Source organism: Chamaea fasciata, unplaced genomic scaffold (genome assembly GCF_029207755.1).
Source record: "Chamaea fasciata isolate MVZ Bird 193981 ecotype frontalis unplaced genomic scaffold, bChaFas1.0.hap1 SCAF_10, whole genome shotgun sequence".
Lineage (NCBI taxonomy): Eukaryota > Metazoa > Chordata > Aves > Passeriformes > Sylviidae > Chamaea > Chamaea fasciata.
Window position 1 is genome coordinate 94126 of NW_027094095.1, and position 144179 is coordinate 238304.

Sequence of the window (144179 nt, forward strand, 5' to 3'; positions counted from 1 at the left end):
GTAACACCCCAGCCCTTCCTGCCTTCTGCTTCCTGAGGCAGAGAGGAAAACAGCACTCCACAGAGTGAAAGTAGGCTTGAGCTATATTGAGCTGCAGGCTGCTAGGAAGCGGTGGCATGAACCCAGTCGTCTCCCTGAGCAGTCTCTCAGCTGGGCCCTGCAATGTCCTGGCACTAGGCACATGCAAGGAAATGGGATGGGAATAGCATGCACTGGTGGTGCGGGGATATCCCTGTGCCCAGGTCCTCCTTACTTTGTGATGTTGACAAAGCAGTGGGCAGCTGAGAGCAGCCACTTTGCGCTGATGAGGGTCCCTCCACAGATATGCACAGATACTGGTGGTTTCCAGACGCAGCGGATACTGGCGATCCCAGCCCAGGCCCCAGACCCTGGCATGACATCTGTGCCACCCACAACGCGTGATGAGCTGAAGGTAGTACCCATGGGCCGCAGCCCACAAGTCTGTCTGAAAGCAGAAAGTCGTTAGTGTCCCATGAGAAGGCCTGCTGCTGTGCTGAAGGTCAGCCAGCATCCCTCCTCACAAGGCTCTGGTTGCAAAGCCAGCGGGGAGCTGCCTGGCATGTCCACATGTTTGCCCATTTCTGCTTTAGCCCCTTAGACAACTGGTGCCAGCAGCCTGGCCAGTGGTGATAAACGGAGACTCCCACCTACTTTGGGAACTGCTGTGGCCACAGGTGGCAAGCGGGCGCCCACAGGGAAGCCCCTAAGCCTTTGCCTGCGCCCCCGAAGAGCCTGAGGCTACTTACCCACAGGCGCCATGTGCAGGCCCGCACAGAGCCAGTAGGATGAGGATGCACAACAAAATCATTGCCGTCACAGCTGCAAGTCAGCTGCAAGGAGAGAGAGCTTGACACCTCCAGGGCAGCTGCCAACGTAATGCCAACAGAATTTGCATTGCCGCAGTGCCCTCGGCCCTAGGCCTGATGTCACAGAGGGACTGGTTCCATGTTCCAGACACGGTGCTGGCCGCTGCAGGCAGGGGGGAAGGGCAATTTAGAGGCCTAAAACCACAGAAAGGTCTGGATTGGAAGGTACCTTAAGGACTGACTAGTTTCAAACCCCAACCATGCACACAGAGGCCTTCCACTACACCAGGTTGCTCAGAGTCCCATCCAAGCTGGCCTCAAATGGTAAAAGGAATGGGGCATCCACAGCTTCTCTGGGAAACATGTGCCACTCTTGTGCTAATGATACAAGATTTTGCTTGACATCCAAAACTACAGAATTGGCAGTAACAACAATTCAAAGCAACACACATTCTGATTTTTAAAAAGTTTGTGACATTGCAGGACTACTACTGTAGCAATCCACATCACTCACTAATCTCCTTGGGGCTATATGGGCACTGCATAAGATCTTCTTCAGGCTAGCTGTGCTAGCCGTTCTGAGAGAAAGGGGCATTGTTTAGCAAGACCGCCTTTTTCCAGACCTTTTGTGACTTTTTTTCTTTTTCCTTTTTTCTTTTTTTTTTTTTTTTTTTTAAATTTAAGGCCATTTAAGCGCATAATTTAGCTAAATGCATCTTCCTTAGAGGGATCCTGCCTTTAAAAATGGAAGTGTGGGAGAAGAAAGCAGTCTATCCTTATGCAGAGGTGAAACAGGTGTTTCTCTTCCATGGCTCTGGGCAAGCCTGCACAGACCTAAGGGTAAGGGCCTAGCCCAGTGTTTATGGCTGACCTGGTACACCCCTGATGCCCGCTTTGACTGTGAGCATGATAGTCACAGTAACAGGATGGAGTTTTGTCTTCTAATCCCAGGTGGGTAGAACTCATCCTCAGGACCACGTAGGATGACCAACACATCCTTCATGACTCGTTCTCTGGGCTGGATGAGATCTGTATGAAAGAGGCTGAAGATGCCGAGTGCAAAGAAATGGCAAGGTAAATCCCTGCTGCCGGCTGCGATGGGAGAGAAGTACCCATGCTGGCAATACCCTCGGGCTCTGCCTTCTGCTCTCTGGAACACTTTCTGCAGCTGCTGATGGAAGCAGCCTTCTCCTCTTGCCAGCCCAGAGCTTTAGCAATGCAATTGGAGACCTGGAGCTGAAGACGAGATGAATGACAGTATCAAGTGAAGGATCATGCCCTATGTGGCTACTCTCTCCTTGCACAGCCTCTGAACTGAGGAGCTGCACCACAAATGAAAGGATGCTGCTGGACAATTGTGCCAACAGCATCAAAGACACTGAAGGTAACGCGGGAGCCACATCCCTCCGGGAGTGGCCGAGCTTGGTTTGTCACATGGCCCTTCACTCCCAAATCAACCTTGCCCCGAAGATGCATCCTTTTTCACAAGTCCCATTGGATCTTTAAATTCTGTAGTCGTCATCTCTCTAGTATTGCGAAGGCTGGCTCATTAAGTCAATTCCTAAGGCATCCGAGGAAACATTCGCTTACCACACTTCAGCCTATTAGTCGGCATTTTGTACAGACCCTAACACTTGGTGGCCTACAGCTGGTAGTCTCGTTTCTTAGGTACTGCTTAGTTATACAAAGAATTCCATAGTCCTGCATTACCTGGGTTAGTTGGAACAGTTCAAGTTTTTGTCCTGCACCTATGGCTAAGCTTAACTAGCCAGAATAGCTGGGCATGCTCACACGAGCGACACCCAAGGTTTTCTGCCTCTCATGCTGGAGTGGCAGTCCTCACCTTCCCTTGGAGGCTTTCTCATAGCCCTCCTAACACTGGGGTTTCTGCTCTTTGTCTTGCACTGACACCTCATCCTTTTCTTGACCCTCACCCTGCCTTAAGCCCATGTCCAGCATGAGCCTTGCCAGCCAAGGCTGTCTACCTTGCACCGGGTCTTAGCCATTTCAGTCTTCATCAATTCCCAAGACATTCAAAAAACAGGAGAATTGTATTGATGCGTTTCTCATGGAAGGAGGAGATGACTCCAGTACAACTTATGAATAGGGGTGGAGACTCCCTAACAGAAAAACAATTTTACAACCTCTACTACTGACAGAACAGAAGTATGCATATGCAACAAACGGTCAAATGCAGAAAAACTCCCCAACTTTCCAGATTTTCTTGGTACACTTTCCTGTCTCAAACTCAGCTCTATGTTATTGCTTCATAGCTGTTCCCAAAGCATTTTAATAGAACAGTAAAATTTTGAAATTCCAGAGTGGAAATCAGGAGGAAGATGGAATCCTCTTCCACAGTTTTTATTTTAGGTTTTTTAAGACTCAATACTGTGTCCAGGGAAGAAATAAAATCTATGTGAGGGGACAGCAGGGATAGAGAGTGGAAGTTTGCAACTGACTTCTCGTTTATTTTAAGAAGTGATTAGGAAGAATATATGGCAGATATATGCGTACATATACACACGCACATAGATATACGTACACACATTAATATTCAAAGATGGAAACAGTATTTCTGTAGAATTTCAAAGATTTAAAATAAAGGTGGAATGAAAGTAATAACACATGACTGTATAAAAACTCCAAGAATATACTTGATTGCAATTCTCATTCCATGATTTAACAACAGTTCTAAATATGCTTGCATGAATTCAGAAAAGACACATTGGTTTGTGTTTTTTTTTGTGTAATTCCTAAAGAACACTGTGAAAATAAAAACTCTAAACTTCAATAGAATTGGAATTGTATTTATTTTGCCTCTTGAACTTTATAACATTCACTACTACTTCCATATCTGAAATAGAGTTGTTTCACAACAGCTTCTGTATCTACAAATGTGGAAACCGCATGGAGTTTCGCATTAAGAAAAAAATCTACTGCTCAGTGAGCAGTCTGCAAAGAAGTAACAGTTCACAGTAACTCTTTCTTCCTTACCCTTCAGTATTAATGCACTGACAAGAAACTCTAACACAACTCCAAAGGAAAGGGCGTAAATTTCACATATAAAATTAGATTCGTTCGTTCGTGCAGATATTTGGTCTATAGATGAAAACAGTTTCAGGGTAAATACGTGCATATTGCTCAAAATGCTTCAAGGAAACTAAAAATTCAACTGAGACGTACCCTGAGCTATCTAGATTCTTTAATAGTGCAATGTTGCAGAGATGCCTGGTTTCACCCTGGCTTTTGCAAATAAACATAGTAACTGCTGACAGAGCTCTTAAATGGCCAACACAGCGCAGTATCATGTGTACTACAGCAGTTCTTGTAGCTTTGCCAAGTTTCTTTCCATCCACCGGATCTTGAGCTGAATTGTGTCAATTGCCTCTTTTACGCAACGCAGTTGAGAACTCTCCTCTGATTTTGACTCAAAAAATGACTTGACCTGTATAACAAGAGTAAAGAAAGAAGAAGGAAATCTTAACTAAAATCAACACCAGCCAGATAACTAGGTTCAGCAGCAAAGACACTACACATGTGACAGGAAATCCATTTTTGAGAATTATTTGTATCTATGCAGTAAGCAAACCTCTCAAAGGAGTTCCGAAAATGCAAGCAAACCATCTTTCATGGATTCAGCAGCAATACCTCATTTGGTTTCAATATATCATTTACCATATCACAAAGCCAACAGAGAATGTGCGGAGTTCTGGAAAAGGAGTCCTATTCTGTGACAAAGAATTGCTTGTTGCAGGCAACCCATTTCATCGTTCTGGAACAGCCCCCACACCCAATCATCATTATAACTGTCAGTGCTAACATTTAAAATACTATTGACCAAACCATTAACGCCTATCTCTACCAAATTATCTGAATGAAAACATTAGACTAAACCGTAAACAATTCTTGTTCCATTAACTTCGAGGCCTTGTCAGGGAAGACAACGGAGTTTTTTAAAAGCTATTAAACACCTCTGGGCTGATCCTCAACTTCTGCAATAATTCTTTGGGATGGCTGAAGGAAAAAACCAGCATAAAGCAATTTTTGTGGCACATTTCATAAACATTTCAGAGATACAGAAAGCATTGCTTGTTTACAAAATCTAGCCAAAATTACATATACATCAAATCATTATTTTGTGAGACAGGGTGTTCCAGTGCTGCACAGGAAAACACAACAGCATCAACCAATAACTGGGTTCAATTCTGCAACACATCTCTGTCACAGACTCAGTATATAATCTCCCACTGTCTATGTATATATTTGTCATGTGTGAGATAGTGAAAGCAACTTATAGATAGATAGATAGATAGTAACTTGGCCATGAGGGTGCCCAGCAGAAATGGTGTTACCCAATCACATGGTAGCGATGCTCTGAGAAGGTTCTGACAGTACAAGCACAACAATTTCATAATTCAAGTTCAGCCTAGATTCCACAGTTGGTAACTTTGGCCTATTGTCTTGTATCCATCAGAGAACCTGAGAAATGAAACAAAAAGGATACAGAACCATTTATGTCTTGTCCTCTTCTACTTAGCCCTTGTTACTCCTAAATCTTAGTTCTGGAGTGCTTAAAATGAACAGCAAGAGCTTCTGATTTGAACTGCAGAGCAGAAAAGCCATGGAATCTACCCTCTCTCTCTCTTATTACAGTTCCCTGCTTTGAAATTAATATATTAACAAATCCCACATAAGGCTCTCCCATTTTGCTATAGGATGGTTAGCCTGTGTTTTACTTCATTTTTCATTAGGTCCCTGACTGCTTTGTGTCCTCAGAGAGATTTTTAGTCTCTTTGCTCTCTTTCTCTCTGAAAGTCATTGAAACATCAGTCAGTCTAGAGTCTGTTACCTATGCAACTCAAGAAAATAAATCTGAATTTTGTGTGATTTTGACAAGACAGCTTTTAAGGTTAAAGGAAAAAAAAAGGCAACCAACAGCCCATGAGGTTTTAAGATGCTCAGTTTCCTCAACAGTCAATTTTCTCCTTCTCCAAAAGCTGATGTTCCCCACAGTCACTCATGTACATCAAGACAGCAATAGAGAACACAGGATATCCTTGGTCCTAGTGGTTAATATTCTGAAGTGCCTTTTCATACCATAATGCATTTTTGAAGCTAATGATTGCATAGGACATAAAATACAGAACCTACTCAACTTGGAGGTCAAGAGATGCTTTTGTAGCCACATTTTTGCCATATCACATGGTACACATCAATTTTGTTCACCTTGCCATGCAGTGACAGCCACCTCTCTGAATCTGCCATTACCAGAAAATGTGAAGATCAAAGAGATGAACCACACTGCAGTAAAATGACCTTCAATTTACTATTACATGCACAAAGAGCAGGGTGCATAGGCAGGCATATTTTTCTGGAGGAAGAGAGGCTGTTTTTCCCCCCCAGATCAAGGTTATATTAAGAAATCCTATATTCATTGGATTATCAAAAATTAACAATTTCAGACAGAGCATCATAAAATAATGCTGCTTGAATGATCCAATTGTACTAGGTTCAATATCTGTAAATTGTTAGAGATCCCCCTCCTGACACAAATGTCAGCTGCATTCTCACCCAATCTGACAGGGACTCCAAAAAAAAATAATCTTACCCTCCCCTCCAAGAAGAATTTTACTGGAAGGAACAAACTATATATTGAAAACCTAAATTGTTTGCTGCATGTTGCTGTCTTAGCTCTGAAAAATTATTAACCAGCTGGAAGTGCTAAAGAGGAATAACTTTTTTTTCCCCTATATTACAACTATTAAAAGGTCATTAGTGGCACACAACAGATCAGGACACAGGAAAAAGATTTTTTTATCAGGTTATCATCCCACTGTTAGGACCATACAAGGCAGTTTATCTGGGTACCTTGCCACGGAGTTGACATTTTCTGTCTCAAGCAGCACAGAGAGGCAGCACTGTGAGCAACACCTAGGCCAGTGCCTGGCAGCCTCAAGACAAAGCTTCATCCAAGAGCTGCTTTTCACAGAGCTCCAGGAGCAGCTCAGTGGGGTTAGCAGAGAGACAGCAAACCCGTGGGAGGGTTACTGCCGCTGTCTCCTGCACACATTACATTACGTACACAAGGCTGACGTCTTCTGGCAAGACACAGTGTGACTTCTTGGATGCTTCTGATTTGGTCTGGGACTGGAAGAAAGCCACTTCCAACACAGCACTGTACTAGTATTCCAAGAGACACTGACTACTGTACGTGCCTAGCAGAGACCCAGAAGCAACAGCTGCTAGGATGACTAAAGAATTTACAGCAGCTTAAATTTCAAGCCATCAACAGCACTAGGTGAGGTCAACCCCTTTCTGAATATGTAATTGCCCCTCCTACTCACCTTAGTTTACAAGACCAGTGAAATATGGGGTCTACCCATAGACCTTAGAAGTTTAGACCTTAGAAGTTTCAATTGATACATTTTCTGCTTCAAGTTACACACTGCCAACAGCATTGATGCAAAAGACAACAATGGCTTCACTCTGGCTTCTGACACTCACAGGGCAATGAAATGACTTGACTAAAATGGAGTTTACAGGGGGAAAAAGACCTCAGGATAAAACGCGACAGAAATCTTAGTCTTAAACAGGCTTTCTCACCTTAAACAGCCACGTGTGAAAAGCTAATCAGAATCAAAACCTCCACGCACAACAGCAGGTTTTGAGTGCTGCCACTATGATTCAAAACATACTGGAATAGAGGAAAAACAGTCTTTCCATTGTGGTGTATATGAGTCCTTCTCAATAACCACCTGGCCTAAAGACCAGGTAACATGTGGGGAGAAAAAGCTTCCCACTCGATCAAGGTACAAGTTGCCTATGCCAAGTCATGTATCAGTACTCCCTCAACATTTATTTTTATCAAAAGTACCCCATTCTCCTTTTTTACAACGCTATCAAGAGGGACAATAAATTATCCCAGAAAGCTGAGAAGTTAAAAGCTTTTCCTTTCTGTGCTCTGAAATCCTCTCTCTCAAAGAGGCATCAGCACAACTTTTATGATAGTCTAGCAGTATAAAAAGCTGTCCCAAATTTTTCTGTTATCGCCTAATTGAGTACAGCAGCATAATTGTGCAAGGCCAGCTTCAGAAAGTGTTAAAAAACTCTCTCTAAAAACTATGCTATTTAAACTATAGTCTTCATGAAAGATAGCTGTCAGTCCACTGGCTTTTTCCATGGTAAAATTCAATTTACATTCAAAATACCATTGTACCATTTCAGAGCTAGAAATGCAGCAGAACAGGCATTTTGCATCAGCTCATGGCTTATTGTTCAGTTAAAAAAAAAAAAACAGATTTCCATCAACAGTTATAACTAATGTGAAATTTTTAAACAGTAACAGTAGAGCAAGTATGCAAAGCATCCCTTCGAATTAGAAATCTGTAAGAACTAATAGTTTTTTAAAAACACTCCCTTAACTTCTCTATACCCCAAATTCAAACAGCAAATCAAATCCAGTTACAGACACATAAGAACCAGAGAAATAAGGACATGAAACAGTTCATAAAAGCAAAGTCATGCCTTCCAAGAAGATGAGCAGAACAGGGGACAGCTAAAAGGTAAAAGCATTTGTAAAATCACTGTATTTGAATTCTGCAGTGGTCTTGCCAGTAGCACGTTTAAAGCAGCTGCATTAAAGACCAGAACACAGGCAGCACATCAGGCACAAGGTAAACAGAAAAAAAAGCTTCAGCAAGCCAAAAAGCAACTTGTTACACCCTCGAATTCAATTCCTGCTAGTGGCAACTGATCCACTGTTCCAATTTACCATCATTTGGAAACCAATACTAAAATACCTTTTAGTATTCCCCAAGTCCATCACTGTTGATTCGAAATTGAGTTGCCCCTATGCTGAAGAAAGTACAATACAGTTTTATATACTCTGGAAAATCTGCTGTAATCAGGAGCACAAGAGAGTAATTTTTGTCAGTTTAAACCTTTCCTTTCCTTCTGAATTTTACTTTGATTTAATTACTCTTGGTGTTCTACATCATCACTGCCCAATTCTTCAGAGATCTTTAGCCATAAAACATGTGAGGATTAATTTTGGACTCATTAAAAAACAAAAATCAACCCACACTCTACTGGTACTGTTTACTGGTTTTGGTTTGGGGTTTTCCACCAAATTTTAATTACTAAGGAACCCCAGAAGCATCTATTATTGCATACCAACCCTCTCAAAGAGTTCACGTACGAGTCACAGTGGATGCTGTCAGATTTTTAGGCACTTAGAAAATTGGAAGTGAATATTGATTGGGCAAAAGCCATGTCTTCCAGGACTCTTAAATAGGACTACTTGAACGAGGCCACAGGGAAAAAAAATTATTCTTTTCACAGTGGCATCGTCTGCCAGCAGCCTAAGTATTTAACAGCAGCCCTTTAAAAAACAGAGTAATTCAGGACTGCATGGAAAAGGTTTTTAAGGAGATTGGTAATTGGATGCAAAGCATTAGATCATGAGTGATTCAAGCATAATCCAGCACACTACTGACCTTTAGTGGTTACCATTCAAAAGCCTAAGAAAACATGGTGATGATCTCATTCCTGTCTTTAGCAAGAAGGTATCAATTCCACAAAAGCACAGACACAGCTGGAGTTAATTGTCACTCCTGCTGCCAGTCACCAAGGAGATCATGGATTCTCTCAGGCTTCAGCCTACTCAGACATTGTCTAGACTTTAAAAATGCACATTTTTCTAACTTTAAAACTACAACCTATGAACCCTTCCTCAGACACAAAGACAGCAAGGTGGAAATACTAACATTATCATTCATACAGTCTGGACAAACTTAGAATCATTGAGGAAGACTTCTCACAGAAATGGACCTATAAATGTCAGATTTACAGGGGTCACAAGCAACAACAAAACTAAATTTTACAAAGTCTGGATTATATTTTAAGGCTAGCAATCAGACAACAAAACCAATTCTGTGTTACCATAAACAATTAAGCACAGTTTATCTACCAGTCAGAATTATGAAACAATATTTCTGTAATTGCTCATAGGGGTCTTTTGTTCTTGACTGTGGCTCAATCAAGACCAGCTGAACACTTACTAATGCTCTGCTTCTTGAGCTCTAATTCTGCAACCACCTGTACTCATTTATCCTTAAACCAGATACACTGCCAAAGAAAAGTCTGACTGATTACAAGTTTAGGTTAAGTCATTAGCACCAGCTGTATAAATAGCTTGTGTATATGCTCTTAATGATCAGAAGAAAATATCACTCAGCTTCAAAGATATAGCACATAATGATCTGCATTTCTGGATTCTGTCTACAAACTAATTATTTGTTTGGTGCTCTAAGCAATTAGTTCTTGTTACTGGAAATGCTATTCTACATGGGGGAATTCTTTATCATAATATTTTCACCGCTTTGATGGGAGGCTTCTATTTATAGGTTTTTGGGGTTTTTTTGTAAAAGTACATGGAGTTTGCTTGTTTGGATAGGTTTTGTTATTTTTGTGTACTTAAGAGCAATTTTAAAACATTCCCATCCAAAGAAGTGTCATACAACAAAATAGGATTTGAAAGGTTACAAGATCCTCTGTTCTGACTATTACTTTCTGAAACTATTCCAGTAGTGCTTTCACTTGAATATTTCCTTAGTACTGATAGTGTTCTTGCGGCTATCAAAACAAAGCACACAGGATACAATGCCTTCCCATAATTCAGGATGTTCAGTCATGCTCTAAACATTCCTGCCCATTCACAAGGCTCTCACGAGCCACAGGGACATTTCCCACTGCTCCTTACTTGCCCCTGATGCCTTCATGTCTTCTAAATGCTCCCAACATTTAATGCTTTTTACAGCACTTCTGTCAACATCCAAGTCCCATATTTGTATTTAAAGTCATTTTCAACTTCCTTAATATGGAGTTCTCCAACTGACATCTGCAAGTGCACAGTCTCCTGTTTAACTACTGGTCACCACAAATATTTAAAGGAATTCAGGCACGCTTTCTTTAGCAATCCCTTGAAAATAAGAAACCTGGATTATCAACCACAGGCTACAAAATGGCACTGATGATCTGGCTCAGCACTGTGCCCTGAAGGCTGTTGCAGGCAGAGTACTTCAGCAGCAAGATCATCGCCCCTTTTTACATTATCTGGAAATATTTCTTTATCTCAACAGGGAGACAAGCTACACCAAAAATCCACAATTTATTGCCTATTTTCATTGTTTGTCTAACAGTTCTTTTGGTGGCTCTTCCCCAGCATAACATAAATTCCACAAATACGGGAATAATATTTCAAACTGCACCCACTTCTCCTCATACCACATTGCTCCATATTCAGCAAAGCAAACGAAGTTCTGAAGTATTTGAAACAAGACCACTGCCTGCAGGAGCTGTACTAGGGTACTACTGGTGCCTAAGAGAATCTAAAACTCCCTCAGAATAATGTCACTGCCCAAAAACACCTGGATTCCATTCAAATCTTCCCTAATATGTTACCAAGCCCTACAAGATCAGATGCTACTTAGATGTGAACGTTCCAGTGTGTTACTCATTGCTCAAATTGTGACTGAACTTCAATCACAATTGAATTGGAGTGTTTTCAAGCCTCAATTTCCTCACTCGTATTTCCATAGAGAAATTTAATTTCTGCTGGAATCTACTACATTTTTTCCAAAGGTAGATAGAATATTGGTTCCAACCAACTTGGAGCTGAAGTAAAGAAGAACACTGGAAATACTTTAAGCAACTGCAGATGGCCTTCAGTACTTGTGTACAAATACTCCTGGATCATTCAAGGAAGTATATTAATTCAAGACCTCTGGAAAAAGGTACCAGTTAAAATGTCTGCCATGTCTCCTGGCAGTCATCAGGTGTATGTTTGGTGGCTGCTTGCTTGACTTCAGCACAAGGAAGAGTTGGCATTTTTAATTTACAAGTTGCAGGTAAACTTTGAAGATGTTACTTGCTGTTGGCAATATTGGCTGTTCAATTTGCTCTCTTCATATCTGCTTCTTTCTTCACCACCTTGCCCCACACAGGGGAAAAAAAAACTACCTAAGTGCTCTTCAGAGAGGAGAGACTAAATCACAAACACTTCAGGGCAGGAAGCTTGAACAGCTTAAGCTCTTATTTGCAAGTTCTGTAAATGCTATTTCATACAACTCAATATATTCGTCACCCCACCTTTTCCACAGGCAAACGCTGCATCCATCCCTCCACCCCTGAAGCCCATCAGGGGCACTCTGGTATCTCTGCCCCCATCTTGAGGAGCAACAGACTCTGAAACATTATTTTTAAGGAAACTGACAATTATACACACAGCATACGCTGTTTGCCTCTGCAAGTTATAGCTAACATTTCTATTTTTTCCTCTAACAATAAAGTGTATACTACATTTATATAAGAAGAATATATAACCCAAGAGTGCCAGCTGCAGCCCCACAAAGCCACCAAAAGTTTATTTTGTCTCACAAAAGAAAGCAAGCACCTTTCAGAGGCACCATCATTTCCTTCTCTCCTGGATACAGATCCCTTCAGGCAGATTTGGCACACACGGTTGCATTAAGAGGACAAGATGGAGCAATTCTGTCAGTGCAGCAGATTAAAAAAAACCTGCCACCAAGAGGCTTTATTCCAAAGGCAATTCTCCTCTGATTCACGAAAGATCTGTCTACCATACAGCCAAGCAGAGGTTCCCAGATGGTGCTGGCAAAACAATCTCCACTTTCTCCCAACAGCACAGCAGCATGTTGATCTCTAGTAGAAACTATTTCCAGTCCTGATCCCTTTGCTATCAGTTCTGTAACATGCACTGCTCTGATTAAATAAATAAAAGCCTATCAACCACCAGCAGTTTCAAGACTTACCTGAAGCTCTCCTACTCTTAGGGAAAAAACCCCATGAAGTCAGCATTTAAAACCAAGATAAAGTGCTTGGAATTATATCTCTTTCTTAATGACAGTCCCACTATTCCTTAAAGTTTGGGGAAGTTCTTTAAAGCAGCAAAATGTTTTTGGCCAAGTGATCAATAGTTTGCTCCAGTACAAGACAGGACTAACACTGGACAGGTACCTCTAAAGTCACCAGAAACCAGCAGATTGCAGTTGGCTTCTCTCACAGACACATCTCTAAGCAAGCTTGGCTCCCAATTCCAGTCTCCTCCACCCTGGGATCCACACATGAACAAATGGACTAAGCAGCATTGCTCAAATCCTGCTGCACTTGCTTAACCTCCATAAGATTTCCCAAGAGAGCTTTACTTTGTGTCAGTTCTGCTCTCCTTCAATCCTGAAGCTCTTCTGCAAGTTTCTGCTCAAGAATTAGCACAGACCACTCAAAAAATCAAAACACAGGAACTCAGAAATATTTCAACAATTAAGCTTTCTTCTGGAGTAGAACCAACCATATAAATCATACAATTAGAATATTTCCCTGATTTTTATTTTAAACTTTAAAAAAAAAATCCACACTAATAAAAGGACCTTAATACATTGATAAAGTATTTACCAGGTCAATGAATAAAAAGATCGAAGTTTCTCTCAAAGGAGAAAAAAAAACAACCAAACAAATCTAGGTGGGAGATAATAGGCACAAGACCCTGTGACACATTTTATGTCTTGAAGAAAAGACAATGGGGATGTTTGGACAAGTATTTATCAGAGCAAATCCTACAGTGGCCTCTGAGGATAAAGTCAAATTTTTTAGATGCCAGCTAGTCAGTAACTCATTGAAACTGTTAAAAAACTGAACTCAAACTGAACTCTTGCAAAAGCAAGATTTGAGAACTGTAGATATACTATCAAATTTCTACCACGTGAAACCTATTTTGATGGCCACAACCAGCAAGACACATTCCCTAATGCATACATTTGTCACACTCAGATTTGTTACATCAGGTGATTTAAAGTGATCCTGCAGAAAAACTGGTTTGTAAAGACAGCAGACAAGAAAAACTCAGAGGCCACAAAGAGCAGAAGAGGAAAAACTGAACTTGCTAATGATAGTTCAGTTCATGCACTTGTGTATGCAGACCCAGCCAAGCCAACAGAAGGTGAATGAAAAATCTGAAAGCATAATTGAGCAAACCTTCAAAAATATCTATCACTTAAGAGACCAATTTCATATGCACATGATGCTGAAAATTTAGAAGAATCAAAATAATTGAACACTGAAGCAGGAGGATAAGAGTCCATACCATTGACACAAGATCATTTTTTCGTCATAAAACAATGGCAGAAATGTCTTGTATTAAAACAATTGTTTTCTTCAGGACTTCTAAATTGCACTAAATATTAACCTTCCTAAAAATGCACAATGGCAAACCCAAATAAAAAAAACTTGGGACAAGAAAAAACAGTGATATATATGAACACAGTTCAACAGACCTCCATAGGCACTCTTATGTTTCAGAATTGAGTTCATATTGACTATCCATATACATTAATTTGAAGTCCCAGCTTTAGTCTTTCATACAAGTTCTACTTCTCAGTATTTTTAATGAGGAACTAAGATCTTAATAAAGCTATTAATTTCATTGTATCAGAAAGTCCTTTGCCTGCTGCTCATTTTCTCTGCAGCTGTAGCCATGCATGATTACGCCTAGCATGTGCATCTGCGTATTTATATTTACACTCGGAGTGCTTAAATATTCATCTGCAGTTATGTATTTATGTACACAGCTAAAACCACATAGCTATGTTAGACCTGAAGTGATGTATTTTAATGGGGGTCAAATCCTCAATCCATGTTGGGATTTTCTGCTATTTAAGAAAAACAGGCTCTGGAGCATTTGACCTTTTTCTCCAAGAGCAAGATAAAATGTCCCAGATGTCCCAAATTCTTGAATGCATTGTTTGTATCTCTTGTAATCCAGGTACCTGAGCAAAGATAACCCACCTTACATGGATACCTCCCAGACTGGCAGCAAAGTGCTGTCATCTTACTAACCAATATTAAAAGCAGGCTACTGCATGAGGCTGCCAGAGAGGCTGAGGCAGTGCTGTTACATCTCACATTTCACACTTGGTTTGCTACAAGAAGCAACAAAAAATAATATTTTTGGCTCACCAATATCAATAGGAAAAGAACAAGTGCTTTCCATAAAGAAGGATTCTCACCTGACACCAGGAGCCCCCTGAAATCTTGGATACAATCAAGCTCTATGAAATACACTGCTGATATACCTTGCAGGTAAGACAGAATTTTACACCAATCTCAGTTTCCCATCTTAATACATTCTCTTTGCTGTGGCAGGTAATTATGCAGAGCAGGACAGCCCTCTGAATTCCTGTCTTGTAAAACAAAGATCGCTTTAATTAACATAACCAGTACAACAAAACATTTTCTAAACTTCCACTCAAGAGAAAAGATTCCCTTCACAAAGACAGCAGCTTGAGGGCATTGAGAGGATTTTTTGGACTTGGGGGACAGGGACAGAGCAACATTACTTGTTTGTTTTCAGTTTTGTGCACCTCCTCATCTGGTTCCCCCGCTATTGAGAACTGACAGAAATGCCACCTATCTTATCTAAACAGTTCTTATCTGACCTTTTTTGGCTTCTCTTGAGACAGGCAGAAGGACTCTTTTACTGCTAAAGGAAAAAGTGCTGCCTAGTATCTCTAAAAACACAGCTTCTCAGAAAGAAAAGAACAGTTTAATGCATCAAACAATAACACTTCCTTCCATAATGCTTACATATTTTCACCTTTTCAAAGTCTCCAAATAAAGCTTAGAAATTAAACACATCAATGCTACATTCAAATATTTCTCTCTTCTAACCTAAGCCAGAAAAAAAATAAAACCAAATCAGGAAAAGAAATCCTTATTTTTACTACAAGAAGGCTCAGTTTTCCACATGAGAAGCCACATTCTCAACAAACAGGTGTCAGAAGAGTCAACATTATTGAAGAGGGTTAAAGTGAGCTGTCAAATTACCTTCCGTCCTCTGAGGATGTGCACTACACTACCAGCATGTTTCCAGCTCTCATATTCAGAGTAGGAGAGCCAGGACTAAAACATCTGCTGGGCCTAACAAGGTCCCTGTCACATCTCTGTGATAACACATTGCTCATGTCTATCATGTAACACAGACAGAACATATTCTCCTGGTTTTAGTCCCTTAGATTCCTTGGTCTAAGGAAGAAATTGGCAGCCTGCCAGGCTTCCTATGGACCATTCTGGGGTGGGACCACCAGGTAAATCTCCCTGAGTCAGGCCATGATATCCTAAAGAGAGACACTGCCCTCCTTCCCCATGGATGAATGAGATGATGAGCAATGCAGCAGGAGCAGGAAGCCCTGCTAAGTTTCCACCACTGCCATGCATTTTCTCTTCACTAAACACCGATTTACTTGCAGAAAGAAAGGCTCCCCTAATAGAATCAGTACTTTTGATTGCAACCAAGAAGGAAATGGGGGGGGGGGGGGGGGGGGGAAATAGCTTGAAACTCTACCAGTTTCAAGCTATGATTAACTATCAGGCATACACTGACAGTAGGAGAGATGAGGTGGCAAGAGGACTTTCAATAGCCAAAGAGCCCTTTCATCATCTGACCAGCTTAATATATTGAAATCAAATAAGTGTTAAAATACAGAGAAATCACACATATCTAGTGCCTTTACAAGGAGTATCCAGTTGCAGATTTCTTTCTGCACGTGACTAAATTTAATGCATCCTTGCCGTGTACAAAAAAAAAGCTTGCGAAATGAGAGGTGCTAACATTTTCTAACAAATGCGATGACATTACAGAACAGGATCCTTTTTGTTACTCGTGAAAAGAAAATGCTCTTGGTGCAATTGACTTCACACATAAAAGGCAACAGTTTCAAAGCCCAAATTGCTATTTTTGGCCAGTTAGTAGAAACCCATTTCTAAAGCTGATAGCAGCTCTGACAATTAATTACAAGCTAAAGATCAAGCATGTCAAATCCTTGTGAAATCCCTAGACATCAATCAGAGTGACTCCTGAGGGCCTCCATAGAGTTCAGAGCAAGTATTTCCTCTTTTTGCATCATCTTTCAGTGCCTCTGAGCTGCACAGATTATCAGCATGAATATTTTATAGAATAAGATCAAGGTAAATAGAGCCAGGAGGTGTACAATTTCCTGAGTTTATGTACAACAGACTTGCCATAGGTAAATAACTGCTCACTTAGGCACTTATACATATTACAGCCCGGTGAGGGGTGGGGAAACACTCACAAAGGAGACTAAAACACACTGCAGGGCAAACTGCAATTCCACCAATACACACCTGCAAAACTCATTTACCACAACCCTGCTCAGCATTCCATAAAGACTCCTAATGAATTCATGCAGCACCAGTACAAGTTGACAAATACATTAAAAACATTTTAAAAAAGCAACTATTATGTCATGATGTTCCTCATGCTGATTGAAGTCAGGGTAAGAGCTGAAGGGCATTTCCTTGTGAGCTGACAGGCCCACAGAAATAACCCAGCCATGACTGTCCCCAAGGACAACAAATGGGGCAGACCCCACTCTTCCAACAGGCTGAGCTAATCAACAGATCTGCACATCTACTGCAGAATCTGCATAAGAAATCGATTGAAACCATTTGTTGGTATGGATTCATTTTGCCAAAAAATTACTTGTGACGGGTTGGCACAGTAATGATTTGAACTTTTCCACACTACCATAAAGTACTGATGCTTTTGGAAAAACAAAGTAGATTCTGATGTACCATTTAGCCTTCCTGGAAAGAAACCATGCCAACAAGATGAGGTAATATTGAAATTGCCATCTCCAAGCTTCCTAAAACTGGAGAGAAGGTTTGAAATATATTCAGACTATGATTAAACTCAGCAATCAACACGGTAAAAAAATATATTGAAAAGAGCTTTTAAATAGACAAACTGCAACAGTATTTACTTATTTTCTTCTATTTCTTCTCCCTAGAATCAGGTACTCAGGAAAACTCCTTACTTCTACAACAGCATATTGACTTTTTGACATTATGATAATTTAAGTCAACATGGAAAATACATGCCAAAATAGAAAATCTAGATGTTGAAAGTAATATCAACCAAGTCAAATCCAACCTCTAAAAATAAAATCCTCAAGAAGTGGGTCACCCACCCCCAAAACTGTACCACTTATATCTACTTTAGAACAGAAATACAGGAAATATCAAAGGCCTTTTTCCACTTTGGATGTTTATGTACAAAGCAGAAGTCCAGCATATGTTTGTTTGTTAATGGTTGAGACCTCAAGCAGAAAAAAAACCCTACAAATAATCCCCAGCCAACAGTATAAATCAGCATAAAAAAGCTCATCATTTACTAAGTATCATGGCCATAAAACTGCCCAAAGACAGGGCAAGACAAACTTCTTACTTGTATAGCAATCTAAACTGAAAAGCATCAAAATATACCACATGGAATCACTATTGCAACAACCAAGACAAAAAAAAATCTCTGCTATCAATCTTCAGCAGCCAGCTCACACTTTTTTTACCCTGTTTTATAAACCATTTCTTCTTACAGAGTCACTTCCAAGCCCTTACTTTGAGTCTACTGTGTCTGACAGATCAGCTACAACATTGTTGTTCTATAAAACATCCACACTTATACCAAATTTTACTCACCCACAGACTCTACAAGCTCAGGTGTCATTGCTGTATACTCACCGTGTCAGGTTCTCCTACCACCAAGCCTGAAGGTGCCACAGTGAAGGAGCTCTGGAACTTGCTGCTCTGATGAAGGCACTTGGTCCAACTGCAGGTGCTTCCACTCTCTCTAACTGAAACCTTGATTGATGCCAGCTGCACCTCATCACCAGGTTTTCCTGAAGTTTGTTCCTGATGTTTGTTCCATCACCACGTTTTCCTGAAGAGTAGCACTCACCGTCCAAATTTTAATCCTGTATGGGACAAAATTAAATTATATAAAAATATACAATAAACATCTCTATTATTATAAACTGAAATATTTATAATTTATATAATGAAACTGTAAAGTTTAGCCCTCTAGGGGCTAAAATTAAGGGGACAAGAAGTAGAAAGACAAGAGAAGCACGGTCTGTCCAAGAAATAAAAATAACTCAAGGCCCATCAGGAGTTTGAAAGTTTCCCTCAAATAGTAAAGATCACACAAGCAAAACAGAAGTCTCCAAAGTATCGAACAGAAACATTTTGTAGAGATTACATCAGTACATCCACCATTTAATTAATTAATTAACAGGTGCTAAAACCCCTACTTTATCTGTACAAAGATCAATCATGCACAGAAAAGAGAAACATATGGAAATGAAATACAGTCTTGCAACATGCAGGTATGTGGGAGACAGACCTTTTGGGGATCCTGAAGGTGGCAGCACAATTACTAAATTACCTAAGCAAGAGTCAGCCGCCAAAAACTCCTGGGGAAGCACCATGGCCCAGAGCTGCCCCTGCCAGTGCAATAGGGGACAGCTGCAGCTTGTTTGGAGGAATACCTAAAGGTGATCCACCCAGAAGGAAAGTGATCCTACTTTAAGATAAGTCTCTTGTTCTTAAGGGGTTGCTAAAAGTAAGTGTACATTTATTTGTATGTTTTACGCTTAATACTTGCTTGAATACCCCTCCAAAAATGTTGTTAATCTGATAACTAAGAACACGCCATTAAAAAAAATGGCATGTTTTTGTCTCTCTCTTTCAAAAGTAAAATATTCCTTGTTGTTTTACGGAAAAGCACGCTCCTCTCCAAACGCATCCTGTGATGCCTATTCCATGGTAAACAGAAGCAGTGCATAATGATAAATGAAAAAGGGAAAGGTTCTTGCAAGTATTTTTATCTGTAGTATGCAGAGGTTGATCTGTTACACCCAAAAATTATTTTCAACTTAAACAATTCACCTTTGCCAAATCCCTAACTCTAATAGGTACACGCAACATTTCTTGTGAATAAGTTTACAATAAATTCTACAAGTTCACCCTCAGTAAAGGTGGCAAACACCCCAAGGGAGTATACAACACACAATATACACTCCTTGGAAGTGGAGGGAGTGAGATTTGTCCTTCCTCCTCCTACTTTTTTTGCCAAGAATGAGGGAGTCCCAAGGAACCATTTCAACAGTTCAAGGAATGTCTCACATGCCAGGAAAGGCTCTGACACACTGACTGAAAATATTGGGAGGAGGGAAGACACACATCACATCAGCCAATGCAGATTTTCGGGTGCCTCGGATATTATTCCTTCAGAACAGCCACAATCTTTTTCCATAGAGATTCTCCCCAGGTAAAAATCCAGGCGTGATGGTGAAGGGGCTAATTCTTTACCCTATTTAGAATTAGTCAGAGAACTTCACTGTGTTTGTGACTCATGTGCTCACTTCACCTGAAACAGCTCCCACAAGACCTTGAGGGACAACTTGCTTCAACTGCCAGGAGGTCAAACTTGATAAAATCTTCAATATTGTCCTTTCCGGTGTATTTCCTTATCTTCCTACCCTTGTGAGATCTGCCTATACTGCAGGACCAGCTATCTGCTCTAACAAGATGGTTATTGTATGAAAAATACAAGCCAAAATAGAAAATCTAGATGCTGAAAGGAACATCAACCAAGTCAAATCCAACTTTTAAAAACAGAATCCTCAAGAAATGAGTCACCCACCCCCAAAACAAATGCAGCAGGAGAGGCAACTTATTCATCTCACAGAGATCATTCTCCTATCTCTCCATGCTCTGCTCCAAAGTGTGTTCAAATCAAAGGTTCTCATTTTTTTTCCTCTTCCCCTCAAATGTATTTAATTAGGTTTTTTTTTCTTTGAAGTCAAGGAAAAGAGGCCTATTTTTTTCAAGGAATATTTAGCCTGGCCTTTTCCTTCCAGTGTTCTACCTCATTGCATCTTCAAACCCATTGTTCCATAGGGACAGGGAGGCATCCAAATAAAGATTAATAAAAAGGCAATTACTGTGGTATTATTAATTGAAGGAACAGGATCACTTTTTCCAGTGTCAATGAACTTCAATACACTAATAAAATTAACAAATATCAAAGTGGTTTGGGTCTGAAATAGAAACATTTCCATTAAATCTGAGTAGCTTTTCCAAATACTGGGCAAATAGTTTGATACACTTTGAAATACTAAAATATCTCCAGTGCTCCAAGATGAAGCTGAGCAAATTTCACTGAGTGAAATGAGAGTAGACATTGTTTGCACCTTCTAAGCATGCATTATATTTTCATCTTGGTGCTTAAAACAAGGCCACTGCAAGGAGAATTTCCACTATCCCAGCTGTCAGTAACTGGTTTTGTGACTTACCTGCTGGGGAATTACTCACTTCCCATTGCAAATCTGAAATCACTGTTCATTTGGACAGACTGCTCCTGACTGCACCCTGATGATGTGTCCTCAGTCCAGCTCATGGCACTGGCAAGATAAATGTGTAGAATGAGATTAGGGGCAAAACACTAACAAAATTTGCTTAGATCAAAGAGATGCACTCACACCCTGTCAGTACTACCTGACATCTTCCTGACAATATTATGAGGCAATTAATGTCTGTATGTGTTGGCTGATGGAGGTGAATTATGGTAAGTTCTAGGAGGCAACTGTCTAAAGCAGGGGAAGCTGATTAATTACCCAGCAATAATTCATTATTGAGACATTTAGGTTGACTTGTGCACCACAAAGTCAGAGGGAGCAGGAACCAATCAAACCTATGAATACTATTCAGACTAAACTCTTTGCAGCTATAGCCATAGAGGCACATATACATAGAAAATAACACCATCTCAGAGAAATAAGGTGCTTGGAAGCAAATCCTCAAACCAAGTGGGCAGTCTCCATCCCATACAACGGATGTATCAGCACATGCAGCAGGAGCACCTGTGCTGGAATTCTCACTATTTCTCAGGTCTGCCTGTTTCCTGTATCAAACAATGATCACACACCCGGGGCACAAATGAGGAGCCAGTCTGCAAAGCCTTGGGCTTTGATCTCACACTGCTACACTGAAGCAAATGGACAGGAAAATAGAAGAAGCCTGAATACACCTCTGCTGATAAAGATCTGTATGTTAATACCATTAACATTGACTACATCTAATTTAAAGCTGATATCTGCCTGCATATCACATACAAGTCTCTTTTCAGGTGTACAAAAAATGTGTCTATTTCACAGCATTTCTTCCTTTACTTCTCCACCTGGATCATACAGAAAATACATTTCTTGGCCACCAGCAAATCATTACCCCTCATGGGGACTGTTCCCCAAAGAGTTTAAGTACCAGAACAATGGACTACTGCACAGCACCAAATTTCAATTGTGACTTAACTATTCCACAAAGGGGATTTACTGTAGTGACACCTCTCAGGAATACACCATTATTTTAAATTTCACTGATATTTTCCACTAACAAAACAGCACTTCTACTTTAGCAGTGATTCTAAGATGTAAACTTTCCATAAAGCCTTTTCTTTCCTCTGGGTGTCAGAGTTGTCCTCAAAGTCCTTCTGTGTTAAAAATTAATTGTCTGGTTTGGTCTAACACACCCAATGTATTAGTTAAGGAGTACATGCACAGTAATATTTCAGAAAGATTACAACCCTCCTCCCCAGAATCTTGGATGGCAATTTTGGGTTACTCTGAACCTCTCTCCAGCTTTGGCTTCTGAACTTTTCATTAGTTTTCCTCTTTTTGTAACCTGCTGTCCAAATACCAGAACAACCACTTGACCATTTCCATAAACAAAACATCCTCTGCAAAAGTCTTCAGTCAGAATCTTATTATTAAAGCAAGTTTTTCCAAACAGTTTCTGCTGCAGAGTCAAAGGGCCCTCTGCTCAGAATCCTTTTCCTTAAAAGCATGGGGATATGGATGATTTCTGTGCCTTGTAAAGGTCCAGTGCCATTCACCTCTGGATACCAAACTGTTCTTACATCTGACTGGGGATGTAGTCACGGAAGATGAGAGGATTTCTCTCCAGCAATGATATCCTGCCCCTTGGCAGATATCAGGCAGTTCAAATCAAATTTCAGGTTTAGCTCACAACACTCAGGATGCTGACAGATGATGGAAGCACTGTCACAGCAGCTCTAGCTTGACTTTCCGCCTACACTACTGCACATTTTAAATCACTTCCAAACAGGATCACTAGAAATGGGCAGCCATCCCTAAATCATCCATGAAAACACAATGGCATCCAACAGGTGTTTGCTGGAGTTATCCCCCTAAGGGAAGGCAGTACTTAAACAGGCATATAGAGGATAAAAGGAATAATTCTGTTCCTAAGAGCTGCCTCCTTCCCCTGTCTCCTCATTTCACATCAACATCTAAGAGGTCAACATTCAAGAGCTTTTCTTACAGTCTCTTCTTGAACCCCTCGGACTTGTTCTCATCTCAGTATATCCAGGTAACTCCATTTAGAGTTAGTATATCCAGCTAACTCCATTTAGAGTTACTGGAGATTTGTTCATCACGTTTATTATCTTCCAAGCTACTAGGCAAACCAAGTGGGTTATCCTGTCTTAAAAATTCCAGGTCTGCCTGACCAATATATGATAGACATTCAATTTAGGAAATACTGCCAAAAAGAAGACATTTCCCTGATCTTCTGAGTATAGTGGACACCACATAAAAGTACTAGAGCAGAGCCATGAAAACCAGAGCAAGGCAAACAATGCCTGGCCCAGAATTGTCTCTCTCACACAGAAAAAAAAGTCAGAACAATTAGGAGGAAGTCCAAGATTAATTAGATGATAACCATGTGTCCACCAAAACACTGCACTGGGGAAATGGATGGAGTCTAGAGAATTAGAGCAGCTGCCAACATGAGACTTAAGTTTGTAAACACACTTTTCATTGTAACTCTCCACAAAAAACCTTGGGACCTTTCACTACTCTCCCCAGAGGTTTTGGCCTTGTTATTAGTTTGCTTGGTGCCAGTTTGAGTGCCACTGAACCCACCTTATAATTTATCTTCAGAATATTTAATTAGATTAATTTTGTGCTCTATTAACATGCTTGGGTTTAACTTTTTGCCTTATTTAACATTATAAAGTAGATAAAGGATAGGGCCTATAATTGTTTACATCGCATTAGGCACAATTTCTGCATTCTGTGAATGCTTCCTCATTAGTTTTTCTCTGCTTGCTTAATTTATCCACTCCAAAAGACTGAATTCATTAACTACAATTACCATGGTTATTGTCTTTGGAATATTTTTATGTACTTATAATTAATGTATTTTAAACATACAGTCAAAGGTCATACATTTGAAATCATGTGTAGCCTTCCGTACTGATATCAAGATTTAGTTCAAGAATATGATTGATAATTTAAATATTTTCCTTTCTCAAGTCATGGAGCATAATAGAATAATTATCAAAAAAAAATACTGCCATATCATCCTACCATCATGCCTATTCTATTATTCCTGTGGATTATTTGAGTAATCCATAATAATAAAAGTTCTAACGAACAATAATTAAGAGAAAAGATACAGGATAGTTCCTCCCAGTTTTGATACCATGAGCCCTGTAAGGTTAACTCCGAAGGCCTCCAACGGGCGTTCAGAATAATTCATTTCGTGTATGATATTCCTTATTTATAGCCAAAGCAGGGAATATACTTCAGCTTCTAAACATTTACAATCTCTAATCCATTTTTTTCCAACATGAGTAATTTACATATCCAAGTCCAAACAGAATGAAAACTATGTTTTGATTTACTAAAATCTCATTATTCTTCTAATTGCAATAGGCACGAGATTGTACAGTAGCAAATCCCTCCAATTTCCACTAACTTCACTGAATACCACACCTTAACTTTATACAGGATAAAGATATTTAAAGAATTCTATATTGTTTGACAGTTCTAAGATACAGTTTTGCTTTTGCAAACTGTATTCCAACTGCTGTTTTCAACATCACCTCATGCTACACAAAAATCACAATGCAACCTTTTCATTTCCACTGGATACATGCAATATTACTATTAGTTACTAAAATTAATTGTGGGACACTGTCATGATCTTTAGAAAGGTTAAAAAATCCTTCGTTGCCCTTTAACTGAAGTCGTTTCAAGTGCAAAAACGCCAGAATCAAAGCACAGCAATAGAGAAAAGGAGAGGAAACAGAACTAATCTTATTAAGGAATGAAAAATAGATCCTTTACCATAATGAGAATGGTTCCTACAAATGGTGTTTATTGTGTGCTTAACAAAATAAATATTAATAGAACTTAGCAAAGTAATGCCTTAGATCCAAGCTTATAGCATCATATCCTTTCAATAGTTATGCTTGTTGGTTTTGTCCTTTTCTTCATTCCTGTCATTGATTATCCTTTGACCTAGTCCTCCCTCCACCTCTGACCATCATTCATCGCACATGGTCTTATACTGCAAATCATCTACCCAAAAGAGAAACCAGTGCATTCTTCAGCCAGTGATCAAATTCCAAGTACTCAATGAAACAAGTCTAAAATACAAAAGATTTTTCAGTTCATTTTATAACTTGCCTGCTGTCATTACCCCAACATCCCAGAATTAACATTTTTCATTCCCACTTCTAGATTATTTATTTCCTAATGTCTTCCATTGCTCTCTTAAGACATGTTTTAGATCTGGTTATCCCACAGTTATTCCAAGTATTTTAGCTAGGCACGACATTGAGACTGAGGTTTACCTAAGTCATTAACTGAAAGCCAGGAGAAAAAAACAAAACCAAACAAAATAAAGATCAAAAACAAAAACCAAAAAACCCAACCAACCAAACAAAAAAACCCCAAAAATCAAGACAGCTTTTTTCTGTAACCAACAGCAAAGAAAGAAAAGCGTGTTTGCTTTCCTCACTCCTATCTTTACAGTCTCTCTGGTCTTAGCATCAAAATCAAGTTGTTCCTTTTGCTCTTCCCTTGCTATTTCTTCCCCCACCAAAAATCAAAACCTGATGTCATCTAGACCAACTTTGCAATGAGAACCACAGTGCTGGGAGAATGGCTTCCTGAGCACAGAAACACAGAGCTCAAAGCCTTAAACCTGGGCTAATCCTTCAGGAGAACGGGTCCATTCTCTCAGAGGCAAAATGGCAACCTGAACTGCATTAAAAAATGCAGTTTTTTGATCTCTTCAAGTGCACAGCACACAATATTTTGCTCTGCACATAGCTGTTTAAGCAGTCCATCATCAAGGCTTTCTAGCCTTTACTAGAAAGTGTCATTAACACGGGGGTTGGGACATTAAATGTCAGCTTTTACCATTAACTCATTTTAAAGGCACGTTCTCTTTCCATTTAAATCTGCACTGCACCTTCAGTTTGATTTTGGCAAGCAAGACAGAGTCACAAGACAAGAAAGATCAACCCAAAACTTCCAAAAGTGAATGTGACCTCTGAAGATTGCATCCTGTTTTACTAGCTGCTTCATCAACATCTGTGCACCTTGGAGTAGCCTGAGACATAGCAAAGGACACACTTACTGCTAATTTTGATTCTTTTATAGTAAAAATTCTTGAAGAGATTTCAGGGAAGAAAAGAGCAAGTACCAAACAGTCTATAAAGGTTTCACTAGTATCATGATACAGCACATTAATAGCTTTAATGTGAAGAAAAAAAAATTACATGTGGGCTAATAAAAAGCCTTCTTTTAATTCCCTCTGTAACACCTCCCCACGACTTGACCATCTGTACATTGATATATGAGTAAAAACACTCGAATGTGTGGTGCCAAGGGACTTGTAGATTCACAGAAGCTGACTACAACAGCACCACGTTGAGAACATCCCCTGCACAACCTTCAGCTCTGCACAAGAAGCCAAAATTAGCACTTCCCCCCTCAGCTGCTTCAGAGTCGTGCTGACTTCACCAGCCAAAGAGTAATTTCATAAAACATCTGTCTGACCTAAAACAAAACTTGCAAAGAAACAAGGATAGGTTGAAGGTAAGGCAACTTGGGAAGATCTTTCCTCTGTAAAGATGCTACTGCACATCCACTCAGCTCAAAATACACCAACTCTTTAAGCATTTTTCTTTCACTCCTCAGTATTTTACTTGAATAAGCTACATATACTCTTATGAAAATGGTGCAAAGATTATAGTTGTGTACAGGATATATATACAACATTGTTTCTAGTACAAAATTCATAGCTTCAGATTTTTTCTAAATTCAAATTCATGGCTTAGAAATTTGCTTTGTAGGGAAACCGTATCACATTCTTCTCCTAGAAATCAAACTTCCTTGGGAAATAAAAGGAGAAAGAACTTGAAAAACTATTTAAGAATATCTTAAGTTGCTCTAAATCAGGAACTACAGTAATTTTTTTGGTCTTGACTCACAGCAAAATGATTTTAACTAGGAAAACAGTCTCTGCAAACTTGAACTGAGCGTTTCACCAATGCAAGTAATGAGAGATGGTTGCTGTTAAGTGAATATTTCACCTCGGGATGTGTTTTGCAATCCAGCAAACCATAAGCTGTCAGGAGCATCTCATCTCAGTGACTTCCCTGAATAGTCCTCACAGGATTTCTGACTCAGTCAGAATATGGTAAGGAGTATGGCCAAGCAGAGAAACCTCTTGATAATGTTTGTTTTTAAAGGAGGGGCAGAGTGGCATTTTTACATCTTTGCACAATAGTCCTATTTTTGCTGGGCCCAAGTTACCCTACATTGCACAGAATTTCTGATGTTAGGGTTGAAATTAGAACGGCAAATCCTAAACACCAAGGATGCAGTGTGTCCTCAAAGAGAAACATCAAAAGCTAGTACACTTTGTGCCAAGTTAAAGGTTTTGAGTACAAAGATGTAACAACAGAAAAGTTCATGCATGCTTATATGAAAAAATATGAAGTGTATCTGCAACCTAGGGCTTGGAAATTATTCATTAAAATAAGAAGGCCCAAGCCCTTAGATACTGTTTTGACTTTCTTCTTATTTTGATCTTAATGTGAAACAATTTACAACATCAAAATGTTGTTATATTTCAGAAGTTTTGTTTTAATTGTAATGCCGAATTATATAATAATTATAATTTGCTTTTCAAATCATCTTTGAGAAGAAAGGAATAATAAAATTATCCTAGTAAAACCACTAGGGGATTATTGTTGCACTGGAATATCAAAGAACTTCGGATGCATTGAGATTTATTGTCGCACAAAACATCGAAGTGTTAATGATCTTAATCTGAAACTGGGTGTTCTTCCTTTGATTAGGCACTATACATCAGTATGACAGTCTTAATACTTTCTGGTTAGACTGATAAATGCAACAGATTTTGTTACGTTACTCAGTATGCCTGCAAGTTAATATAGAAATAAAACTATTTCCTTATAAATTTTAGATTATGCAGAGGTAAGCACAGTACAGCTGTTGACTTATTTTGCAGTGCACACTGTATTATGAAATGGATTAAGCAACTTCCCACCCCCCAAACAGGAAAAATTATGGGAGTTTTTCCTCTGAGCTGATGTTCCTCCTAACAAATGCTTCAGTTCAAACTGATCAAGGCATTTAACATTTGAATGAGCTTACTAATTTAAGCAACAGTACTATGCTTACAGCCAGGAGCATACACACCTCACCTAACTGACTGAGCAAGGGGGACCTGCAAGTCCACAATTATTCTGGAATTTTCACTCTGTGGCTTACGAGTACCTCCATCTCATGTTTATTAGCAAGACTCAAACACAGCAAGAACAATCACATATTTCCTAAGATAATGAGCCCTTGTTAATTCTTCATTTATCCTTACTAAGAAAACCTAAGAAACCAAGCTTTATATTGCAAATGGATAACAGAAAAGAGAGCAAAAATTTTTCCTAAGAGTCATATGGGAATAAAATAACTACATCCATTTCAAATTATTTCATGCATACCAAACCTTGCAAAGCAGGCGTGCAAACATTCATGCCTAGGCACAAAGTATTTCTGCTAAGAAATGCAATCTTTCACTTGCACATCGCTGTAAGTTAATATAAATCTTTCAAAAGATTCCTCAGTATTTTTCATTTTTCAAACCCGAATTTAAATAACATCCATCAAGAATTCACATAAGCAGAACAAGCACAGCAACAACAAATGAAAAAACGACTCTCTGAAGCAGACAGTTTAATGCCTAGCACGCAAGACAACACAAACAAAACTAAAAGCAATGGCTCAAAATAGGCACTGTTTTTTCTCTTTTCATCAAAAGCTGATTATAACCCCTCTAAGAAACCAGCATGATCTCCACAGGCTTCACTGTCCTATATGAGGAAGATACAGTGGCATTTATTTGTTGGATTCACACAGTGGGTGTGTGACCCGCTCGGGCATGGCGCGAAGGGCAGAGCTGGGCGCACACACAGCTCCTGCCCAAGGTGCACAACAAACAAACACTGCTGCTGTTGCAGGACCACCTTCCCTACACAATTTTTCCTACAGGTGATCTCATGCCGTGCAATTTGTAACAAGAAACTGAGAGAATCCAGGAATCAGGTGGCTCCAGAGAATGCTCGCTGATTTACAAGGTTAATTTCCCACAGCGGCATCCAGACAGGTTAGTGAACTATGAAGCATTTTCCTTTCAGTAATGGAATGGAATAACATGCCGACAGAACAGACTGAAAATACTTAATTTCTCCCTCTTACATAAGAATATTTAATGTGACTTCTAAATGACCCAGCTGAGAGAGGCATTCTTTCCTTAGATAAAACACATGACAGAGAAGAAAAAAAATATCTTTTGAAACAACTCTCCCTAAATTAAATGGGCTTTGCAGGATATTCCATGACCAGAATGAAATCTAAGTAAACAAAGGAGGATGCCAAATTTCAGATTCCTAAGGTTCATGAAGTTGAATTCTACAGCTCATGATGACCACAGTGGTTTCAGAGAGAGGATGACAACGTTTGATGTTGGCCAAGAGTCCACAGGAGATGATGATGCTACTGAGTGATGAACAACACACACCTCTGAGTTTCTCTGTCATTCTGAACAGAATTCCTGACTGTACAATCATGCAGCAGAAAGACAGCCAGGAACCAAAGAAAATTCCCAAACAACCCCACAGAGAAGCCCCCCACCAGCTCTGCACTGCTTTCATCAAGAGGTATCAGACCACAGCTTTTTTAATGACATGCTCTTCACAACAGTACTCCATACATGAAATTTCATGTGAATAGCTGCACTGAACATGCTGGAATTACAGAAGAAATTTCCAGCTGCAGTAGAAAATTAGACATTTGATGGAACTGAGCAACTGAAAGTGTTTGTTATATATATCTACAAGTATTTTTATAAGAGTCCAGCATCACTCTATCCTGCATCTAAGCAAACAAATATTTAGCATAACCTGCTCAACTCTGCAGCATAACACTAATGACAAGATTTCTTTTAAAGGTAATTTGTATTATTATCACTCTGATAATAACACATTACTGTCATTAACTGCAACTCATGAAAAATAAAAATACACTGCTTAACATGAATATTGCTTTCTGTTGGTTTAAAGGAGGAGGCTGACTGTCATTCTGCTCCAAGAGAAGCATACAAGGCTTGGCATGAAAACCCCTTTGGTTTATATTTTCGAGAAATCACCATTTCCCCCTGGCCTTGGTCAGAACTTCTTTTAGATTCCCTAAATGCCACCAAAAGCAGGAGACATTGGCTCTACAGTTGGCCTGTTCAGGAAGGTATGAGAGATTTTCCAGATAACACATTCAAATAGTCTCTGGTGAGTACACTAGGATTTATGACAACAATTAATACAAACTGAATCAAAAAGGAAGATAAAATGTTTTAAGTTTAGATATTATTGCAAATTCTGGTTTTTAAGATCAGAATTTTTCCAAGAATGCTCAGTCATTCTCCTGCAGCAACAGTCTTTTGAGCTGTCAGTGTGAATTGTCCACGGTTCATCCTGAAATTAAAGAAAATCCCTGGCAGCAAAAGCGAAGAGTCAGCCAAAACCTATCCATTTCACTCACTGCCAACTTGCTCTCAATCTCTCCATTACTCTCTGGAAGCTCCTCTACCAACTTTCCTTTCTTTTCCTATGTTAAGGGACAGAGGGATGGCTCTTCATACTTTTGGAGCATCTTCAGAGAAAATTTTAATAGAAGTACCCGTGTTTTATTATTTCCTCAATCTCATATTACATAAAACTATCTAAAACAGCCCCTCCTTTGGAATAAATTTGATGCCACCACTGATATGCCCATTGCACTTTACTACTATCTGAATAGGACCGAATGTTAAGTGATCTTGTTTTATTGTTCTAATATAATACCGAGAAGAAAGAAAAGTCAGTTAAAAAGCTTATTGCTGGAAAATGAATTTCTTATGAATTCTCTCTAAGTGAATAGAGAGACAGATTGCAGCTTCCTTATGAAGGAGGTTACTGGGGAACTGGCTTCTCTAATTCACACTCTCAAATAAATCCATTCTGACAAATGCTTTAAAACACATGTGAAAACCTTCTTTTAGTGTTAAAAGAAATAAAAAATACATTAGGAGAAAGGAAATTTCCCTACATGAAGACTCCACACAGTACTTCAAGAGACTTTTCAAGTGCAGCCATATGTCTGTGAAAACTGGATTTACACAATCTCCTGTCACTAGAATTCGTTTATTGACAGCACAAAGTACCCAGTAACTGCAGGGTCATCTTGCGCTAGCATGCAGCTTCCCTCCCGCCTACAGAAAAGGTGTTTGTTTGCTGCTATTTCAGGAGTCCTGTTCACCCTGACCTACAGCGCCCTGTTTTTTATGGTAGATACAAAGCATACTGGAAGATGGAGGAAATCGAGTCCCCTCTACCAACAAGTAGACTAAAACCAAGCTTAACTCTGCCAGCTTTTCTGTTGGTAATTACACCAGGTTACAAAATTGCTGTTACAAAAAACATGATCAAACTTCAAGGAACCACACCAAAGATCTGAGGGATTCTAAAGTAAAGTTAAACAAATGTTTTCAGCCCACTACACAGACACTCATTTCTAATACAGTAAAAATACAGGACTGATGTGAATATTTTAAGAAATCATGGACTAAGCCAGCCTGAACTCTAATACAGGTAGAATCACCATTTTTTTCAGGACAATAAAGCTTGGAACTTGCATACACAACAAAATCCTTCTCCGCACGATTTACTGGCAGAAATCATCCACAAAGTTGGCCAAAAGAAAATTTTGAACCCTTTCACCTTACATATGCAGTACAAAACATTACCTGCTGCACTACAGAGAAGCAAGTCTTTTAAGAGAGTCACCTGTACCATGCAAAGTCACAGTAAAATATGACACATTTTTTCCAACTCAGTATTTATGCAGAGGGCAGAGTGTACAGGGAAGGGGAGAAAAGAATCATTATTTAATTGCAAAGCATTGCTAGAAGAAAAGCAGGTTAAGGCAGCAAAAAAGCCAAATGCCAGTAACTTTAGCTGAACAATAGTAACTAGAGACAATTGCCACAACAATTCCACATGGCTAGAATTAAGATTTGTGACAGCTCAGAGCTAAAGGAGGCACAACTTATGACTAGTTTCTTGCTATGATCAGAACAACTGCAAAAACAGAACCAGAGACACAGATTCTTGTAATGAAGACACTGAGAAACTACACTGATAATAAATCAGAGTTCCTCCCTGCAGTTATCAAATGGGATATCACTTCAGAAGCCTGATAACCTACACAACACAGTCTGGCTGCCAGGCTCACAAGAGATGATGCGAGCTTTGGGCTAGAAAATAAATATCCATTACCATGACCTTTCTACTGCACGTTACTAAGACTTGCTCCTATCTGGAATCCAAATATCTTGCAGATAAGTAACTTGCACTTTCATTGTAAGGTCCACAACTACCTGGAAAACCATTTACTGCATCTCTAGCATAAATGTTATCTTTCTCACAACTGAAAGTTAATTACAAATTATGGATTCAGCCCAGAATGATTCACATTTCCCCTGGGGGTTAAGGAACAGAACCAGATCATTGCACACAATCACAGCCATAATGCAAAATAAATCTGTAAGTCTCTTAAACAATTGTTGCTTAAAACTCTTTAAATGAGTCTGTTCTGTGGCTCAGAAATTAAGAGGAAAATGACAAATGCAATCACTTGCAGTGCATCCGAGCCCTGAATGACCTCATGACACAACTCAAGCCTGTCTAGGCCCAACACCATCTTCCGAGAACATTTTATTAAAGCTGAAAGAACACTTATTTCTACCTACAAGAACCCTAAAGAAATCATTTCAGGAAAAAAGCTGTCATTAGTACCAGAACATGTCTCAAATACCTGCTATGTCATTTAGAAACTGCATTGCACCATGACAGCAACTTATTTCTAGAACACTCTTTTTGACAGATACAATGCTATTGCACTAAAAATAACGTGGGTCAAACAACGAGGAAAGGAGGATATTCTAACACAGACATGGCTTACTGCATTTGTACAATGTTTCAGCAACATCTAGAAAGAAACAAAACCTTGTTTTAAGGCCTGACTGCAAGTTAAAAGTTTTGCATTCTGGTTGGGTCACAGGGTACAAGTAACTCACCCACCATCACAGGCCTGGTGGCAGAAGGGCTTTCCTAGTGGCAGAAGGGCTTCCCTGGCACAGCTGATCCTCCAGAGCCTCCTGAGGCCTCCCCCTGCCCTCAGGCACGAGGCTGCTCTGCCCAGGGCCGTGCCCAGCACTGCACACTGACCCCAAACACTCCAGGAGCCCACTGGGGCCACAGCAACCGCCTGGCGCCCCCAACACTCCATGGACAGCAGCCCATTATGACCACAGCAACAGCCTGGCACCCAAACATTCCCACCACTGCTGTCTCCTGGGAAACAGATGCAGAACCCAGGAATATGATTACCCCTATTAGCAGTACCACGACACAGGCTACCATTGCTACCAGTGATAAAAATTCAACCAAAATCCCATCCATTTCATTCTGCTGCCAACCCTCTCTGATTTAGCTAAGAGAATCATCTACATTTCCTCCAAAGATCTGATCTACTTCATAAACCATTTATTTCCAATTTCAATCCAAAAAACTTGCATATAAATATTTTACCATTTCCCTAAATAATATCCACATTTACCTGGAAACCATTTACTGCATCTCTACTATAAATATTACGTAATTCAACTTCATTACAAATTTATCTCAAATTTAGAGTCCAATTTAGGTCAAAGTTTTCAGCCTTCCTAAAGTACAGTTCCATTTTTAACCTGTATTTCCATCTTCTATCAATACATAGTAAAAGCAAGTACACAATGCATTCAGTTCCCCTTAATTTTTTAAGCCAAAACTAAAAATAAGAACAAACCCAAACTTCAACCTGGTCACTGTCACAGATATGCTCTCAGACATACTTTCTCCATTTTTGGACCATTACCTCACTCTTCTTGATACTCTTCATATTGTTTTCAAAATCTTTGCACAGTGATTTGACCATTTAACTGAGACTTCAGCAGCACAGGAACCAGCTTTAGGCAACCCCTGGACAAAGAAGTTAATACTCATAAGCCTATTAAACCCGCCCATTTTTCCTAGAGTTCAAAAGCTCAGACTGGGGGGGGTTCTGCAACAAACGCAACCTGCACACCCAGAACCTGACGGGCACGTTCAGTTCTAGTCGCCTGTGAGGACACCCACGGCCCTTTCTCCTTCATGAGGGAAGCACCGCACTAGAGGAGCAGAGGAGCGGCCCTCTCCATGACGCCCTTCCCGCCAGCGAACACTGCACGCCCTCATGCGACATCACACGGCTCGCCCCACCAGTCAGCACCCAGAAACACGGAAGCAGAGGATTGCTTTCTTCCAAAGTGATTTCTCATTTCCCGGGCTAGGAGACACACTTGTGCTGCTGTGGTAGCTTCTCTGCTTCTGCAGAGCACAGACAGCACACGCGGCTGCCGCGCCAAGCCACAAGAAAGAGCCGGCAAGAGCACTAGATCTGACGAAAAAGAGATTTCTCGCTTCCCGGGCTAGGAGATGCACTTGCGCTGCTGCAGGAGCTTCTCTGGTTGCGATATAAAGGAGAAAAGAACCTACACAGAAAAATGCAGTGTTTGATTTCATAATGTATGTCCTGAAGTCTCCACTGTGATCCAATCCCAAAACATTCCTGCAGTGTCAAGTCAACAGCTGGAGAGCAATTGTTTGGGTTTTGGGTTTTTTTATTAGATTTAAGTAGGAAAATTTAAGGGAGATGCTCGATAAGCTTTTAAGACTCCAAACCACCCAAAGAAGGTAATAAGAACACGGCAAAAAACTGTCTGTTTTTCACTAAACAGGATTAAACTACTATGGGAGACTTCTTTAGGCAAGTCACTATTAGGCAGAGCGGCAGTACCATAAATTAACAGCCCTATTGTTCAATTCACTTTTGGAAGAAATTCCAGTTCTGATCTAATTGAGTCAGTTGGAAGTCATCAAAAACTGTGGATTGCTGCAGAGGAGAAAAGTTTTTCCTACCCCTTACCTAGTACCAAGGAAAGTAAGGTCTCCCCAACAAGATATTCAGAGATTACTGCTGTGAAATGAGTCTTCTTTGCAAGGAAGGAAGCTGCTGTTAGAGCTCCTAGGGTCATTCTAAAAACCTCAGACAAAAAACTCACAGTCAATTCTAAAGAAGCCACCAGTAGAAATACCAAACTCATTTGAAGCATCATGCAGTGCCTGGGTAAGTAGGAAAGAAAAATGGAGAAAGAGTAAATTATTACCCGTTGAAAACTAGACCAAGCAAGATGCACAAGTTGACCACACCTAAAAAAGGCACTGCTTCTAAATGGGGACAGATCTTAAAACAATAATCCTGAGTTTATGCACCTGAGAATTCCAAGATTTGAAGAACCGACTAAAGAAAACCAAACAAACAGCAATAACAACAAAAAGAAACAAGGATTAAAAACTTGCCTGTCAATAGAAATACCTGTTTTATAGGAGTTTTTAGTTTTGGTTTCAAAGATTTGACTTACTCCCAAATGAAGAGTCCACAGCAGCCTTCATCCAGAAAGAATCTCCAGGACTAGCCTTGCAAACATTTAACCAGAAGCAGGCTTCTGAAAGCCCAGCTACAGTAGCTCAAAACAGCAGCTAATGCACTCTAACCATTACCTTTTCCATCTTCCTGTACACAGATACAACATAAAGGCACAGCCTAAAGCCTTTTACTGCATCTTCCCCTTGCCAAAAGTTTTGGCTGCCCCAGCTTAGGACAAATTGAGAAAGAGACAAGAGAAAGCAGCTAAATCCTAAGGAAAGTGCACAGCCCTTCCCTGCTCTTAAACTCAGGCTCTTGATTGGATTTAGCTGTAGACAAAGTCAAAATATGCCTTAAGTGCCTTAAGCAAAGAAGAGACTCTATTGGTTGACAGAAAAGCCCTCAAGTCCAGTTCAAAGTTCAGTAGCATTGCCTTTTAGAAAGTTAACTAATTCCTAGACATAATATAAACATAACAGAGCATTGCTAACATTGCTAGACACAATAGGTAGGCTGTAGGCCTAGGCCTCCTGTAAGAAATAACCCCATTGTCACACAACTGTCTTACACCAGGATAGGTGCAAAAAGACAGGAATTCACTTTCCTATTTATCTTCCAGATTATGTCTGTCCTGATTAACTGTTAGAAACATATAGAAAGAGGTGCAAGTACAAAACCTAGAATATTAGATGTATTTATACAGACTTCCACTGTCATTTCCAGAAACACCTTCTCTCAAGAACTTCACTCTCTTTTCCAATTTCTAGAATAAAATAGACTAGTATGCCTAGGACACTAATTAATTTTCAGCTGAATCTGATTAGTGCAGCTGCTGGACTGCAGAGCCTTGTCTTGCACAAGTTACAACTGAAAGCACAAAATACTGGATGGGAGAATAAAATGCCTCCTTTGGTTTTTCCTCCATTCAAAGGTATGGATGTGTCACCCAGAACACTTTGCCACTAGCTCACCTCTACTAACGTCTTGATACAGATCTACAACAATTTCTGCAGGCCAATGATACGTGAGCTAATTTATAAATAATGAATCAAATTAAAATATATTCAGGTAATAAACATGCACATTTACATAGAAAACATTTGCTGAAAAACACTAAACACTAGCAACAAAATTGTATTTTCTCATTTCTTGACAGTATCTGGATCAAAGAAAATACACACCATGACTAAGCTCTTGAGTTTGAAGGCTAAAATGGATTTGACAGTAAGGGCCAATGACACCTGGCACTTGTTTAGTCTTGAAATCTCTAACCAGATGCAATCTCTGTTGGCTAACTTCTTCACTATTAGAAATTAGCAGAACTCCTGCACTGCCACAGTGACTGCAACATGTTCATGGTTTGTGGGGACCTAAAATCTCTCCACTTTTTTTTTCCTTCTCATTATATTCATGGCTTTTCCTCCCCAAATCTTCAATTTTTTCCCCCTCATTAGAAGAAAATTCCTTCTGTCCTAAAATCTGGGGGATGTTTTGAATGGTTAGATTCCAAGGGGGGGTGGAAATTTCTCTCCTACCAAAATTCAGAAAATAGTTTTCTGATTCTTTTGCACTGCCCGTAACTTCACTGTTATTGATTAGTCAGAATCCTCACAGCAAAGGTTAATTTAACAAGGATGCAGAGAGTAGAACTGCATTTTCACTGCCTAGACTAGAAAAGAACTGAATTTTCCTGGGTATCACAATTAGATACCGCTGACAGAGGCTGCCTTAGACTGGCTTTATTATCAAAACAGAAAGAGGGAGAATGATAGCAGGAAAACGGGAGAAAAATCAGAACATGCTGAACTCAATGGAAACAGAGAGTGCAGTTAAGATCAGCTCCCTGGCTAGAGGTACTGAGGGACAGATGTCTGTATTTGGCTGATCAGAATGAAAGAAATCAGCATAAGGGGCAAAATGTCTAAAAGTGGAATGGATGTAAGAGCAGAATTCTTTGCATTACAGGCATCCATTTGTTATAAATGGGCAGGAGACACAGTTTCCTCCTTTAAATGCCTTTATTAATAAACAGGGTCTCGAGGGGTGGCCTACGCCACTGCTGCTCCCTTTCGTCCACACCGCTGAGGAGGAGGTGCAATCCACTTTGCTGCTCGTGCTGCAGAGTGGGAGTTCTCGCCTCGCGGGGGTTCCAAAGAACTCTCTTGGCTCGTGGAGTCCAGGGGTGTCTTGCTCTTTAAGTACTTCGTAAGTTATGGCGAGATACAAAAACTTATGAAAACCCTCGGCATAAATACCCTTGTGTATGCTAAGTCCAGTGCTGTCTTTGGCAGATTGAAACTTTGAGCTGGCTCGTTTTGGCTAGGGGTTCTTGGTGTTGATATGGTCCCATCATGCAGCTGGGCTCTTCTAATTACCATAAGGGTGGCAGCAGCAGCCTGACTGACAGGCCGGTTGTCAGCAGGAAGTAGGAAGAGGATCCGACAGGAAGGGGAGCAAGCAGGGCACAAGCCGATGGGACAGGCTGGGTGCAGGCAGGCAAAGCAGCAGCAGAAATGGAGAGTGGTGATGCCAGGGAGCAGTGATGCCAGGGAGCAGCAACAGCTTGACTTGATGGAAAAGCTAAGTGGGATTTTGGGGTAGGGGATACAGAGTGGACAAAACTGCCAAACAGCATTATAACTCTTGAACAAAACATTACAACTCTATAACCAACAACTTATAACTTAATCACCATTCTTATTTATCACACATTGAAGGCTATGAAGGCACTCTTTCTTTCTATCATTACTTCACCTTATAATCTCAGCTGATATAAAGCAAAGTGCTATAATTAAAAATGAATTCATTTATTCTGAACACATTCCTTCCTTCAGCTTTGTATTTAACTTTGCTCTTAAAAGCTTTAACACACTTTTTTCATTTGACATTAAGCTTCCATTTCTTCCCTCCAGAGTTATGGCACTTCCCCATGTGATGCAGAGGTATGTTCAAGTCAGTGCACGTTCTGAGACTGCAAATCACAGAATGCAATGCTCTGAGCAATGCTTTCCCTGAGACTTTGCTCTTGCATGTGCACCAGAAAGCTTCCAGGGGCCATTTTTGCCATTGAATACCAAAAAAGGTTACTACTATGATAGGGGGGAAAAAAAAGTCAATTATTACCCAACACACAACATCAAATGCACAACACAGCATCACATCATGGAATGATGATCACAACTTGTGTGGGACAACTGTCAAAGCAAAGACTTGACCGAAAAATTCAGTACAGTTCGTACTGAATTTCAAACTTCAAGGAATATTTTGTTCTTTAAAAGACACATTAAAAAGGAAAGAATTCAGTAGCTACAAAGACAAAATTATAGAGTTGTCACTGAATAATGACTTTCCTTGGATATTTTCTTCTAGCTTTTAGATTTTTATTTTTTAAGAAATAGATTGAAATAAAATTTAAAACCTCCTCAAATACCGCTGAAATCCAGTACCTAAATATTTAGATATACCTGTGCCGTTCCACATAAAAAGTTGTTCAAATTCACTTGCTACTATAATTGAGTTACATCATGCTTCATCAAATGTTGCAGTCGCTTCAATAACTTTTTTATTTCATTTTAGAAGCATTGAAACAGAATCCCTGTTGTACAAAAATTTGGGGTTCACTTTCATGCAGAGGATCCAATACGAAGATGGAAAAGTAGAAAATTAGCATATTAAACCAACTACTTTGCAGAGTGATTGCACAATGCACTAGAGGATCAAGTTCCTTTCAACAATTCATTTCCAATTTGGTGACAAATCATGATATACAATTCCTTCTCTATCACGTTTTGATTTCAATCTACCTACATGCACGGAGAAATGTTCTTGCTAGGAGTATGTAGGAACAAGGTTTAGATCTTCATATCGGTATAGGAATAATTTGATGCCTGCCTTCACTAGAGGAGAAAATGCCTATGTTTGTGATAGTGATGGCAAACAATGTGCTTTTGTGGAAAATTCTTGCCATCTGGAAGGGTGTTAAATGAACACTTTGTTAGGTTATTGGTTTGTTTTGCTGATAGCCAGAGCACTTCTTTTCTATCTTTGGCATTTATTGTTCTTTGCAAATTGCTTTCCTCAGCCGCTATAGCAATACAATTTAACACTACTTCAAGCATATCCTCACTTGGGACTGGAAAACACTGACAAAGAAATGCATCAATTAATCATCACAAATTTACTCAAAGTCATTAGGATGGAACTTACTCTCCTATATCAGGGTTCAGTTGTCTGCTAGGAATACAGCAAGTAAAATTTAGCACAAACAACTTTAAATGTTTATCTTTTGCTCAATAACCATCTTCAGGCCAGATGACACACTGTTAACATGCTAAGTCGGCCATTGTATTGATTACAAAAAAGAAGAATTAGATACACTTCTACAGATTTGACCTGTATTTGCACACACTAGTCAATGTTTTCTACTGAAAAGAAGAAACTCTAGGGGAAAAAAACCTATTAAGGTAAAATTAATAACTTAGATAAAAACCAAGTTAGGATAGATGGGACACATACCAAAGTTTTTCACATGGGCAGATCTATTACTCAGCACTTCAGACCTGAATGTGAGCTTTGACCCAGCACAGCTTGGAAGAACACCACGCCAAAATTGAGATCTCAAGCCGAAGAACAACCAGATAGATTTTCGTTCTTTATTTTCTGTACAGAGGGCAGAAAGTATGCTGCTTTACCATTTTCCCTCATGGAGAAGCACGGTTATTTAGCTCTTTGCACAGTGATACAACTTCAACAGCCACACCTTACCCAGGCACTTAATTTTAAGGACACCATTAATCTAATTGAAACCAAACAAATATCAGCACATTTCAGCTTCAATGGTTACATAAATCCTTTGTTACAAGCTGAGAGTTTCTGCAATGAAGTGGACAAGCAAGAAAGGAATAATGAATGGAAGTTTACAACTATTTCTCTGCAGATTTAGTCCAACAGAAGTTGCAAGAGCTGGATTTAGTTTTCCACCCCACCCGTCACATTTTTCACTCAATTATGCAAGGAATTCTCATGTCTTGAATGTTAGTGTAATAAATCAGATTTGCAGTTTGATTCCAGTAAGTGGTTTCAAATAGAATAAATTCTATCACAATTAACAGAATTCATGGAATTCGGTGTGTATTCCATCTAAATTTATCTGTCTGTGCATAGGTGTTCTCATCTCAAGGGATTCACAAGAACATCAGACTTATGCTTCACATACAATTCTTTGTTTTATTGTTGCACTAAAAACACGTGCCATTTAGAGTTGCAGCTTCTGTACATTCAGGATTTAGAATAGATGATGTTCTCCTTCAATGACAAGTAATCTTTTTCTAGTCCTGTTTCCTACTCTAAAGTGAAAAAGCTCTAAAATACAGTTGGACCAAAAAAACCCAATGATACAATACCTACTGCATGTTTCCAGCTGGAGTAGTATATGCAATTATCAGGAGTAAAAATATCTAGAATTCAACTATGTAATATTCTTATATGTATATCAGTATATAAATACAAGGTGTCTTACATATCTCTTTAAAATAAGACTAAAATTGTTGCATGTTCTAAAAAAATACTTCCAGACAGCCAAAATTTAAAAAGTTTTACAATTAAAAATGGGGTTTTATGAAATTATTTTACATCCTTTTTAATTATAGTCTGAAATGGTATAGCACTTACTTTGAGAAGAAGAACAATCTGCAAAGTAGCTAAAGTAATTTTTTTATCTGTCACTAAATAGAAGATGAACCATTCCAATCTCCCTGGAAAAAACCATACCTTTTGGCAAAGTTCTCACTCTGCTCTATTCCTCTTTGTGCTGTGAAATACAGGAGGAAGTAGAACAGGACAAGAAATTAAAAAACAAACCACACTACTTTGTATTTTCAATATCTTGCTCACTCTTGTATCTGTATAATCCATACCATGATTTTATCAAAAATCTAAACTCAAAATACTTGTAACAAAGATGAAGCAAAAAAAAAAAAAAAAAATCATCAACTACTTCCCTGAAATAAATTCTGAAATAGTTTGGGAGAGATTAATAGTTCTTAAAAAAACCATATTCACTAGCATGACTTTGAGGAGCTAAATAACAGGCCTATAAACAGTCTGCAATTTTTCAATATAAAATATCGTTATATCTTTCAAAAAAAATCTAATGTGCCAAGTCTTATTAGTATTAGAAACATATTGCTCATAAAATAAGAATTGCTCTTTTGATTATGAATTTTTTGGCACCAAGATAATAAACACTGATTAACCAATACTACCTGAGATACCCGATTTTTTTCCCCTAAAGCAATTTCTCGCTTCCCAGGCTAGGAGACCCTCTTGCGATGCTGCAGTAGCTTCTCTGGTTGCGCAGAGCCCAGAAAGCACACGGGGCTGCTGCTCCAAGCAAAGCTACAAGAAACAGACTCAGAGAGCACAAGATCTGCCGAAAAAGCGATTTCTTGCTTCCTGGACGAGGAGATGCAGTTGCCATGCTGCGGTAGCTTCTCTGCTTGCGGAGAGCCCAAAAACCGCGCGGGGCTCCTGGTCCAAGCAAAGCTACAGAAAGAACCTCCGAGAGCACTTAGATCCACCTAAAGCAGTTTCTTGCTTCCGGGCTAGGAGACTGTCTTGGTTTTGATAGACAGGTATTTGCCAGGGAAGATTGGAGTCTCTCTTAGAATGTGGACATTCAATCCAACGTGGAATATGATGAAATACATTACAAAGACAAGAACCTTACACACGTTTATAGCAGCACATCAGCTACAGAGCACTACAAACATTTTGAAGGAAAGGAACTAAGGTCTCCCAGTGGCAGCAAGCACCATTTGTTTCCTTTACAACAGAAGGTGCTTCTAAACCAGGACTACAACAAAAACCCCACACATTCAAGGACCTTCCCGAGCTCTGTTCATTTGCCCAAGCAAGCATGAGTTAGAATCGTGCAACTCCCTAATGCCCTATTATCAAGGGTCAGCAAGGGAGAAGATCCCAGTTCAGGCTCCCCCAGCCCATCTCCAGGTTTCTCTATAAGCCCTCCAAGGGGCTACCTGCTCCCACTACAGAACAGAACCAGCATCCAGTCAGCAGCTCCTCAGTCCTGGCAGGTCAGCGGCACTTCCAGGAGCACACCAGGCTGGCAGCAAACTGCCCAAAGGGCACTCAGCCCTAGACCCTTCAAACCCTCCAAAGTAGCTTGGCCAGGGGGCAGGGTCAGCACCAAAGACACAGACACCAACCTCAGGAGCTCAGGGTCATTGGCGACAGCTCAGAGCAGCCAAGAACCTCCCAAGGAGAGGCTCAGCAATGCTCCCCAGCACTGCTACCCAAGGTGACCTACAGGGACTGAGATCCAGCACCAGGGACCCTAAGCCTTACCCCCAGCAGCTGGGAATCCCCTGTCACAACCCAGCCCTGGAGAGCCCCCCCAGAACTGGCAATTCCCGCAGGTGCGTCCGCCCGCAGGCCAAGAGGCTCCGGCTGTGCCGGGACAGGGCCCAGGTCGGGCAACTGCTGCAATAAACAGGCGCACACAACTCCCACGGCGGGAACAGCTGGGCTCAGCCTCCTCCTGCGTCGCCCCAAAGCCTGGCCAGGCCTTCAGGAGCAATGCAGGAGCTGCCTTTGGCCCCGCTCCTCCCAACAAGGCCACAGGACTCATCTCAGGGCCCTGTCCGGCCTCTGAACACAGAAAGGTCAAGCCATGTTTCACTAATGAGCACGGACCTAGCCCAGAACACTAATAATCCTGGCTACCGCACTGCCGACAGGATACAAACACAACATCTGGGTTGAAGGCTCACCCAGAGGTCAGCTTTGCCTCAAGACTCTGCTTCAGGCCTCAGGCCTTCAGGAAGTCCCAAGCTGCTTGAACCTCTGCGCAAAGCCTGCTCCCATCTCCTGTGGAACCTCACAGATCAGGCAGCACTTCCTCTGCCCGCTCCTGAGGCTATTTAGCCTGCCAGCAAAGAGCAGGGGCGGACCTGGGAATGACAGAAGGCAGGGAGGGGAAAGGACCCTTTTGCTTCCATCCAGAAAGCCAAAGGCTGTCAAAAAACCCTCTGGTGAACACCTGAGCAACTACCTGAGCAGCACCAGGAGATGAAAGGCCTGGCACTCCTGACTCCCAGAGCTCCCAGGCCTGCCTTGCCACTCACATTCAGCCCCCGTCTTGGACAGCAAGACAATCCCAAGGACAAAAATCCAGGCTCCTGCTGCTCCTGGAAGGAGGCACCCAACAGCTCTGTGCTGGCTGAACATGGCAGCAAAATAAGGATGCTGCTCTTCCTTGGGCAAAACTCCAGCCACTAAAAAGCTGGAACGCAGGACAACCCTGCCTCTCCACCGGGGCACTTGGATCCAGCCTTACTGACACATGGACATTTGAGACAGGAATCCATAACCCTCCGTGAAATCACAGCACAGCCTCCAGGTGTTTTCCTGCTCGTGTCCTCACTTACCTGGCATAGGCTTCTTCCAAGGCTTTGCAGACACTTTGCCTCTAGCCAAAAAGATTAACATCGCCTTCTTTCCAGCTTTCAAGAAGTCACATCAAGTCATCCTGGTCCCATGTTCCACATCAGATTCTCCCGTAAGAAGATAGATATTTTTCCGTTCTGATCATTTCTCAAGCTATCAAGAAAACCAGGATCCCACATGCACTCCCAGAAATTCTCTCAGCACCATTTGCTGCTTCTCTCTCTGCCAGGGCACCAACAAGTCCTGGGTTGCTTCTTGTTCCATGCTGGCCAGTGACCTTGAGCGATAAAAGAAGGCACCAGTATTGCTGCTAATTTTACAGCCACAGGCTTTCAACTTCGCACAGGTTAAAAGCAGAAGCAGACACTCCTCCCCCTGCTGGAGCTGATGGGTCCATTCCCCGCTCTGCTCTCACAAACCCTTCAGCCCCGCTGCCAAACCCAGCACTGCTGCAGATCTGCAACACAACAGCACTTTATCCACGGGGGGCTGCCCCAAACACACATTTCCCATCACGGGTCCAGAGCAGCCCAAGCGCTTATTTTACATCTCCCCAAGCACGGCCAAGGTCCCCCCCAGGTGCACAGGAACATCAAATCCTCACGGTGTACCAAGAGCACCAACAGGTTCAACCCATTCAGGCAACAACTGCTCCAGTTCACTGCCGGGCACTGGCACTGCTCAGTGTGGGAGGATCCACTGAGCTCCTGGGTATACTGAAGGACAAAACATTTCCCATCATGTATCCAGACCAGTTTATCCACGGGGCTGCTCCAAACACACATTTCCCATCAAGTAACCGGAGTAATCCAAGTGCTGATTCTACCTCTCCCCAAGCGCGCCTAAAACCCCATGCACACAGGAACACCACATTCCCACAGGGTGGCAAAAGAAACTGGAATAGACTTCATCCATTATTCCTCAGACAACAATTAATCCAATTAACCACCGTGCACTTGCAGTGCTTGGTTTGAAGGGTCAATACACCTTCTGTACATGCTGAGCTACAGAGCATAACCACAAAAATGAATCTTGCTCTGTAAATAAAACCAAACAGAAAGAATAACCATAAGAAAATTCCATAGACAAGGAAACTCTTGCACGCCTTATGCATATCTCCTGAGAACTCAAATAGCCACTTACAACAGGAAATATTCCCAAGCCAGACAAAAGCCCCAAACACTGGACCTAGTACACAAAGTTTCTGGTGCAAAACCTTCATGCTTCATGACAAAGCTAAGACAAGGAAAAAAGCTCCTCCAGACAAAACAAGTTAAACACTCTCTACCCCCATGATAAAAGTCCCCAAAACATACCCCCAAACCAAAAGCAAACAAAGCAACCCAAACAAACCCCAGCTGCCCTGAGTGCCATTTATCATTCAGCCCCTTCCCAGACTGGGGACACTTAAGGGATGTCTCACACACCTTTTCCAACTCTTCTGCCCCTGCTTCCCTGCCCCTCAGGCACCACTGCCCTGCCCAGGGCTGAGGCAACCTAAGTATTATGGAACAAAAAACTTAAACTAGCAGAAATAACTCACACTACTCAAAAGCTGTCTCTGCTTCCAATAAGTAGCCCTTTGAAACATGATAGCACTTTCCACAGAAATTCTATAATTGAAGTCACTCCATAAACCAGCCAAGAAAGCAAACCTCACAAGGTTGTTTCTTCCTACCATGTTCTTCCAAGTGAAAGGCTAATTAAAACCTTCACTACCAGACACCAGCCAGGCCCACATGTCACGGGAGGTTAAAGGGGGGAAAAAAAGACAGGAAAACTTTGGTACCTTCCCTAAACAACACACCCCAAGAGTACACGTCCTCCCCCCCCCCCCCAACACCTGCAAACACATCAAGGCTTAGCATAGCTTTGATTTATAGGAGAACTTACCAAGAAAATTCTCTAGCACAGCACAAAACTCCCCACATTCCCTCTACCTCAACCATAGGAAAGCTCAAGCAAGAGAAAACACTGACACAGAATGCACAAAAAAATCCCTGATTCAGCACCAAAAAAGGCCAAAAACAAGCTAAATTAAAACAACGTCTGCCTCCTAACCACACATAACAGAATATCTTGGAATTCAGAGAGAAACTCCGACAAACGCACAGAACAACAGCCTCTCAGCCCTACCTACCATCACCCTCTACATAATAAATACAATCCCACACAGCACAGCTTATACAGAAACAAATGAACAAATTCTCACCACACTAAAACAGCCTGGAGAAACTCCATACCCACACAGACAGACCTCAGCATTCCACACCGAACCACAGATCCCCACAGCCCCTTCCGGGGCCCTTTTGAACCCCCACCCGGCTCGCGATTCGTGGGCTCTCTGAGGCATCGGAAGCGCTGATTGGACAGCGGGCCCTGGGAACCCACCCGGCCCCGGCCCTGCCCAGCCTGCGCTGAGGGCCCGGGGGCTCCGCCCCGCCCTCAGAACCGGCACCAGCCCCCCGGCCCCGATCCCCCGATAACCCTTGGCACCGGCCTGGGCTCTACCCCCGTACCGGCCCCGGCCTCAATCGCCCCCGGTCCTACTCCCTCGTCCCTGCCCCGGCCCCGCCTTGGCCCCGCCCTGTGCTCTGCCCCAGACTCTGCCCCGGTCCCGCTCTGAGGGCCCGTGGCTCCGCCCTCTCCCTCGATCCTCCCTGGCCCCCCCACCCCGGCCCCGGCCCCGGCCCTGCTCTGAGGGCCCGGGGTTCTGCCAGATCCCCCGGCCCTGATCCCCCCCAGCCCCGTTCACCCCCGGCCCCAGCCCCGCTCCCCCGCTGCAAGCCCAGGCTCCGCCCCGGCTCTGACACCGGCCCAGCCCCGGCCCGCCCCATCCCCCCCGTGGCAGGTTTGCGTTCGGTTTGTGTCTGAGAAGTAGGATCTCTGCCAGAATGGTGCCGTTGGGAAGAAAGTAAATCTGCCCCAGGCATCTGCGATAAGGGACAAAGTTGCAAGGAAGGGGAGTATTTATAAATGGTCTCCGTAGTTCCTCGTAATTCTGGGTGTTTGGATTTAGCCTGGGATTGTCAGCTAAGTCATAAAAAAGCCAACCAGGCTTCTGAACTCTCAATGAATGTTTGAAACACTTCCACAGAAAGACAAGTTAACAATGATTCCAAAGGCAAAATTCTAAATGGAGGGTAATGACTTCTGGGGGATTTCCTAAGGAATTGTGGATCTCAGGCATATGGACTTTTGGAGGTGGAATCCCAGTTTCAGCCTTGGGCACCTGCAGAAGAGGGACCCTTACCCATAGCAAGGAAAGCCCGCTGCCCCAGCGTGTCAGGTGCAGACATTGAACTCTCTGGGGAATAAGCAGCAAGTCCGCTCTGCCCCTGCCCTCACACTTGGAGTGGCAGCAGCTGCAAGGTGAGAGCTGTCACAGAATGATTGAGGGGACAGACTAGCCCCAGGTATGAGCTGTAAACGGTGAGGGGAGAACAGAGCAGCCACAGGTGTGACCTGTCAGGATAATGAGGGAGCAGACCAGCTGCAGGTGTGAGATGTTACAATGATGATGGGGCGGTTCCTGCCAGGGGCGGTTTAACAGAGGAGCCTCGGTTCACTTTTCCATTGAGCTGTAGAGGGTGAAGAACTCCTGTTGAGTTTCTGCGTGGGGTTGCTGCAGTGGTGGGAAAGCCTCTTACAGTGCCTGCAGGAATATATGGATGTGGAGTGTTTCTTTGTGGCAGACAGCAGCAGCAGGTAAGCCAGCGTGGAGTTGTAGGGGGGATTTTTCTCTTTTTCAGCTTTGTTTTGCTAATCTCTTTTAAGTGCTCCCAGAAGAAAAAGGGTTTATGAAGGCAAAAAGAGTTCAAAATGAATAATGAAACTCCTGTTTTTGTTTGTGTTTAAAGTAAGAGGGATTTCTCTCCACCTGGGATTTTATAAATAGGGGTACTTATACGTGTTTTTTTTCACTGTTACTTTCTTTGATGATATATAGTCTTTTGTTTGATTTTTTTGGCATTATTTATTACATGTAATTTGGTTTTTGAGTGAAGATAACTTTATGGGTGGGTTTGTATTTGACATACAATTAAGTAGCTTTTTTGATAAGCTTCTGATATGTGCTATTGGGGTTTTGTTCATTGTGTGCAGGGATTCAGATTGGGTAGGGCCACCCTGGCTGGTTGAAGTTTAGGTGTATTGTTAGAGGCAGCTTTTTTTTTTTTTTCTCCAAATTTTTTTCTGTTTAATGGTTTTAAAGCGGCCTTTAATAACTTATTGTGTAGCTTTATTTTGCTTGGCAATAGTGTATGATGAGGAATGTGATCTATTTACTTTACATTAGGCTTCTTAGTTTACAAGTGGGTTAGGTTGTTTTTGAACTGAGTTGTGTTGTTGGAGGTTTTTATTTTGGTGGGGTATTATGTTTTCCAAGGATTTGTTTCCTGAGGTTTACAGTGGTGTAATTGGTTGTAGTGTGAGGTATAGGGGCAGTTTTATTTATTTAGGGGTGGCTTTTATCATGGTGTGTAGTGTTTTTTTGGTGGGTTTGAGGTAAGGGGCAGTAGTTCATTTCTTGGAGTATAATAATATTTAAAATCAGATTATTGTTTTTTTGTGTTATAGGGATTTGTGTATTTAGCTTGTTTGGCTATAGTATGTGTTCTATAGTTATGGATAATTTGGGAGATACTGTTTATAGTTGAATGGATCTTTTAGTTTTAGGGTGGGGGGGTCCTGGGTATTTACTTTGGAGGTTTTTTCAGGAGACTAGACATAGGAGTTATTTTTATTGTATTTGGTAGCTGGATTAAGAGAAATAATAGTTGGCTTTTGTTTGGTGGATTTTTGTTTGTTTTTTCTTTTCTAAAACTCCTGTATTTGTGTGGTCAGGGTAGTGGTGTTTCTGGTGTAAATCTAAGCATCCATTACTGTTTGTGTGAATTAGGTGGTCCACAGGTAATATACTGAGACCCTCCCACTGACCGGCACACAGATCTGCTGAGATCAGGCATTGATGTTTGGTTTTCTGTATCGTACCTGACTAGATAGACAGCAGCCGGGAGACAGCAAAGAATTCCCAGAGGCAGAAGCAGCCTTCTTTAGCACATGATGTGGATTCTCATCTCTGAACATCCCAGAGATAATTGGAGGGCTCAGAGACACAGAGGGAATGAAAGCGGGGTGCTAGGACAGGAGTCACCGGGAGGAGTTTTGAGTCAGGTTTAGAGACAGGGATGTCCCAGATGTGACCCCTTAGGCTACGTGAAGAGAAAGTCTCATTTTGGATCAAAGTGCTGAGGTGTGCAGGGCAGAGCAGTCCTGGTGTGTATTGTGTCAATTGTCTGTTATGCACTCTGTCTTTTGGGTGTCTCATATGGTGTGTCTTTTGACTTAGCCCTTTCAACGGCCTGTTGGAAATGCTAGGCATTGTTCTTAACAGATCGTATTCCTTGGCCAGGTGCTGATGTCATTAAACCTTATGCTTCAACACATACTAGAATCCATCTCCCTTCACAAGCATGCAGGCTGATGCCTCTTCAGGTCTTGTTCTGAGCTGTATCACCAGCTGTGCACCGCCCTAATCCATTCCGGTGGATTAGGTCTTGTAAGAATGCCAAGATAGGTAGAGGATTCTGACCGTAGGATTCTTGGGCATCTGTCTCTGCGTCTCTTGGGATAAGTCATCCCGTTGGCATCTTCTTCCTGCAGGGTTCTCTGAGCCTGGTCAGCTCGCCTTCAGTCTTACCTTGGTCATCTCATTCTGAGTTCTCTGCTCCTTCAGGGTCATTCTTCTTGCCAGAGGATTTGTGTCCCTGTTGTGTCCCCTTGTTTGTCCTGTCCTGTCTCACGGGTGTTGGTGTGTGTTTGGCCCGGAGCTGCTCTGCCTTGCTACTCAGTCTGGGTGTAGGGGTAATAGTACAAGTCCTGGGGACTTGAAATTTGTGATGTAGGGTGTAGTAGGGCTGTAGAGGGTATTCCTAGATTGCCACCAGGTGTCTGGAGCTGTCCAGTTATCCTGCAGCCCTTTGACTTCTGTCCCAGCTTTGTTTCAGATGCAGAGGGATGAAATCCATGGCGGAATGCCCCATCCTGGGTGAGGGGGCTCCCCCGAGAAGGTCAGTCACTGTTTGTGTTTGCAGTGGAGGTGTAAATGGTGGCTATGTTACAGCGCTGTTCCTTGTCGTTTTTTTTAGGAGGTACGGCCGGATATCAGCGGGCAAGGTGAGCAGTGATGGGTGGGCAGTAGTAGTTACTATTGCTCAAGTCTTATTTGCTGGTGCAACTCTAAGCATTCGCTCTTCTTTTTTTTTTTGATTTTCGGGTGTCCCCCTACCAGATGTGCTGGCCCCGGATGCCAGAGGCCAGATGGGTGCAGCATTAAGGTATATTTGTGGCGTGCTTCAGTCAGAGCTGGGAGGTGCTGTTTCACAGCAACTCGGCGTGATTTTTTGCTTTGCGGGTGCTGCTGCTGTCCTAGGCGTGCCAAGGAACAGAGGGAGCTGGTGAGTCGGCCTTTAGGCAGAGTGACCCACAGGTGTGCGCCGTGCTCAGCACGTACCTTTTCCTTTTGCTGGGTACGCTCCCAGCAGCCTCTGGAGCGGGGTGAAGATCTGAGGGGGAGCCACGACAGCGGTGCTGAGGAGCCCCGGGGATTACTCTTCTGGAGGGGGATAGTTGCATTTTCTGTTTTGCGATCCTAGGTAGTGTGAGGAGGTGTGGAGCCAAAGTTTGGATACAGTGGCCCTGAGGTGGATGCAGAGAACCTCTGGACGTCCACGGTGCTGAGATGTTCGTTTCTGTCGAGGATGCATTTCGCCTGCTGGTGTTCCAAAAGCTAAGTGTTGGGGCCGGCGGTCGGGAGAAGGGAGAAAACCTTTTCAGTCTTGGGTGGTGATTTAAAGTTACCTTACAGGAGAGGGCCCTAGTGGGATGGTCCCCTAAGGATTAAAGGGAGAGGGTTTCTCCTCAGCAGCACCAGAGCCTTGGCAGGGCAGTTCTGACCCATCTCCATGTTCTAGGGAGTTTGACATTGTTGGTCTCCTTTTAGAGTCCAAAGGGTTAGGGTGCAGCGAGGGATTCCTGGCCCAGCACACCCTGGGATCCCTTTCCCAGGAGCATCCTGTTATAGGACAATGCTGATTGCGAGGTGTACGGTAGTAGGGTTCAGCGGGGGGGGTTTACAGTGACACACAGAGGCTGAAGGAGGGCTTGAGAGGTAAAGGACTCGAGGGCTAGAGAGCACACAGTGAAAATCAGGGGTACAGGCTAGGATACAAGTCAGAGTACAGGTATACTGGCCCTCACAGCGCTGCTACCAGCACGCTTTCCCTGAGAGCAGGTGCAGGCAGCAGCCCTAGTGCGGGAACGTACCAGACGCTCTGACATGTGCAGACACGGCCAGGCAGGAAGCGATAGTGGGGAGCAGGATCCAGCAGGGCTGGGGATAACGGGGGTTTTCCCGCCCCACCCACCCTGGGATTCCCCGTCTCTCCGCAGCCGGTGGAAGTGCTCCTGATTTCCCTCTCGGGGCGGCGGTTGGTAAGGCTTCGTGCCTTTGCCTCTGCAAAGAGTTTGGCTCTGTCAGCCTCTGCCCTGTCTCAGGGTCACGTTTTTTAGGGTAGGCAGGGAACAACTGTGGATGTACCTGTCCTGCTTGCAGGACAGCTCTTGGGACCCTAACGGTGTAGAGCGTCCCCGCCTTGAAGGTGTAGGGCTCTAAAGAAGTAGGGTTCAGAAGGGGGGAGCTTATAGTGACACATACAGAGGCTGAGGCAGGGCTTGAGAGGTAAAGGAGTCAAGAGCTAGAGAACACACAGTGAAAATCAGGGGTACAGCCTAGGATACAAGTCAGAGTACAGGTATACCCACCCTCACAGCACTGCTGCCAACACTGTTTCCCTGAGAGAGGTGCAGGCAGCAATCCTAATGGCAAGGCAATGCCAGAAGTCCTGAGAGGTGCAGGCAGTACCCCTAAGCTAGGGCCAGACAGGAAGTTCCCGTGGTGGGGCAGAGTCCACAGGGTTGAGGTTCACTGGGGATGTCCACCCTGCGTTCCTGTCCTGCCCCAACCGGGGATGCTCACACCCCTAATGGAGGCTGTGGTGGGTGGGCTCAGTGCCAGTAATGCCTCTAAGGCTTTGGCACTGTGAGTGTCAGCCTCTGGACGCAGCTGAGGCGTGCTGCCCGAGGACCCGGGCCTTCTTAGGAGATGGTGAGTAGCAGAATTGCTGGTTTTTGGCTGACGTGCTGCTAAGATTATGCTTTGATATTTGGTTTTCTTGATTGTAGCTGACTTAGGAGACAACCGCCTGGCAACAGCAGGAATTTCCCTGAGGGAGAGGCAGCCTTCTTTGGCACCTGGCGTGGATTTGCCTCCCTGGACATCTGAGAGAGAAGTGGAGGGCTTGGAGCCTCACAGAGGGGATGAAAGCGGGGTGCCAGGGCAGGGGTCAGTGGGAGGGATTTTTTGAGTCAGGTTTAGAGACAGGGATGTCCCAGATGTGACCCCTTAGGCTACGTGAAGAGAAAGTCTCATTTTGGATCAAAGTGCTGAGGTGTGCAGGGCAGAGCAGTCCTGGTGTGTGTTGTGCCACTTGTCTGTTGTGCACTCTGTGTCTTTTGGGTGTCTTGTGTTTCATGTCTTGTCCCTTAGCCCTTCGAGGGGCCTATTAAAAATCCTGGGATCCGTCTTAGCATATCTGGTCTCTGCCTTCCTCGGCCAGGCGTCTTTGTTTCGTGTTCTCGGACACACGCGTTGGAATCCATCTCTCTTCGCAAGCATGCAGGCTGATGCCTCTTCAGGTCTTGTTCTGAGCTGTATCACCAGCTGTGCACCGCCCTTATCCGTTCCGGTGGATTAGGTCTTGTAAGAATGCCAAGATAGGTAGAGGATTCTGACCGTAGGATTCTTGGGCATCTGTCTCTGCGTCTTCTGGGATAAGTCATCCCGTTGGCATCTTCTTCCTGCAGGGTTCTCTGAGCCTGGTCAGCTCGCCTTCAGTCTTACCTTGGTCATCTCATTCTTAGTTCGCTGCTCCTTCAGGGTCATTCTTCTTGCCAGAGGATTTGTGTCCCTGTTGTGTCCCCTTGTTTGTCCTGTCCTGTCTCACGGGTGTTGGTGTGTGTTTGGCCCGGAGCTGCTCTGCCTTGCTGCTCAGTCTGGGTGTAGGGGTAATAGTACAAGTCCTGGGGACTTGAAATTTGTGATGTAGGGTGTAGTAGGGCTGTAGAGGGTATTCCTAGATTGCCACCAGGTGTCTGGAGCTGTCCAGTTATCCTGCAGCCCTTTGACTTCTGTCCCAGCTTTGTTTCAGATGCAGAGGGATGAAATCCATGGCGGAATGCCCCATCTAAGGTGATGTGGATTCCCTGAGAATATCAGTCACCGTTAAAGGTGAGAGTCGCTTATGTCAAATTTATTGGCACTCCAGTGCAGGCCCCTTGCATTTACAGCTTCAAACAAGTGGGTCCCTTGGTAATCGTCCTGGGCAGCAGCTCGACCCTGCTCCGGGCTAGGCTGAGGGAGCAAACACTTGGGGCTGACACTGCTCCATAGTGAGGGTACTTGTGAAAACACCTGGATTGTCCTGGATATTTTTTTGAGCTTTCTACAAGGTCTTAAGCATCAACTTTGTAAACATAAATGGCAAGGACTGAACACATGAGGCGCTGGAAAATTATACACACCAAAGACACCCTTTTTTTAAAAAATAACTCGGTGGCTTATATGTTAATTTTGAGACTCCTTTTTGGCCAGCTTTACTGTAAAAGAATCTCATTTAAATTTAGCTGCTTCAATGACTTTTTTGTACAAATATGCTCTAGTGTCAGGAGATTAAAGCAGTAACACCAACATGCCCCCTCTGGAAGAAATTTCTGCATCTCTCAAACCTGCTGGTTTGCAGTAGAGTTTGAGCACATTTTGCTGCAGCTTTGGTTCTTAATAAGTGTAAGTCCATGGATTGCTGGATGATTTCCGTAAGTTCTCCTATTTTGTAGGAGCTGCACGGTGAGGTCAGAATTCTGAGGGAGGCCCTGGCAAAGCTGCCAAGGGCAAAGAACATGGATGATCCAGGGGCTTCTTCCACCTGAGTTTCTCCTGGAGCGTGCTGTGTGTCATGCCAGATATTTAACCCGAGTTTGGGGTGTTCTCCTGCAGTCCCAGTTCTAACTGCTGCCCCTGAGCCCAGGCCTTGCTCTGTCTCAGCACTAAACCTGGCAGGTGGGTGTGCTTTTCCAGCCCTTTAATCCCACAGGCAATCCCAGATTCCCGGAGCTCCCCGAGGCACAGCATGGACTTGCTCCCTGGGAGCTGCACTTCAGTTTGCCTGAACCAAGGATGGCCTGCCTATGTTTGTAACTTTATTCCTGCTGTTTTTCCTTTTCCAGGTTGTTGGCAAGAAGGAGAGAGCCAGTAGGAAGTGAAGCCATTGGAAGGCCTTATCCCAGTCCAAGGTTCCCACTGTTCTCTCTGACTCCTGGATAATTGCCTGACCATAACCAGAGACTGTCAGTTTGATTTCCTGCCTTTTCCAATAAATCCTTGCTTTCAGCTGGAGTGTGTTCATGGTGTCATCCTCCTCCTCTTCCATGGATTTGTAAATAAAATTTCTGGCTTTTGTTGAGTCAAATTTTGTTATTGCAGGAATTGTGGCTCTTTTGTTCCACTGAAACTTCTCAACTCTGCTGAGAGTTTCAGATATCAAATACAAGTAAGACTGGAGTTTCTTTGGGTTGTTACTTCCACAAAACACAGATAATTTTTGGATAGGAGTAACTAGACCTGTTCAATTCCCACTTCCCTTTAAACTCAGAGCAGAGGAAGCAGATTTTAAACCATTGTTCCATGAACTTCCATCAACTTGATGACTGTTCCAAAAGTTTTCAGTGTTAGAAATTCCTGAGCTTGTTTTCCAGGCAAGCTGGGATTTAGAGATTATTCCTTCCTTTTATTTGATGTTTTTTCTCTCTGCTTCTAGTAAGGGAATATTTATTTTTTCCAAATTTCCATCCTGATTAGAATTTTTGTACGTCTTAGAGCACATTTCCAAGGAAATCTACCACATGCATGTTGGTAAATAAGAAGCTATTTCACACTATTCACCACCATGGTGCCATTTTTTTCCTTTCAACTCCCTAACACGGCTAATTCTACCCATGCACAGTATTAGGAGCCGTAACTTGGTGTCAAGGTGTATTTCAGAGGTAGCAATAAAACAAAGTTGACATTATCTTTTGTAACTCTCTGCACCTCCTTGTTTACTAATAAAGAAATCCAGAACAAAACAAAGAGAAAAAAAAAATCTGAAACAAAAGCCCCTACAAACACCCCCCCCAAGAAAGAGCACAGAAAGAGAAAGTATGCCAATATTATTTAAATAAAAATTAAATCTTTACCCCTTTAGAAAACCAGGCTCATTTATTATAAATAGTGGTGGTTCTGATGTGTTAGGTAAATGAATTCATATCATTTAAAATATAAACAAATAAACACAAATTTAAAAAATAAATACAAAAATAGAAAAATATAAGGAACAAAAATAGAAATAGAAAATACAAAAAATATCCATTATATAACTAATTACAATATTGCATGTGAGATATAATGTATTATATATAGTAGGTGTAGATTGAATACAAAAGTTAAATGGTAATGATAAAATATAAAAATAATAAATACAAAAATTTTATTTTTTGTGGAACAAAGCTTAAACGAAAGGCTTTTTTGGGTTGAATTTTGTTAGAGGCAGGATGTTTGAAGTCGTGGTTGAGGGTCTTTTGGGGCATTTATTTGAGAGGATTTTTGGCCACGTGCTTTTTTGCCTCTGTTCTCTGCCTGTCCCCTATGCGTGTCCCCGGCCGAACTGTGCGGCAGGGCTGTCACCGTGTGGACAGAGAGTGGTACTGCAGCGACCCCCCCGCGGCAGCCCCGGGCCGAGCTGTGCGGCAGTGCTGCCGTCCTGTGGATAGGGAGCGGCACTGCAGCTGTCGCCCGTCCCCGAGGTCCGTGGCAGCCCCGGGCTGTGAGCTTGGGGACAGTGCTGCCGCCCGACCGTCCAAAGCTTGCGGGAAAATAGGCGGGAAAAATGCAGGAACCCCGAGTGCATGGCAGGCAACTGCCTGTGCGCGACCCCGACCACGGCGCCGCCTGGGCACAACTTTACACAGCATTTCCAGGTGTGCGGACGCAGGATGTGGGCTCGGCAGTGCTGTGGCTGTGTTCAGGCAGTCGAATTAGTCAGGTGCCTCTTTAAGGCGCCGGGGGGGGCTCAGGTATGCCATAAAAAAGATGGTGGGACGACCGTAAATGGCTTCACCCACAACCAAGACGGCAGCAAAGAAGGGCAGAGATCATGTGATGTCACTTCCAAGATGGCGGCTCGGCACGACGCGCTTGACCTTCCAAAGACGGCGGGAAAAAGGCAAGGACCCCGGGGGCGTCTACCTGACTTGCTTGTGCCCTGCCCCGACCACGGCGCCGCCCGGTCGCGATTTTCGGCGGCATTTCCAGGTGCGCGGCTACGGGCTGTGGGCTCACCGGCGCCACGGGTGGGCGGGAGCCGGGCCAGCGCTGACAGGCAGCGGCGGGGACGCCTCTCTCTGCCGAGGTCCTGCCACTGCCTGTGGCCTGGGCGTGGCCCTTGTGCCGGGCACCCGTCCCGTTCCCCACATTCCCGCCGCTCCCCGCCGTTCCCACACGCCCCTTCCTGCAGCCCTCCGGCCCCGGAGAAATGGAGGAAAACACAAAATCATTCTGGCAGAACCGTCGGCGGAGCTGCCCCGAGCCGTCCCCGTCCTGTAGCCAGCAGCAGGAGGCAGCTGCTCTCTGCCGCAAAGCTGAGCGAGGCCGAGGTAAGCGGAAGGGTTGTGGGGGGGACGCTCCGGTTGTCCGGGCAGGGCTTCCCGGGGACAGTTTCAGCTTCCCGCAGCTCTGGCTGAGGGCTGCACGGGGTCCGGGCTGAGCCAGCTGGGAGCGGGGTCTGCTGTTCACATCCCCCCGGGAGCTGCCGCTGCCCGAAGAGGGCTCGCTAGAGCCTCGTGTCCTCTGTGTGTGCAAGTTTTTGATCGGCTTTGTAGCAAATGTGGTGTTTCAGGCTGGGTGCGCTGGGTTCCCTGGGTGGGAAATACCTTGAAGTAGCCAGGCTGAGCAGTTGCTGAGAATTCCAAGCCTGGGATTCTTGAAACAATGTTTGAATAGCTTATCATTGACCTGAGGCAGTGAGTCAAGTCCGTTTGTTGGAGTGGCAGAAATGATGCCACCTTTTTCTCTTCACAGAGGAGCACATGTACATAAAGGTAAACAGATTTCTTCTGTCACATCAGTACTCGGACCTGAGGAAAGTACCAGTTTTTTCCAGCTTTTCTACAGTTTTGATTCTGAGGTAAGTGTACCATTTTAGGTATCCAGTAATTCTTCAGAAATTTATGGAAAAAGGCCATAAAAATACATTGAAATCTCATTCTCCCCTCGGTGGTTATTTAGAAGCATCTTTCTTTTGTTTCATATTGGAATTTAAACTGCTATTCCTGTGGTGGCTTTGTTGTTTTCTTCATACTAACACACAGTGAGTTGTGCTGTGTATGCTCTGTGAGCGCAATAAACAGCATATTCTGCCCCAGCTAGCTTCCATTCATCTCTGAGTTTAGATTAGTAATGTTGAGTTCCACTGAAGTGTTTTAGGAATAGCAACTTCTCAATTTCCACTCCTTCCAAATTTAATCCCTAACATCCATCAGGAACAATCAGTCTGCAGCCCAAACATGCAGTGGAAATGGAATTGTAGAAGTTCAGAACAAGCTGTGGTAAGCCCTGAGCTGGCACTGGCAGGGAACCAGGTTTTATGCTCTTAGGGGCAGTTATTTTTTGGAAATGTCTAAATGTCTGATGGTGGTATTTTTCTTTGCGGCTTCCAGTACAAAGCACAGCGTGAGCAGATCCTTGGGTGTCTTGGGGAAGGGCTGCGTGACAAACATTGCGGTGAGCTTCATGACTGCCAGAGGATTTTCCAGGTCATTCTCTGCTTTTTCAACAGTCCTTTGTGTGATGAGGGCTCCCAGGTAAGAATTTAAAAGGAAAGCACCGAAACACCCCAAAGCACAGAAGTTTGCATGGCTTTGAGATCTCAAGCACAAAGCAAAAAGGAGCAGCTGACTCTGCCTCTGTCTTCTTGAAAACCTGTTCCTTGTTGATTTTCTGGATGTGTGGAGGGGGAAAAAAAATTGCTTATGTCTAAACTATGCAATATATCTAAGACATATTGCTTATGTATAAACCAGTAAAACCCTTATCAACTGGAACAGGTTGCTGCCATCACAGAGCCTCACGTGGGCACCGTGCCTTTGTGCCTACAGTCAGGGCCTTTTCTTTTTTGGGGCTCTCCATTCCCCAGGCAGCACATTTGTTACCTGAACTGCGCTTCAGCGGGAGGGAAACTCATGTGCCAGTAGCTCTCAGGTTTGGGAGCATCCACCCTGAGTATTTCAGGTATCAAAATCTTGGACAAAAGGACAAAATCCTCTCGCTACCTGGAGACTTCTTGTAAGAGTAGCTTTGAACAGAGAATGTCTTTCCTTCCCTGGAGTTGCTGAGAGCAGGTGGTGTTCATTTCACCTTGAAGTTGATCCAATTGCTAATTCCAAGTTAGATAATTAGATCTTGACGGTAAAAGAACAAGTTATATTTTCTGTTTCAGAGTTGTATGCTGGAGATATTCCAAAGTGCTGCCCATGCCAGCAGAGCTGCCTATGAGCTGATCCAGGATCACAGCCACCTCACATGGGTCCTGCACAGCTTAGAGAAAAGGTAAGCAGAGAAGTACAGGAGAAGTGGGAACAATTTTGCTGTCCACGGTAGAGTAATTGCATGACTGAGTATGAAAAGTGACAGGCAGGGAGCCAGACGCACCAAGGGCTGGACTGGCACAACTTGCTGAACTCTGAAGTGTCCCTTGTGGTTTTGAAAACAGAATCAAGATGCTTTCAGGTTGTGGTAGGAGGGATGATGGTGGAGGGGCTTCATGAATTGAAAACCAATTCCTTGAAAAACTGAGAAAGCAAAATGGCACTTTGGAATTTAAAAGGTAAAGACACCAATATGAACACCCTCAATTCACATCCTGTCACAGGACCTGCTGCACAGGAAGTGGCACAGTAATGGCTTTGAGCTGTCTAGAACATTCCTCCTCCCCTTGCCTCTCCCTCACATACATTTACATCCACCAAAAATCTCTTCTGCACAGAGCGCCCTGACAGTTTCAGGCAAGTGCACTAGGATATGGTCGCCTGTAGGTGATGGACCAGCTGCTGGTGAGGATCTGCCTTCCAAACGTGGTTTTCTCTTTTGTTTTGTTGTTGTTTGGTTAGTTTTGGGTTTTTTTTCAGGTTTCTGGAAAACAAAGTGATAAATAAAATGATTTCCTTACTCCATACTCTGTGGCTAACAAATTTAGATGAGAGAAAACAAGAATCAATCCCAGGTGAAGAGGAAATTTCTTCCTATTCAGCTTGTAAATGAATTTCTGTATGTTTTGGCCACATTAATCAAACGTATTTGATAAGTACTTTGTTTTAGTCGGTTTGCATTTCATCCTCTGTTTAGTTTGAACTCTATTAAGGCCAGGAGGATTTCTTTATCTCTGGTAGATGAATGGCTTTTTTCACCCTCAATTTGTGTCTTGAGTAGTGAATTTGGGTGTTATTTCTTTGACAGGAGGATTTAGCTATTTGAATCCATGGGGAATAAAGTAAGGCTTCAGGAGCTTCTCTCACCTCCAGGCCGGGGGATCCAGTTTGGAATAGAGTTCCAGCCTGGAGTCCCTGGGAGCTCCCGGAGCCCATTGGAACAGCGCAGACTCCATCTGGCTGCTTAACGAGGCTGGTGCCTACCATGGTAAAAACTGAATCAACACAGGAGAGCACCTTACTTGCACAAGTTTGTATCAGGAAAATCCTTTGGAGTATCTGATGTTTGTTTTGGTGGGGTTTTCTTCTTACAGAAAATACTAAAGACAAGAACAAATCTCAAGCCTCATCTCATCAGAAAAATCATCACTCTCAGAAAAAAAAACGAGGAAGAAGGTGACACTGCTGCAGACGTGGAAGTGTCTGAGCTGAAGAAATGCAGCCCATTGGGACCCTGTTTTCCCAGCACCACCCTCCACACAGGGAGGGGAGACCCTCAGAGCTGGTGAACCTGGGGGCGAGGCAGTGGCCGTCACCTGTGCGTCCACTCACGTGGTCACCGAGGGGCTGCTGAGGTCCCTGGCCAGGCAGAGCCTCCTCAGGGAGCAGGACGTGTCCCCAGCCCTGAGGTGGCTGCGGAACCACGTCCCACCATGCCTGCCAGCTGCGCACGTGATGCTCAGGGATGAGACACTGAGGAACGACCTCTTCAGGCTTTACACCCGGCTCAGCCAGGCCAGCAGCGCCTCAGCTGGGCTCTCCAGGGAGCTCGGAGTGCTCAGTTCCATCATGTTGCAGCTACTGGAGGAGCAGGCCCTGTCCAGCACCTTCCACAAGCCTGTGAAATCCCTGTGCCTGTCACCAGCGACGGAAGAGGATGCGGACCAGACAGGTGCCTTGTCTTGTTCTTATCACTCGTTACGAGGCAGTGGTGGGAGGAGCTAGGAAATTCCATGGCTTTTTAAATCCAGGTTTAAACTAGTTTACCCATATCCACCCAGGCTCATGGCTTCCCACAGCAGAAGCAGTGTCTTTCTTGGGATGGGGGCAGGGGTGGGTAGCACGGAGCATGGTTACTCTATGAGGTTTTCTGACACTACAACACTCACACTCCCTCTAAGAAACTTCCCTTTCAAGGACTAAACTGGAACAAAAGGTATAAAAGAAATGTAATTCCAAGAGGGAAAACAGTCTGCAAAAAACAGGTCCGTGTGGGTATGGATGCTGATTCCTGTTGCTGGTCAATGATAGCAGCTGACGGGTCAGATTTCAAACTATTTTATTTAACAGGAAACTGGTTTGTTCCCACTTGTGAGCACGATCATTGGCTTGGCATGGGCAAAGCCACTCCAGATTTTCCATCTAGGAAAACTAGTTAGGGAACTATTTTAAAACGTAGTCCTGGAGGTAAACAGCTTGGCCGTTTTTTATTACTGTGTGGAAAGAGAAGAATATCTGTTCTGATTTTTCTCTCATCTTTCTTCCACAGCTGTTTTGGTATTCCTGACTTCCGTTTACAACGGAGACATGTGGCTTGGAGCCCAGGAGCCGGATATGTTACTTACTCATGTCAGATGGGTCTGCACTCGTGCAGGTTATGAATTACAGGATGACTCGGAAACTCAGAAACAAGGAAAAGAAGCTATTATGTCTCTCTGCAAAAAAAATTTGGCTACATCAGGGCATTAATTCAGGGAACTAACACTTCATCTTTAACGTTCTCTGCTCTGCCATCATCACTGTGTGCCATGGAAGCCTCCTGAGCTGCTCTCATACAGACCTGACTTGTTTGGTAAAAAAACCTCAGTATTTTATTACTGTGTGCAAACTTAGGGGAAAGATTTTATTCAGTATCTCTCAGTGGAACATTAAAGCTTCAATTTCTCTTTTCTTGAACAGTCTGAGACAGAATATTACTTATATCATTTTTATTACTGACATTTTTAACTTTTTGTAGAACCAGAGAGACTGTTTGTGGACGTGTGTGTTATTAATATCCATCTTCTCTCCAATATAAGATGGGGAAAAAAAGGCTGCAGAGCTTCCCACAATGGGCTGTAAGTGCAAATGACAAGGAGCCAGAGGTTTAGTCATGACAATTTACTATTTCTTGAAGAATCTGGCTGATTTCATGATACCAAAACCAGTATGAATAAAAGACTGAACTCGGGAATCATGATGGTCTTCTTGGGTTTAAAAAAACTTTATTGGCTTGGAAAGACATTGATATCAGACCTGGGTTTTTTTATTACCCTTTTTTTTTAATTAAAAAAAGCCCTCATCCATCACTACTGCTGTGATGTGCAACAAAAGCCCATCTTCTCTCCACTTGGAACAGGTGAGAGATGGAACTAAACCCCAAAGGATTTTCTGCTTATTGAGTATATGTGCAAAATCTGATAAGCTGTTCTCGAATGTGGCCATGAGGGTAGTTGAACATGCCACCCCACATCTGCAAATATGCAGTGCCAGAACAAGCACCTGTGAAAAGTAAACCAGGATTTATTCAATTGACTCATGACTGCGTCCTGTCCCGGGTCCTTTGCACAAATACTGTACAGGGGAAAACCAGAACTGCACGTTCCTTGTGATATGCATTGAATTTCCAGGGAAGGGGTAAATAAAAATGAGATGCAAATAAGGGAATTGCTTCTACATTTAAATATTCTTGTCCTAAAGGAGCCATTGGCTCTGTACCAAGACTTGAGTTTAAATTTTCATTTCTTTAAAAACCCCCAAGCCCTTTAAAAGCTACAGTTTGTGTCATGTAGAATTACTAGCAGCTGACATGAGGAAATCTGTGAGCTGAATCTAGCTGAGCTTAGCTAAGTTTAACCAAATCTAGCCAAGTTCAGCCGAACCGAGCCAAGTTCAAGTGAACTGGGCAGCGTGCAGCCGAACTGAGCTGAGCGGCACCGAGCTCAGCCGAGCCCAGCTGCCTGCTCTCATGCCCATTAATTAGCGCGAGTGCAGTCACTGCCTGGTGAGGTGCTGCTGGACCCTGTGCCCCTGTTCGTGTCCGTGCGCCGGCTTGCGGGACTCGGCAGCCGGAAAACACCGAGCTCTGCGTGTTTAACGTGAGGCAGCTCCGCTTCCCCGTGCGGTGCCTCGGGCCGGCCCACGCCACCCCCAGGCAGCCGAGCCGAGATTGGCCGAATGCAGCAAGCGGCACCGAGTTCAGCCAACCGAGCCGAGCCACGTCGAACACATAGAGCGGCACCGAGTGCAGCCGAACCGAGCCAAGCTCCGCAGAATGCAGCATCCCGGACAGGGCGGGGGGCCGGGCCGGGCTGGGCTTGGGACAGGGCCGGGGCTCTGTGAGGCACACCCTGGAGGCGGCCGGGGGCGGGGCCGGGCGGTACCAGGGACGCCGCTTCAGGGGCGGGTCCCGGGCTCGGATCAGGTGCGCGGGGCCGGGACGAAGTGATTTAATCTATGGAAATCACTTTGCCAGCCCTTTGCTCACTCTGAGCACGTTGGAGACAGGAGCCCACTGTCCGGGCTCATAGCCTGGGACAGGACGGGATTCGGCTTCCCCTCCTGTCCCCCCCTCTACCCCTCATTCCTCTTCCCCGTATTCCCCTCCTTTCTCTCCCTTTCCCCCCTTTCCCTCTCCTCCCCAAAGCCTTTCCCTCCCATTCTGGCCTGCCCTCCTGTCCCCCCTTCTAACCTTCCTTTCTTCTCCCTGTATTCCTGTTCTTTGTCCCCAAAGCACTCCCCTCCTCTCCCCCCCAAACCTGACCCCCCACTTCTTCCTCTCCTGTCCCTACCCCGCTACCCACTTCTATTCCCCCTCTCCCCCATCCACCCGCCTTCTTCCCCCCCACCCTTCTTTTCCCTTCCCCTCCTGCTTCCCAACACACCCTGACAACACCCCCGCCCAACCCTTCTCATCCCTGCTAGCCCTCCTCTCTTCCCGTCATCCCCTTTCTCGCTTCCTCCTGCATCCGTGGGTCTCGGGGCACGGGAGACTAAAGCCCAGAGGGCTGGAGCCTGGCACCCCCCGCCCTCGCTGGAGCCCCCACACGGGGCCGGCCTGCTCTGCGGCTGTCCCCCCATGCAGTTAAAAACACGGCCTGACACACCCGGGGATCTGACTTTCCCCACATCACACTGGGGTGCCCCTGGGGGAGTTGGGGCTGGGGTTAGGGGGACCCCTTCCTTAGAGAAGGGGGGTCCCACGGTGGCGGGGCTGAGTGTTAGGGAGGGCCCCCTCCTTAGGAGGGGGTCCTGGGCTAGGGGGTTAGGAAGGGCTCCCTCCGGAGGAGGGGGTCCCTGGGTGAGCCCCCTTGGGGGGAGGGGGGTGGGACAGAGGGAGGACTTTTTATCCCCTTCAGTCCCAGCCCCTTGCCCTGGGCCCTCTCCTCCTATCGGGGTTCGCCCCGGCCTCCTCCTCAGGACCCCCTTATCCGGTCCGGGGGTGGGAGCAGGGGAAAGCAGAAGGGATCATGTCACTTCTGCAGTGTGAACAGACAAAGTGTCAGCCAAACAACTGAACCCTCCCATCCTGTCCCACCTACCACCCCTCCAAAAATTGTAAATAAAGGGTAATGATTGCTGGGGAATTTCCTTAGGAATTATGAACCTCACACATATGGAATTTTGGAACTGGAATCCCAATCTCAGCCTTGGGCACCTGCAGGAAAAGAGGGGTCCTTATCTATAGCAAGGAAAGCCCAGTGCCCCAGTGTGTGAGGTGAAGACATTGAAGTGTCCAGGGGATGACTGGCAAACCGCTTCTGCCCCTGCCCTCACACTCTGAGTGGCAGAAACCCCAGGTGCGAGCTGTGAGGGTGATGAGGGGGCAGCTCCTGCCGAGGGCTTCTTGCGAGGGGGTCTCCCTCAGTTTACTTTGGCATGGAGCTGCTGGAGGAGAGGGGCTTAGGGTTGGCTACTGGGAGTGTCTCATGGAATGATGGTGGGATTATTGGCTCTGGATGCACTTGGATGTGGGGCATTGCTTAAAGGAGGTGCAAGGGACAAATATTTGTGCCAGGCAACAGCAGTAGGTGAGCCAGTGTAGGTTTGGGGGGGGGGGGGGGGGGGGTGTCTCCTTTCCCTTTTCAATTTTATCTTGCCAGCCCCCTCCCTGGTGCCCCTAGAAAAAAACATGGGGGTTGTGAGGAAAAAAGAGGTTTAAATTGGGATGAATCCCCCTCCACTTGGGATTTTATTAAATAGTGGTATTTATATGTGGTTTTTATTCAGTATTGCATTTTTTTGTGATATATAGTGTTTTGTTGGGAGCTTTTTTGGTATTAATTTTTATGTGTAATTTGGTTTTTGAGTGAAGATAACTTTGTAGATGGGTCTGTTTTTATTTGAGGTAGAATTAATTTAAGTAGCTTTTTAACAGACTTCTGATATGTTGTTGGGGGTTAGGTTTGTTCCTTCTTTCTCTAAAGAATTTTTTCCCTACAAGTTACCAAGGAGACCAAGTGTTGGATACTTGAGAGTACTTAACTGAAACAAAGAGGTGGACAAAAGGTGGAAGGGGGAGATAACGCAGGTAAAAGACAAAGCTTGAGGCAGCTGCGTGCTTTTCTGCTTCCGGCGTTCGGGGAGACGCGTGTCTGCCGCTCCTCGAGGAGCTCAGCCGCCGCAAAGCACGCTGAGCGGAGAACGGCTGTTGCTGGCTGGAGGAGTTTCACTGTGGCCAAAGGGATCCAGTCCTGGGAAATCTACTATCACCGGTTCGACCTGAATCCTGAGTTTTTCTCTGCCACTCGCAGAAGCTGGGCCGCTTTTCTGCCTCGCCTTCGGCTCCTTCGGCGCTGCTCCTCTTGCTGCGGCGTGACCCTGCACCCCCTGCGCTGCTGGGACATCCTGCCCCTGCCTGCCGGGACACCCTGCCATCCCAGCTACCAGCCCGGGACTTTTCCACTGTTCCAGCTTGGTGCTCTGAGGATCCTGCAGGGACACTGAAACCAAACTGCCCTGGGTTTTGTGAAACAAAGCCCTCAAGGTTCTTGGTACTGTTGTCGTTTGTCATTAATGCTGTAGTTATTTGGTGGGGGGGGGAGTTTTTTTGTGTTTGTTTGCTTTGTATTACATACTAGTAAAGAACTGCTATTCCTATTTCCCAAATCTTTGCCAAAGAGCCTCTGATTGTAATTTTACCTAGCAGATACCTGTCTTCCTAAACCAAGACAGATTTTGGCGCCCAACGTGGGGCTTGAGGGCACTGAGAAAAGAAAAGGGAAGAGAAATAGCAGTTCTTAACTAACCTAGTACTTTCTTTTGTGTGCGTTGGATATAAAAACCTCATTAGGCTGCATCATGTGGTCTAACTTAGCCTGGTTTGGGTGGCATGTGGTTGTGGCTGTATTCCTTCCATTTGCAGGCCCTTATCTAAACATGGGCCCTATAACTAAGGCTACTGTGACTGTCATCCAGTTTATTTTATGGCTTAATAAGGTGAAGAACTCATGGATTTTTAATTTCCTCTGGAAGGCAGGCACATGGATTCAGGGCTATCGTACACTAACTGTGTGTTTTTGGAGTTACTTTAACAATGGTACCTACTGTGAGGAAATGACACTGGGGGAAGTTTCTTTTTCCCAACCCTTTACCCATCTCTTTGGGTCTGCCCCACCAGTTTTTGAAGGGTTTAAATCCTCTCTGAATGCTAATGATATCATACAATGGCTGGTGCTGCTAATATGCGTATTCTGTTTAGCATTCAGAGATAAGGGAAGATTGACCTGGATAACCACCCTGATACCTACCCCACAGAATAGGGATGATACCCCAGAGCCTGACTCTGCCCCACAGCCTGCCCCAGAAAGGACCCACCCGGATTGGGTTGAGGTTCTGGTAAAAGAGATAGGCCAAATGCTGAAAGAGTACATTTCCCCAGCTCATGAAAAACCCTCCCCCTGCCCCGAGAAGGCAGAGACTGATGGTGCAGCAGTGGAACCCACAGATGTTACAACTGTCCAGGTTCCAGCTGAACCACAAGGGCAGCCACAGCCAGCAGCAGTCGCCCCTGTGGAAACAAGGAAGTGTAAAGTGAAATCGTCAGATCCTGATATTAAGGGTAAGAAAGGAGGGTCCTCACAATCCACAGAAGAGCCACAGGTTGAGATCATCACTGAGTCCCTGACATATGAAAGTCTACGTAATCTGCAAAAAGATATTGCACGACGAGGACGTGAGGCTTATACAGCCTGGCTACTTCGAGTCTGGGACCTTATGGGTACAGGTGTGCAACTGGATAGTGCTGAAGCAAGGAATTTGGGACCCTTGACCCAGGACTCAGGTATAAATCAGGTATTTGTAAGAGAGCAAAGGCCCCTTCCCCTTTGGGAACGACTTCTAATGAGTGTGAGAGAGAGATTTGTCCACAGAGACAGAATGCAAGAGCACAACAATAGAATGCGATGGAAGACCCTTGAGGAAGGAATCCAACAGTTGAGAGAAGTGGCAGTATTGGAAGTACTTTTTGGGAAGACCGGACAGCATGATAATGACCCCGACAAGGTTAAATGCACAGGGCACATGTTGTGGAATCTGGCAACTCATGGACCATCCCAATACGCCACATTCATCGCAACAATTAATGCCGAGGATAACCGAGAGACAGTGGGTTCTGTTGCCAACAAGCTCAGAAATTATGAAAGTATGATCAGTGGCCCAATGCAGGCTCATGTCTCTGCGGTGGTGAAGGAACTCAAAGAGGAGATAAAGGAGGTGAGAGAGGAGATGAGAAGGAACAGTTCCCATGTAGCACCGGTGCGAGTCACAGGCCCCAGAATCAGAGCCCAACATTCCCCAGCGAGAGAGAGAGGGTACACCCCTCGAGCTGACCTGTGGTTTTATCTGCGGGACCATGGGGAGGACATGGGAGCGTGGCATGGGAAACCTACTTCTGTCCTGGCAGCACGGGTACGTGAGCTCAAGGAGAGAAACGCTAACAGAGGGAGTTCCACTAGAATGAAGGTAGCCTCAGCCTCCCATGAGCAAGCTGCCAGGTATTACGGAGGTGGGAATGCTGTGTCAGATTCCCTCGAAGGAACCTCTACCATGTACGTCCAAGAAGGGAATAATAACCAGTGCTAGAGGGGCCCTGCCTCTAGCCAGGAAGAGGCACGGGAAAATCGGGTTTTTTGGACTGTGTGGATTCGATGGCCTGGCACATCAGAGCCACAAAAATATGAAGCTTTAGTAGATACTGGGTCGCAGTGTACTCTAATGCCATCAGGACATGTGGGGGCAGAACCGATTTCCATTGCCGGGGTGACGGGGGGATCACAGGAACTGACTCTGGTTGAAGCCGAGGTGAGCCTGACCGGGAAGGAGTGGCAGAAACTTCCGATTGTGACCGGCCCAGAGGCTCCATGTATTCTGGGCATAGACTTCCTCAGGAATGGATATTATAAAGACCCTAAAGGACTCAGATGGGCTTTTGGAATAGCTGCTGTGGAGACAGAGAACATTAAGCAGTTGAACACCTTGCCGGGACTATCAGAGAACCCATCTGCAGTGGGACTCCTGAAGGTAGAAGAACAACAAGTACCTGTTGCCACCTCGACAGTGCACCGTCGGCAGTATCGGACAAATCGGGACGCCGTGATCCCCATCCACAAGATGATCCGTGAGCTGGAGAGCCAAGGGGTGGTCAGCAAAACCCACTCACCCTTCAACAGCCCCATCTGGCCTGTGCGCAAGTCTGATGGAGAATGGAGACTGACTGTGGACTATCGTGCATTGAATGAAGTGACTCCACCGCTGAGCGCTGCTGTGCCGGACATGCTGGAACTTCAGTACGAGCTGGAGTCCAAGGCAGCGAGGTGGTATGCCACTATTGACATTGCCAATGCATTTTTCTCCATTCCTCTGGCTGCAGAATGCAGGCCTCAGTTTGCTTTCACCTGGAGGGGCGTGCAGTACACCTGGAACCGGCTGCCCCAGGGGTGGAAACACAGCCCCACCATCTGCCATGGGCTGATCCAGGCTGCACTGGAGAAAGGTGAGGCTCCGGAACATCTACAGTACATTGATGACATCATTGTGTGGGGAAAGACTGCAGCTGAAGTGTTCGAGAAAGGAGAGAGGATCATCCAGATTTTGCTGAAAGCCGGGTTTGCCATCAAGAAGAGCAAAGTCAAGGGACCTGCCAGAGAGATCCAGTTCCTGGGAGTAAAGTGGCAAGATGGACGGCGGCAGATCCCCACTGAGGTCATTGATAAGATCACAGCAATGTCTCCACCGACCAGCAAAAAGGAAACACAAGCTTTCCTAGGAGCCATAGGTTTTTGGAGGATGCACATTCCTGAGTACAGTCAGATCGTGAGCCCTCTCTACCTAGTTACCCGCAAGAAAAACAATTTCCACTGGGGCCCTGAACAGCAACAAGCCTTTGCCCAGATCAAGCAGGAGATTGCTCATGCAGTAGCCCTTGGCCCAGTCAGGACGGGACCAGATGTGAAGAATGTGCTTTATTCTGCAGCCGGGAACAACGGTTTGTCCTGGAGCCTTTGGCAGAAGGTGCCAGGGGAGACCCGAGGCCGACCACTGGGATTCTGGAGTCGAAGTTACAGAGGATCTGAAGCCAACTACACTCCCACAGAGAAGGAGATCTTGGCCGCCTATGAAGGAGTTCAAGCCGCCTCAGAAGTGATTGGCACAGAAGCACAACTCCTCTTGGCACCCCGACTACCAGTGCTGGGGTGGATGTTTAAAGGAAAGGCTCCCTCCACGCACCATGCCACTGATGCCACATGGAGCAAATGGACTGCCCTCATCACACAGCGTGCCCGTATTGGAAACCCAAATCGCCCTGGGATTTTGGAGATAATTACAAACTGGCCGGAAGGAGAAAACTTCGGTTTCACGGACGAAGAGGAGCAGGAACAAGTGACACGGGCTGAAGAAGCTCCTCCGTACAACCAACTGCCAGCAGAAGAAACACACTACGCTCTCTTCACTGACGGTTCCTGTCGCATCGTGGGAATGAACCGTAAGTGGAAAGCAGCCGTATGGAGCCCCACACGACAGGTTGCAGAAGCCACTGAAGGAGAAGGGGGATCAAGTCAGCTTGCTGAACTCAAAGCTGTTCAATTAGCCCTTGACATTGCTGAAAGAGAGAAGTGGCCAAAGCTCTACCTCTACACTGATTCGTGGATGGTAGCCAATGCTCTGTGGGGCTGGCTGGAAAGGTGGAAAAAGGCCAACTGGCAGCGTAGAGGAAAACCAATCTGGGCTGCTGATGAATGGAAGGACGTTGCCACTCGTGTAGAGAAGCTGCCTGTGAAAGTCCGCCATGTAGATGCCCATGTTCCCAAGAGTCGGGCTAATGAGGAACACCAAAACAACAAGCAGGTAGATCAGGCTGCTAAGATAGAAGTGTCAAAGATAGATTTAGATTGGCAACACAAGGGAGAGTTGTTCCTAGCCCAATGGGCCCATGATGCCTCGGGTCATCAGGGCAGAGATGCCACCTATAAGTGGGCCCGAGACCGAGGGGTGGATTTAACCATGGACAGTATTTCTCAGGTTATCCATGACTGTGAGACATGTGCTGCAATCAAGCAAGCCAAGCGGGTGAAGCCCTTATGGTATGGTGGGCGGTGGTCCAAATATAAATATGGGGAAGCCTGGCAGATTGACTACATCACCCTTCCCCAAACCCGCCAGGGCAAGCGTTATGTGCTAACCATAGTGGAAGCCACCACTGGATGGTTGGAGACCTACCCTGTGCCTCATGCTACTGCCCAGAACACCATCCTGGGCCTGGAAAAACAAGTCCTGTGGAGACATGGCACCCCTGAGAGAATCGAGTCGGACAATGGGACTCATTTCAAGAATAGTCTTATAAGCACCTGGGCTAGAGAACATGGCATTGAGTGGGTGTACCATATTCCTTATCATGCACCAGCGGCCGGGAAAGTTGAACGGTGCAATGGCCTGCTTAAAACTACCTTGAAAGCACTGGGTGGGGGAACCTTTAAGAATTGGGATACTAATTTAGCAAAGGCCACCTGGTTGGTGAACACTCGAGGTTCCACCAACCGAGCAGGTCCTGCCCAATCTGAGCCCTTGCAAAAAACAGACGGAGATAAGGTTCCAGTGGTACACATGAGAGGTATGCTGGGAAAAACTGTTTGGATTAATCCTGCCTCCAGCAAAGACAATCCCATCCGTGGGGTTGTCTTCGCTCAGGGACCAGGTTGCACCTGGTGGGTGATGCAAAAGGATGGAGAGACCCGATGCATACCTCAAGGGGACCTTGTTTTGGGGTGAACTACCCATGACAATGTGGCTGCATCCATATTTGCATATATATATATGTATTTTTAACAGTTAAAACTCAATGTAATATGTTGGTATGGGAAAAAAATTCGGGGTGGATAATGTTGGGGGTTAGGTTTGTTCCTTCTTTCTCTAAAGAATTTTTTCCCTACAAGTTACCAAGGAGACCAAGTGTTGGATACTTGAGAGTACTTAACTGAAACAAAGAGGTGGACAAAAGGTGGAAGGGGAAGATAACGCAGGTAAAAGACAAAGCTTGAGGCAGCTGCGTGCTTTTCTGCTTCCGGCGTTCGGGGAGACGTGTGTCTGCCGCTCCTCGAGGAGCTCAGCCGCCGCAAAGCACGCCGAGCGGAGAACGGCTGTTGCTGGCTGGAGGAGTTTCACTGTGGCCAAAGGGATCCAGTCCTGGGAAATCTACTATCACCGGTTCGACCTGAATCCTGAGTTTTTCTCTGCCACTCGCAGAAGCTGGGCCGCTTTTCTGCCTCGCCTTCGGCTCCTTCGGCGCTGCTCCTCTTGCTGCGGCGTGACCCTGCACCCCCTGCGCTGCCGGGACATCCTGCCCCTGCCTGCCGGGACACCCTGCCATCCCAGCTACCAGCCCGGAACTTTTCCACTGTTCCAACTTGGTGCTCTGAAGATCCTGCAAGGACACCGAAACCAAACTGCCCTGAGTTTTGTGAAACAAAGCCCTCAAGGTTCTTGGTACTGTTGTCGTTTGTCATTAATGCTGTAGTTGTTTGGTGGGGGGGGGGGAGTTTTTTTTGTGTTTGTTTGCTTTGTATTACATACTAGTGAAAAACTGCTATTCCTATTTCCCAAATCTTTGCCAAAGAGCCTCTGATTGTAATTTTACCTAGCAGATACCTGTCTTCCTAAACCAAGACACCATCACATCCATTGAGTGGCACTTACAAATCCCCAAACAGGCTGAAGAGCAGTGGGTCTGGTCCTAAAGTGCTGTGATTCAAAATTTAGCATAATAATGCAAACCACCACTGATTTTAGTCTGTGTTAATACATTGATCTATGAACTACTGTGTCTAAGAGCTCTGGTTCATGATGATTTGGGGATTTAGCAACCTTTAGGGGCAGAAGTCAAATCATCCATCCTCGCTGAGAGCAAGGAGAGGCCATGAGACTGAAGAATGCCTCTAAGATGTAAAATTACCTCGGTGCAGCCAGAGTGAGAGCAATGACAGTCCATGTGGGCACAGAGAGGTGCTTTACCTGGGATTATGAGCATGATGTCACCTTTGGGCAGCTCACTTGCTTTGTTAGTCTGCATACATTGATCCACTGAACGCCTCCTTTCCTTTTTCCTTTCTATCCAATTGCTTTGAATTGTTTTCTGGATGCACTGGTGGCACCATCATGAGTGTTGCAGTGGCTGGTTCATGTTTTACTGTGGGAATACAATGTAAAAAAACTGGTTAATTAAACAACGTTCCTTGCATTACCAGTTGATAAACAGCTGTGTTCAGACTCAGGCTTATTCCTGGGCATAAGTTACACTATATAACAGGCAGGGTAAGGTCTCAAAATCATCACTTATCCACTTTGTTCCAGACAGAGCTGCCCTGAACATGTTTCATACAGTATACACAGCTGGCATTTCTTAATTTATAGGCTTTTGGGGTTTGTGTGGGCTTGTGGGCTTTAATAAAATCCAGTGTTCTGAAAGGTAATGCATTAAAATGGGCACAAACTCAAGAAATTCAAAAGTTTACCTTTCAATCATAATGATAAAGTACTGCCTCCACCATACAATAAATTTAAATGCTTGGCATGTGTATTTTCGTAAGAAATAATTTTAAGTAAAAAAGACACTTAGATGTGTATTGTTGAAATCTCAGCGAAGCATGTCACATTTTACTTTTCTGTTTGTTTTTGAAGACTAAAATGAAGTAGACAACTGTGAAATGGACAAAGTGATAGTTTGCCTTGTGCACTACGATACTGGAAGGGTTTTTTTGTTCTTTTGATACAAAGCTGCATCGCGAGTGACATTGCAATGAGCAGTATCGCTTTTTAAATTTTATAATATGCAAAGATGAACTAAAAATATTGTCAGTGTATCACTATCTGTTTACAATACAAAGCTAAACACATTTGTCTCACCCACCTGAAGTATCTCAGCGAACATGAAGTGTTTTATTGCTGATAGATTCAGAAATATTTTGGAAGTGAACATGAGAACAGACAAACCCTCAGGCTGAAATAAGTGAAGAATTAGGTAAGAATGTTCTCATTACTCTCCACAGGTCATGAGGCTCCTTCTTGAGGCTTGAACTCCCCTCATGTATCATCATCATGAAGCGACCATAAACTTCAAAGGGAAACCATGACAAATCCACATAAAGTCTAATTATTAACTTTGGTGCAGGGAAAGGGGGGAAATTGCTCAGAATTATAATTGCAACTTCCAGGATGTAGCACTCTATTAATTGAAGACCATAACTTTTAATGTTTTTTTTTATCCAAAGGTCAAAGGGAATTTTTCTTGGTTTTTTGTTTCTTCACCAGAAAACTCTTAATTTTGTAGAGTAGATACTCCTTGGAAAGGCTTGCCTTTGATGTTCTGATCAGCTTTAGATATATCATTGTTCTGTAAGTTTTTTGTTCATCTTAGTAACCAAACTGCAGTGACAAAGAACAAGATCCTTCACACCTTTGCTCTTATTGATTTTTCCAAATGCACTTTTCTGTTGCTATCCATCACAGCAACTATGACTTTGCAATAATAAAAAGGAAGAATCCTACTTAAAACCTGCTAGATAGTTTCTAATGTGGAAAAAGTGAAGAAACACTGGACAAATAGGATCATATTCAGTGAAAACAGCACTCAGGTCACTGAGATTTCTTTTTGAGGGTAACCAAGACAGTGTTCCTTGCGTTGAAACATCCCCAGATTTTCCCCTGCATGGTCTGAGACTTTTAATCAGAGGTATCCCTACAGCTGCAATTAAATTGGAGCTATATGAGCCCATGCTTATTTCAGAATTCATATAGACAAAATCTCCTCACTTTCTTGATTATGAAAGGTGATCATGAAAAGCCCTGCAAGGCTCAGAACCCAGAGGCAAACAATAAAAGGAAAATTTAAAACATTAGCTTACAATTTTTGATAATGTGTTGTTAGGGAAGAGTGGGTTTTTAAAGGGATTGCTTTTTCCTAATGAGAAGTTTCTCCTACTGATTTTGAAATTAATATTCTGTACTTTTTTTTTCTTTTTAATGTAAGAAAGAAAATATTAATAATCTTGTCAGTAGGGCACCATCATTTGTTGCATAGTACTTTACATTTATGTTTTCCAAATCAGTTACCTCAGAGAATGAGCATAAATATGTAGGCTTTGAACAGAATGGCCAAAATAGAGTAAGATTACCTTTCAATAATTCATTTGTATAATTACACCCTTAGGGTTCTTAAATTTTGGCAGAGACTCATTCAGGAGCTTTTATTAGCTTGAGTAAAGAGATGTGCAGTTTTTACTCCTCTGAGAAACTCTGATTTTTAGTCCAAAGAAAAGGGTAAAGAAATTTCTTGTGGAATTAGTAGGACCAAGATGGAATTCACTAAACCTAAGAAATGTGATGTGTGCTGGATATTTGCTTTTATAGAAATCCTTGACATTCTGGTAAGAAAGGTGACTCCAATATATTAAAAATATGAATCTTCCACCTTGTGATGTAAAATTTGCTGCTGCTATTTCTGTTTTAATTCAACTGAAGTTCTTTTATTCTAAATGGAAATTTGTATATACCATTTCTGAACATGAATATATGTTTTTCTTCTGGGATGTAGAAACAGAAGGTAGGGATTTCAAGAAAAAGTAGGGATTTCAGCAGATGTGCTCTGGAACATACTGAAGCGTAGCTACAATGCTTTGTAGTTTTCATCAGCCACTGTAAAGTAATTCATTATAAAAGCTGCATGCTTAGGTTCTGTTAGCATTTGCAGTGCAGATGTTTCCTTTTTGCTCTTATTAGTTGCTTTACGTTTTAGTTTTTGTGATGATGGCTCAGTATAGCAATTCTATTTATGTTAGAAGTCAGAAGAACTAAGAAAGATTAAAAAAAATGAAGAAATAATGCACTTTATCAGGCCAGATATTTGGGTTGGATTTTTCCTTACGTAAACCCTTGTAATTCAGTTTTTGAATGTTTATCTGCACCAAAACCTGGGCTTTTGTTTTGTTTTCTTGTGTTTTGTTTAGTTTACATATAGATAATATGACCACAATAAAATACATTACCCTGGCTCCTATGTATGGAGCTTGTATGGTACTGAATGACAGAGTGAGTGTGCTCTGTGACTAAATTTGGCTGGAATGTCTCCAGAGAGACACTGCTGGTCTGTGAAAGGGTTGAACATTTATGCATCTGTTCATACCCTTCTTTAGCAATAACACTTGTGTACCCCAACTACGAAGGGAAAAGGCTCTTCAGCTATTCTCTTTCTTTCCTAATTCATCCAGAAAAACAGTTTACTTTATTGTCCTAGGGTGATGTTGTGAGGTTTGTATCCCCAGTCGTCTGTTGGGTCTGGGAGCAGGGGGAAGGGAGAGGCGCATGGTTTGTTTTCAGAAACTTTCCTCCGCTGGCTGGCTTTGAGAGTCGGATTCAGCAACACACAGAGAGGGACAAAGAGATCTTTTCTTTCTTCGTGCTTTTTTTTTCAGTAGTTAGTTAGTTAGTGAGTAGCTAGCAGAGGGGGAGAAGCTTCTCTTTTTTTTTTTTTCTTCTCCTCCTGGCTTTTTTTTTTTCCTTTTTTTTCTCTCCTTTTTTTCGTCTTCCCTTGGAACTGTTACAATCTCTCTGGACTGAGGACATGGGGGAGCATCGTGGGGGCTCGCGCCTGGAACCCACCTAGATCCATCCTGTGCAGCAACGTTTCCCAGCACCAGAGGGACTGAGACAGAGCAACCACCTCCAGGAAGGACTTCTGTTCTAAATCTGTCTTCTCTCCAGAGTGGCATGAAGTCCTTGTCATCAGGTATTGTCCAGTTTATTGTGCTGGGGAGTGCTTTGCCTGTTTGATAAACACATTTGTTCATTATGAATAGAAAAAACAGTTTTATCACTCAAAAATAAGAAAAGAAGGTGGGGGAAACCCCATATAAGCTGTTTTCTGACAGGCTTTGACAACTACAAAGAGATAAAAAACTTAAAAAGTGAGAAGAGTATTTAGCAACAAAAATAAACATATCAGTCTGAGGAAATTTCACATAAAATTTGAAATTTAGAAAAAAAATGAAAAGGTAAGTTATTACTTAAACTAGAAAACAAAAGGAAAAAAGAAAAGCTGAACATAATTTGTAATCCTTTCCACAAACAATTACAAAAATAATCATCAAAACAAACCTAGTGATACAGATAAAAATGTACAGATAAAAACAGATCTACCTCTGACAGGAAGGAAAAGATCATCTTCTGTTTTTTCCTGTTCATGTGCTAAGGCATTATCATCTGAATGAATTCTAACAGTTCTGAACACCAACCAGTTTAAAATCAAGAAGCATTCAAGCTCTTCACATTTCCAAGGCCTCTACTTTTTATGTCACTGCCTATCCAAAAGAACAGCTGCAAATTGTCATCTCTGAGCTTCTCCTAAATTGCAGCATTTCATTCCCTGAATCAATCACACACAGGTGTGGAAAAATTAACGGCAGGACAAAGGGAACCTCACACTCCAAAGATAAAAAATGCCACGTATCAGTTTCCTTCCTATCCCACTGCTTTTATGTTCCTCTTGTTACTTTCACAAAAGACTGTCATGGACTCTTTTCTTTTAACACTTGATACATCTGAGACTAAAGTTTTTTATATGAAGTTAAAGCACACATTCATATTCACTTATATATTTTATATGCATTATATATGGATATATAATACAAAAGATGTATATTATGCACAAATAAATACATCAAGTATATAATTAAAAAAACTGTTGATTTTGGAAAAAAACCCAAACAGGCACATAGGCCTTTGCAACAACTTAAGGGGTTTTCTCACAACAGAGTTTTTGTAGTTCTTTTGGTCTTATTACCCATAAAGGAAGGTTTATATGGTCACATTGTTTTTCTCAAAATATCAATTAATATATTTACTCAAAACAACCCTCAAAGCTTGTAGTTGCAATATTTTACTCTTTTCCCAGGTTAACACAAGAAGCAGAAATTTCAAAATATGAACAAATTTCAAGCAGTTCTTCTAAATTTACCTTTGTTATCTTGCTCAAAAAGATTTTTATCACATTGGGAAAAACAGATAGAAGAATATAAACCTTAAGATCCCTAAACAGTTATTCAGAGCTGGAACTGTAAAATATGTCATTGGTTTGGTTATTCTGTTTGGAGGGGGCTTTTTTTCAGGGCTGAAACAGGTCTCTAATTATGCACACTGCAAGACAATTGAAAACATAGAGTTCATGTAAAAACTTACTCCTTCCTTTCTTCTGCCTCTATTCTCTCCTTTTAAGAATGCTCCTAATAAAGATGTTGATTTTCCTTTTACTTTTGATTTCTTGGTTTGCTTGTACGGTACTTGTAGAATTACTTGTACTATGACCTCAGCTTGTCATATGATTGAAAGACTTCCATAATAACCTAAAATGCCTGTTTTAAACCACCTCTAAAGAAAATATCAATATTATCCATTCTTCGATCAATGATACCAATAAAATCCCAAACACAAAAGTCATAAGGGAAATAATTTCTTCACTGGGAGAAGATAAGTTCCTGAAGGCATTATTCCTGCTGCTGACACTGTTGGGGCGCAGAGGAAAGGAAATGAGAAATAGCTGTTCCTGTAGGCATTCCAACACGACTAATTGCTCCTCAACACTTCATTTGCAGCTTATATCCCAAACCATCATTCACAGAACAGCTGTTTTCATCCTGGTTTTGATCTATTTAACAATAAAATATTGTCTAAGGTATTAGACATTGTCATTTTTACTACATTCTTGTTGCACCTAGTTCCACTTAGCCTAATTCTATTTACATTTAGTAGTCAGGCAGGCTTATTCTCCTCTCTGTAATCTTTTCTTTGAGAAACTTAATGAATTGCACCTCTTCCAAACCCTTTCAAATAACTTTAAAATTTCTTTTGCAACATTTGGCCCTGAAGTAGTGAATACGTTTCATCTCTTCTGACAAAAACAGACTATTGCATGTTGCAAAGATGGGTATAACAAAGCCATGTTTGGTTCTTTGATTTAATCCTATTTTTCTAATTAGCACCAAAAAGGGGAAGACAGTCCTTTCACTCAGCCTAAAGAGTCAAAAGCAACGATGTGTCAAAGCTACAGTAGAAGTGAGAAGGTAGGTGGCATCTAATTAAAGCCAAATCCAATCACAATGCAGGTCTCTAACAAACCCTTTCATCAGTAAAATGAAGCTGAGTGAAGCACACATTTAAATGGTGCTCACGGTGGTCAAAGCAAATATATAGAGAGCTTTTTGTAACTAGCAAGGCAAAGGGGAGTTTATGAGATCGTCTGCCACCAGTGGTGGGGCACGTGAGGAATGCCAGGAAAGTGTCTGTCCAGGGGCTTAGCAGGGAAGTGATGGAAAAGAGTGGTACTTACCAGCTGGGACCAAAAGTGATTTCTCAGAACTGGAAAACAAGTTTCTAGGAAGGGGAGAAGGAGTCTTAAGGAATCTTGAAAGTGGAATCAAAACACAGTCATGTTAAAAAGGCAGAGGTAGTGGAAGAGATGTAAAAGTTCTTACAACTAATCAAATCAAAAGGACAAAGTAGGAAAGAGATCCTTGCTGTGGAAGTCAGGATAAATGTGAGTGAGGCAAAGGTGCCCTTTACAAGGTCAAAAGGAATACAATTTCTAATGTCCTTTACATTGCTTTAGTGGATGCTTCTGTTGCTGTGTAAACAGTAGTTGTTAGACTCATTGAAAATTCACTTCTGTGAGTGCAGGTAAACCCAGGGTTTGAAGCCAATGGCAGAAAATAAATAATTCTGATTCCTGTGCTTGTCTCTGCTCCCGTTTCAGAGCAGACACAGCCCGTGCCTGTCACTGCTCTCGCCTACGCCCGCTCTGCTTTCAAACCAACACATTCAACTCCTGGAGCTGCTGCACTGCAAAGTTCCCTTTTGTTACTCAGATCTCTTCCCACCCCTCAGCTTTCTGCCTTCTTGGGTGGTGCAGACAAGGGCACCTTTCTCTCTGCAGTCAGGATCGTGCAGCTGTCGGTTTCCATTGGCTGCTATTTTTCACTTCTACTCTAAAAAAGGTATTAGCCTTCCCCCCCCACCCCCAACAGAGTGGTTTGGTTAATGTTTATGCATGAGTTTGTACATAGCCACATATGCTGAGCTAAAAAAGTTAATTCAGCGCTTGTCACTCCCTAATTGAAGCTCGGCAAGTAATGCTAGAATTGGAATATCCGGAAGCAGAATAAATCTGGAAAAAAAATGCATGTATAAAAAAGGACAATAAATGGATGCAGGAGAGCAATTGCTCTGCTGTTCCATTAACTTACTCAAAATTTCTTTTTTTTCCAGTGACACAAATGTTGAAAACTTCTAACACTTTTTCTTAAATCTTGAGGTGATGGAGAGGTGTATTTCCCACTCTGCAACAACCATGAGCTATAAAATATTTCTTGGCCAGGTGAAAAATCTTTCTTCAGTCCATTTCATGACTCACTGGGAGCAAAATCAATGTTTAACCCTCATAAAAATGTTAGCAATAAACTTATCAGAAAAAAAAAAAAAAGTATTGCCTTGAAGATATCAACCCAAAATGGTGAATTAGGAGAGAAGAAAGTTTTCACAACCATGTTACACAACTTATAAAAACCACCTAATGCGTATGAAGTTGAGGTTCAGCTCCGGTTTTGAATGAGAATGAAAAAAATGTCTCTTTTTTGTCAAATCTTCTAACAGTGCATACTAATTACTCTTTGGAATTAGTTCAGATCCATGATATTTACCTACTAAGGTGTACAGGCCACAGAAAGAGAATTCAGGTAGCTCTGCTCTAGAGACCTCTTAGCCTGGGCAGTGTAATGTACACTTGAACTTTCAAGGACTAAGTCATTATCACAGACTTGATCAGTTCTGCAATACCTCTGTGTCTGCTTCTCTACCATTATTAGAGCAGAAATTCCCTCTTGAATGTGAGAAACCACCACTACTCCCATTTGATCTGTACCAATATTTTTCCACAAAAGCATCTCTGCATCCATTAAATAACATTTCCCATAAAAAGAAAATACGTTGTGAAGGACAAAAATCATCTTTTCTTTGTGTAGAACACATAAAAGGGCTGAGAATAGATCAAGTGTGGTTGTAAGGTAGATCTAACTTTTGAAACAAGGGTTATTTTTGTCCTGTCTGTCTTGCATAAAATCCACAATACTTCTGTTGCATAGTACCCAATTATGTGTTTCATATGCTAGAAGAATCACTAGAGTTGTAAGGAGCAGATAATTTGCAACTACTGTCTCTGTTACCAAGATCACTAACTGCTGCCTGTATCTCAAGAGACATCACATCCAATGATCCTTATGGGTTCAATTTTATATTTGCCCTAGACCTTTAAAAAACAACAATAAAAAAGTGCTTTTGGCTCTGCTGTGCTCTTGAGCTCAGAGCAGAGCGCCAGCAGGATCTGCTTTCATGCTGTCCTCACCCACAATGGGTAAGCCAGCTGTTGTTCTCAGAGCCTGACCCAAAATTCAGCCCCTGCTCCAAGAACAACATTTGATCTTGCCATCCCCACCTCAGTGCTCCTTACCCCGTCTTTCTCTCCTCTCCTCTGTCATTTTATTTCTCAATCTTTCAACCACTTTTTGGAAATGAAGACGTTACAAGGAAAGGCTCTGAAAATGTTTTCCCACGTGCAAGACTTGTCATAACCTCGTCATTAACAGAGGCTATGAAAAGAGATTTAAGTGAGCAAACATTCAGGAAATAAGTGGAAAAAACATCCAGAGATCCCACTGGTATTAAGGATGAAGGGAAAGAGTTGGAAACAAGCATCACGTACTGTTCTGGCCATGTTGTGCAGCCAACATGACAGCTGCCATGGTGTTTTGTGAGAGCTGTGCCCTTGTTGTGGTGTGTTCTACATACTCTGACTGCACCTTCAGGATTCCATCCCTCAGGGGAAGCTCATGCAAGAAATGCAGTATTGTTGAGTCTTGTGATGTCTGAACATCAGACAGCAGTCTGTCTCAGCTGGGCATTTGATTCCCCAGGCTCAGATATTTCTGAGATGCTATCTTTACATCTCGTGCAGAGAGGAAAGGGTATGAGCTTGTGCTGCCATGCCAGATTAAAGCCCCAAACGCCTAAATTCCACTTTGGAGTACCTCAAATGCAGCAATTAAAGACATGCATTTAATGCAAGCAATACCCATGTCACCGAGGGCAGATGGCAGCTTGCTAGGAAAGCAAAAAGTGATGTGGAGCTGTCTAGGGGATGTTTGTTTAAAGAACTGCAAGGTGCTGATTCCATCAGGGCAATATGGAAGAGGTTGAGGACAGCATAAAGCCGGTCAGGGGAATGTATTCTCCAGGATTGCACCCTCTGGGAGAAGAGGGAGTAACAGGGAAAGGTATAAAGGAAACTTACATTTTTCCTGTTTCCATTTCTTCTCTTTTGCTCTCTGTTTCATGGAAGTATAGCTGCACAGTGCCACCTTTGTATTGTGGCTGTCACTGTGCAATAGTATTTCCTGAAGGAGAAATGTCCTTTTTGAAATTCCATGGATTTTATTTTAGTAGTCTGTGTTTCAATGATAAAGCACACAACAAATTATTTTCAGTCTTTTCACCCAACATATACCTGTCTTGCAAACAGAAAGCCCAGACTGCTCGTGGATTTCATGAATTTGGAACAAAAAGTTGAGTTCTTCCCATGGACTCATTACTTTTTTTTTAACCTCTTTTTAAAAATATAAATCTTCCAGCAAAAATCAACTTTTATATCAGATACTCAGCGTTTGTCAGTTTAACAATCCACATGAAAAGTCAGGAACTGAGATTTGACTGTCAGACTAAAAAACTGTATGACTGGAAAAAAGAACATTTCACAGACAAAATTTTGTTTTTATCTTGAGGGCTAGCTATATCATGAGTTTATAATTAGGACACATTAGGAAACTTTAGAAATCTTATTCTCTGGTCAAGTATTAAACAAAACAAAAGCAAAAAGACTATCAATCTATCCCCTTGATAGCCGCCAACCCATCACAGTTTTCTTGGTGGTAATATTTCTCCTGCTCTGGTTATTGTCACGGACATTGTTTCTCTCATTTGAAATGAGAAATAGAAACCATTCCCCAGCTGTTCTATCTCCAGCTCCCTTGGCCAGCTGGAGAAGCAGGGTGGTGGTTCAGCAGCTCCCACCCCAGAAACCTCTCCCAATTCTGTAGTGGTTGGATGAGTTTTTTGAGGAATAGGCATTAGAAACATGAAATGTCATCATAATTTGAGGTGTTTTGGTGACTTTACATTTTTGGTTTAACATTTGAATAGGAATATGTACAGGATAGGAAATAAAACCCTGAAGATCTCTAAGCCAACCAGCTAATAATAAAAATTATTTCACACAGGAATGCCTGCTGTAGCAGGATTGCCTACTGCTAAGGCTGGCCTGAATGATGGTGCTTAAAATACTTGGAGTTTTTCTTGAGCTAAAACCACAAAGGCCGAAAAAATATGAAAAAACAATTCATTCTTTTTCAAATGGCTTCCATTGCTAACAGATCAGTTCAACAACTTTCTTCACTATGCATGAAGTGAAATATTTCTCCATACATCTTGGCATCATCATATTCTATTTTATTGCCGTCAGATTTGTGCTGTGCCACAATAAGATCAATAAATGCAACAATAAAATAATGCATCACCACCTGTGTTTTCAAAACAATTTTAAAGTAGATCCTGGGTTGAGAATTTTACTAAAATATCCAAACATAATTTAGGTGTATTATTACTATACATGACAATTACAGGCTATGTTATACCTTAACTACATACTGTATATGATATATTACGCATGAATTATAAATGATATAGGTAAATATATATTTCAGTCTTTATTATTTATATAAAAATAGATATTTTTTTCCATATTTTCAAGACTCAAGAAATTTCTCTATTGATGACCTAAGCTTTGCCTGTATGCTCAACAAACAGACCTTGTCAGTGAGGAAAAACTTATACACATGACCAAGCAGGTAAAACATTTTAAATTAATTTTAATCTTAGTATCCTTAGACTTATGATCAATATATTAATTAGAATTACCTTAATAGTCTTCTTACATGTACCCTCCAAAGATTACCAGAAATTACTTTAATAACTAACATGAAGAGCCCTGCTATAATTTTAACATGAAGTTATTACCAATTTGATTGTGATTTTGCCAAGTGTTTGCAGTCAATTTTCTATCTGAGGTGGCTGCTCAGGATAAAATAGTCTTATCTTAAGAGAGGCCATTTGATTAATTGGAATCATTGAGCTAATTACAGTAATTTTGGGAGCATTCTTTCTTTTATCCTGGATGATTTCCTTATTTGAAAGAGAAATAAACTCCCTTTGGGCATTTAACTGTATTTGCTTTGATGTAAATGTGTTTATAAAGGAAATAGAAGAGATTTTCTAGCTGGTATGGTGCTATAACAATATTTTGTGTGTTGTTTTGAAATATACATAAAACTAAAGGTCACGTTAATTTTTATAAATATTTTACACGGAATCTTTAAATGAAAATGGAAAGTGGTATAAATTATAGTGTGCAATATTAAAAGCCTTTATGAAAAGAGAAAGAGATGCACCCCTGTAGTGGTTTGAAAGCAAAACAAATGAGAGGCTCCAAGTCAGAGATACAATTTAATAGGAAAAAAGGAAAGAAAGTAAAATAAAATAGATGCAATAATACAAAAGACCACTGACAGGGTCAGAATACAACCTGAGCAGAGTGATGGAAGCAGTCCAGATGAGGTGGTCTTCCTGAAGCAGTGATCCTGTAGAAAGGTCTGGTAGCTCAGGTCCTTTGGGAATCCGGTGGGTAAGGCTCGCTCTGGTGTTCAGAGTCTCAGCTCATATCCAGGCTGGAATGCTTGGTTCCTCCCTCTGGGCAGAGCATCTCACAATGGGATGGTGAGTCATGTGATAAGGCCTGATGGGCCCATTAACAGGAGGTAGTCCAGGAGGGGATCATCTGTGAGCTGTGTAGCAAAGGTGCTGATGGGCCCATTAACAGAAGATAAGCCAGAGTGGAGGAGGCAGGGAGCACTGCCTCACCTGATTTCAACAGTTCATGAAGATGGTGATAGAATATACTTCAACCCAGGACAACCCCTTAGATTATCTTTTGCAAAAGTAATAAAAATATTTTTTGTTCTTATATTTATTCAGTAGATCTATTTCAAGTAAAACTAGTTGTTCAAATTCAAGCAGATTTTAGTGTGGATAATTTAGAGAAATATAAATTTCAGGGAATATTATAACAAAAACTATAAACATTACTGTAAAAGCAGGGCATTTTCACCCTATATTTCAACTGAAAAAATACTTTAAAACAATTATATGAATCATTCTATTTCAGAGAATGTCTTAAATAAAGGCTTTGTAAAGCATCCACGTATTTAACATTAAAAGGTTAATTTATCTTTGGAAGATATTTAGGTTCTTGCAAACATGTGTTCTTTCTTAATGGTGAAAAAAAAAATGCAAATACTTAAATATTTAAAGTATAAACCTCTCCAGTGGTACACTTAGAAACTTTTTGTATGTAAATTCAGATAACTGGTAATAACATCTTAATATTGGTGCTATGCAAATAATAAAGTACTTTATATTCCAGTATGTAGGACAGTGGCTGCATTACAACTGGTTATGAGTTTAAAGAAGCCATTTGAGTATAAAGCATTTGTCTTAATTATGAAGTTAATTAGGTATTTAGAAATGTGTAAGTAGCTTAGTGCAAAAGCAAAAAGAACCGAAGACAATGATCTAGAAATTATTAAGGAAAAGAAGGGCTTTCTGAGTGACGCTGTGCAGTTTGTAACTTGTTTTATCAGTTAAGTTCAAAACGTTTATTCTCAGACCAGGAAAACTTTTCAAATTAATAAAATTTTCCTGAGTTCTGACAAATACTGAAAGGTTTCCTCATTAAATGGGCCTACCAAGGTTATAAAACAAATTGTAAATATTAGAGAGGTTCCTGCAGTTTTATCCCCTAAAATAAAAAAATAATACTGATGGTTTGCCTATTCATGAGCTGATCCTTCTAATACTATACTCCACACTCTCCTTTTATTGCATTTTCCATTTCCTTTTTTTTTTTAAATAACTTTCTCCTCCAAACCTAATCTGAAGCAATTTCTTAGTGACCTTTTGCAAGTATGCATTAATTAAATTATTCTGGTTTTATTTATTTCATGGTTTTTGGTCTAAAATGGTCATTTTTGTTGAGTTTGCTGAAGGGAGAGGAGCATTAATGGTATTCTGGACTAAAGCACTGCCATTTTATGCAAAAAACAATATCCTTCCCACCTAATTACCCCAACATTGTACACAATAAGAGAGTCTCAAGGGCTCAATGGCAATAACCTTCAAGTCTGACCCAAAATTTTATTAAGAATCATATCTAAGTCATACAACAGCAAAATACAAGTACTGCAGAAAAGCACCACTTGCATAAGTCATCACATGAGGTCAATATTCACAAAATTAAAGTGCCTCTAATGTTCAGCATTAGCTCTGAGGAAATAAGTTTCAGATTTCACTTGTCACCAGGAACAAGATCACCTGGACTAGAGCACCCACCAGTGAACCAAAAAACTACTAAAGCATAGCTAAAGAAAAGGAATGTCTTCTTTTCTTATAATAAAATGAATTCAATCGAAAATTTAAATTCTATTGTGCTTGGAAATTTAAGATAATAATTGTGTCTTACACAACAACTTCAAATTACAAATCATCAGTTAGGTTATGCTGGCAAGGAGGCATTAATTAATTTGGGTAAACCAAGAGGAATAGTTTAACTTAATTACATTTCAAGGCTATTTTCTACTCCATAGTAGTTTGTTGCAAGAATATACCTTTAATGACTTCTTTTAATTAACTTGTCTAAATTCTTTATTTGGTTACATGGACTTGAGAAGATGGCTCACTAGTCCACCTATATATACATTTTCTAGGCTATTCATTACAAATTGAAGACAATTCTCCAACCATTAAGCAAAGCTCTTTAGCCCATGAAGAACTTGCACTAAATTGTCTGAGGCATAAGAAGACAGGACACATTGATTTCAGAGAAAAATTTTCTTTAAATTTAGTTTACTTACAAAGGAGATACTTGACTCAATGCATTCTTGCCTCGAAAGATGATATATCCCTGTTGATAAAGAAACACACAGTTAGGTCAAGAAACCAGCATTTATTCTTTGTGTTCCCTGTTGCTCTCCTTTTTCCTGCATTTATTGTAAGTCATTACAGCTATTTTGCTTGTCTTCAATTATATTGTTCTCTAAGACAGCAAACATTAATCTAATGTGAATAAAATACTCAGAGGCATTCTCTGTGTGACTAAAGGACACTACTGTTGAGCTATGCCCTGTGTATCCCCTAATGTTTTAGGACCATGCATATTAGTAATGTCAGAGCAAATCCTTGGGAAAAAAACTTGCCTGTAATGAATTTGACAATGTATTCACAGCCTCTTTTCAACTTCCTGTTCAGTGTCCTTATTTTTTTCCTGCTGCAGCACAAAACATAAATACGTGAATATTTTTTTCAGTTCCCAAAGAGGAATCTTTAGAACAGCTTCAGGGAATTTCATATTGCTTGCAGCAGGCAGAACAAGTGTTGGAGAAGAGCAACTCTAAACATCAGTCAAGGAAGAGTTCAACGAGCTCATTCTAAATTGTAGAACAGTCAGATCGACACCCTTAGGAACAGCGTTATTCTGTGCTCTTCTGCCACAGTTCACACAGGAGGCAGTTTTTCACAGGGATGTTATTTTTTGGGAGCAAAATCTTTTCACCATACCTTCAGCTAACTTTTTCCTGATGAGAATTCATAAAATCACTCTTTCTGACCAAATTGGGTGTTGTGGTGGTGAACAGGATTAGTATTTCTGTGTACAGTTTACTTTCAATGCCTCAGTAAAGTGCACAGTGGGAATTTTACTTAACTTATTATATCATGTCCCAGTACAGCTAATGCTGAACAAGGCTCAAGGACTTAGTCTTTTGAAAAGAAGGTCTTCAGCTCTTTCATTAGTGTAAAAGAGCAAGGTTTGCTGATTCCAAAACAGTAAAAATAACTTTGTAAATGTCATTTGCACTGGGTCTGGGTCACCTCCTTCCTGTGGCTCTTACTCAAAATATTTCTCCTTTCTGTTTCAATACCCAACTTTTCTTCATCTTAAATTTCTACAGAGTAGATTACAGACTGTACTCATTATACTGTAAAGTATATATTACCAAAAAACAAAAAATCCAAACCCCGAAACCAACAGAAGAAACACCCAAAAACCCCAAACAAACAACAACAACAAAAAAACCCCAACACTCCAACAAAAAACCAACCCAACAAAAAAACACCCCACATATGTACAACCCAGTTCCCAATACTTGTTTGCCACACAGTAGAAAAATACCAGGAAGTACTGATAGAAATACAACAAATTTATTGAAAAACGGGTTTAATTTCCTGTTTTTCAAAGGTCACTAAATTTAGTGTTTATTCCATGCAAAACTTTTCATGCAAAAACAAATGAACTCCGACATTCAAATCCTGTGGTATCAACTGATACTTTTGTTTACCACTCATAATTGTGCATAACTGTTTTCTAGGATCATTCATATGCAAGAGAAAAAACTTAAAATTAAATTAAAATTAAAAAGGTTTTCAAATCAAGGATTTTCCTCATAGCTTTCTCCTTAGTATCTGGTGTGGTGGGCAAGTGTTTAAAAAGTATCAGAATTCATTTTTCACATTTTTAAAGTTGTCTCCATGCTTGAAATGCCATATCCCAAAATTTTTGCCTGAATTAGGAAAAAAGCAAAGGAGATAACACAGACATTTATTATAACTACTCTGGGACAAGTTAAAAATAACATGACAACCAATGGTGAGGATCATACCTTGAAATTCTATCCTGCTGCATTGTAACTCAGCACAATCATGAGAAATTCGCTACATGTGAAAACTAGAATGACTTTCAAAGCAATATTTCATTCTTTTAATAATAAAATGAAGTTTATCATTGCAGGTAATAGTCTATGTCACTTTAAAGCTCTCACTGACAGGTATTAAAAAGAAGCAAGTAAAAATTGAAAGCAAGCAGGAGATGACAAAATATTTCCACAAAGCACTGTTTAAAGATTTGAAAGTTCAAAAGCAAAACAAAATTGGTGTTGAAAATAGCTAAGAGTAAATGGACATAAGGTAAATTAATAAATGAAACCTAAGGAAAATAAACAATATCAGATTAGTTTGGTGGAAAAGACCCAAAAATAAAACCAGCAGTAAATAGATTATGTTGGAAGAAGGTAAAGAGGGAAATAAATCATCTTTAGGAAACATTTTTGAGAAGAAAAGCAGTTAGAAAATATAACAAACAATGGGGGGAAAAACCCTTCTCAGCATTACTTATAAAGTAACAAATTTCAGACTGCTTTAAAAAAAAACCAACAACAACAAAAGCATGTTGAATTGATAACACAATCTAGGGAAAAAAACTTTTTTTTTTTTGTATTCATTCATGATTTTATGCCAGTTTTCATCTTAATCATCCCTGTGAAGAAATCTTTCACCCTCTGCTTGCAAAGAAGTGTTCCCAGATTTCTACTAATCTATCCCAAAGTCATCTTTATTTTTGAAGTAGAGAAAATGGAAACTACACAGCATCACGTCTACACACCGAGAGGGCATGATAGAATTACAACACTGTTATTTTCTACGCTATTTTTTAAAACATTCTGACATTTGTATATATTTGTTTTATGTGATAGCATCACCATACACCAAGGAGAGGTTTTCACTGAACTAAATGCAATCATTTCCTTAGCTGTTTGTGGCTTTTTTCCACTCAGTGTCCCTTTGTCAAAAAAAAAAACTTGTATGAATAAATGAAATTATTCATGTGGTTGGATATTTTCCTGCTTGTATCAAAACCCAATTGACAATTATTTTTAATTAACATTTCAGTATGTTTGTGATTTTTCCAATAGCACACAAAATTTCTTCTGATTTCACTTATCTAAAATTTTATCACATTTTCTAGTCCTTATACTATAGATCTTGAAATATGTATTAAAGTACATCAAATTTTAAATATTGGGCAATTTTCCATTATCAGGCCCTACTTATAAACAAACAAAACTACACACACAAAAATGAAAATCCAAATTTTTTATTATTTCAATTTTTGCAATATTTTACATATTTAGTTTCTTTGGTCTTAAACATCAGTTAACTCTTATTTTAAAAATAGAGGCCCAATTTCACACCTGCATAATTTATCACCTATGAGTGCCACAGCGATATAGTGACAGTACAGAACATTAAAAACAGCCTTCAAAGGACAAGAAGTGAAGTTTCCATGATGGATTTTTGTGGAGGGTTTTGCCAGAGCCTTTCATCCACGTGGATTACTATTAATACCTTTGAATATACCAATTAACTCTTTGTTGCTATAGTCACAATATTGTGGTACATTGAGGATACCTCTTCACTTTTAGATAGAAAAACTGATTCATTCCTATAAAATTGCCATGGAACAAATCAAACTAACTTTCCTTTTCCTAGTAAATAATTCTATACTTTGATTAGGGCTAAATAGCCTGAAGTTACCCAAGCGCCAAGCATGGCAATTAATTAGAAATATTGATTATATAGCAAATTTCTTTAGATCTGAAGGAAGACTTTTATTCTGATGAAAAATTTGGAGAAGTCTTTTGAAAAAGTTGGTTGCAGCGTCATGTCTTGCATAGCCAAGACTTCCCTATGTGAGCTTTGTGCCATGTGTAACATACACACTCCTGGAGGGAACCAGGAGTTTTCATGGTATGGAATAAGAGCTTTACAGTCTCCATTTGTGTTTACATAACTTAAGCATTTTGACTCTTCTTATGGTTTGGTCTAACTATTCCAAAAACACCTTACTCCCCTGGATGAAGTCTAAAAGGTAATTCCTGACCCAGACCAAGGACAATTGGCTTGCCAATTTCACAAACAGCTGCCACTACAAGAATGTGTGTTATCCAAAAATCTCCAGCAAGGTATTTTGGAAAAAAAGATAAAAAAGTCAAACATACGAAATATTTTCTCCTGGTTTACTGTCTTGACAGCAGGCTCTGAAGCCTCATGTTCTCACAGCACTGAAAGGAGCACAATTGCATGGCCAAGGGTGTTAGCCACCATTTTAGCTGATGAAATCAAATAGCACCATAAATTAATTCCAATAATGAATCATTTTGCCTTCCAGATTGATTTTCTCTTCCTTCCATCTGGAAAACCTTTTATTTTATGCAAAACAGGTGACAAACAGGATATTGAGAAAATGCTTGGGCTGAGGTTGGCCAGAGTCTCATGGTCAGTCACTAGGTATTTCTAAGGGTTTTCTGAGCTTCTGTGTCTATCTGTGCATCATCTTGTTGCCCCAATGCAAGGAATTAATTGATTACCAGTCAGGATAATAAACTGCCAAGAATAGAAATCCTTTGGTAGATAGATATACAAAATTCATTTTATCTGTCCAAGCACTGATGAAATGCAGGACCTGGGCTGATGCTTTGCTAGTGTAAACCAATTCTTGTGTTCGGTAAAGATACTTTCTTAAGGCATTAAAAAAAAAGCTCAAATTTGTCTCTTCAACGGGCTTTAGTACAATTACGTGGTAGTAAATGCATCAACAAATATTGGTTTAGTTATTTTTTGAAATAGCTCTTAAAAGCATCCCAAATCTTGAGAATTCATTGGAGCCTTCCTTAATTGTTTGGCATTTCAGTGTGTGCAGGCAGTAGAGCATGTGAGCAGCTGTAACCACGTTCGTGCGGTCAGTTTTGCAAATACATGAAAAAACTTGCTTATGGGAGAGTCACAGCCCACTTGTGTTTACAACCTGAGACTGGTAGAGTGAGTAAAAACAAGCTGGGATACTTGTAGGAACAACAAAAACCCAGGAAACCTTGAGAAATATTTGGAATCAAAATTATTGTGTGTTTATGGCCAATGCAGTGCTAACAGAGCCAGGACATGTGGCATGTTAATGTTTGGGTCTGGTTTTTTAACGTCCACTTAAAATTAGTGACATGGCTCAGATTTTTCAATACAGATCTCTTAGGTACTGGAGGTAGTTAAGTGTGTCATACTAAACATTCTTGGAGGTGAAAATGTTGCTTTGTGTGAGTATTTATATATTCTGAAACTCAGCTGTGCATGCTTTTTATTCGCCATTGAAATGCTGTAACCACAGCTGAATTGAAATTGGTCGGTTCAAAGGAACTGATACAATTTTATCTGTTTACTCATCTAACTTACAGCAAGAAATAGGCACAGACTATGGACTGAGGGATGTTCACTAGTATGTTTGAAAATTTGTGTTTGATAATTGGAGTTAAATATCATGAGAAAACCTCATAAACAGGGATGAAATTCAACATGTAAAGTGCTTGTTTTCTTTTGTGGCCTTGTGTGAACTGTCTTGCAGATCAAACTTCTAAATCCTCCTATGTGAGTTAGTTAGCATTAGGAATAAGTGGCAAAGTCCATACTGTTGTTAAGAATTTTGATGCTGCGTAGGGTAAATCCACCTTTTCACCCTATTGTTTGGCCTCTCTTCTTACCATTTCTGTAATCTTCAATGATTGAGTAAATCCCCAAGAACATTTTGTGGTAGTGATGCAACCACACTTGCCATTTGTGAGGGTGTAATAAATATGTATTAAATGGTACCAAATGAGCTTAGCAGAGATAATAGGTTGTGTACTTTTCTCTAGAGAGGCAAGAACACCAGGTGTGGCCTGGTGTTGGGATTGTGGATCACAGGAATCAGTCAATGACCTCAGTTTTAAAACACCAGTCTGGCTGCATTTGGTCTGCTCTGCTCTCATCTGGAATCTCTGCTGTATGTGCAACTACAAACCCTTGGTTTATAAATTCACTTAAAATATTATAAATCTCATACTGATGTAAGACTGCTTCTCTAAAGAAAGGTTTATTAAAGAAACAAATCTTACGTGAGAAGACTGCAGAGAAGAGATGAATTTTGCCATAGCTGTATGACTGAACCTATGGGGGTGGATAGAAATTCTGAATCTTTTCTTCCAGCCCCTGTGTTGGAGGAAGGGTTAGGTTGGAATCTTGCAGTTTTCTAAAGTAGTGTCTTGGAAGAGAGAGGAATGAGTCCCAGACTGAGCCTTCCTTTAGGAGAGGAACTGCAGGTCCTGAGGTGGATATCTGCAAGGAGTTTTAGTAGTGTTACTAGACAGAATATGTATATTTTAAAACAAAGATAACTGTGTTCTGATGGATTCCCTGTATAACGCTTCCCAGGTGTTGATGGTACGGTTCATAATCTGGACCTGTGCAACTGTAGTTCCTTTTCTTGACAGTCTCAGTTCCAATTCTGTGTTATTGGCTTTTATAGCAACTGGAGAGAGCCAAGTGGCAGAGCAGTTTACTGTGGATGGATGCTGAAAATGTCTGAGAATAGATTGCTAGTTGGGTTTGAGTTATTTTTTTTAGTTATTCTGTAGAAGATATCTCCTTTGAAAAATGCAGCTGGGTGAGTGGAGTTTCTCCAGGGTGATCTGGCCTGGGCTGTGGCTGTGGGTCACTGCTTATACCTGCTCCAGCTGCTCAGAGCACCAAGGAGAATTTGGGGTTCAGGCTGGCAGCACACAGGTCCTGCAGGGAGGGCAGGAGTGAGATTCCTGGTATTTTCTGATCTTCTGCCTGATAGCTGGGCAGGGTGAGTTTTCAGGCCTCTCCTGCTTGAAATACAAGCTTGGGGTATAAGATATTGTTAAGTAGGGCACTCCACAAGCCACCATGCTTGTCTGCTTCTCTGCTTTCTTGCAGGGAGCAAATACAGCTGTTCTTTACAGATGGCTTTGCTACTACCCTTCATATTGGGCCATGATCTGTTCATTCATTGACATTGGTAGAGGTTTGGTTGTGGGTGAGCTCTTTGGAGAACAATTACTATCCCCAATTACAGACAAAAACAAAATAATTAATTCTCCCACAAAATTGTGCCTCTACTAACATAACTATAAAATGCAGTGATTACTGCTGCTGCTGCTCACTCAGTGACTTGTGTGAAAGCTGGATGTTGGCTCATGGGCACAGTTTTATTAAAAGTGTATTGGGAGTTGTGGGAAAGTTCTAGGGGGTTAATGTGGATTTTATTTTGTTTGTCTGTTTGTTTTCCAGTAACGGTGATTTTAGTCTTTGTAGTATCTGGGAAGCATTAAGTTGTCAGGTGCTTTGAACTGTGTTAATCCTCTCTGGCTGGAACAATTAGGCACTGAGAATCCCAACTGGCGAATGGTTTTGGTTACTGTGCTTCTCAAGTACTCATAACAGAGCTTCAGGCCCACAGTCAGGAAAAACAGGAATTGCAAAGTTTAAAGTTTTCATTCTTCTCTCTCCATTGCTGATGTTTTTGCAGATTTGACAGTGTTTTGAAGAGGCCAGAAAGGTGAACATGCACACCCTCCTCACTGTATTTGGTTGTGTCTTGTTATCCAATTAGATATTGAAGTCAGTATTTGGATTATTAATTGTTTAGCCAGGAGCAGAACCCTTAAATATATGAATTCCCTTCTTTGTATAAATGTTTTTCTAAAGATGTTTGCTGGATAAATCTTGTGTTTTATTTTAATTAAGATGAAAATATGGAATCAAATTTAGAAGGAGGAAGATAATTTGCTCAAGGTAGCCCCATTTTCTTCTTAAAATGGTACTTGGGCATTATTTGTAATGGTATTTTTCAAGTACTTTCTGGATAAAATGTAGTAAGGAAACAGCATGGCGCTGTCTGTAGCAGTGCCTCAAACTCATCAAAAATCTACACTTAAGGGAAAGAAATAAAAAACAATAGGCAGGCTGAGATCAAAAGTTATTGATCCCTTTGATCTCACCAAAAATCAGTGGGGGCTTTGACTTGTATGTTATTAGTAGCAGGAACTGACTTTAGCTAAATAAAATTAGCTGGTTTTGGGGGAAAAAAACGCAAAACCAGGAGGTGGTGAAAACTGGCCAAGTGAAGAAAAAAGTGTAAATTATTCTGGCTTAAAAAAAGAGGGTTTGTGGTCAGTGGGAACAATGAAATAACCTTCACTTTTTCCTTTTGAAAAGTGCCTTTTTCATTACAAGTGCAAGTGCTTTACCTTGAAATGTGACCTTTGCGGTGAGCAGTTTTCTGAAACATCTTTCATGTGAAGTGCCCAGTGGCACTGGCAATGAAAACGCAGTGTATTTTTAAATACTCTTGAAATAGGGATTGCTAAACTACTTCTCTGAAAGCATCTTACCTTCAGTTCACCAGAAATTACCAATTTGAGCAGTCAGGTGTACTGTATTACTGTTTCTGCTTAGTGTTTTTAGTTCTCAAAACTGAAATGCCATTTGAAGGGATTGTGTGTTGCTCAGTAATGTTAGTGTTGTTCTGATGTCATAATCTCTGTGTGGAAAGCGAGAAATGTCCGAACTGGAGATAAGTGGTCTAACAGACAGCAGAAGATCAACCTCTCAACTCAGTATGCGCCTTTCACATATTTGGCTTATTTTTGTTCCTGTTGTGCAGCCACCGCTTAAAGTTGTGTCAGGCTGCTGTGGTCAAGTTCCTTTTTTGTTTAGGGTTCACCTGGTTACCTGACATCAAAGCAATTTCATTCTAGGATGTTGGATGTTGGTTTTTTAGTATGTGGAATACCAAACTCTGCATGAGCTGCAGAAGTAAACTGCCTTGGAGCAGAGCATTGAGTCCCAATCTTGCAGATGTGCAAGCCGAACTCACAATTTCAGCACCTTAGGTTCAGAAACGATTCTGTGGAAAGTTCTGCCCGGTGTTCTACTATTTAGAGTATCTATGTGGAGAACTCTAAGGAGCCCCGGTCTTGGAATGGGTTATTCAGTTATCCTTTAAGTATTGCTGGAGTGCTGCTCGAAGAGCTGGCTGTGCTAGAAATGGCACTCTGCAACAGCACAAAAGTGATCCATAACACAAGTAACCCTTTGAGACAATGTGATGAAGGAAAATACTGAATCTCTGTGCTCAAGATCATTCAGTTGTAGAGTTTAGTGGAGTTCTCACATCTGCAGTGCTGATTTATAGGCATTGTCTGTGGCGAAAGGCAAAGTCATCACAGACGTTAAGTGCAGCATATGGTTCTGTATAATAAAATTCAACTCGTGCTCTCTGCTTTAGCTTCTACCATATGGTTTTGACTTAATTTGTAGCCATTTGTTATGCTAGATAAGTTTAAGAAAAAGTTACACAGTGATTTATTATTCAAAGAATATCTCCATGTTTCCTACCCTGTCATTAATGAACTTTGATCAATTATTTGATCAGTCTACCAAAGTTGTTTGGGTTTATTTATTAAACAGTTAAACAGTTATTAAATAGCTATTAAACAGTTCTGTTAAAGGTGTTAATAGTGCAAATAAGCATGTAGTTTAGCTAGTCAGAGACAATCTGATACAGAAAACTTTGTATGTGATTCTTGTGACAGGATGAAAGAGTAACTTGGAGTTTGTTTGGTAGTAAAAGTACGTAATATTTTTTAGAATAACTGTGTGGGGGCTGAGTGTGTGTGTTTAAATACTTATACATGTCTACTCTGAGAAATGAGGGGTCAGATGTGTCTCTCCAGGGCTTTGAACATAATTCAGGTAATAGTTCCATGTTGTACCCCATCTTAATTTGAATACATAGGTCAAAGTGAATCTTTCAGTTCTGTAATGTAAATGGTGACATTTGAGTATTTTTCTTAACTATCGTACATGAAAGTATAATACTGAATAAGTAAGAGTTGCCTCATTACACAGGCTGAAATGTGGGCGTCCATTGGTCTAGCAAAGTTTCTGTGCTTATGAAATACAGGAAATGTATTTTTATTTTTCTCCTGTTAGCAAGAGATTCTGTTAGTGATTCCTTCATGGATATTTAGGGGGGTGCACGTAGTCCTGACTGCTCTGCTTTCTGACAAATTAATTTGGTGTGCTTTACCTTTGGTGGAAGATTAAAGTAGAAAATATTCTGGTATATCAGATTTTCCTTGGAGGCAACCTGTGACTTAGTAGTTTGGAACAAATGCTTTCCATGTGGAATAGGCAGTAAAGGGCTCCTTCTGTAACTCTGAGTGATAGTGAAAGAGTGCTTGTCACCTGATGCTTTGTTCCTTTAAGTATTGTGCATTTAGGGTATTTAATATTCTGTGTAAGTGTTTACAGAAATGCTTTTAGACTAAGAAGTTTGTGTTAATATGAGCCTAAAAGAAAAGTCCTTATCTGGTGTAAATTTGATGTTTGTCGGTGGCTGTAAGGTAACACAGCTAGATGTGGTGTAATACAGGACAAACGCTTTCACAGGTGCTGGTTAGATTCTCCTTTATTTCATTTAGAATCTTCCTGACAAGACAGGATTTCTTCACTGTGGCTTTTTATTTAGCATTTATTACATATTGACTGACACTTTTCACTTAAAACAGCAGTGTTAGCTGGCCCCTTGTAACTGTATGAACATCTCAAACGTGAAGAGTTGAATCCAGTGCTTTGAACAAACAGCCAGAGCGCTGAGTGCCAGAGGTGGTGCTAATGTGGGCAATGGCTTCCTGTATGCCTGGAGCCAGATTTTATCTTTATACTTTGTATTGGGATTTATAAAATGTGGCTGAGCAGTGTTTTTCTGGATTTGATGCATTTGGAAGGCAATTTTTCTTCTGAGCATGTCCACGTGTGTTGTTTTTGGAATTTTAAGATGCCTGTCCTGGTGGGAAGTCAGCAATAAGCATAATAAGAAAAAAACCCAACCCTGTTCTTCAAATTAATTCACAAGCCCGCTGGAACTCCTTGAGTTTGATGAAAAGTGACATTAGTCAACAAAAATTACATTCTAGTCTCACAGCTCATGTATCTTTTGGTGCACTGGCATGTGCATCCTGCCTGCTGCACAGCAATATTGGGAACATCTGGAAATAAATTCGTGGGTAAAAGTGAAAATTAATTGTGTGCCTAACTCATCTCAAATGATGATATGGAAGTAATCTCTGTTAAATGCTAGGCAGGTATTGGATTAGGTTAAGACAAAATTTAAGGAAATTGAATGTTTGGTACTACCAAGGAGCTCGAGCTCAAAGACTTGCCAGTCCTGGGAAAGAATAAACATCAGCAGTGGGGCTGCTCCAGTGCATAAGTGCTTCCCAGGAGTAGAAATACTGAGAACTGTACTTGGAACCTTGGAAGGGAATAATATCACCCTGATGCGAGTTCTGTTCTTAGTTTGCAGATGAATATGCCTGAGTAGCTCAAGGGGTAATTAAAATTGGATGATTGAAGGATGGGGTTGCATGGAGGAGCTCTTGGGATAACATTCAAATGCTGTGGTTAGCTCTGTCTCGTGTTTATCTATATTTTCTTCCTTTACTACCTTGAAATACCAAATATTCCCTGTGGTCTAAGGAGATGCTGCTGTCCTAACTTCCCTATGTTTGCTGTTGAGTAATATTTTCATTCTCATCATTTCAACAAAGTAAGATGTAGCGGCAAAGAAAGGCCCTCAAAATGAATAATGAGCTGTCTTTCTATTAAGTTCATGTTGAACACTTAATATTATTCATTCTCTATGCTCCAGCTGTGCTTGTAATGTTGTCTGATAGTGAAGTATGAGCTTCATACGTAAGAACATGAGACTCTTGCAGTGTGGGAGCACAAGCTCTCCTGGGACCAGATCAGGGTGTGGAGGTTCTGGTGGCTTTTTGTTTAGAGCTTTTTTTGATATGTGGAGTTTCAGAGACGTTTTCAGTGACTTTTTGAGCTCTGACAGAAGAGGGAGTATCTGGCTTTACTTTTCAAGACAAAGCGATAAGCTCAAAATGCGTATGTGTACTTTGTTAACAATACCTACTGAAATTTCCCCAAGTGCTTTGATTGAACATCACGTGTAGCAAACTACAGAAAGAGAATGATTCATTACTTTTATTGCTTTTGACTGAAAAGGGGAGATAGAAAAGGGTGTGTTTTATTCATTGATCATTGAGAATTGTATTGGCATGGGTAGAACCATTTTTAATCTTTTGTCTCTGTTCCTTTATTAGGCAACAGCTGCAGTCATTTGAAGTAAATTGTCCATTAAAGCACTCTTTTGGCTTTTGACAAATTGCATCAAACTGCCTCCTTCGGGGAGACGCAGCCCTGAGTAGTTGTGCAAGTTTATTCTTGTTGTCAGAGGCATAAATTGCCTGAATTTCAGAAGTTGCATGCACAGAGGGCAGCAGAAATAAGCAAAGGGAAGCTTTATTTCTGGTCAAGTGCAAGTAGAGACATAAGAAGCCTGTCCTTGTTTGGTTTGATGGCACAAAATTGCATTTTCACTCATATTTGTTTCAAATACTTGTCAATCTGTAATAATTTGAATAACTGTTAGAACCATGGAAACATTCTTGGATGAGTATCAGTCCCGTGCTTGTGTGTCTCTCCCCTGGGATAGTCCCCCTTACCTGGAAAATGAGGAACTCAAAAAGGGGCAGCACTGGGAGAAAAGTTGAGATAAGAAATTTAGAGATAGAACAGAGGCAGTCAGTTCTTTAATCTTACAGTTATCAAAAGTCACTGCTGACTTTAAAGTGTGCATCTTGGACACCTACTGTAGAGTACATGTAAAATATTCACATTGCTCAAGCAATTAATTTACTATGAAATGGATATGTCTTATAAGCTCAGAATGTAACCTTAATTAGCACAGGAAATTTAGTCAAAATGTTCTATTCTTATGAAAATTTTATTGCCTGATCTCATTAGTCTGTTTTGTCTCATTTATATGTTCATTTAATGGATTGGAAACCTGTGTTTTCCCTAAATATGTTTTTAAGAGAAGCAATATCAGTTCAGCTCTTGTTCTTCCTACAGTTTGTGCATGGGCAGGGACACTGACCAGGGCATCTCAGCTTTGCAGAATGACTGAGTAGGAATTTCATGAGTGTTGATAAGTAGTCAACCTACAAGAGGTCAGCTGTGATTAGGGCTGTGAGGGAAAACTGCAGAGGGGAGGAAAGACAACTTGAGCATGTGGCACAGGTAGAGTTTGAGCTGAGAACAAACTGTAGGTTTTGGAGGAGAGCAGAGTCATGTCTGTACTTTGTGCATTTGCCAGTCATTGCTGGTAGTAGGATCTTGGCTGCCATAAACAATGGGTATATTCTTTCAAGAAAAGTGTCTTTCTTTGATATTTAAATTTTTTTTGTGCTTGGGGAAGAAGGTTGCTCCACCTTTTTGCAGGTAGTATCTTGTGCGCAGGTGTGTGTCCAAAGCAATAAAAACAACCTGAGTAACCCTTTTAGGAGGCAGAGATGCAAACAGAGCTTGACAGAGTTATGTGCCTCAGGCTTTCTTAGCAAAGAAAATCTCCCTCAGGGGGCCCTAGGGGCAATTAACAGGGAAAAAAAAAAAAAAACAAACCAAAAAAAAAGGGACCCAGATGTAATTCATTCTCCCAACAAATATTTACAAAATATTCATCCTCAAAAAGGTGCTCAGACAGTGGAATGTTTTCTTTTTTACATTCAAAAAACTGCATGCAGAAGAGAAAAAGTCTTACTGGCCCTTAATAGACTTCCTTAAGAAATATTTGATCATGTGAGACAAGATGTGACAGTCTGTTGGTTTTTGTCTGATTTCTGTGAAAAACAGAAAAACTCATGGGGTTTTTTTAAGTGGACTGTAATGAAAAAGTGTACTATTGTCCACAGAGTCTGTCCAAAAGCTGAAGGCAGCTGCATCATGGGGATGGTTGTGGTTGGAAGGCACTTCTGGAGGTGGCTGAGTCCAACTGCTCTGCTTGGAGCAAGTTAACTGGGGCAGGTTGCTCACTGCTGTGTCCAGCTGGGTTTTGAATATATATATATTTTGAATATAGCAGCAAGTTTGGGACTTGACAATCGTCCTGATGCTAAAGGAAGTTCTCTCTCTGATAAAGTCTCTCTGACCACTTTTCCAGCCTGGAGAGGTGTCTTTGAAAGTCAGCACCACCAGCTTTTCTATCAGCCAATCTTCCTAGTTTGGTATCTCCAAAGTGGTGACGGTCTATGTGATCCCATCATCAAGGTGGATAGTGAAGGACGGCAATATTTGCCCCAGTATTTGCCCCTTGGCTCTACCACTGCTGGCCTTTGTGCTGCTGACAACAACACTTTGAATCCAGCAGCTGAGCCAGTTTTCAATCCAACTTACCCACTCTGAACTTCAGCCTTTTGTTTGTCCTCTTTGCACATTTTACCTTGGCAGTAGAGATTGTTGTTGTGTAACTTCACTGTCAGCATCAAATTACAGAGGTTGAAATGCATCCTCTACTTTTAGCAAGTTTAGGGGTAGGTGCCATTGTATAACAGGATTTCTTCAGCCCCTCTGGAAAGGAATTTTAATGAATGCTTTAGGTGATATTTAAGGAGTGTGAACTTTGGCAACTTCTTGAACATTTTCAAGTGGTTTAAACACATCCATACTGACTTGTGTTTTCGGAACTCGCACTTGAAATGTACTAAAATATAACAGCCTGAGAAGCACAAGTTGAGGATCAATAGTGATGAAATAATTTTAATAGGCAGGAGTATTTATTTAGCAGCAAACCTAAGGGCTCAGCAGTTACACTAATGTGTAGTGAAAAACCTCAGTTCCTAAAATATCAGATGATGTTCAGAAGTTGACTGTCCTGAAATCATTTCTGGAGTGCAGAAGCACAAAGCTGTTGAATACTCTCTTGTTCATGTAGAAGACATAGTTTTTAAAGTTTACAGTAGTCACAAATGCGGTGTTAAAGTATTTTTTCTTCATACTTTTCAACAAATATTATCTTAAATGACTTGAAACTGCAACTGAAGAGCAAAAGGGAAATTAGTAGGCTGGGAAAGGGAGGCACACCTTTTCAAGTGGGTTTTTTTGTTTCTTTCAATCACTTTTTAAGCATTAGTTGATACCTCCATAATCATGTTACACAATGAAATGCATAATCTTCTAATTTATTGTAGGAGCAGTATTTTTTAGGCCAAGGAACAAGTTAAATAAAGATGAAACTCTCAGCTAGAGGGCTTGGGTTGGGCAGCCGAAAGCTATTGCAAGGATGGTTGTTAGGCTGTTCATCTTCTGGAACAGAAAATGGATTAGGGAAGACCTGATGATGCAGTGCATTGAATTCCCATGAAGGAGCAAGGGTAGGGAAGATCTAAAACAGGGACAATTATGCACAGGAAGGAAGGGGATAAATCAAGGTAGTTTAATTGCTGCGTCAGTGTTGGTTGTTCTCTCTCTGTTAGCAGAAGCAGGGGTGGATTTTCCAGTTGACTTGCTTTGATTGACTGCGAGCCACTCACACTGTGCCTATGTGACATTGCTCATTAAAGATGGGTCTGCAGTTCCTGAAGGAGTGAGGAGTGTTGCACTTAAGTCAATGTTGTCACTTACCTATAACTCATTTTTAAATGTTCTTGCCAGTAGTAAAGAGTAAAAATGGTGAACAGAAGGCTGGTGAGGTATTTTCAAGACATTCAGGTGCTCAGTCTGACACAGACTAGCATTGATTTGGTCTCTGTCCTTTTACTTTGGGCTGTTGCTTTTGGGTTTTATTTTACTTCTCCTCTGATCAAGTGAAAAAGTATCCCATCTCTGCTAGTAAACATTTCCACATCTCCATTAGAGCTCATGTAACGTGGTTTCCAAACTGCAGTGCTGTATTTCAGTCTCCTCACTTAAAAGTTAAGATTATTATCATAGAAATTTTTTATTCTTGAGGGGTTCTGGAATTAAGGTTTTTTTTTTTTTTGCAAAACTCTTCTCTTTAGTAAGCATTGATATTGATATGATATTTTATGAAATTGTTAATGATAATGATTGGTAATGTAAAACTAACCAGGTATTGTTTCACGTGGGCCCACTAGTATTTTTGTATAAACCCTTAACTGTTATGTTTGGCATAAAAGGACCTTCACCCTTCTCTTTCTTTCAAGTCCACTCTGGCAAAGATTTATTATCAGAGAGTCTGCAGTGCTTAAGAACACAAGGAAAAATTTAGGTCTTCTGGAAGAAACAGCCCGTTAGCAATCCACATTTTTTAACAAGTTGAGGTAAATATGAAGATCAATTTTTGAAGTCTTTCAAATTATAGCCATTGGATAACATCTTCTTTCTTGTGTTCTTGAGTATATTTTTACACTGAATTATCTCCTCAGCTGGTTAAGGTTATGTTGGAAAACTGTTGGAAGGTGTTATTTTCTTTGTTGTACCCCAAAAGGAACACTTTATAGATCACTTGTGTTACCAAAACCACGTCTACTGAAGGTATGTGTATCTCTATTCTCCAGCAAGCAGGAAAAATGGGAGTTTTCTTTTCCTGTGCAACTGATGAGCAAAAAGAGTACGTGAAAAGGACTGAGGAGGGTGGTATTTGTTTGGCTCAGGTTTCTTCAGTATGACATTAGGGGACACTTGCCAGCCTTGGGATCTAAATATGAAATTTATTGCACTTAATTGATTTTGTCCAAGACAAGAGTCTGCTTCAATTGAAAAGTTTTACATCTGAATACTAGTAGCTTTGCAGTTGATCTGATCCTAACATTAACTCTGGGGAGAAATTCAGTCTAGGGAGAGCATTTCTGTATTTTGGATACTGTGCTTTGAAAGTTTGGACGTGTAATCTAACAAAATGATGGAGAAAGAACATCACAAAGTCTGCACTGCATAAGCCATTTAATTGTACTTTTAAATGTCAGTTCAGTGGTGAAATTCTCTGCTCTGTTTGGCATTTATCCTAGGCTACCTATGTCCTGTGCTATCAAGCTGTACTGAAGGGGCTGCCTCACAAGAATTTTGGATATTAGTGGTTTATATCCATTGTGGTAATGGCTGATGTGTTTTCCAGATCAGCCACGGGAAGGTGTGAAAATTGCAAACTGATGAGCAGAGAGGGTCTGACAGTTTCTCCTGCAGAAGGCAGTGATACATCTGTCCTCAAGCAAATGCTGCATAATCCATACAATTTATTAGTGAATCATGCCTTGAGCTTGGGAATTTCACAGGAGCTGAGCTGTTCAGGGGTCTGACATGTCCATACAGTGTTTGTGGAGGGTCTCTCTGCATCCTCAGAAACCCCATCTGTGCTTGTCCAGCCTCCTCCTTCCTCCAAAGCAGGGAAGAGAGCTCTGAACCCATTGCTGCAAGAATTTACCCTGTTTGATTTATGATGGAAGCAAGCTCAGGTCTGTCAGAAGATCTACTTTCATCCCTAAAACGTGGGAGTGAGGGAATTGTGATTAGGAACATTACCTGCCCTCAGGCAAAACTAATTGTGTCTAATGTTTGCTAACACTTAATGGCACTTTCAGCAGTCAAACTTGAATGAGTTGATGATTGCTTAATGTACTTTGTGTAGAAAAGCTGTCAGTGGCCAGCGCAGGAGATGGGAATTACATGGTCAAGGACTTGTACAGTTGGAATAGAACAGACTTTCCAGTTCTTAAAATCTTCTGAGTAGGAGGTGTGATGGTGCACTTCGACTAAATTGTGGTCAATTCTGTCTCCTAATAACTGGCATCTTCAGATTTTACTGGCTGTGTTGGGAATATCTTTTCAAGACTTGAGAAGGAAAGTTTCTTTTAAGGATTCTGATCTTCCAGTGTGATGCGTAGATACCAGTCAACATGTAGACTGATGACAGGCACAGTATTATTGGCAATTGCTTAGAAAATAAACAAAATATCAGGCAGTAGAGTAATCCTGTCAACAAGGAGGATAACAGTAACTTTTCCAAGGAACAAATGTTAATGTCACTTTCAGTTACATTGCAGGAAAAAATGGTAAAAAAAATGGGTGTGACCCAGAGTTCCCACAGCCAAGAGGATATGTGAGTACCAGTTTGGCTGAAATGACTGTTGCTTGTCATTCCCCAGTGAGAGTTTTGAGAAGTCATCACAGGCTCTTTTAATTTATGAATACTGATGTGTATAAGTCAGGTGTCAATATATGTATTTTCACATACTTTTTTTTGCTTTTTCCATTGTGCAGCAGGTAATCTCAGAACAGCAGTGGCTGTGCTGAAGCAATATAAGTAGTAATCTCTAATTTTTTCCAAAAGATGTTTGATTGCCAAGTGATATCCTCAGCAAAGTTGGTCAGACCCTCTCAGTCCTACTCCTTGTAGCTACTGAGTACTGAGATTGTAGAAGGCCTTACTGAAGCTGACAGAAGTAATTTTCATTGCCTTCAGTGACTTTTCAATTGGGCTGAAAGTGCTGGTTGGTCTCAAAAATACTTTGTGAGCTTTGATCTAATGAGTGGAGACCAGTGGTAAATCAAAATGGAAGGAAGAGCTTTGTGGGCAAAATGCAGTACAGGTTAATTTGCTTTTTCAAATTCTAACTTATTTAAATTTTACATCAGAACTTGTGGAGGTCTAAATCCCTACTACCACCTTAAGGTATCTCTGCCTCATCATTGCTTAAGACACTGACTGAATGCACATAGTTTAATTTAAAGTTGATTGCATTTAACAACAGAGTTTTTTAAAGCCTTTAGTAATGTAATAATGATAGATAGCACTTAATTTAGTCAAGAATGACCCAATACAGTTGTCTATAATTTACATTAGCAATGTTGAGCTGACAGTAAATTCAATTAATTCTTCAATTTTATGCTCTTAACATTTAAAAACCTAAATCCACTTTAAAATCAATTTGCATTATTTTGAGGATGGGATTCTTAATGTTAAGCTCCTATTAAATCCGCATTTTCTCTACTATAAGGGTGCTTTGAATTTTTTTGTCATGTTTTTGTGCATTGCTGGTCTTAAGCAGTTTTTGTGGGTTTGTCTGTGACTTAAGGAGCTCTCTATTGGATACTGATCTATGCAGTTGAAATAGAACACTGGAAAAACATGATTTATAACAAGTGTTCTCATAGCAGACCAGGTTGGGTTGATATTTCTTCTTCTTCCATCAAGGAACACCCATGGCTGTGGGCTATAATTTATAATAACAGTGTTGCTTTGACTGGTTTTGGTTTCTGTGGGCTTGTTTTCAGGAATGATTAGTACATAGTTATCCCATCTTTAAAGAAATACATAGCACATGTGCTTATTTGGATTAATTAGCATAGTTTTATATCACAGTTGATAGAAAGCTGGAAGAAAAGCCCAAGAATAAAGGAATAAAGGAGGCAAACCAAATAACTGAGGGTTGTGACTGTGGTTAAAGTCCCTTATGAATTCTGAGTGCTCCAGCACCGGTTTTCTGTGAGTCACTCTTTGAAGCTGCCTTATCATTTTGTTATATATATTCCAATATATGTAAGTCCTGTCAGACCCTAGAGAGAACGCTTGCAGTGAGTAATTTCGGGTCTGAGTGCCACAACCAGGCTGCTGAGAAAGCTGGCCCAGCCTTTTTTTTCTTGGTGTTTCTGATGGTTTGAGCTGCAAGTTCACTCAGTTGAGCTGCTCTGTGCTCCAGCTCTGTTTCTTTAGTGATGCTGCAATACTTGCTGCACGGCAACTCAATTGGAAAACAAAGAAATTAATGATACAGACAGAAGATCTGTTCCCAAAGCAGGGTGAAATTCTGGTGGAAGGGCTTCTGCTGCTTGAATTTTAAACACTGTGCTGTTAAACCTGTCACATCATCTGTGGGTTAGTGGTTGTGTCAACTGGGATAGTCCATCCAGGTCCTGTTGATGCAAACGTGCTTTTCACTGGTGCTGCTCCCTATTTTGGAGAATATCTGAAAATAAGGTGTGAGCAAGTACTGAAAATTTCAATTTTTGCTCCTATTTACCCACTTGCCTGCTGTTTTAATTTTGAAGTAGGGTGTCAGATAGAATCTGTCTAATGGCAGCGGTGTAAAAAGCATGCCTTCAGTTCCAAACTGAAACCCCTTGCAATCAGCAGATGTCCCAGCTCAAGGAAAATGGGTTGCAAGCCCAAAACATTCACTTTCCCTGCCTCATTTCTTATGGTCTTACCAAGGAAATAGCCAGACTTGGATTGTGCTTACTCTTTGCAATGAAGAAGTTGTTAATGCTGCATTTTCACGCTCTCATCATTGTTGTGCTCCAAATGTGTGTTCTGTGGAATGGGCAGGATTAGGCTGTTTAAGACAAAGCCACTCCACATTTACAGTGCCTGTAAGGTCCATAGTAAGAGCCCTAAATAGAAGTATCATTTTCAAGATGTCTTATATTTTTTACAAGCAGCCAAAAAGAAGATGAAACCATGGGTTGAATTGTAGTCTTCCTGAAGGAAGTGTCAAACCCTCACAAGGGGGTTTGTACTTGTTGTTCAGTGAAATAAACTTTAATTGTTAATGAATCCAAACACTGTTAGTGAATCCAATACTACTACTTTACTGAAAAAAGCTGTAATTACTGGACAATCCCCTGATTTTCAGCTGCTGTAAATCACTCTATCTTCACAGAATGGAGAGGGGCACTTCACTTAACAACACTGAAGAATTAAGACAGGGAAATGGCATAAAAATCAGAAAGGATCTTAGGATTATAATCAGGGGAAACAGAGTAAAGAAAAACATGTAAAGTTGGGCGTTGCTTCTGTGAAAAGAGAAGTTGTACATCCATGTACATGTAGTTGCATTAAGGAAAAGCATTAATATTCAAGCCGACTGATGTCATGGAAAAACCGGTTTGTTTTTTTTAAGCATGCAAAACTTCTGTCAGTTGAAAGGGGATAAGAACAGCATATTAATCTATTTCCCTCCTTACCTGTTGTTTTGTGAAGTAGTTAGGATTGCTGGCATTTTCCATCTGGAATTTTATGCCAGTGGCAGACCCCTGACTGTGATGGTAGAAGAGTAAGGACCTCATCCAAATGCATCAAGAGGAATAGTGTTTCACTGTGAAACTACCAAGTATTTCAGACTGGTGCCTAATAAGGCAAAAACTTGTTGTAACTATGTGTAAAGTGCAATTTATCTAATGTAATTAGGAGATATTTAGAGCCAGTAATTTGAAATAGACTCCACTCCTCTGTTAACTTTTGACATAGGAAAGACTGTAATCATATTGCAGACCATCAGCCCTCGGATTAAAATTTAAACCTACAGTGAGCTTCAAACTGCTTTGCATTTACCCTTAGGAGAAAAGGGAGGTTGAATAATTTTTGTTACGTTGATTTATCTTAGGAAAATGGGTTGCAAGGTTCTGAATTACAGTAATTATTGTAAGCATGTAAGATATTATCAACTACAAGATACATCTGATGTGGTGTGGATGGATTAGTGCACATGCAAAGACCAATTTGAGAACATTTCAATTTTTGCTACGTCTGCTAGGGCTAGTTACATCCACTTAAAATACAGTTTGGCTCTAAAATGGCAGCGGTTTGCAGGTCCTAAGTGTTAGGACTTTGGTTAAAGCAAAAGGAACAAAATAATTCTTTTTATTTTAGCTTGTCATGCAGTTTGTGCTAAGGCTTTCAGTAGTACTTTATTGTGACAGCTCATTTTCCTTTTCATTTGATGCCCTCATATACACCTTGTTACTCTATTAAACTAGAAAGATTTAGTTTCTTACAGAGCCTTCAATGAAGTTGTTATAAAGCCTTTTCTCAAAACAACAAGTAAAATATGGAGCCTGAACACGAGATTACATTGTTTTAGTTTATGTTACTTTTTTGAGGAAATAAAAACAGGAGAGAGCAAGAGTTTATTGCTTAATTAGCATCAGCTATTATCATCAAAAGGGTTCATAATTTTGAGTTTCATTTTTATTTTGACCAAAACACTTTTAGATAATAAATGTTGCAATCGAATCTTGTTTTTTTTAGGAAGTTGTTAAAACAAGCTAAATGCTTTCCATTTATGGATAACAAACTGATGCTCTAAGTTTAGGAATTACTGTGCCAAAATTTGAGTATTTCTTTGATTTCCTTGTAACCCATAAAACTGACTGTTTCTGGTTATTCTGGGACCTTTGAACTAGGGGTCTTACCTCAGGTGGGATGTCAAAAGAATATATAGATTGTGATGCTGTTTTCTCTCCATTACTAGGAGCAGTTTTTGATCCGGGCAAGTTGTGATTCAGACAATGCCGCTAGATTTCTACTTGAGAATCTGCCTTTTGTGGCCTGTTTTATGGGTATTTTCACTTTTTTCATTGCAAGTTTTTAGGATTTTCTAAGTGTGTGTTTATAAGAAAGCAGCACCCAAATTAATTGCATCTTATCAGTACATAAGAACTACTTTATGGCATTTTAACCTGCAAACGCTATGATAGCATGTGTGGAAATGGAATTTACCTCACTTGGCGGACTTGAAATATATCCCTAAGCAGTAATTGCAATATCTTTTCAAATTCTCGAGCAGGAAACCAACCTTTTTCTAAATGGAATTTTTATGAACTGTTTTAAGGACTGTTTACTGGAAAGCTGCCTAATCACTGCATTCCCTGGGTAATGGCTGAAATATGTGTGCTGAATTAGTAGCAGGAAGATGCTCAACTACTCTGGCAGGGAACAGTTGACACTGCTTTTGCTAATGCATGTAAATCACATAAAAATTCTGAATATGGAGAAAATTTTTATCAATAGCCCCATTTAATTGTATCCTTCATTTGAACGGTGCCTTGCTTCAGCGATTTTTAAGGAAATTATTGAGACTATTTTTTTAAGTGGTAGAAGTAATAATTAAAACCCGTCCATTAAAAGATTTGGGAATACATTTAATTGATAGAAAGATTAGGTATATCAGGGGAAAAATCCACGTTGCTGACATTCTTCTGGTTTTGGGTCTTGGCGAAGGAACTAAAATGGGTTAAGAGGAAATTGCTTGTTCCACAGTGTGCTGTGTGTGGCTTCCTGGGGATTTTACCTTTACGGTGAGTGTTCCTCTGAACACAATGAAGCTGCAGGCGTGTGCTAAATCCAGTTAAGGAGATTTCCAGTCTAGTCTTTTGGCTCTGGAAGAGTCCCTAACTGTGCACCTGGGACATAGGATTGTCCAAAAGTGTCCCCATTGCACATTGCAAGGAATCCTGGTCTTCATTCTGCTGGTTTAGTTTGATGTTTCCATATTCTTCTAAAAAAGAATCATTGCTTTCTGTCCAGTGCCTGCATTCACAGCTGTCTGGTTTTTACCTTTTCTTCAGCTGCCTCTTCTCCACACAAGTGCCCTTGTCTACTTAACTCTTTCTTTTATGGCAGCTGTTCAATAGCTGGAGTTAAACTTCTTGCCCTACTCTGAATTTCCAATTTCCCGTTTGAGGATGAGGCAATCACCGCTGACTTCCCAGAGGGCACTCCTTTGCTTAGTTATCCAGCTCTTAGCAGCTTTGAAAGGGAAAGAGAAATGGAAGGGAGTAGCTTTGGTTCATAAATATTTTTGCATTAATGATAATTAAAGTTAAGGTCAATGACTGTAGTACAGATGACTACCAATAGTGCTTTATAGCCCCTTTGGGAACTGAAATTATGTGAAATAATTCAAAATAGCCTCCCTCGAATGGTTATTCTGTGAGCAGCAGTAGCTCTGTTTTAAGGCTGGTGTGGTGTCAGGAGGTCTCTGGGCATGCCAGGAGTTTCAGGTTGCTCACTTTTCTGTTATTTTTGCCCATCTCCAAGTGTTTCCATTCTACATTCAGTCTTCCTGAAAATATCTGTGTGTCTTCCTTCATTTGGACATTGCAAAGCATGACTGCTTTTGTGGAGGACTTTTCACCCTTTCCCAGTCTTGTGCCTTTTGTTTCTTTTGGATGTAAATCCAAGCAAGCTGCAAATCTTTTATTTCTTATTGGGATTTAGCAGTGGTGTCAGTGAGTACAAAAAAGAGTTCAACATGTTTTGTTGTTATCAAAAGCATTTCCAGGAGTGGGAATGAAGGATAGGAATCCAGGGCACAGGGATGGTGGATCCCTGTTTATCTCTGTAGTATTTTAGAGTGTGTTTCAGTGTATCCCTGAACCTCTTTTGCAAATATTGTTAAAAAGGCAGTGCTTCCCAAAGCAAGAAATGAACCCAGGAAAAAAGAATCTCACAGTCTTGTCACAGCATGCTTTTTCTTTCTTATAAAACTAACATAATCAAAACAAAAACCAACCAAACCAAAACCAAAACAAACAAAAAACCTCAAAAACTAACCAAGCAAAAAAAAACCCCAAAGCCCCCAAAAAACTAAAACAAAAAGCCCAAGCTTCTATCCAGTAAATAAGACTTAAGATTTAAGATTTATAAATACAGAAGGTGTCTTGATCACAGCTGAAAGAGGTTTGTAGTTATGCACGGCAGGCTTGTGAATTCCTTAGCAAACCTATTATTTTCTTCTTTTCTGAAGTATGTCTGTGAAATGTTTTGGGGTTTTGTATTGGAAAATATTTTTCTGCAAAACACATTTTAGTGGGAATAAATAAAAACGCCAACTAGTATAAAGATGGAATCATGTCTTTAGGAATTTATACTAGAATAATCTTGAATCTAGAGGAAACTTGACTGTGGGGAGGAGAGAGGAAGTATTGAAAATCTGAGAGGGTTTTTGCTCGCACCAGTTGTGTTTTCATGCTGTTTACTTGGGGTAATATAGTTCATGCTGCACTGCAAAACTTTTGGGTGCCTTCAGCATGTCGAATAAGAAGCTGTAGTTTTATAAAATAGCATTTATTTTGTTGTGAATGGGCTGCTTTATCGCCTACATACAAGGACTTGCAATCACATACGTTGTATCTCATGTTAAACAAGGATTTAGGAGAACTCCATGGAGTTCAATGAGCCCATTTCTAGCTGTGTTGACAGCAGATTTCTACCCAGATGCCGGATAAGCATACTTGGTATTTTGAAAAGTTTTTCCAGGCTCCAGCTCTTTAGAAGCAGGCACTTAATGAGCTTCTGTGTATTTCGCAACCTTCATCAGATGCCTTTACATCAACTTGTGCAGGCTGCCTTTGGGCTCGTATGAAAAATCAGACGTACGTTCTAAAATGTGAGAATGCTTTTTTTCTCTGTGAATGTTTGAGGAATCTCGTGCTCTTTTACCACAATTTAGTTGTTCAAGCCTGAGGTGCTCTGGTCCCAGGGAAGATCGATAGGATGTTGCCATTACGGCCATGTCTGTCAATTACAGCCAGATTCAGGCGGTCAGGTAGGATTGTAAATTTCTGCCAACCAGTCACAGATGTTCCAGCTGTGCAGACATGTGGCACTATTTATTCTACTCTTTTTTCATAAAGGCCACAGGGGGGAAAACATTGTCCCTACCCAGAGACTGCAGCCGTTCTCCTGAAAGCACCTTCCAATCTTCCTCTCCACGCTGGGATGATGGCATTAGGTGTTTTTAGCCCTCACAAGTTTGGTTCAAACTCCCACAGCTCACAAAATTAATTTCTGTTAGGAACACAGTGTGGTGAGGAGGCAGGTTATTCTGGCTGGGCTTTTCCTTTATCTGCTATACAAAGCAGCTGATTCACTTTCTATTAATTACCACCAGCTATGGGGACTGCCTCGTGTTTTTCCTTTGGACTTTCAGCCTTTTGAGCTCGTTCTCAGGTTTGCTGTTTGGAAAAGCAAAGATGACAGGAGCGGGAAGGAAGGATACAGGAGAAAGAGGCTGACTTACCCAAACCTTAAAGCACATCTCAGCTGGGAATGGTTATTGTGTGTGGAGCACCATATTTTACTTAAATACAGCACAATATTACTTGTCTCAACTTCCCCCCCCTCCCTCAAACCCTATGAAAGGAAATTCTAAAAAATTGCTTTTTAACTAATTATAAGAAATCAAATAACACTAGCAGCTTATTTCTTTCTGACTAAATATAATGAGATTGGAGCATTGCTTCATCAGGAGAATGACCTAATACAATAGTTCATTGAACCATGAAAGATTCATTAAAACTACCTTGCAAGGGGATTTTTTGGGCAATGTTTTATGTGGTGGACTTTTTTTCTTTTAAAAATAACTCCCAAGTCTAAAGCAGTTACTGCATGTAGTTGCAATCAATTTTGTAACACTAGGCAACATAACTGGTTTTTAACTACCTATTATGTTATAAAGATGTTACAGAAAAATCCTCACAGCTGAGCTTTACTTCATTTGTTGGAGGTTGAGGTTTGCAGCCAGGTGACTTTGCAAAATACCCAGATGTTACACACTGGGATTTTGCACAAAACTTCAGGAGTTGGTGATAATTTTCAAACTGCCAGAAAATTTCCATTTCCTGCTGACCTAAATGAAAAAAATCTATCCCTTCCCTGAGATGTGAGTGGCAATGTGTCTGTACAGCTTTTAGAGTTGGTTTCTCACAGAGGACTTAAGGCCACCAACTTGTGTCACCTCCATTCTATCCACTCCCTTTCAAAGTTCCCAAAACCAAGTTTTTCTGCCCTTTGTGCACAAGAGTATTCTGTCCCCTGCAAGCCATTGTGACAAGGCAAAATACTGCTCTTTCCAGCAGTTGTGGGTTTTTTTGTTCAAGAACTTCCTTTTCCTAAACCTGACTATCATAACAAGAACTCAGCAAAGACAGAATAAACTAGAGAGTTTCATTCTTTCCTCCTGTATCTGAAGGATGGAGATTGAGAGAATTACCTTGACTTATAGTTGAGTTCTGTCCCTGAAACAACTCTAAATGTTTAAGTCAGAACTTTTTAAGGCAGTTGAATTTCCCCCTTTAAGAGCTGTCTTTCCCTGGCAGCCCGATGAGAAATCACTCCTGGAAAGCAGGAGTCAAAGGAGGATGAAGTGATGCTGCCTCCCATGCAAATTCTGTGTTGTTATGTGCCTCCCACGTACATTCCTTCTGTTTTTAGGATTTTTTCAGATGTATCTCAGGAGGAAAGAGCATTTACCTCTCTCACTTGTGGAAGCAGCCTGGGTTTGTGCACACTGCCAGAAATAGTCAAACATGCCCACAGGCTTTAGTGCGTGTTGCTTAAACACATGCTTTGGACATTTTCCTACTGGCAGCAGAAAGGATGATGGGGACAGTTACATCAATTGAACTGAACTCTAGAATTCCATATCTATTTTTTTTAGTTCCATTTTTTATGCATTTGCAAACCATCATCTTACCTTGTGCACCTTCTCTTACTGTTATTGGATACCGTATTGTTGGATGTAATGTTTTAGGGTAGTTCAAAATAAATTTTAACAGCTTGAGATTTCCTTACACTTTAATTATAGAGGTTGTAAGTCAGTCCATATTTTCTTCTGACAGATGCCTCATTTTTATACCTCAAGCTTAGTGTATTAAAGTCTCTACTGTATCAGAACCCACAGTTATCATGGATACAAAGAACAGTTTAAAATGCATCATTTAGTAATAGATACAAAGCTGAGGGGTAAATGGGCATCACGTACCCTTTAGGATCATACTTGGTTTTGATAAGTAAACCCATTTAGAATTGTTTAAAAGAAACAGATAAACCTCTTGTCTAATGATAAATGTATATTCATGCTCTTTAAATTACTAGAAAATGCCATATTTTTATTGAGCCACAAGCATCTCTCTGCTGATAATACTTAGCCTGAGTACAGACATTATTTGACATAGTACTTGTGCTATAAATATATCTGTTCTATAGTGCTGCACAGGTGTGATTTTACATGTTTTTATGTTGAGGTATTCAATAAACATTTTAATTGGAGAGTATCCACAGTTCCCCCAGATATCTAGATTAATAGCAGTAATAGGAAAGCTGACTATGAGAGTCTGGCTGAAGGTGTTAGATTGAAAAAAAAAAAGAAAAAGAAAAGTGAGTTTATCATTTTTTGCAAGTGAGTAATCTCCAAAGGAGATGGAAAAATCACATAGGAACTGCACAAGTATTTAGCTAAAATTAAAATCTATTACTAATTTTTTGTTTGTTTGTTTGTTTGTTTTTTTAGTTAGAGCAGTGACTTTCTCTGTGCATTATGCCTGAGCCTTGAAAAAGGGCCGTGCATTGGGAGTGGTGCATTTACCTGTTCTTGGAATATATCCACCCATGCCAATGTCAGTTTGTCTGGATATTCAGTGCTTTCCTCCCTTTACTCCCATCCTTTGTGCAACGTCTAACAAGTATTAGGAGGAAAATACCTGGTTTGGATAAGCAATTATTCTGCAGCCATAGATAAGATGCTTTGGTACAGCTCTTTATTTTAATAATCACTTGAGCCACCAATGTGTTTTACAGCTCAGTTCTGCCTGCTGATTTTCTTGGTTTGCAAATACTCTTTAAGCCAGAGGTTTATTTAAAATGCTTTCAGCTGAAAAAGTCATAATAGACAATCTCCCTTTTGTTGTTTTAATGTGGTTTTACTGTTTACATATTCACAATTTTGAAAAACAGACCTAAAAAGGTAAAGTTTGAATGAATGGGATTTCAAAATGAGGTTGAACACAACTTTGTGTGTTGCGGCTGGCATTTGGATGTCATCTCTGTCTTCTGAACTGACTTCATTCAAAAAAAACATTTAGATAAACTCCAAAGAAACACCCTGACCCCAAATAATCAAACCCACCTGTAAAATCTCTCCTTAGAATCTGCTGATGTTCTGTTGGCTTTGTTCTTACTTTGCTCCAAAGCCTGAACATGTTTCAGAATAATTAAGTTTTCAAGCTTCAAGAAATGCTTCTTCTGGGTTTTTTTGCTTTTTTTCTTCTGATTTAAATCAAGCTTAAAACCCCCTATTTTTTTACTTAATTTGAACAAAAATTGCTAACTAGTTACTTGTTTATGCCATCAAAGATGGAAATACCTGCTTTAAATTGTAAATTAATTCTGTTCTTATAGTCTTTATGTGCTTCATATTCCACTGCTGATTACTTTGCCTGACAAATATAATTTTAAATCTACTTTTTTGTTACTTGAAGCACCGAGACATTATTTAATTCTCCTTCAATTTTATGGCACTCTGAGTTGTGATACATAGGAATTCTTTGTGAAATGTCCTGGCTAGCCTAGTGTAAAATTGATATTTTTGTGTGAGTTTTGTTTTGTTCCAAATTGTATTATAGTACTTATTTTTATAACTGTCTCATAATGGTGTTATGTCTGTTCAAAATTTTAACACTTGGGCAAGAAAAGCTTAGGAACTTTGCCAAAAGGCCCGTGGGATTGTCAGATTTTTTCTTCAGCGAAAGATCTCTTTGAGTTGTCGTTCTGGATAGACTTCTGAAGAGAATTAATTTCAAATACTAAACTAGGTCAGATTAATCTAATAACAACTCTACTTTGCAAGGAATCCTGGTGAAAGGACAGCTGGAAACATGAGAGCACTCAAAATACACCAAGTCCAGTCTGATCTAGGGAAATACAAAACTTTGTGAAATAATTTTAACACATTTAGGAACAGGAATTGGTAATTTTTCTACTATATTTTTGCTCCCCCTCTTTTGCTTCATCTGTATTTAGAATTATGCCTACTTCTTACATGGAACTAAGGCAAACTTCCAAACAGCAGCTTCTGTGTCTAGCTGGAACTGCTAGGTTCTGAACATGGCTATTTAGAACTGAGCAAGAATAGGGGATGTTTTATCATCATTGAAGTATAATTTTACAAAATCCAGAGTTGCCACACTTTGGGACACAAAAGAATGAGGCAAGGAGCAAGAAGGTCAGCAGGAAAGTTCTATTTTTAATTTTTTGACTCTATCTTATATACAATTTTTTAAAAGGTACAAGATTAACTACATAGGTTACCACTTCTTTGACTTTGTTGGTGAAGACCACCATCAATCACTTTTCTCCTCCCAGAGGAGAAATATGTAAACAAAAAGATAAATTTTAAAAATATACATTGTTTTCTTGAAGCTACGTGAGAACAAAATGCAAACTCTGAAAAGCAGGCAAAGTTAGGGCGACACAGAGTCATGGTGTCCCTCAAGTACAAAACTTGTCATATATATCTACCTATAGATATAATATGAAGAAATATGTCTATCTGTAAAACATGGTAATAAAAGATCAAGAAACAATGCTCTCTATATTTTATGTATGTGTATGGTGACAATTGTTAAAGAAAAACCTTGACAGCTAGAAAACTTGAAATGCTTTTCATTGATTTGGAAGTGACATTGAATTGTGTGCTCTTCCTGACTTCTGATACTTCTGGCAATTTATTTCCTTTTGTGCCAAAAATGAGACCGTGTCCATGACATTGTATTAAAAAGAAATTTCATCATCTTTTTTAAAAAATCCTGGTCAAGGTAAGCACACGCACGTCTTGTAGGGTTTTCCAGGGGCCTGCTGTGCAATGGTCCAGATTCAATATTCTTTTTGTTTGCTTCCTGAGCAGGCAGAAGCAGAAAGTCATGATTGTGATAATCACAGCTCGGTTGTTGCCAAATAAACTTCCTGCAGCTAACCTACTAACCCTTGGTGGATTAAATACATGAGAGAAATCCATAGCTGTCCTCAGTGTGAGCCTGACTTAGGGAAGGAAAGTGTTTCTCCTGCTTAGGCTAGAAAAATGGTATTTACTTCTAAGAGTTCGAGAAATAATTCCTAATATAAATGGGATGGGGTAGAATTAAATATAAACAAGTGTGAGGGTTTGCCGCTCATGGTAACTTCAGTCATCAGAAACGTCAACCTTGTGAAAGAGAAGGTAATTAAAATCTTTCCTTCCACCCTGATTTTTCTGATTGTAGGAGACTCTAGACCTGTTAGCTTCTGACATTTACTTTTTTTTTAGTCTTCTCTACTGGGCTCTCATTAGGGAGTCATTCTCTCTGCCAGTTATTTTCACAAATTTAATGTCAATTGTATAGATGTATTATAAGTTTATTGCTAATTAACATAAACAAATCAGAAGACTGATGTTTTCTTACAACTGCAATCTCCATGCATTCTCCCCTGGCCTCCCATTGTGAATTCTTCAGTAGTTTTAGAGGCATTATTACGTCCTTAAGTTAATAAAAGAGACTGCAAAGTTAAATTGCTGTTAAATAATAAATTATATTACACCAGTTGAAAGTCTAATACAGTAGTATAAGAGAATGGCTTGAATTGCCTGAATTTCCACAGGGCACATGAGTGCAGCAACAGCTTGATTCTTAGCTGTGAAGAATCCAACAAATATTCTGTGTAGGAATCATGGCTCCTTGACAGGAACCTGCGTGATATCTCAGCTTCAGGCCATCTCTGGGTCTTTGACATTCTTTCTGCATAACCATCCCGATGACATCCTCTGACCCATTGATTCATATAATTGACAAGCCCAGTCAGAATCACATAATTTCATACCTCCAGAGCTGTGCCTTTGGCAAATTCCCGTTTTCCTGCTTGTCCCTGGCGGGGTTGCTGCTGTGGGGGTGACTTTCCAAACCAGTCATTTTATCTACATCAGCTGCAATTCAGCTTCCTGGTTTTCAACTTTGGAACTTTGCTGCTTTCTATTTTATAAGCCCACAGCTGCTGTGCCTGAGAGGCCAATGCTCCTGTTAAATGTGCCAGTGAACCTCCCTTTCTTGGAAGGTGCAGGAGCTTTGCAAAGTATCTGAAAAGCTACTCTTTCATTTCTTTTAAAAATTACTTTTAACTTAGGAATCTGGACATCTTCCTGGTGTGTTGATTGATACTGTCTTCTAGGACAAGAGATCTTATTTATTTATTTATATATTTATTTATTTATTTATTTATTTATTTCTCTGTTCTGGTTATAATATCTGAAGTCTTCTGCCTTCTACAACAAAGTTATATGATTGTGTGTAGGGACTTGCATGTATGGCAATTCTCTGTTGGCTCTGCTTTTGGTCTGCTTTTCTGCAGTTTGCACCTACTGAGGTCATTGTCTTGGAACTCTTCAGCAGTGACCAAGGTTCAACACCTGTGCATTTGCTAAAAGGATCTTGAGGTGCTTGTGGGTGAAAGGCAGTCCTGATCTTGATTGATTTCTGCCTGAAGCACTGAGTATTGTTCGCAGGGTTGTGTAAAAGCAAAAATTCTTTTTTTATTATTTTCTAAGTGTTGCTTATGATTTCCTAGTAGCAGGTTGAACTCTCCGTACAATTAAATATTGCTGTTATGTCCTTTAGGATCCAGACAGTTTTCCTAGGTTTCCTTGGCTGTTTTTTTTCCTAATTGATTCTCAAGCTCAGGCTTCTAAGGAGGGCTTTGTAACCCTGTATAGATCTTTGTTTTGGTCATGTGCAGTCTAGAACAGCAGTGAATGAGCACTGATTTTTTAAAGGGCTTTGTTCAGAGTACACAAAACAGAACCTTTTGATCCTAGTGAAATAAAGCAGGGAAGCTGGTTTACATTGCTGTAAGTCTGGCTGCTAAACTCCTTATGTTTTGTTCATCACTTCATATAAGAATAGAGTAACTGTAGCACTAATTGCTGTAGCTTTGCAAATCTCTTTGCCTAAAATTTGCACATAAGAAGTCTGATTGTTCTTAATGAGGTGACTTATATGAGTGACGAGAAAAAAATTTGAGCAAATCCAGTGGGTTTTTTTTTTAATTTGCGCTTTCAAATCAAGAAAAACACTAGAGAATTTTACGTGTTTCTTTTTACTAGCTTAGCAAAGAATCAGCCTTTTTTTGATGTTAATATCACACTATTTTGACAGGAAAAAAGATAGATGATCCAAGAGTTTTTCCTCTTATATCCTAGCATGACATGCAGCTGAGATGGGTAAACCATGTTATGTTAGGTGGCTTGAATGTAAATGTAGGGTGTATTGGGACTGATGTTACACACTCCTGCAAAAAGGCACAAAATGAAACAGGAGCTTGCCTAGACTTACTGCTACTTGTGATTTAACTCTTTCAAAATAAGGTTTTTTTAGAAAAAAAACCACAGAGAATTATTTTTCTGAAGAGTGCTCTGTTCTGGTTTAGCTTTAGCTTTTTCCAAAGTGGGAAGTTGCTGCAATGATTAGGAATAAGTCAATGTTAATCACATGTATCCACTCTTTAGATTATTGGAAAAGCAGTTTGCTTGATTATTTTTGCCATTCTTCTTTAGATTAACTTTTAAAGCCACATGGTATCTTTATAGATTTTGTAGAAATAGAAAAGTCTGTTCTTGCTTTTATAAAGTGAAAAAGACTGGCATTTTAAGGAAAGTGAACTGACTTATACTGATTGATTTCTCTCATATTAGCAGAAGGTTTTTAACATCCTGTCAAGCTGAAGTGTTATCAACTCCCGATGTATTTATCATTAGGCCAAGGCTGGTGTGGATGTTGACAAGTCCCTGGGGACTGAACCTTTTGTGTGAGCAGTGCAGCCCCAGTGAAACTGCTGGGACGAGAGACCTTGGCAGTCAAGGATTTGCTCTGCATCTCCAGGGCACGTGAAACTGCCAAAACAGAGTGCAGGGATGTCACAACCCACTGAACATCAGCCTGCCCTTTTTGCTGCTTCCACTCCCACACTCATCTGGGTAACTGTGTCTCACTATGGGTTAACTGCTCTCTGTGTGTTTGGCTTTTAAGGACCCCCAAAAAGCCTTAAAATGGTGATGTGGGAAGTCCCTTTCAAGCCAGGTGTCCTAATCTTTACCACGACACTTTTTTTGCTAGAGCTCATATTCTGAAACTGTGACTGTTTTAAGGAAATAGGACCATACCTTTAACTGATACAAAATCTTTTAAATTTCTGGGCTGCTCTTAAGAAACACCTGGTGACAGCTGAAACTTCTTACACTTACTCAAGACTAAAAGCTGAACTGTGTTTTAAGGTCAAACAGGATGAAAGGGTGGCTTTGTACGTCTATAGGTGGTGCTCTTGTCACTAGAGAAAGAATTCAGCCATGGGGAGCTGCTGCTGTTAAAGCTGGGGGTTTTTTTTAATTGCTAATATTTTTGAACCAATCAGTCTCGTCATCAAGATTAGATTGTTACTTCTCATCTATTTTTTTTCCACGTGAGGAAAACGAAACAATCTACACTGTAGTTCTGAAGTATGTTGTTTGGCTGTAGCATCTTTTCCAATTACTTTAGCAAGTCTGTGGCCATCTATGGGATTTACATTCCCACGTGGCATCCATATAAAGAGCTCAAATACCCTCCCCTCCCTGTATAGCATGCAAGAAGTCAGAGACTGCCATGGAAGAGCCATGAGTGGAGAAAGTGGCTGCCCTGGTATTTGATGCTTGAGTGCCTCAAAATACCATTTGCGCCAAATTGACAGCGTAGACGTGGCTATAGTTTAGAGAATTTTGAAACCAATATTTTGTATCTTCTAAGAAAGGTACTTGTTGTAATCTTGTGCCTTCTCACACAGTGCATTTTGCATAGCAATAATAGAGATAATTATGGTAATGACAATAAAAATTAATAATACTTGCCCTTTTTTTCAGTAGATTTTAAAGTGCTTTTCAACACCAACTAATTAAGTCTAACAATATCTTGCCAGGTGGGTAGCAGGTGTTTGCTCATCTCTCTGGATCCTGTCACCCACCATAGTAGTACAGCTGCTTCTACTTAATTATCATCATGGTTTTCAGCAGATAATTTTCCCACATCCTCTCCACAGTGTGTCGAGAAGTGGAAGCCCTTTCTTACATGACTTTGATTTTTAGAACACTGGAAAGACGCATAGAGAGGACTTACGGATGTATCCAATATAGTAGGAATGGGAGGCTGTGCAGCCATATAAACTCAGGTATGATTGACTTGTGAAAAGGTGGAGAGCATTTTGGAAGGAAAGTATGAAAATCCTCTTGATTGTGCAAGAAAATTACTCCAGATCACTCATCTAGGTAATGTTTAGTCATATGATCAAGCATATCCAGATTTACCCACTAGGGAGAAAAAATTAATCCTGGTTCTGATGATGCTTGTTGCATACACAGGGGAAAAAAGCATAAGGAGTTGTAGCAGAAAGGTTTATAAGGGTTTTTTTATCACTTCTCTCTCCTTTTCACCTACCCCCTTAAACATATACACACATGGTGCATTTATTGTATTTTTAGATGTTAGCTGAGAGCTTCTTCATGTTGAGGCAAACTAAATTGAGATGCAACCTGTTCCTCCTAATCAGAGAATGATCTGGATTCTTTGCAGCAACATAAAGGGGTTTGAGTAGGGTATGAAATGACAGATGCTTGATTAAATTTTTAAAAGGTAAGGTGGAGGATGTAGGGTAAATTTTCTGAACAGTGTACAAAAGACAACACAAATCCTGTTATTAGTTTACAAGAAATGTGTTAAGTAATAACAGGATTACTACACAGACATTTGTAATAAAACTGCTGCACAAATTTACACCCATGCATTCAGTGAGCTCAGACACTGAAAATTGGAATGGGTCTTTCAGTTCTTATTTCATTATCAAAATTATTATTCTTCATTTTCTCAAGTAGGGTAACAGGATTTTTAAGAATAGCACCACATGAAAAGCCTGATTCTAACTCTGGCCCTCAGGAAATTAATGATTACAGATAATCCTGGGTATCGACACCATGTCAGCCCCATGTTATGCCAGATCAGACAAATATCTTTGACCATGAGGTCACCTGTGCATCTATCAAGTTAGAAAGCACCGAAATCAGATAATCTGTAAAAGAACACAGCCCCGAATAGGGGAATTGGAGCATATATGTCGAATTTCTTCTGAATTTAGTGTTTATATAGTCATACAAGAGATTTTAGTTTCCTCAGTAGAACTGCAGGTTGTAGGAAGAGCAAAGCCCAAATCCTTCCATAAGGCCAATCAAATGAACAGAGGTACTACTAAAAAACATTAATATTTTTGAATCACTCCCTCTGGAGATTAGAGAAGACCAGTTCTGGCATCTAAAATGGAGAACAAGTATTTTATGATAATTAGGATAAATATATAAGGGAATATCAGTTAAATAAGAAGTGTAAAACAAGTGCCTCTAGCTAATATTAACAAAATTGTACAGATTAGGGATTGAGAAATGCCATGTAGATGAATCTAGACTTTTATAAATTTTTTTAAAAACCCTTATAGGTTGTATACATTTCCCAAAAACTCCGAAAAGGCTCAGAGTCTCAATGCATCTAATCTTGATCAATATTGAAGAACACAATTTTCAAGTATCTTCATTGGATTGTAAACACATAATAAATTATTTAGCCTACCTAAAAGGTATTATTTAGTTTGAAAAACCCAAAAAACCCCAAAAACTTTGAACAGACATAATTCTAAAATTGTATATCTTCTTGCTCTATGAACTCTATCTGTTAGAGTCCTGTGCCTAATAGAATAACATAGTAAAGTTAAAATTCAGCCTGTTTCAGTAGTCATTTAATATTTATCAGGGAAAAAAAGTGACAGATGCTTATTCTGCTGATTTCAGAATAAAATACTGATTCTACACTTGCATAACTGTTGTAATATTGTGCATTACTTTGTAAAATTTCCACAGTAAATCGTGTCTGAAAACCAACTCCTTTCCTTCAGTATCACCCTAGTGTGGGGTATCCTAAAAGTCTGCTCCCAGGACCTGTGAGCACAGAGAAGGAGTATTTTTTATTTGAAAAACAAAATAATAAGCACAATAGTAAATTATGTCTGGGGAATCAGGGGAGTGTCTGAATTTAGCCTGAATTAACCTTGTTGAAATCACTTTCACTTTGGGCAGAAGAGCCAGCCTAAGAGAGAAGGGCAGTGGAAATTTATTTTGCTAGTCCTTTAACTAGAAGAGTTCAATTTGAACTCTAGCTGTATAATTCAACTTTAAAAAAAATCCAACCTTTACGCATCCAAATAAATTATTTGGTAGCATAGGACCTTTCTGATAGCATCAGTAAAAATGTCTCATTTGGTATCCTTTCCTTTTTAAGGGTTCTTCACCTTTCAGTTTTTGCTTGCAGAGCACTGGGAGGCTTCTTTCCAGACACACTGTATCTTTGACTTAATATGACATGTCTAAGATTTTTTCCTTGTAGATAACACCCTTCCCTGTAAAATAAATGGCCTGGGCACTGACACATGAGAAAAATCCCAACTGGAACAACTCTTAAAGCATTTGCTTAATGTTCTGCATAGGAGTTGATTCAAGCATGGCCTTATGTGCTTTTAGAATCCAAACTCGGTACCCGGCCCAGTACCTGAGAGGGTAAAACTCCATGTGTCATTAACCTTCCTATCCTGCTCCCATAAAAAACCCCATCATCTAGCTGATCAATCTAAATTGTGGTGACTGGCAGAAGATACAGGATTAGAAATGAAGCCAACAGCAAGTTTAATGATAGAAACTCCATGTAAATCATGTGGGGTTTCAGCAGAATTATGATACGTGCTGTCAGAGAAGATTGTAGCAATCATGCTTTTAATAGAGGACTGAAGTATTCTTTTTTACTTAGCCCCTAATAATAATAATAATCCCCTTTATTAAAAGAAGCAGCAGTTGAATCTCTAATTCTTTAAAAATTTTAAAATGCAGAATGAAAAATATTAATTTAGAAGGTGGCAATTTTAACAACATCAGTTGTTTTGGCTTGTAAGAAGTATAGAGTCTGCCTGAAACAACTCCATAGAGCTGGATTAGACCTGTTTGAGAGAGCTGCTATAAAATATGATTTCAGATATCATACAGAGCTAGGGAGATAGTAGTTCTAGAACTTTAATATCTTTTACCTTGAATAGTTTGTCCAAATCAAATGAAGACATATTTAAACTTGAAATGTAACTCAGCAGTTGCACTTATTGTGTCTTATTGCATCCTTTATAGGGAAAGCAATTAGCCAAAGAAAGAATTTTAATGATATTAATTAACCAGATAGCACTTCTTTCTCAGTGTCAATGCAAATATTCCCTCATATAGCATTCCTTGGTCATTGTATTGTTTCTGTTTTGAACTCATGAAAAATGAGGGTTGTATAGATCTGTTAGATGATTAGTGTGACTGTAGGATAAAGCCATCTGTTTTCATGTAATTAACACAATATTAGGTTCAACAGTTTGTACACAGCAAACCCAGGTTTTCTAGAAGGACTTCTAAACTTGATTGGAAGTCATCACAACAGGGAAAATCCATAATATTGCAGAGCAGCTTGTTCTGATGAATAACTGTCTCAACATCAGTTATATGTGCCTAACCCTAATATCCACAGGTTCTTGACATGACTCTTTGCTGGAGTAAAAAAGTGCATGGTTATGCATAATTTTTCCTCAGTAAATATTTATGGCCAGTCGCAAGTCTTTTAAAGTTGTCATCACTGTTTTATTCCAGAAAAAATACAAAGCTTTGTAGTGTATGCAAGGCATTTCTTTTTCCACTAGTCATTTATGTGATACATGCTCCATGCTTTAAATGTTCATTTTAAAATCCAGGCAGGTTCAGCTGGATGTAATCTTCCATGTAACCTTCACCACCAGTATTAATGAAGATAAAATTGCTAGATTTTCTGCTCATCATTCAACTGTTTATGCATGTAAAGAGAGTATTAGATTCTATTTTTTGCCAACCACTTTTCCTTGAAATTTTTTAAGTTTTAAAATTGTGTTTCTTGATTTGCAGACTATAGCTTCCAAACCGTAAACTGCATTTCTTTCATGTATTTAAATTCATACACTTTCTTGACTAGGTTCACCATACAAATGAATTCATGGTCCAAAATAAGTGCTGTTAGATACAATATATCTGCAATAAGATATTCTAGTCCATGAGACTTTAGAAATGTATAATGTTCTTTCACACAACTCTCATATGGATGCTCCAGAAAATAATTTCTTCTAACAGTTATTGTAAAAAGGTAACTGAGGATTAGCTCCATCTCTTTTCCCATTCCTTTTTGGAGTTTAGTTCTATTCTCAGATGTGTCTGTGTCTTTAGACAATGCTACAGAATTAGAAACGCATTTGACATTTCAGTGGTTGTACTAAGATAAGGTTTAATTCCTGCTGCTGTTTCCATTTACAGTGTATAATGAACTTCCATGCAATTACACGTGGGAAAAACTCCAGTACCACATCCAAGAAGAATCAGGGCATCTGGTCTGGAATCAGCCACAGATGGGTATGTATGAACCTTGAGTGTGTTTTGTGCAATACTGGAGAAGAAGAGTGTTGTATCCAGACTTGTATTTCAGCCTTGTTATGACAGATAACAGCTCCACTACCAGAGAGGCAAGTCTCTTCTGAGAAACATCCTTTATGCTACATGGAACGTTAAAATCAGAAAAGTCAGTGTCAGTGTTTGGCAATATGCTGAACATAACACTGTTGCTTGGGAAGTTTCTGAAAACAAGGACTAAATGTGTCCTCGGAGTGAATTTGTTGTATGCTGCATCTCTGCCTTGTAAATGCAAAAGTCTGCATGGAATTGGTGGTTGTGGCTGTGCACAGGGGAGCACCCAGCAAGAGCAGCTTCTCTCTTGTGAGATGGTGGCGGTGAAGGGCTGTGACAGAATTTGCTAATTGCTCTCACAGAGCGGAATCAAGCTTCTCTCTCAGCTCAAACTTTGTGCTTGTACGGAGCAGTTTCCTCTCATTCCTTGTGTTCAATGCATGTGTGTATTTCCAGGAACTTCCATGCATTCTGGTTTTTAAGTCCACAGCTCCTCTTCCATCATTCTACCCATCATCTTTATGATGGTAACTACGTCCTCTAGCCCAGAATATTTGTATGGACCTGACAAACAAGACTTACATTGCAGAAGAACAGGCTCTGAAGTGACCATAGTATGGAATTGCCACTTTTTGTTACAGACCAATCCAATTTGAATCTATTTTGGATGCCAAATTACAAACAGAGCTGAGATAACAATGTATAATTTTTTTATTTCACAACCTCCACATCGTATTTAATTTTCAAAATACAGATAATCAAAATTATCTGTTTTTCTTTTTCAAATGTATTTGCTAATCACAATGTTACACTGAATAGTATCTGTAGGGTCTTGTTTGTTTTGCTGGGGGCTGTTTTTTTGTTTGGTTTGTTTGTTTGTTTTCTCTTAAACTATTCTTTTTATTTTAGCAATTTCAGTCAGCCACAGTGCCTGTACAAAAATTGTTTGGAATGGAAGATAACATAGGTATGGAACTTATGTTCTAAATTAGAAAAGAACATTTTTTTAATATATATTTCACTATTTTCTTTTCACATCATATTGCAGGGCATATTTGTGCTATGTGAGTTTACAAATATATCTAAATCAAGTAAGGAAAATAAACCAAAGGGGAACATAGCAAAGTATATTTAAAGAAATTTTTTGGAAAAATGTATTAGTCATAAGCTCAACAGTGTGTCCTAACTGAATTCTGGTGTCATCAAAGCAAGAACCTAAAGTTCTTGGGCTATAAAGGTAGGACTTGCCCACTTATATAAGTGTCAGCAGTCAGTTGTCAGCTCAGTGAATGAAGAAAACAATCAGTTTTAGAGGAAAATGACCATTTTACTAGAAAATACCAACAGGAAATTAACAAATTTTGTTTTAAGCCTTGACTCTTTTTAACACAAACATTGAGCTATTCCTTGCTAACATTTAATTCCTCAGCTTTTTTTTTTTTATTTTTGGCTCATATTTATTTCATTTCTGTGGTATGGAATATAACTGTTGGAGAAAATACAATGCGAAACAATCTGCAGCAAATAAGGTCACGATGTTAATGGAAAAGTTAGTGATAGTTTTTGATTTCAGCAAGAAAGCAATGTATGTCCCTTTTTCTTCCAAGGCAGCAAATCAAAGCATTGGACATGTCCAGTGCAATGCTTTCAGTCTAAACAACCCTTACATGGTTGTCATCCACAGTATTTGCAGCAAGGCTGTACCAAAGCAGTAGTCACTATCAAGAGTCAGATAACAGCAGAAAAACCCTGAGCTCCTAGATATTGCAGAGAATTGCAGTAAATATTTAAGAACTGCTCACACTTCTAAAGGAGAGCTTTATTTTAAAAGAGCTTTTCACATGAGTATAAAAAAATAAAAAACCCACAAACAAAACCTTTGGCACACAAAAGAGTTTGGTGCTGTTTTGTAAAAATGAGCTGCAGACGTGAATGAAGGATACATTTTGTTCCCATACATTTCCTTTAAATGAATTTAAATCTCCACTTCCTTTCACTCTGTATAGGTGCTTATTCAATTTCACAATGAGTGTAAGAGTATGATTACATTGTTTATCTCAATATCCTCTGTACACTAATCTAGGGGAGCTATGAAACACAAGAAATTTCCCCTAACATGAATTACCACTCACCAGTGGCCAATATTACAGCCCTGACCTGATAAAAATATCTAGGAATCATCTGAATACAATTTTTCTCTCTATCCCATCCGCTGACAAAATTATACAAAACAAAGTGTTTAAACTGCCATAATGTACCAAGACGTGTGAAGATGCACAAGATCCTGTATTTTGTAACTGAAATTTCCTCATGCAGCAAGGGGAGGACAAACTGGGGGAAGCAATCTCTTTGTCCAAGCATGGACACAGAAGAAAACCATTTAGTCTGAGAGTAAATTCATGTCATAATGAACTTGTACCTTTGTTTGTTCCCACCACTTCCAAAATATTCCTCTCGTAAAATAACAATCCTTTTGTTCAGGCTGCATTTTCACTTTCCGTGTTAAACACTTCCAAAATAACTTTGAATATCTGAGGAATTCAAGTTGTTGAAAACGGGCTGGGAGGAAAACAAATTAAACAAATTTGTTTAAGCCCAGTGTGCTTACATGAAAATCTTTCATTTGGCTTTCCACAGCTCCATCTGCATGGCAATCTCTGTAGACTCACGTACAGATTTAAACTTGACATTATCTAATGTATCTTGGGAAAAATCCTGCACAGCAAATTGAATTTTTAAAAGTGGTACTGCATTCAATGAGCAACTAATACATTACATTTACTTGAACTGCAGCAGAATAACATTAAGGATAAGAAGCCCATTTGGAACTTACGTTCTTTAGCCTACATTTGAATATACATTTCAGGTGTAGATGTTACAGTATTATGGGGGGGGGGGTTGAGTCTAGGCTTTGTGCAAAAATTAACAACTCCAGTATATTTGGTGAGGGGAAGCAGCAAAAAAATCCCATCAACACACTGTACACAACCTGTGTCTTGCTCAATTCTAGTAGAGGTCATTGCTTTCATTGAAAATAACAAAATAAACCCTTGTTAAAAATGAGCACATACAACTTCCACTTAGAATTTAGTTTCAATCCAGTTGCTTGCCACTTTAATTCAGCCCTTGCTCCCGCTTTGTGATATGCAAATGTTTCTCATCTGAGCCCCTATGGCCAACACAGGGTTTGAAAATAACCAAACAGAACAGTGTGCAATTTAAGGTCCTGGCAACAAGCACAGAAATGTTGTTTTATGCTTGAGGGAGCTGTGCACAGACCATCGGCTGCCTTTGTGATTCCCCTGACGCCTGTGTCACAGCGAGGACAAACGAAAAGGCACGGAATGCAAACAGAGCCATCACCATGGAGTTTGGGAGGAGAGCCTGAGCCAGCCCAGCACCTCTGATCCTAGAGACAGCACTGCGATCATCAGATCCCTGTCAGGTGATGGGAGCTCGCCTCCAGTACAAGGCCCCCCAGGGAACAACCCCACTGGGCATTTTTTGTTATTAGAGCAGCATTACATACTTCATGCAGAGGGATTTGGGCTAATGGGATCAGACAGCACTGAATGACACAAAGCGATAGAAATCAGAGAAAAATACAACAACTGGAAATGCAGAAGATTCGGTTTAGATGTATTTAGAATTGTAAGGTCTATGTAAGGATGAGCTTACACTACTTTATAACCTAATGCCTCGTCCCTTTCCCTTCTCTCCCTCAAGGAATGAAAATGACACTGCCTGCAGAATCCAAGAGCTGATATCCAATTGCCTCAAATCATCCATGTTTATCTGAGAAAATCAGATAAGTCAAATTTACATCAAAGCATAAAAGGAAATAAATTCCTTCAGGATTATATTTCACATGGAAGATGAAGAGATTCCTTTAAAGTATCCCCACTCTTCAAACCTTCCTATTATTGCATCTACTTGAAACATTGTTGAGTCCAACATGCTCTTCTGATTCCTAAGCTCTGTTTATAAGAAAGACACCAATCCTCCACTGTGCACACATGCTATGATAAGGATTTTAAAACTTTTACCTATTTTATTACTTGGTTTGGAGATTTTCACCAAGGATCCAATATTAGATTAACTGGGATTCACTAGAAAACCTGCCTGTTATGGAGATAAACACAACATAGCTCAGAGTTAAAATCGATGTCCCTTTCTCATACTTTCAGTCTTCTATCCAAAGCGATGACAAATACACTCAGAGGAAGAGAACAACTTTTCTTTATACATCATCTTGATTTTACAATACTTTTTTCTCTTTTTTTTTCTTTTTGATAAAAATCGCTTGTGTTAATACTTTCCCTAATACATGCCAATGAAGCAAATACAATGAAAGAGGAGAAAATGAGTTTGAGCCGTCCAGACTTCAAAATGAAAAGTATAGAGGAAAAGGAATGCAGCTATATAAGACAAGTACAGCCTCCTAGCCCGTTTTATACATGCCAGGACCAGAGAAAAATTAAAAGTTCTTGTCTTTTCTATAACAGTTGTGAAAACAGACGATCCTGGTGTCAGGCCAATGTTTTCCCCATCCCAAATGGAAACTACAGACAAAGGCAAACCAGGAAAAGCAGGTAGACAGCCTAACTTCTGACACACTTCAGAGAAGCCTTCAATACACCTTTGGTAAATGGCGGCCAGAGAGCCCTTAACTACATTAATAATCCACTTTTCTTGGACAGACTCCTACACTGGATTCCACAACTATGAGAAAAGACTCATTTCAGAAAGTCTTCCACACAACATATTTAAATGGAAATATCTACAAGTGAAATAATTCATGGTAAATGCCTCCACTAAGTGGATTTATGCCTCCATCATGTTCTAGTAACACCTTGCAGATGATCTCACTTCATCATGACATCCCTGCTCCAGAATAAGAATAATTCTATGCTGTTTTTTCAAGTGTTTCTCAGAATAATTCTACGCTGTTTCTCAGCTTCGATCCATTTTCTTGTACATGCCATGTTTGTGACACTAAAATTTATGATCCAGAATAAAAGAAAGCTATTTCTTTTCAGAACTACTACAAATTTTATTTTCTTGAACAGAAACTAATAAGTCTTTAAACACAGTAGTATTGGACATCTTTTCCAGAACCTTCTAGAAGCTATAAAATTGAGGTAAATAATATAGTTTCAGTTAGGGAGAAAATCAACAGCAATAAGTCAAACCTGGCATTGCCCTGACAATCCCACATGTGACTTGTGGCCTGACAGTGTTGTCAGCTCTCCATCTTAAAACAGCTTGGTTTTCCATTCCACTGAAACCAAACCTTTTTCACAGCGTCAACACATTCCCTGCTTATGGCCAGCCTGTTGTGACCCAGAACCTTCACAGCTGGTTGTTGGGTGGGTGGGTTTTTTTGTTTTAAAAGCTTCTCCTTCACAACAATTCTCACTAGCACATGAACTTCACTCCATGTTACTGAACTGTGCCCTGCTTTACATTCCAGGCTGTTGAGACCATCCAGTTCTTCCAGTAATTATCTGCTCCTCCAGCCTACCAAAGTCTCTTAATCCTGTGCCATAGCATTTATTTCATCCTGAAGAACAGTCTCAAGACAAACCCTGAGGATCTGTATTAACAGACCAATTCTTCCCTTCCAAGTACAGCTTCTTGCTCTCCCCTTAAGTCATTCCCTGTCCAGTTTACCAACCACCATTTTAACGCCTTATTTTGTAATTTCCCATAGAGTACTACACAGACATGTTTCTTAAGTGTAGATAATGAACTTCCTACACCTAAACTATTATTTTATCAAGTTAAAGGACAGGCTACATCTGACACCAATTACTTTGGAAAAAACCCTCTCATCCATGTGTTATTTGCTGTTGAATCTATCAATATTTTTTCAAGATAGGCTCTAGAAAGTCATCCATCCTCTTCAGACCAGAATAATTCTCTTGCCCCTCTCCCTTCCCCATTTTTTTTCTTCCTTTTACACATTTTTTGTCTCTCAAAATGTAGTCATGATGTTTGCCAATAGATTTCACAAGTCTCTAAGGGCCTAGTTCTTGAGTAAAAACAAATTAGAGATAGATGTTGATATTTGTCACAAATACATTTAATTCTTCATTTTAGACAGAGCCCTTATTTGGTTTGTTTAATCTCTGCAGTTCAGGCAATCTCTTGCACATATATAGACTCACTTAATCCTTGCCTTCTTCCCTTTCTCTGCCCTCTTCTCACCCCCACACACAAGCACATGGCTGTACAGACCTGATAAAAAATTAACTTTCATGAGCAAGCTACTTTAGTCTGCAAATCACCCTGAGCAAAATATTGCCAAGTAAGGGACACACTACAATTAAACATTAAGAAAAAGCTGCCCTAAAAAAGTGAAAAACGCTTATTAGAAAGGATAGACAGGAGTCAGGAAAAACTAAACTTATAGCAAAACCTGGTTTCTTAAAATAATTAAATTTGAAGCAATACAAAAAGAAAAAAAAACCCTATTTCTGTGTTTCCAACTGTCTTCGTATTTGTCCAATTACTAACCCAGATATGGAAACAAACCAATGTAATGCACTTCAACTTTATCCCTGGAGATGCCTCCTTGAAATAAGATTCAAAACCACAACTTCTCAATTCCTATTAAAAATTCATTTCTTCAGAACACTGTTAGGCAGAACAGTGAGACAAGAACCTCTGAAAAAGAATGCACCACCAGAGACAGAAAATTATTTTGAATCTATTGAAAGCATTGATATTAAATCTTGTTACAAGCTGAAGTCTGTAACAAAAAGTACTATTTCCTACAGGACACTTAAGGACTGTAGGACACCATGCCTCCATAGACCCGGGAAATATGTTTTTAAAGATACTCCTTCAAAGGCTTCATCCAGAGTTTGAACAAAACTAGATGTCCAAATTTCCTGTCTCTTGAAGTAACAAGTAAAAACAATGTTTTGAAGACTGTTAGGACAATCCTGGAAACATAAGAGCAGTCCACACAACCTCAAATCGTTCTCTTTAAGGAAAATGCTGGAACTGCAAGTTGTCACAAGGCAAATTTGCAAAACTTAAACATTTCCACAAATTTTCTCAGCTGTTCTGCAGTGTTGCTGCAGTGTCCTCTGCTCCCCAAAAAACAGGCTTTCCACCGTTTTTAGCTGCAGCTTAGCAGTGGTGGGAAAAACTGTGTTTTTGCAGACAGAGCCATCAGCTGGAAGATTTGAAATACTTTTCAAGACAAAGTTCCTCCTCTCTCATTCCCCAAAAGCAGTGTTATAGAGAACCTACGTTATGGAAAACTCTCCACATACAAACCTCTGCACATTAACAGGGAAAGAAAACAAGATTAAGAGAACACTGCAAGGACTGTAAAGTAAGAGGAATTCCCCTACAAATTGTTTTGGTTCTAATACTACTTCTAGTATGAACAGTTTTTCACTTCTATGATAATATCTTGCTTCATCTCTGAGTTCCCCAAAGCATAACAATAACTTCAGAAAAACAAAACAAGCATTGGGTTTTGTTTTGGTTTTTTTTTTTATTTGTTTGTTTTAAAACACAGCAGAACACAGCAATATTTTCCCAACTAAGCAAGACAAAGTCACATTGTTCATTGCCACTCTGCCTTTTCTAATTTCCTGGTGTAAGCAAAAGAGATTGCTCTAGCCTGAAAACAGGAGTTATCATCCAGCATCAAACTCAGCTTAAGGTATTAGCTCACATCTGTAATGATGATTCAAAGCTGCAGTGATCAATATCACATCACAAGTGTCTAATCCAGAGGGCATTTAAGGATCCTGTTACCACCTATCTGAAGGATCACACCTGAGTTTCAGATGATATCAATGCAAAGGTAGAGAAAAGAGAAAATTCTCACCCCATAGAAGCAGCATATAAAACTCTCTCTAGGAAGCTTCAAGCTTCTACTTTATGTGGAAACTATTTTACTTCAATTTGTCATTTCCATGTTAAGACACAAGTTTGTCACATGGAGGAGAACCCCTTCATAACCATCCACCACTACTTGAGGTTTTTGTTTTTTTTTTTTTTAGATGAGTGTCTAAATATTACACATACAAACAGCTGCAGGTAAACAGAACTTTGTCAACCCAGCTCAGCATGGAATGGAAAAGGAAAAGCAGACACAGGGAAGTCAAAAGTCAACTAACAAAACTCAAAGCACATGTTGGGGGTTAGGTTTGTTCCTTCTTTCTCTAAAGAATTTTTTCCCCACAAGTTACCAAGGAGACCAAGTGTTGGATACTTGAGAGTACTTAACCGAAACAAAGAGGTGGACAAAGGTGGAAGGGGGAGATAACGAAGGTAAAAGACAAAGCTTGAGGCAGCTGCAGGCTTTTCTTTTTCTTTTTCCGGCACTTATTCCAAGAGCAAAATGAAATCAGAGTTCGTTATTTCTAAATATACTTGTGATAGCTTTGATGGTTTTTTCCACCTCATTCCTTTCCTTACGGTCTAAAACATGAAGGCCTTAACCTTCTTTGTTGAGTAGAGAGCAAGCACAGTCAAGAGGGCAAAATTTTCCACAGCACATCACTGACAATCAGCAGAAACACACTGTGCATGTACAACATCAGAACTGTAGGCAATTTCAAACCTTACTCTGCATCCCGACATACAAGTGACACCTATACACAGGGCATGAAATGTAAAAATGGCAAGAACTTTGTACATAAAACGTAGAAGGCCTTTGCCAGGAGTGAAGAGCAAAACTTTGTACAATACAAGCCTCAAATGTAATGATATTTACATGCTAAAACAATGACAGCCACAAATGACATAACCTTGCTTTTCTGTATTACAGAAACAAGGCTCACTATTCCAAGTGGAACGTGAGGGTGGTCTGGCTGAAAAATCCATCACCTCACTGACCTCCACGGTTGATTTAACTGATTTGGAAGGCTAGATGAGTGTCCCATACAACACCAAGTCTGAGGGCATCCATCCTAAAGCCATTTGCTCGCAGAGAACAACCCCCCTGAGCAGACAAAACCATTCATGTGGCAACAGTACATGGTACCTGCACTCCCCAAATACAGCAGCCAACGAGGCCCAGGTGGATATGGAAGAGAACATGAGTAGTCCAGCTTCCAGGACTGCAGGACACATGGAAGTGAGACCACCCCCAAACAAGCTCAAAATCAATTTCTAAGAGAAAAACAGGTAGTCTATCTTCCAGGATTGCAGACACATGAAAGGGAGAGCCCCTAAACAAGCTCAAGATCCAGTTTTTGGAGAAAAAAAGGGTACTCAAACCACCATGACTGCAGACATACATTAGTGAGACCACCCCAAACCAATTCAAGTTTTATCTGCAGGAGAACATCAGGTGGTCAAGCTTCCAGGAGCGGAGACACATGAAAGTGAGATGCCAACAAACGAGCTCAGGGTCCAAATGTAGGAGAAAAGAGGGTAGTCAAGCTACCTAGACAGCAGATATATCAAAGAGGCACCACCCCCCAACAAGCTCAAAGTTTAATTCTAGGAGAAAAAAGGGTAGTTCAACATTCTAGAACTGCAGACACATGAAAGTGAGACCACCACGAAACAACCTCAAGGTCCAAATGAGGCAGAAAAAAGATTAGTCAAGCTTCCAGGACTGCAGACACATCAAAGTGAGACCACACCTGTTATGAGTTGGCCAGGAGACAAATCTCCCTTTAAATGCCTGTATTAGGACAGCTTTGGGCGGGGAACCCAAGGGGTCACACACACCGCCACTGCTCCCTGGAGCGATGAGGACGAGGAGGTGAAACAGCTTTGCCAGGTGCCCGACAGAGCTGGGGCTTCCGTCCCCACGAGAGCCGCAGGAAAGCACAGGCTCGTTGACAAGCCGAGGGCACTCACGCAGAGAGGGCACTATCTGACTTATGGCGACAAGACACGGAGCCCCAGCAAGCAGCCCCATGTTCTCCCTGCTCACTGGGGTAGTTTGGAGTCCTGTCTGGCTAATGGCTCACCGGCCCTAGGGGTTTTTAGGTGTCCACTCCACCTCCTGTGGGCACTGCAGTCCCAGGGAGTTCTCTGGTTTGTGTGTCGCCGTCAGGGCTGTAAGGGGAGCAGCGGAAGCAAGGCCCGATGGGAAGAATACAGTTTCAAAATGGATGCTGGCATGAAATGGGGGGTGAGGGAGAGTGGTAAAGGTATACAAATGAACTTATACACATGCAAACTTGGAACAATAATGGGTACAAATGAATAAGTCTTTAAATAAGTCTTTAACCTAGTAAACGTGGAACAGTAACTTATGCCCCTACGGAACTGGGCATGAGCAGCTATGAGCATTAACAAGGGTACAGGTGTGACGTAGCATTAACAATTGATACAAACATTTACAACATGGAACACAGTGATTACTTAAGTAGACACTTTATAAGAATCTTCTGTTTCGAGATTTTATTCCCCATAAAACCCTAACAAGTTCAAGGTCCATTTATAATAAAAAAAAGGGTAGTCAACCTTCCAGGACTGTAGACACATGGAAGTGAGACCCCCAAAAACAAACACAAGGTCCTTTTGTAGGATAAAAAAGGGCAGTCGACCTTCCAGGACTGCAGACACATGGAGGCGAGACCACCCCCAAACAGGCTGAAGATCCATTTGTAGGAGAAAAATGGGTAGTCAAGGTTCCAGGACTGCAGACACATTGAAGTGAGATCCCCAAAAAGAAGCTCAAGGTCCATTTGTAGGAGAAAAACGGGTAGCAAAATTTCCAGGGTGTTCTCATTTTGATGTGGCTGCAGTCCAGGAGGTTTGACTACCCTTTTTTTCTCCAAGAATTGGACCTTGAGCTTGTTTGGGGTGGTCTCACTTCCATGTGTCTGCAGTCCTAAAACCTGACTACTTGGTGTTTCCCTACAATAAGCTTTGTTTTGGGGGGGTCTCACTTCCATGTGTCTGCAGTCCTAGAAGCTTGACTACCCTTTTTTCTCCAAAAATTGGACCTTGAGCTTGTTTGGGGTTGGTCTCACTTCCATGTGTCTGCAGTCCTGGAAGGTTGACTACCCGTTTTTCTCCTACAAATGGACCTTGAGCGTCTTTTTGGGGGTCTCACTTTGATGTGTCTGCAGCCCTGGAAGCCTGACTACCCTTTTTTCTCATACAAATGGACCTTCAGCTTTTTTTGGGGGGGTGTCACTTTTCTCTGTCTGCAGTCCTGGAAGCTTGACTACCATTTTTTCATTTGTAAATTGACCATAAGCTTGTTGACAGCAGACACATGAAAGTGCCACCCCTCTAAGAAGCTGAAGGTGCAATTTTTAGAGAAAAGAGGGTGGTCAAGCTTCCAGGACTGCAGACAAATGGAAGTGAGACCCCCAAAAAGAAGCTCAAGATCCATTTGTAGGAGATAAAAGGGTAGTCAAGCTTCCAGGACTGCAGACACATGGAAGTGAGACCACTCCCAAACAAGCTCAAGGTGTATTCATAGGAGAAAAAAGGGTACTCAAGCTTCCAGGACTGCAGATACATCCAAGTGGGTTGCTGCATGGGGCAGTGTTTTTTTGTTTGTTTTTCTTTTTTTTTCCTCCTCTGTTTTTTTCTTTTTTCCTTTTTTTTTTTTTTCCCTTTTTTTTTTTCTTTTTTTTCCCAACAACCTCCTGGCGTGCCACAGGAAGAGGGCAGAATTGTTGGACAGTGCCCAGTCAAAAAGGGACCTGGGGGTGCTTGTTACAGCAGCTGAACATGATCCAGCATTGTGCCCTCGTGGCTACGAAGGCCAACAGACTTTTGCAAATATTAAGAATATGCTAAATTTTATTCAGAAAACATTTCCTTCCAAGTCAATATAAATTAAAATATAACAGTGTTAAGCAACTTTTGAAAAGCTGTAACTAAAGCTCCCAAGGTTTTATTACTTTTTATTACTGAGCTTTTAACAGAGCTGTTCCAACATTCCATAAGTTTTTGCCCGAGATTTTATCTTGCTCTCATTCACATGGAATGAAATTCAGGAGGATCAGAAGTTGTTCCACGAGTCACAGAAAGGCCACTATTCCCAAAGGAGTGCAGAGTTTCTAGGTTGCTTCTCATGTACCCCCAGGAAATATGCAAGAGTCTGGTTTAATAAGCCAGAGCATGAACTAGAAGCATGACATGTAAGATTTGATCTCTTCCCCTTTCCCTCCTCCTACATTTTACAGTCTGGGACTGGGAGAGTGGCAGGGTTGCCCTCTTTAAAGTTTCACTGAAATGAAGTATACAAAACAAGCTCCCATCTTTATGAAATCATATTTCCCCACTCCAGATAAATCCTGTTTCACCAGAAAACCTCTGGCCAGCTCCTTTTGTACATCCATTCTATGGGATATCTGCTTTCTGGTCCAGAAGCACTCTGGACTGTTGAGGTAAAACAGGTAAGAGAAGAGATCACAAAGACTTAGTAAAGGAAGACCTTCCCAACCCATTTGAAGAGTTAGACATAACTAACAGCATCTCCCACGTGAGCATCAATTAAGAAGTGACAAAGGGACAACACCTGAAAAAAAGCCTTCAGCAGACTGCCTGTCAGCCCCATCAGCCTCACTAACACCATTTCCATAAGGAGGACAATTTGTGTTCAAGGTTGCTTCCTGAACTCACTTCTCCAAACTGTCTGACCTGCAAAGGTGATGGCTTTGTTGTCACTGACCGCACCAACTGTCCTGATGGATCACTAAGCTCTCCAGCAGCTTCTCAGTATTTTTTAATAGGCACATAAATGGGAAAGCAAATTAGTTACAATAAAAAATTTAAAACAAACAAACAAAAAACCCCACAAACAAACAAAAAAACCCACAAACAAACCATGGAGAGTCTCTGAACTTCAAAAAAAAGAAGGCAAATTGTTGTTAAAAAACCATAGCAAGCACCCAGTGCCAACCAAACTAATGCTTAGGAAAGCTTACAGAGTCTAAAACACAGTATTTTTCTGGCTTCCTAATTTAGTGATACAGAGTCAAAGTTTCTATTTGACATATCCCACATAATTGCACTCAATTGTAGCACTGCCATTTAACAGAAGCCAAGGATCCAGAAATGGAAAGAATTTCCCAATGTGGTATATTCAAGAATCTCTCCTTAATATTTAATCAGCTCCATGGCCTATGTTCTCATCACTTATGCCATGTGTTATATAATGCACTTAGGCTTAGAAAGTATTATCAGGATAGCTCTAAAAGCAGTATTTCTGAAAAGAAAGGGAAGAAGATTAAGACAAAAAGAACGTCTCTTCCAGGTGTTCCCAAACAGGGCCCAGCTCTTCTGACAGACACTTCAGTTGGCTGCCTTTACCTTGGTTTGGTTTTTAAGCAAAGATACTCATTCCAAGCTCTTCACTTCCCTCTAGCTCCAAATAATTTTTTCATTAGTGAACGGGACATTATTTTTTATGCAAATCAAAGGCCCAAAGGAGTTTATTTTATCACCAATACTTCTATCTGTACAACAGGTATTAGGAGAGCAGTACATCCACCCTAAACCTATCATCAAGGTATCCTGCTGTGCTGCTGATCAATGATACTCTCTCCAGTTCTGCCTCTCAAACAACACAGGGAAGAGTATTCCCAACAAGCTGAACTTTTTCAGGAGTAAAGTTGTCCTATTCCTTCCAATAACGAACTCTGGATCCCTGGTGAGTAACTCACATTTAACCGGCAGCATTCTGGGCTGCTCCTATTAACTGCAACAGCCTGAACAGCTTGAACCTCAACAAAATGTGCAGTAAACAACTGAGCTAATTTAACCTCATTGATCCTCAAACCAATAGAATAATTTGATGTCCACACAGCAGCTTGTGTGCCGCCTCCAACATAAACACGGCCCTGCAGGAAATCCACACCAACAATGTGCTGCAGCCCTGCTGCCAGAGCTACCGGGGCTGGGAGAATCACTGCACAGTCTCTGAGCCCCCTCGCCAGCTGCACGGCATGAGTCACACACTTTGTTTGTTCTTGTTAACAGTCAGGGGTTGTTTCCAACCTGGATGTATCCTGACATCTCCCCAGTGCTGCAGTTTTATGGAGGATGCTCCATTTTATCTGTAAACTGTTTACATCCAGTTTCGACATGAACACAAAAAGCATTGCTAGGAGAGGCAAACACAGAAAACCAGGCAGCACTGGCACTTCTCAGGCAGGTACTTAGCTGAATTTAAGCTCCCTAATAATCATTAATTACAGCAGCATTTCAAAAATTTAGTTTTTGAAATATTTGAGCACTACTTAATCACAAAGGATGTAAGGTCTCCCTGAATATTTATGAACATCTACTTTCAGGGAGGCATTTTAAGAAATGTTCTTTATATATAAACTATTTGTTATTTAAATTACTGCTGAAAGCCAGGTCCTTCATTTTGTTCAATACAACACATTTAAAACAATAACATGAGATTTTGATAGCAAAATCACCTAGCCCACAAAACACTGTTCTATGTTGACTAGGGTGGCAAAACAAGGGTAGTTTCTAAACACAGAAAAAAAAAATTTAAAAAAGGATTTTTTCTATGTTAATGCAGGTCTTGGTACCACATCCAAGAACTTAACTTGCAAAGGAACTTGGTCTTGCTAGAGTTTTAAGTACGGTGGTTTTTTATCAGTCCGGGCCTCACTCATGCTTTATGCCACTTATAAAATGGAACAGGGCATTTTAGGAAAGAAGTACCTCCCTTCAACTCCTAAAAGCTGTGACTGAAGCCTGTTAAGTTTCAGTGGCATTTCAGATATACCAGGGCGTCTTCAGCTTTACCTTGTTTATAGGACAAAGTACAGAAACCCACTGGCAGTTAGAGGAGCCACATAATCAGTGTTCAGCATTTCTACCAACCAAATTATCCCTGATAAATAGATACGACCTAGCATGAGAATTCACTTTTCCTTCAGCATATTAAAAGTTTTTTATTTTAGGGATAAATATATATTTCTTTCACAACTACACTGCAAGACAGACATGAGTCCAACAACAAAACAGCATAAAAGAAATACATCCCCCTAATATAGCACATCCACTGTTTTTTCTTCATCAGCCATACAATATTTATGGAAATAGGAGAGATTTCTCTTTCCTTCTAACACAGCAGGTTAAGTGTCTTGAGAGATATCAGATGTCACTATTATCTGCAAGCACACAAGAAAACAAAGTCATGCCAAAAAAGGGATAATAAAATTGAAGTCTAAATGGAAGTTGAGAGAAAAAAAAAAAAGCCCTGCTCCAACAGGTTAATCTCTAGCTAATTCCTCTTGTGACAAGTAGCTTTAAATAGTCATTTCACTCAAATTCTCCTACAACAAGTTTTCCTTGGAAATGAAACAATTTCTAGAACAAGCATAACTATCTTTGACCACACAAAACAGCATTACATTTTGAACTACTATAGCAAAAAGTCAACTTTTTAAAAAAGATTTACTAAGAAGACAATTTGAAAAGTAACTTTACTCAGAAGTGATAGAATCAGCTGTAAATACTGGATGGGAAATTCCTGAAGAGACAAGTTTTCCCTTGGAGAGAAATGAAATACAGCAATTTACATGTCCCAACAACAATACTGCCTTTCTTTCCAAGTTCATCCTGAAAACTCAGAGTATAAATCAATGGCACAGATTTGGCTCTTACACACACCCAACTCCCAGGACATTTTGTCATGCTCATCGTGCTGCATTCACTGGTTTTCCCAAATATTAATTGCCTTCACTTCTGTCTTCGATATCTACTCGTGACTTGGGGGATTTTGCTTCAAGTTTTAATGCTTGGGATTTTTTTACATAGGACTATACACCTTAATGATTGTATCCAGGAAAGACTGGGTTTGATGCCATTTTTACAGTAGAACCCAAATTTTCAGTACTTTGTACCTACTTGTCCATTAACTGTTCATATAACAAAGGACAATAAAAGCCATAAACCTCTTACTTTAGTAGCCTTCTGGAGAAGTAATTCAATAACTTCTTGCAAAATAAAACAGCAGCTTATAAAAATTTAAAAGAGAATGTCTTCACCACAGTAATCATTACAGCAGAGCAGATGCAACAACTATGCATTTGTTTAGTCCATCTAGACGTGGAAAAGGATTAAAACATGTAGACAGTAGCACAAGTCACCATCACTTATTATTTAAGCCATAAACCTAAGCCTACTTCTGTGGGAAAATTAATTACAGACATGGGGGAAATCAGATCAGTCACTATCAGGCAAAGTGAGCAGAAAATACAGCTATGTTGTCCACTCCTGATTGAGTCGCAGGATCAAACAGCACCAAGTGCAAGTGAACTGAGGGGGAATTATTATTATGCCTTTTCATCACTGGAATCACGCTGCCCCAGACAACCCCAACTTCTGTGTCTGGGCTAATTACAGCCTGTTAAACGTCACAAGGAGACTGCAGCACAGCAACACCTCAGAGGAGGGAGAAAGACAGTTTAAGGAGGGAACAAGCCAACGAGAAACTTCTGTCCTACAGCTGTAGGAGAAGGAAACAGCCAAGCTAACAGGACACCTGCAAAACAAACAAGGGTCCACACCAGGCTGTGTGCACACACCCGCATGCACAGCCACACCAGCACTGCCTGCTGGAAACACCTTCCCCCGTGATAAAATATCAATGCCAAAGGTCAAAGGCTTTGAGAAAAAAAAATATAAATTCAGTGATAAGGCAACTTTTCTAAATCCATTTCACAAATACTTGTTATTTCAAGCCTAAAATTACAAGTGGTAGGATAATACAGCAGACTCGGAGATACAGATTAATGCAATTTGCAGCTACTTAAGAAAAGGGCTTATCTATACATGTGTATTTTTACCAAACCCAAGAACTGCAGGTGTCAATAAGCTACACTAAAAACTGCTCCCGCTTCAGTTAAATCACAGCCATGTCCTACAACTCCTGCAGTCTGTTCTACCTCTAGGTCCACTAATGATTGATTTCCAAATTGTGTCACAACTTCAGGATGACACAGCATCCAAGTATTACCAATAAATAAATAACAAAAGCTCTTTTTTTGAAGATGAGACACTAATTTACCAGCACATAATTGTAACTGAGCTGTTACATACTCCAGCTAAAACACTCCTGGTTTGGTGTTTGTAGAAGATGTTCACTGCATATGAAGCTTTACGCATCACATTGAACTAATTTAACTGTAGGTGAGCAATTCTCTCAAGTTCCTGACTGAACTTCCCTATTAATCAGTTATTTCTCCTTAAAAAATATACACCTGAATTTTACTCTCCCTCCCTACTCCCATAAAGAGTGGACTAAAACTGGTTCTAAAATGTTAGTAAGTTTGCCATCCAGCAAGTATCCAAGTAGCTTAATCATTAAAGCTGCCGTTCATTTCCACTAACCACGTGGATGCTTTCAAACGTCTCAGTCCCAACCGGAAACTGTAATATTTTTACATACCATACAAAAGCAAGATGGAAAATTACCTGCTGTACACTATGTTTATGCATGTGAACATGGATGACATTGGGCATAACAACGGCAATTCTGTAGTTGGATGTCCTTTCTGCTTGTTCAGTGTACTCTATACAGCTGCCTTACAAACATGTCAATGTAGGGTAGCAGTTAGGTTTAAAATCAGTTGCAACATGGCTTAAGGAACGAGTTATTTTTGTAATCCAAACTCACTGGGATCCACATCTGTAAGAATTTCACAGAAAACTAGACAAGTGTATATGGACATCAGCAGCTCCACAGCACAAACTGTGAGGAACAAAGGGCAGTGGCTGCTCAGGGACCCTTCCCATGAGGCAGCTGATGCACAGGAGCTGCTCTGGGTAGAGTGTGTTGATTTACCCAGCCACTGTTTAAAACACCCATATTACCTGATATCTGTGCCCATTTTAAGAAGGGGAAGTACTGGGAGCAAAGTCCCTCATGGATTCCATGCAGAATTGCAAATTCCTCTGTTTGGGTGCAGAAAACTGTCTTTGCTAAAGTGACTAACTTAAATTTTTCCACATTTAATTTCACTGTTCCTCCTACATCCAGTATACTGTCAGAACAAGAGAAAACTGCATTCTACCCTAAGTGCAATTGCTACATTAGACAATTCTTTCAAATGTTGGTTTTGTTGAGCATTCTAGTAATTGTCCTATCTCTAAAATCGGTTTAATCCTTTCTGAAAACAGCTTCTCCTTTATGCTTTTAGAATTACTAAATTTTTAAAGTAATTAACATTTTCCCTCTGACTAGTTCTGTTGGCGGACATCAGCAATTTGAGGCTGCCCCCACAATTCACTTGCTTTGTTCTTGCATTATCTGAGACTGACATTTAGGTTTCGTTGCAGGAGGTTTAAATCCATCAATCACCACGAAATCCAAATCAGTGATTTCAATAATGCCTGAAACACCAAGGAATTTGGGAAAGGACAGGAAGGCACTCCCACACTTTAAGGGACAGGAGAGCTTTAAGCAGTTTCTCAAATGTTCCCCCCTTTCTGACCAGTGACATTTGGTCTTGCTTGCTCTATGCTGGGTATTTCTCCTGGGCATTTCTGTAGGAATGGGCACTGCTCCAGTGAGAATAAATGCACAGTTGAGTGTCATTAATATACTGATTTGTAAACATCTAAAGCAGGTATTGATCCGCTGTCTGACTGGAGAAAAACAGCCTGTGGATCAGAAATAGCAATTACCAAGACTTCTTTTGCTGAATTGCGCATACAAAAAAACCCTGATAGATTCAATTAAATTCATTTTACTGTAACCCTTTCAAAGATGAATGAAAAGCCTCTTGGTCCATTTGAAAACATAGGGATAACTGTGCTTTCTTGTAGAGTATCACAAAATTACAAAAGTTGCCAGAAGAAGGCAGAAAACAGTAACAAAAACCACCACAGATGATACTTCACAAATCTCAGTTCCAAGACACTGACAGAAATGGTTTATATCTAGCTCTGCTACTGAAGGCTCATTTGCAAAAATTGTGACCACAAAATGCATCATAAATTGGTTTTCTACCTCATTACTGCTGATTACTAGGTAATAT

The 144179-nt window shown here is 40.9% G+C and overlaps 1 protein-coding gene and 2 long non-coding RNA genes across 9 annotated transcripts; 2 read left to right on the plus strand and 1 right to left on the minus strand.

The window, feature by feature from the left end:
* Positions 1-3618: 3618 nt before the first annotated feature.
* LOC136294883 (uncharacterized) lies at positions 3619-46461 on the minus strand. Of its 4 annotated transcripts, none has more exons than XR_010722505.1 (5): positions 46374-46461; positions 21053-21160; positions 18438-18670; positions 5180-5306; positions 3619-4272 (listed from the first exon to the last, which is right to left on the minus strand). It is a non-coding gene; the product is annotated as an uncharacterized lncRNA (long non-coding RNA). The 4 variants fall into 4 exon arrangements; XR_010722506.1 differs by having other exon boundaries at positions 5145-5306; XR_010722507.1 differs by having other exon boundaries at positions 46419-46433.
* Positions 46462-47608: 1147 nt separating this feature from the next.
* Positions 47609-54741, plus strand: LOC136294338 (uncharacterized). 4 transcript variants are annotated; one of them, XR_010722378.1, is made up of 7 exons: positions 47609-47869; positions 50159-50232; positions 50311-50338; positions 50454-50619; positions 50818-53510; positions 54116-54338; positions 54506-54741. It is a non-coding gene; the product is annotated as an uncharacterized lncRNA (long non-coding RNA). The 4 variants fall into 4 exon arrangements; XR_010722379.1 differs by having other exon boundaries at positions 50454-50499; XR_010722377.1 differs by lacking the exon at positions 50159-50232.
* A 1682-nt stretch (positions 54742-56423) lies between these two features.
* On the plus strand, positions 56424-60479 carry LOC136294337 (nucleolar pre-ribosomal-associated protein 1-like). Its single transcript, XM_066191963.1, has 5 exons — positions 56424-56665; positions 57393-57498; positions 58031-58174; positions 58810-58919; positions 60112-60479. Exons 1-5 carry the CDS (start codon positions 56424-56426, stop codon positions 60119-60121), a joined length of 612 nt encoding a protein of 203 aa, XP_066048060.1. The 3' UTR covers positions 60122-60479.
* The last annotated feature ends 83700 nt before the right edge of the window (positions 60480-144179 follow it).

What these genes read in the sequence shown, in the direction of transcription:
- LOC136294337 (XM_066191963.1), top strand. Translation starts at nt 56,424, where the DNA reads ATGGCTTCACCCACAACCAAGACGGCAGCAAAGAAGGGCAGAGATCAT. An exon ending in TGGGCTCACCGGCGCCACGG is followed by an intron (nt 56,666 to 57,392) that starts GTGGGCGGGAGC and finishes TTCTCTTCACAG; the next exon opens with AGGAGCACATGTACATAAAG. An exon ending in TGTGTGATGAGGGCTCCCAG is followed by an intron (nt 58,175 to 58,809) that starts GTAAGAATTTAA and finishes TTTCTGTTTCAG; the next exon opens with AGTTGTATGCTGGAGATATT.